This window comes from Hyperolius riggenbachi, chromosome 2 (assembly GCF_040937935.1).
Source record: "Hyperolius riggenbachi isolate aHypRig1 chromosome 2, aHypRig1.pri, whole genome shotgun sequence".
Lineage (NCBI taxonomy): Eukaryota > Metazoa > Chordata > Amphibia > Anura > Hyperoliidae > Hyperolius > Hyperolius riggenbachi.
Window position 1 is genome coordinate 241,648,133 of NC_090647.1, and position 115,680 is coordinate 241,763,812.

The 115,680-nt window shown below is 43.3% G+C and overlaps 2 protein-coding genes across 6 annotated transcripts; one reads left to right on the top strand and one right to left on the bottom strand.

Annotated features, from left to right (window-relative positions):
* Window positions 1–12,335: 12,335 nt before the first annotated feature.
* Window positions 12,336–103,140, bottom strand: SENP7 (SUMO specific peptidase 7). 2 transcript variants are annotated; one of them, XM_068268436.1, is made up of 23 exons: window positions 102,967–103,140; window positions 91,119–91,207; window positions 88,857–88,961; window positions 80,399–80,493; window positions 66,340–66,528; window positions 64,132–64,223; window positions 62,258–62,403; window positions 59,954–60,299; window positions 59,183–59,304; window positions 49,503–49,628; window positions 48,500–48,533; window positions 46,017–46,196; window positions 41,055–41,275; window positions 36,004–36,128; window positions 34,187–34,303; window positions 33,400–33,522; window positions 28,338–28,430; window positions 25,726–25,919; window positions 24,199–24,239; window positions 17,509–17,546; window positions 14,727–14,795; window positions 12,702–12,852; window positions 12,336–12,598 (listed from the first exon to the last, which is right to left on the bottom strand). In XM_068268436.1, the coding sequence occupies exons 2-23, from the start codon at window positions 91,182–91,184 to the stop codon at window positions 12,467–12,469; spliced, it is 2,805 nt and encodes a 934-aa protein (XP_068124537.1). In that variant the 5' UTR covers window positions 91,185–91,207; window positions 102,967–103,140; the 3' UTR covers window positions 12,336–12,466. The 2 variants fall into 2 exon arrangements, with proteins under 2 accessions (XP_068124537.1, XP_068124538.1); XM_068268437.1 differs by lacking the exon at window positions 66,340–66,528.
* Window positions 103,141–103,177: 37 nt separating this feature from the next.
* LOC137544261 (putative protein ARB2BP) lies at window positions 103,178–111,541 on the top strand. Of its 4 annotated transcripts, none has more exons than XM_068265312.1 (2): window positions 103,178–103,241; window positions 110,218–111,541. In XM_068265312.1, exons 1-2 carry the CDS (start codon window positions 103,184–103,186, stop codon window positions 111,288–111,290), a joined length of 1,131 nt encoding a protein of 376 aa, XP_068121413.1. In that variant the 5' UTR covers window positions 103,178–103,183; the 3' UTR covers window positions 111,291–111,541. The 4 variants fall into 4 exon arrangements, with proteins under 4 accessions (XP_068121413.1, XP_068121414.1, XP_068121416.1 ...); XM_068265313.1 differs by having other exon boundaries at window positions 103,220–103,286; XM_068265315.1 differs by lacking the exon at window positions 103,178–103,241 and adding an exon at window positions 107,824–107,844.
* Window positions 111,542–115,680: the final 4,139 nt, after the last annotated feature.

Below are 115,680 nucleotides of genomic sequence, written 5' to 3' on the forward strand. Positions count from 1 at the left end.
TAAAATCCTTTCATCGTAAGCTGCCATTGTTGCTATATTTTAGTACGTCTTCTCAGCAGCTAAGACTCAACCCATATGTCGTCTTCTGGCAACTTGCGGTGTCTTTCTGTGTGTAGAGGTTTTGTGAAGATAGTTTCAACCACATACTACATTTTCTTCTCAAAGGATATCCAAAGTGACTTGTGACATGATGAAATATACATTTGTATGTACAGTGCCAAGCATACTAATAACTATGCTTTGTTCCTTTTCCTTCTTTCACTGCCTGAACGAGTTAAATATCAGGCATGTAAGTGGCTGGCTCAGTCCTGACTCAGACAGGAAGTGACTATAGTGTGACCCTCACTGATAAGAAATTCCAACTATAAAACAATTTCCTAGCAGAAAATGGCTTCTGAGAGCAGGGAAGAGATAAAAAGGGTCAATAGTTCACAGATTTTAGCTCTGGCATACTTCAATGAATGGGTCATTGAGCAAAAACAATAAAACTTAAAGAGAACCCGAGGTGAGGATCTTAGAACGAAATCTATACACAGAGGCTGGGTCTGGCTATAGTGCCCAGCCTCTGTTGCTATTTGAATCCCCCCTAAGTCCCCCCTGCGCTCCGCTCTCCCCCATAAATTAAAGCCGCGCTGGCGACACGCAGCGCGTCGCAGCGAGCTGTATTTACCTCCCGAGTGTCACTCACGCCGCTCCCCCGCCTCCTGCAGAGCACCGGTCCCCGCCCACGTCCCTTCTCTCGCGCTGATTGGAGGGAAGAGACGCGGGCGGGGACCGGCGCTCTGCAGGAGGCGGGGGGGGGAGCGGCATGAGTGACATTAGCTAGGTAAACATTGCCCGACAGCGTGGCTGTAATTTATGGGCTAGAACGGAGCGCAGGGGGGACTTAGGGGGGATTCAAATAGCAACAGAGGCTGGGCACTATAGCCAGACCCAGCCTCTGTGTATAGATTTTATTCTAAGATCCCCACCTCGGGTTCTTTAAAAAGTAGATTTAAACAAAATAAAACTGTGGACCATCTTAAAAAGTCATTTTTAGGAGAAGGAAGATAGATACAATCACTTATTTTTTTAAAGCGAAAAAAACCCCACAAACTGATGATATAATGAATTGTGTACTTGTGTAGTACATATAAATGAATAAAACATAAGTAGCAAAGAAAAGAGTCTCATTTTTAGTTATATTGCGTTTTGTACAACATTGCATCAGCCCATGGTGATAGATTACCTTTTCAATAGACTCCAGATGCTACTCATCTTCATGGTCCGTCCTGTTCCCCATCCCTGTAAGTAAGAGATGTTGAACTCCAGTGTATGATGACCCCTCCAATATATGCATATCTGGGGCTAATTCCAAACCCATTGGCCTCAGGCGTGGTACAAAGCAGGGGTGCTCGTTGTCACATCTGCTCTTTGCCTTAAGCTCTGGAGCCACTAGTGGCATCCATACCGCAGCATCCCATTCCTGACATCTGGCTACAGCACAGATAATCATATATTGGCTCTGTATGCTGATAAACCCCTCGTTTCTCACACGACTGGTCACCACATTGCTTAATTTATTTTCCCTTCTGAAACATTGTGTCCTCCTTGGCACTAAAGTAATGCAAATTCCCCCAAGTGAGTAGCAATGCTCGTTAACCTTCTCCAGCACACAATTAAATTACTGGAGGTAATTTACATGGTGATAGGACACATTTAAAGAGAGTCTGAAGAGAGGATAAATTCTATTTTTTAACTTGTATTCCTGTCAATGACTATAACCCCTGCTAAACCGCCGCTATCCCGTGGCAAATCCCCCTGCAAAATCCACAACTTTCTTGGTCGTGGATTTTGCTGCTCATGGAGGCAGAGCTATGAGCTGCAGCTCTGCGTCCATTCGCGTCACTCTGCCGGCGGATCTCCGCCTCTCCCCCGCCCCTCTCTGAAGGCAGATTGAGAGGGGCGGGGAGAGGCGGCGATCAGCCGGGATTGACACGCTGAGAGGCAGAGATAGAGCCATTAGCTCTGCCTCATTCAGAAAGTGCTCCCCGGACAAAGGAGAGGGGATTGGGGGGGGGGGGGGTATAGACCCCTCATTTTTGCCGCGGGATAGCGGCAGTTTAGCAGGGGTTATAGTCATTGACAGGAATACAAGTTAAAAAATAGAATTTATTCTCGCTTCAATCTCCTTAAATACCTGGGTATTTATTTAACCCCATTATATCACAATCTATACAAGACTACCCCTCTCTGTTTTGCTCTCTTAAGGCGCGTACACACGCCATACTTCTACAAACGATGGGGTCGCCAGAACCTCCTGCTGGATGAACGTTCTGCCGACATATGAAACGATAAAGACCGAGAGCCCAATATAGTGTAGTATGTACTGGCAAAATATAGAAAGTATGAAAAAAGTAAGTATTATACTCACAAACCAGGGTTGCCTCGAAAGCAACCACTGTCCAAGCAGGTGGGGAGAACAAGCCTGTCCCCACTCAGGAATAAAACGTCGCTCTCCGTGGATAGAGGAAACAGTAGGGTAAAAACACCCTTCCACCAAGGGTGGACTTCTGGATAGGTAAACGGTGTACAGAGGCGTCGATAGTATAAAAGTAGCTAAAAAGTTAAAAGTGTTTTGGTTGCGGTGGTGGACCAGCTAACCATAAACGGACGACAAAGCTGTCGAGTATCAAAATATACAATTTATTCCAAAGCTCCCAATTAACATTCGCAACGCGTTTCACGGGCAATATCCCGCTTCTTCAGGCAATAAGGGTCAGGAGCAACAACACAGCGTTTCGTCTGGATGAATGCTTGGCACCTCTGGAGCTTTGGAATAAATTGTATATTTTGATACTCGACAGCTTTGTCGTCCGTTTATGGTTAGCTGGTCCACCACCGCAACCAAAACACTTTTAACTTTTTAGCTACTTTTATACTATCGGCGCCTCTGTACACCGTTTACCTGTTCTGCCGACAGCAGCACATGTGTACGAGCTGTCGGCAGACTGATAAGGCTGTTTCTGAACGATCCGCTGGGCAATTTTGGAACAAAAGACTGGCTAAAATCCAAGCTCTCATCCTATATAGAAGCCCGCTGTCGGGCGGCAATGGCCTTCTCAGCCTGTGGCATTATTACCTTCCTGTTGATTTGGCCAGATTTTGGATTGGGGATAATCTGATACTCCTCCTTCACAGTGGAAATTTTAGGCCAGGTATATCCTTCTTTATCAGTTTCCCTCTCTTGTCACAATGGAGAGCAGTGGTGTAGTTTCTTATTTGTCCAGTCTCAACATGGTGGTCGCCTACTCGGCCTGACTGTAGCTGACTAACCCTCAGATTAAATTGGCCTCTGTTCCTTCCCCCAAAGATGTACTTTTAGGCTAACCCCAGTTTTTCCTGTGCTTTCTCTCAGCCTCAGGACTTTGCTTTGTGGAGTGAACGGGGCCTAATTACCACTGCCAGGTTTTGGCCAATTTTCAGATTTCTTTCTTTTCACCAATTCAGGTTTGCTTGCGATATTCCTGTAGGTGAGGCATTCTGTTATTGCCAAATTACGCACTTCCCCACCCCCTCCCTCGACCCATATATTTTGGGAGTATCCAACCGCAACTAGTTTCTCGGTCTCTTGCAGGTTCTGTTTCAGGAGGTCTTAAAGGTTCCCATCTCTCTGACTGCCTCCCAAGCTCTCCTATGCCTCACTAATGTCACAGTGCCAGGTGCTTTTCATTTCAAGTACAGATACAAATATCTACTGTCAAACCATTGGTCTATTGGTTTTAAATGGAAGGCCCAGCCTAGATAATTTTGCTGACTGATGAAATCTTCTATGCAAACATAGAAAATCTTGAATGTCATTATGCAATCTGGGAGGAGTGGATGGATTACAGTGGTTCATGATTTTGAGTGTGTTTTGACTATACCCCGATATATATATTGAGTTGTGCTATCCTTTTGAACAGACATTTTTTATGCACTATGTATTAACCACTAAACCACTGAGGGGTTTTACCCCCTGACCACCAGAGCAATTTTCACCTTTCAGCGCTCCTTCCATTCATTCATATGTCTATAACTTTATCATTACATATCACAATAAAATGAACTATATCTTGTTTATTCCGCCACCAATTAGGCTTTCAATAGGTGGGACATTATGCCAAGAATTATTTTATTCTAAATGTGTTTTAATGGGAAAATAAGAAAACATGTGGGAAAAAATTAATTATTTTTCAGTTTTCAGCCATTATAGTTTTTAAATAATGCATGCTACTGTAATTAAAACCCATGAAATTTATTTGCCCTTTTGTCCCGGTTATAAAACCGTTTAAATTATGTCCCTATCACAATGTTTGGCACCAATATTTTATTTGGAAATAAAAAGGTGCATTTTTTTCAGTTTTGCATCCATCCCTAATTACAAGCCCATAGTTCATAAAGTAACAGTGTTGTACCCTCCTGACATAAATATTTAAAAAGTTCAGTCCCTAAGGTAACTATTTATGTATTTTTTTTTAATTGTACATTTTTTAATTTTTTTTTAATTACAAAAAAAAAAAAAAAATGGGGAGTGTGGGAGGTAATGAGTTAATTTTTTGTGTATAACTAATTCATTTCTATGTGAAAAATGTTTAGGGTGTAGTTTTACTATTTGGCCACAAGATGGCTAACTTTTTGTTTGTTCAACTTTTTGTCTAATGCGACCTCCAAGCGTCCTTCTGGACGCTTGGAGGAAGTAGTAGGATGCTGGATAAGTTTTCTTTTCACAATGATCGCGCTGCTTAGCGGAAAAGCAGCGGATCATTGCAGGGCTTAGATCAACGAACGGGAATGGATTTTCCCGTTCATTGATCTCCGGGCGAGCGGCCGGCGGCGTTTTTACCCGCGGGAATGCGCGCTAGAGCGAGCGGGAGCGCGGGCAGCGGCGGGAGCATGGAAAGTACGGATTTCTCCATCCCTGGGGGTTAAAGGATGGAAAAAGGGACGGAGAAATTCGTACGGGCGGGGGTAAAGTGGTTAAAACAATTATTTTCATCTCAATAAAAACATTTGTGTACAAAAAAAAAATGATTAAAAAAAAAGAACATTGGACAGTAATTATGGTTGTGGTTACTTGGGCCTTTTGGAGAATGGTGTCTGTTGCTCTATTGTTCATATTACAGTCTTCATTTAAAGAAAAGCTCCATCCTTATCTGAAGGATTTGTATTGAGGTTTGGATTTTAGTTGTGGAGATTTTCCCCTCAATTCTTTGGCCAAAGCCGAGGTCACGAAGAACAGAAGTGATGAAAAAGCTCTCCACTGACAATAAAAGAAATCATCATTAAAAACTGCAAGAGGAAGGTTTATTTTAATACTGGACGATTGTGTGGCAAAACTATTTGTAACAGACTTTCTCCAGTAACTAAATTAACAAATTAAGACATGCATTCAGTATTTTATTCGCTTTCATGAGAAAAAGAAAGGAAATAAACAATTGCTGCTATTACTAGTTCATGCTTCTTTGACCTAGCGTCACAAAAGATCTGTCTGAATTCCATAAGTACCTAAAAGCTTCCATTGACCTAATTTGAGATAAATGATGGGCAGCAAATTAAATAAGGTCTATCCGAACAAATGCATTTATTTTTAATTTATCTAACATACTAAGTCAACCTAATATACCAAATTATTTCCATGTCTTCAGAGCCCAATAAATGTTTTATTAAGTCCACTGGTAAAAGGACATTCACCTATTCATTTTATTTTGTGGGTGCCATTTGTGTAAGTCGCATAATGGCTGTTAAGATGCTTTGCATATGGTAAAACCATGGCATAGTCATGAGATCTTTGAAAACAACTTCCTACTTTATCCATGACAGGAAGTGAAGTCATATATAGTGATCAAGCAAGTAACAGGGGCGCCAAATGATTATAAAATAAAGTTAACAGTTAAAAATGGTAAACAAAGTGGGCTTACCTCACAAAAGAAGCTACACTGTGTGGTAAAATACTTTTATTATTAAAAATATGACCCCATAAAACAATTGCAATTGGTAGTTTTTGTTGTCTTACCACACCACTGTGGCTTTTTGAAGACTTGTCTCCCATTTTAAACGTATTTTATAATCAATTGGTGGCTCTGTTATTTTTTTTCACACTTGGTAGAGGGTTGCTTTCCCTACCTGACCTATCCAGAGTAGAACTTTTAACTCAAAGTGGGGTCAGTTCTAATCTCCCGACGCTACAGGTGACCAGCATTTGTGAGTATACTTAATCACTTGATCTATACTAAGGTATAATAAGATATTACCCTATATTGGCTCTTAGCCTTTTATCCAATTACTATTTTTTTCATATACGATTAAAATTCCATAGGTGTTACTGGAAGATATGAAAAAAACGCACATTAAAAAAAGAAAATGTGTATAGTATTTGAAAAATTTAACCATTTACTATTTCCAAATATGTATCGTGTATAGGTTGCATACTGCTTCCCCGTTGTGTTTGCATACATTTAATTGCACCCTTTGTTTAGTAAACCTAACTCAAAACAAATGTGTGTTTTGTTTTTACTCAGAAATCCCCATATAGATGTTTCTTAATGTACATCAGACTTTAGTTATGTTTTACAATACTAAAATAGTGCATGTGATAGTACCAAAATAGTGGCACGTGATACATTAGTTACAGTGATAAATGACTCCCACTTTAGACCCATTTCTCCATACTCCGTGTATGGGCTAATAAGCAGTGGTCAAAAATAGAGAGAAGATGACTGAAAAGCAAAAGTAAATGGCAACAGTTTAAAAACGTAAAGGACCACTATCACGAAACAAATTTAAAAGCCCCCACAGTTACAGCACAGGTAGAGGATATTCTGTATGTGTGTGTGCTCTTTTAAAGATATTTTTTAATCTATCTCAATTAATTCTGTTAATACTAGTTTGAAAACTTACACTAATAATAATAATCCATCTCACATATAGGCTAAGCTACCTGCCTAACCTTTAAAGGGAAACCAAGCAGTATTTTTTAACCACCAGGGCATCTCAACAGAACATTACAAATGCAAATAATGTGGCTCATTATTAAAAAAGAACAGGTAAAATGGAAGGTGTTTTTTTGTTTGTTTGTTAGTTTTTTTTTTAGTAAAGGGTTCAGTACAGGCTGCATGCCCCTACTTCCACTGGATGGCAGGGCCTGCAAAAATTGCCAGCAAATAAGGACTGTTGTAATTCATATTTATTGCACAGAAGCAGAGAACAAACAACAGCTTTCATCAGCAGGGGGCAGGAAGAGCAGGACACTGTGCTTTAAACAGTTATAGACAGTTATAGAAGTCACACATACTTAACTTCCCACCCTGAGGCTCCCTGCACACTGCAAATCCGTTTTCCGATTCCGATTCCGTTTCCGATTTTCCTTGAATACATTCAACAGAAAAACGGATCAAAAAACGCAGCATGCAGTTAAGATTAAAAATCTGAATCGGAATCGGATGTAAAAACAGATTAAAAATCTGAATCTGAATCTGATTTGCTTGCAGTGTGCAAGAGGCCTGACACTGGCTAAGGGCAGTGAGAAGGGAAGGGGGGGTTAACTCCCCCCATCGCCTGAAACTGCAGCTCCTACAGCCATATGAAACCAGGAGAAACTGCAGGAAAATAAAGATGAAATAATCCAGGGCACTGCAGCAGACTGCCATTAAAAGGGAACCTAAACTGAGAAGAATATGGATTTTTCCTTTTAAAATAATACCAATTGCCCAACTCTTCTGCAGATCCAGTGTCTCTAATGCTTTTAGCCACAGCCTCTCAACAAGCATGCAGTTCAGGTGCTCTGACTGAAATCAGACTGGATTTGTTGCATGCTTGTTTCAGGTGTGTGATTCAGCCACTACTACAGCAAAAGAGATTAGCAGGACTGTCAGGCAATTGGTATTGTTTAAAAAGAAACATCCATATCCCTTTCAGTTAAGGTTCCATTTAAGATATTCTGGGTGAAGCATTGTGTCTGCCACTGATTTTAAACTTTGTAGGGTATTTGCTGCTTAGATTCCTTGAAGGCTAATGATATTTTCCTTTAGTCAATCCTTCCTGGTCCCCCCTATTTTACAAACCCCTCAGGAGATGTGCCACTCATAACTACATTCAGCCTACGCTACTTCCAAAGGTTCCCGACTTTTCCTCCCTCTACAGGCAATTGCGTACTTTAGAAGGAGGACGGCAGTGAGTAGGCTGCCTCCGTACAGATTGTTTGCCTCACTGCACATGCATGGAGCTTTGCTCAACATGGGATGTGGCCTATGTAATCGCCTGCTGAGGAAGGGAAACACACATACATAGAATATTCAATACCTGTGCGGTAACGACTATGGGGGCTTTTACATTTTTGTGATAAAGGTCCTTTAAATTTTAAGTAGGGATCACCACACACTGCAGCTAGTTTTATTTTTAGTTTTAGGCCTCTTTCACAGAAAACTTTATAACGCAGACTAACGCACAGCAATACAAAGTCTGTGCGACATTCACAGTGCACACGTTGCGTTGTGTGTAACGTGTAGCAATATTTAGAAGGTGCTGCATGCTGTGCGTTTAGCAATACATTTGCTACGTTGTATGTTGCACATGCTCAGTAAGGTTTATTTTTTAAATGTAATGCATGCACCGTTTTCGTTCCATCAGCATGCAACGAAAACGGTGCACCGAGAGACACATAACGTAGTGCAAAAAAAACGTCCAATTTCATAACCTACATGTGCTGCTTTAGGGGCACGTTGTGCAACTTTAACGTCGCATCAAACGCAACGTCCCAATGTGAAAGAGGCCATAAGCAGAGTAGCAGTTTAGGCTGAATATACTGGAAGTGACATGCCAGTATTATAAACTCGATTTAAAATTAGTAATGCAATATATCACATTATCTATCCACGCCTTATTATAAGCACATATAAAAAAAAGGTTTATGCATTTATTAGCTGTGCATTTTCGTTCTCTGATGCATCTACAGTTTTAGATTTAAAAGTTAGTGTTTCCCAATTAAAAATGTTCAGACTTCTTTTTGCAGAGTTATTTAAAAAATATAAAATTAAAACTTTAAAACAACTAAATAGATACATTAAAAGGCTTACGGACTTGAGGCTTTAAAATGATAAAAAGTCAAAACAAACAAGTAGGACTCTACAGATGTTTAATATGGAGAACATTTTGAATCTTTTGTTCATTACATGACATTTAGGACTTGCTTACAAAATTAAAGCGGACCTTAACTCAGAACTTCCTCTCTGCTCTAAAAGATGAGCAGCAGCAGCATAATAACCTTTAAAGAAAAACATTTCTTTGTTAAAGCCAATACAGATACTTCAATAAATATGCAGTGTGTCTACTTTCTGCTTTCATGGAAGTAGACATAGGGATATTAGACAGGCTAAACTCTCTAAACACATACAGGGTGTATTTCTCTGTTTTCCTTCTGTCCTGTGCAAGAGTTCAGGTCCAGTTTAACAAATGCGACGCTGCGCTACATGGCAGCACTTTCTACATGCCTTGCTGTTAAAATGCTGGAACTATTTAAACATTTCAGCACACAGACAAGGGAGTGTGGACTAGTCATGCTACAGTTTTTAATGTAAACAATAGGAAGGACATGCCAATATAGCTAATGCCAACAGGGCTAATAATAATGGAAGTATACTGCATATTTGATCAGAATGTCATTTTAAGAAATTTTAGTCAATTAAAGTGAACCTGAGACACTTCAAAGAAAAAGGATTTATACCTACCTAGGTCTTTCTCCAGCCCTCTGTAGTTTGTTCCACTCTGATGAGCCGCAGTGGAGTCCGCGATCCAGCAGGGTTGCAGCCCCGATCAAGTTTTGTGCAAGCACACTTAAAGCCTTAAGTAACTGCGCTTGTGCAGAGTGCTCCCATATATGGAAGCACATTTGGGGGTGCAGGCGCCTGGGACTGCGCATGCGCAGTAGTCCTCCACTTGCTCAGTTGGGGACTTTATGGGGGTGGGAACAGACCAACGGAGAGGACCGGAAGGACGTTGAATGAGCACATGAACTTAAGCACTCTGGAGAAAGCCCCAGGTAATCTTAATTCCATTTGCTTGAAATGTCTCAGATCCACTTAAAGTGTTAGCACACTTAAAAAAACACCTGAAGTAAAAGGGATATGGAGGCTGCATTGTCCATTTCCTTTTAACCAATACCAGTGGCCTGACAGTCCTGCTACTCTTCCTGGGATCAGTAGAACCTGAATCACACACCTGAAACAAGCATGCGACTAATCTACTTGTTAAACTTCCGTCAGAAACAAGCTTGTTGGGGTTGGTGGCTAAAAATATTAGAAGCAGGTGATTAGCAGAACAGCCTGTCAATTTGCATTGTTTAAAAGGAAATACATAGGTCTCCATATCCCTCTCACTTTAGGTGTGCTTTAATGCTAATGTACCTTGTAGGCCCTTAGTTATGAGTACAGACAACCAAAAAAATCCCTTATTGACCAACATCATTATATTTGCTTCCTGGTGTGTAAGAAATTACACAAATGTGAAAAGTAAAGACGGTCAGAATTGTATCAAGTGCATTGGATTGGCCCAACATTGTATCTCTAGTGACTTACAACGCAATGAAGTGAGTATGTATCACATCCACAGGAAATATTAATCATATAATCCCATGTAAGGATACCTAGGTAAGCAAAGAGGATTTTTTTATTATTATTAATGTTCATGTTGGATCCATATACCTCTCTGCATTGTCCATTCCTCTAACACCAACACCCCCCCCCCCCCACACACACACACACACACCCCACTAAAGTCACATTTTCTGGAGGAAACTGCATCTTCCCTGCAGGAAGTGGCAGCGTTGTGGCAAATTAGCTCCTCTTCCCTGCCCCAGTCACACACCTTAAAGAGAGTCTGAAGCCATAAAAAACCCTCTTTTTACTGGCCATTTGTCTTCAGCAATAAGATCATAGCTGAAATGCCACATTCCCGTGGCAGAACGATGACTTTATCCCCCCAAAATCCCAGGGAAAAATTCAACAACTTTCCAGGTTGTGGATTTTGCAGCCTGGGGAGGCAGAGCTTTGCGCTGTAGCTCTGCCTCCCGTCCAGTCAATCTCCGCCTCTCCCGCCCCTCAGTGAAAGAAGACAGAGGGGCAAGAGAGGCGGAGATTGACTCGAGCAGAGGCAGAGCTACTGCACAACGCTCTGCCTATACCAGGAAGCGATCCCTGAATTTTGCCCCGGGGATTTAAGGGGTATAAAGACATCGTTCTGCCGCGGGAATGCAGCATTTCAGCTATGACCTTATTGCTGCAGGTAAATAGCCAGTAAAAAGGAGGTATTTTTGGGGCTTCCGACTCTCTTTAAAGGACTTCCGAGGCCAAATGTCAAAAACAGTTAAATACCTGCATCACTTTAGTAGGCACGGAGGACGCAGTTCGCGCCCACCGTGCCGTTCCGCCGGGTCCCTGCCACTCAATAGCCCCCCGGGCCGGCTCCCAACCTCACGGCCCAGGTCGGGCTCTCCTGCCTGCACCAACATGGCCACATGAGCTGGCCGCGGCTGCGCAGTCTGCATAGCCGCGAGTGCGGCTGCGCAGCTCTAGGGCCAACCCCCGATCCACGCAACAGGAAACAGCCTGTTGCAAGGATCAGGGGGTTGGCACTAGAGCTGCGCAGCCTCGGCCAGCTCATGCGGCCATGTTAGTGCAGGCAGGAGAGCCCGATCCGGGCCGTGAGGTCGGGAGCCGGCCCGGGGGGCTATTGAGCGGCGGGGACCCGGCGGAACGGCACGGAGGGCGTTCTCCGTGCCTACAAAAGTGATGCAGGTATTTAACTTTTTTGACATTTGGCCTCGGAAGTCCTTTAAGAGGAGGGAATGTGAGAGTGATATAAGGCAACATCACCTAAAGCCTTCCTCTTCTTTGTAGCTTAAGTCACATTTTTAAAAGGAGTGATTGCGGGGACTCAGGGAAATGAAGAGGGGAATGGACAGCGCACAGAGGTATGTGGATCCAACATGAACATACACCTCTGCTTACCTTGGGTAGCCTTGCTTGGAGGTCAGGTGTCCTTTAATAACGATATATTATAAATGACTGAAAAGGATTTTTTCATTTACCGCTTACAGATTTTCTTAGTTATAAAATGTATTCAAGTGCACCTAACAGAATGTTGAAAGAATTCCATCGCACTAACAAACCAGACTGGCCCAAAAAAAAAAAAAAAAAAAAAAAAAAAAAAAACAGATAAACTCTTTATAAATGTACAGCTGAAATAGCAAAACCTATTAATAGAACATACAAAAAAATAAAAATATATCCACCTTGCTGGTAAACTGAACGTCAATATTTACATTACTTTGTAATAGACTTATAAATACTTTACAATATAAATAATGGATGCAGACTATACATTCAGTTACAGGAAACAGAGCCGTGCTTGTAAAAGTGAAGCCAATGTGGAAGGACATTGTGAGGAAGCTTCTTTAACTGATCCTCGCTTGTTCAAATTGCAGCTGAAAAATTAAGTCTCTGATCGCCTTTCTTTTATGTTTAATTATGCTGGAGTTAAACCAGTTTTCCAGATGCATTGGAGGCTCAAAGTTTTCTATCGGTTTCTGCAAGAGAAAAATGGATGGCATGTAAAAGCCAGGTCACTGTAATGGTGACAAAAGGTGATGGAAACAGAGCAGCAAGGAATGTTATGGCTTCCTAACCTACCCGAGAGAAGCTCTCCACATATTGCAAAAGGTACAGTCCACAGTCAGTGCTGTTGTTCTGCCTTGGGACTTTAGGATAGTAATCCCTCATGGAGGATCTGCTGAACTCCCTTTCCTTTTTCTGTTTCACCTGAAACTCCACCTTTAAATATCTGTAAAGATGAACATAAACTCTGAAGAGAATGTACTAAAACCAGCAAAAAGTATAGTAGTAGCATCATGTTAATTAGTTCAAATTCCATTCAGATACAATGGGTTGTATTAAATCGGTTGTTAAATAATTCATCAATGTCAACAAAAATACAATACCACCCATTGTAAAGATGCCATCAGTATACAATAAACTCTTTCAGTCTCTATACCGGTTTAATTTTCCAACTAAACCCCCTATAATGACCACAAACAAAAAAAGTCAACTACCATATTCTATTTACATACCATTTGCTAGTCTAGTCCTGATCTCACCTGTGCACATACTAATTAGAGCTGAGATTAAAGTGACCTGTATGTATAGCAAAGTCACACCGGCTCGATGACAGCAGCTGATTGGTGTAAAAAAAAAGGTAGTGCAAGTTTTTTCCCTTCATGTGGGAACCACACGCATATGGGCACTTGGGAAAAAAGGGTACGTGATGTAGCCAAAATTTAAATGATATTTGTCTAGAATCATATTTTATCATTTCTAACAAAAAAATTTTTTTGAAAATATTGTTTATAACACTGAAACCGATAATATATGTATAATCGTAATAATTGTATAATATGGTCTATAACCTTTTATCGTTTCTTCTTGCAATAAAAAAAAAATCTGAAAATATTGTTTATAACACTGAAAACGATTATACAGTAAATGTATAATCGTATTTGTAGAATATAGTCTATAACGTTCATGTAATAAAATCGGAAAATATTGTTTATAACAATGTAAAACAATACAATTACACAACTACAACTAAACCTAGCCCTACTCTCACACAGAACCCTCCTTGTACCTATCCCTAACCCTTAGATTTCCCCAGGTGGTGCTGAACCCTAAGACCCCCCTGGTGGTGCCTAACCCTAAAAATCCACCTACTTCGCTGCAAAAACATGAATAAAAAAAAAGCTATATATTTCTAATAGTATAAAAAGTACAAATCTTAAAATAGCGGTAATATAGAAAAAAAAATTCAAAAAGCTATATATTTGTAATAGAATAAATAGCCTAACAATGTACAAATTAAAAAAAAAAAAAACCAAGTCTTAAAATAACGTAAATATAAAAAAACTATATAATTGCCTAACCCTAAAAATCCCCTGCTGGTGTGAAAACTACAATTTACGCATTGTAATTTCGTTCAACACGAATTTTAAAACGCTAAAATAAGTTAAACAGATAGTCAAAACGAATTTCTAAACACTATTATTTACAAAACTTATATTGTAAATGAAAAATGTTGATTACACGGCCCAGCAACCGCTATTTAACGTGCACTCCAATTTCTTCTTTGGTGCCCAATAGCCAATATTTTGCACTGGAGCCTATGGTACACCCTTTTAGTCTATTAGCCATATGTGCCCTCTTCTCTGTTTCTGAACCCATACTACGTGGGACCCAGCCTAATGATCTACATGGGTCGTTACATCTGGAGTGATTCTGCATGTAGGAAAACCACGTGCGATTCCTCCAAGTGTAATCCCAGTCTCATAGTGTACCTCATTGAAGGACAAACTAGTGTTCACAGCATAATAAATCTGTACATTTTTAGAGTGTTCACGCTATTAAATGTTTTCAATAAAATTACTTGCCATCCAACCATGCTTTCTTAGTAAGCACAACATTTTTCACAAACTGACTTGCATGGTTAAAATATTTAATACAAAGTTAAAAAGTAAGCATTTCTTTTGAACTACAACTGAACAAAACATATTGTAATTCTATTGTTGTATTGTTTGAATAATCTCCAGTTCAACAAAACAGTAGAATAAAGTAAAAAGTATCATAGCTGTTCCGAATATTTAGATGGGGTAATGGAAAACAACTTACTCTCGTATAACTTGAACAGTAGATTGCACAGATCCAATTTTCAAAGAATCAAAGATCAAGATACAAGGCCTGCATTTTTATGAAAATAATAAACAGATTTTAGACAAACAATGCATCAAGTTCTTGAAATTATTCAGCCAACACACGTACATACAATTTTTTTCTGTAATTAAAACTTCTTCGCTTTTGGAAACTTAATTAGGTAGCTAAATGGAAATATGTTCTGTCATCATTACCTTTAGGAGGCGGTTTTGGTTCCTTTTGAATTACATCAAATAACCTTGAAACAGTTTTATGTTATGTTACAGTGTATAATAATTAAAGAGAATCTGTACTCTAAAATTCTTACAATAACAAGCATACCATTCTATTCATTATGTTCTCCTGGGCCCCTCTGTGCTGTTTCTGCCACTCGCTGCTGCAATCCTGGCCTGTAATTGCCAGTTTTAGGCAGTGTTTACAAACAAAAAACATGGCTGCTAACCAGCATGTGATAGGCTGAGAGAAGCTCAGTCTGTGACTCATACAGAGCCTGAAAGGAGTGTGGAGCGGGTGTGTATAGCTTCTGCCTATCACAAGCAGAGCAGCACATTCCTGCCTGAGTCCAACAAAGCTGACAAAGGAAATATTAGATTAGATTATATAACAGAGATAATACAGCCACTGTGCAACTAGGAAAGGCTGCAGTAAGACAGACCACATTAGAACAGGTATAGGAACTTATAGGATAGAAGAAATAAGGCTGAACATTTTGTTACAGAGTCCCTTTAAGTATACAAGAACTATCCATTTGGCAGCCCATCAAGCCAATGATTGCAGCCTGCCAGCTCTGTCCGTATTGGTCACTGTTGGCTCACTGAAATCCTGCAATGTTACCAGAATTTCCAACCCGACATTTCAGACGTGGTTAGATTGCAATACGGAGTATATTGAGATGACATTTGTTATATGGGGAATATTATGGAAGCGCTTAGATACAAGGATATTATAGAGTAGTAGTAGAAACAACAAAATTCAATTGGTACTAGATCAAAACACAAACATTATATATGGGATGACAATTTGGGTGTATGTATCTTGGAGAATAATATGGTGGCATGTATTATATGGGAAAGACAAATGTGGGGGTATATATTTAATAGGGGACACTATGGTGACTTATTTTATGGGGTTAGATTATGGTGTTATTTGAGGAAATCTAGGATACTTTTTATGGGGAGATATTATGGCAGCACTGGTTTTGGAGGGACAATAAGGGCCCGTTTCCACTACGTGTGTATTCTGGATGCAGAAAACTGACTCCAATGAATTCCTATGGGAAAATTTGCATCAGAAAAATTGTGTTTAGTGGAAACAGGCCCATAGGCATCTATTGGAGTCAGTTTTTCTGCATCCAGAATCCGCGTGTAGTGGAAACAGGCCCTAAGAGTAAACTTTAAAGTACACCTGAAGTTAAAGGGATACAGAGGCTGCCATATTTATTTCCTTTTAGACGATACCAGTTTCCTGGCAGCCCTGCTGATCTATTTGGCTGCAGCCAGGCAATTTGAATTGTTTAAAAGGAAATATGTCAGCCTCCATATTCCTCTCACTTCAGGTGTGCTTTAAGGGCTCGAAATCGCATGCGGCTGCGTTTCCGCATGCAGATTTAGCCGCGATTTCGCATGCGATTTCACATGGCAAGGAGCCAGGCGAATTTAACCATGTCACTGCCTGAGTAAAGCTCCATAGCAAACCATGCGAAATCGCGGGGAAATCCGCATGACAAAGCCGCATGCGATTTCCCTATTAAATGCATTAGCGGCGATTCGCCCGCATTCCTCCCGCACGCAAAATCTGACGGCTCTGCCGTGCAGATTTCTGCCGCACCGAAAAACGATCCCGCCGCCGCACAAGTGGAAACAGCCCCATCCACTTACATTGACTATGCGAATCCGCATGCAGTGCCCGCATGCGGATTCGCTATAGTGGAAACGAGCCCTAAAGATAACCTAAAGTAAAAAAAAAAAAAAAAAAAAAAAAAAAAAAGAGATAAACTCACCTGGGGATTCCCTCAGCCCCCTGCAGCCGATCGGTGCCCTCGCAGCTCCGGTCCGATGCCTCTGGACCCACCGGCGAACACTTCCGGTTTGGCTGACACCGGCCGACAGGCATAGGAACGCGAGTGATTGTTCGTGTTCCCAGCCTGTATATCGCCCCCTATGCTGCTATGCTATGCATACAATGGAGTACCACATAACATAGCTGTTAACAGTTGCCGAAAAGCATAATTTCATGTACTGTATGCTTCACAACATGCATCACACATATACCACGTGATGCGACTTTTTCCTCGTTTGAGATCCTGCTGTTGCAGAACGTAAAATGCAATTCCCCACTGTAAGACCTCATTCACACTATATGCGCTGATGTGCGCACTTCGACAGCGCACATGTGTGGGACATGCAAGAACGTCAGAAATGCATAGACAGCACTTCTGACGTTCAGACTATATGCGCTGCGCAGCCTACCCATATCTAGCAAAGCGCAGCACTAAAGTGAATGGGATGAGCAGCGCAATACACAGAAGTGCAGATGGCTGTGTGATCACACACACGTTTCGTTCCGAATGCACGGCCATCTGCGTTTGACAGTGTGAATGAGTCCTAAATGTAGCCAGCAGCACATTTACAAAATAAGTAATCTGGCCAGGTCTGTCCAAACATATGCAAACTAACATAGGTTTTATAAGTGAAATGACAACTTAACAAAACTTAAAGCTACATGTACAAAATCAATTTACCTTTTACAGACTTTACCGGTGTGATTTTCTTTTGATCTCTGAAAAGGAAAACCATAAAATAAAACTGTACCCTATAAGTCAGTGTTTCTCAACATTTATATGTACCCCTTTTAAAGCCCTGTACTAAACAAGTACCCTCTAGCCTAGCAAACATTATCACAAGTACCCCTTGACAAATATATAATCGTAGTACATAATAATTGGTTCTAAAGGATTTCCAAGCATTTACTTCTTCTTTTAATTAGCCAAAAACACTAATTTAGTCTTTGGATAAGATTTATAATTTTCGAAAACTAAGTTTGTTATTCTTGGTTATTTCAGGCTATTTCATGCCTGAGTTCCCCCTGGAACCATCCGAAGTACCCGCTGAGGTACGCGTTCCACACGTTGAGAACCTAGGCTATAAATGTATACAAAATTGAGGTCTGATTAGATCAGTATCCAAAGAAAACAGATTTATAATAATGAACAATGATATATACCAGGCAGATATTCTGACCTCACTCATGTCTGATCTCCAGTTCCCCTGCTGTATCAACGTGTAATGTAGCTGATATTTACTAAAATAAAGCAAAACGTCTAGCTGCTACGCCTCGCCTCACTGCTTACTGGGATAGCATAACATTTAGCTAAGGTAACATTGCTTAGACTAAAAAGATACTCTTAAATGGCAAGGACACATTTTTGCTACCCTTAGAGCAAAATAACTATATAAAGTGATTTTAAAACAGCTGTTCATTTAATTAGTATCATGTGTCTCTAATTATAGAGTCATTCGGTCTCTTTAAAGTGACAAAAGCTGTTCACTTCCAGCTCAAACTGTACAAAACATAAAAAATCTGTACACCAAATACTCCAAAAATGACTAGGCATAACTAGAAAAATCGCTAGGCACATGCCTAGAATCGCTTAGAAAAAGCACTTCTAAAAATGCTTAGCGTTTGTGATTATCGATTTTTGGTGTGAACTAGCCCTGTTTCTTTGATGTATAAGTGCTTCAGAAAACAGGACTGTCTTCTCAGAGAAACTGATGTTTCTTAACTCTTCCTGCACTGGAAAGCAATGAGACTCTTTTCTTGCTACTAATGTTCCATTTCTTAGTTGTACTATACATACAATTCATTTTTTTCACAAGTTTTTTTGCTTTAGGTTTGCTTTAAATGGAGAAGAGCAGTCACTCTGTTTTCTCTGGTCCACATTTTATGTGGTAAAAGCAATGATACCAAACAGTAAAGGACAGAGGTGTCCGAGGAGATCAGAAAGACAATAGAAAGAACTAAGACATACGGTCTGGAGACCACACTTTCTAAAGCGGACACTGCTGGAGCAGTTAGTTCAGGAAAAGACGGGTAAACTAGTCGTTGATGGATGCAAAAGTCTCATTGAGAGCTTCAAGAATCACTTGGCTACAGTGATTGCATTTAAAGCAAATTCAAGGTTAAAGCAGGAGTGTCACCATAAAAATCAAATCTCAACAGCAAATGGTCTAAGTGTATATTAAGTTAGAAGGATGCTAATCCTGCATTCAAAACTTTTTCTGCTGTTATGATTTGGAGCAATCACATACTTAAAGGGAAGATCCGCGCAGGTTATAAAAAAAACACGTCACTTACATGGGGCTTCTTCCATCTCCTGGCAGTCGATCGGTGCACTCGCAGCAGCTCCTCTCCCTCCCGGCATCCAACGGTGAAGAAGCCGACCTCGCCGGGTCGGCTTCACATACGCTCCACGGCGCCGGTCACGTGATGTCATCTGGTCTCTAATGCGCAGGCGCAGTAGTTCTGCGCCTGGGCAGTAGAGACCCGATGACGTCCCTGCACCACGTGACCCTCCCCCCCCCCCCCCCCGCTGTGGAGCGCACAGAAGCCGACCTGGCGAGGTTGGCTTCTTCACCGCTGGACGCCGGGAGGGAGAGGAGCTGCGGCGAGGGCACCGATCGACTGCCAGGAGCTGGAAGAAGCCCCAGGTAAGTGCCGTTTGTTTTTTTATAACATGCGCGAACCTTCCCTTTAAGGAGCACTGGCCCTTTAGTAGTCAGTGAACGTTGCATGCTGGGGTTTTTTTTTATCTATAATTCCTCCTCTTCCCTTTATTTCCCTGCCAGCTGCTTATCTGAAACACAATCCCCTGCTCACTTGTGTTTACAAGCAAGACTGAGGTTACAAGCAAGACTGAGGTGAAGGGCAGAAATGACATCAGGTTTTAGCCTAAAATGTGGGCAAAAGACATGGCCCCCACCAGGAACAGAATTCTCTTAATTTACTATATAACATTCACTGAAATCAAAACGTGGACAGTACAATACATGTGTTATGTAAGTAAATCAAGTATTTATCTACTTATGTGTTTTTTCCCCTGGCATAGTATGGCTAATCCTACTGCTTTAAGAAGGTTGGACTAGCTGATTGATCTTCACTATAACCATCAGGGCTGTGGAGTCGGAGGTTTCATAAACTGAGGAGTGGTACTGACTCCACAGCCCTGATAACGATTAGCATCGGCTAGTGATTTTACATGCCTTTTTCATTTATGTTAATATGTGAAATATTCTCTTCAATACAAACTCTAAAGTAATGCCTAATTTTTTAGTAAATATGGTATAAATAATGATGGATGATGTCCCCATTTCAAGTTGGATGCTCGGAGGGTCTGTAATTAGTGTGAGTAGTCAATTTACTGCTTCTTTATCATTAGCTTTTCTTTTACGCCTCTACCACTTACATGCCATGTTATTTACTTTTCCTACTGATAGATTATTTCACAATAGGGCCCTTTTAAAGTCTACCTCAGGTCAAAAGTTAGATACTTACCTAAGGAGAGGAAAGCCTATAAATCCTGTAAAGACTTCCCACCCTGTCCTCTGCTCCACTGTTGCCGAGCACAGACCCCTAAAGGAATCAACAAGCTCTTGTAAAATTCTATGATTGCGCTCCTTTTCAAACCTGAGGGCGGCTGTACAGTGGCTGCACGGTAATGCAACTGCACGAGTGTGCATGACGAGGAGTGCGGCAACGGCGTGCAAGAGGGTCCTAGGCACCGGCAGAGGACGGTGTGGGTAGCCTCTGGGGGATCCAGAGGCTTCCCTTTCCTTACATAAGTATTTACATTTTGACCCAAACGTTACCTCGGGTTCTCTTTAAAAAAAAAAAAGATATTTACTTACCTGGGGCTTCCTCCACCTCCTGGCAGCCCATCTGTCCCTCCGTTGCAGATGCTGATCTCATCAGGTCAGCATCTTCTGTGCGTGTGCGAGCGTGTGGCCACGCCTATTGCGCTCCCATAGCCGGGAGCATTCTGCTCAGTCGCAGAATATGCTGACCTGGCGAGGTCGGCATCTGCAACAGAGGGGATACTGGAGCTGCAGCGAGGGACATATAGGCTGCCGGGGGCTGGAGGAAGCCCCAGGTGAGTAGATGTTTTTTTTCTCATCGGACCTGTCCCTTAAGGATGAGCATGTACAGTATTGTGTAAAGCAAAACTGTACACACCTGTGTGCGAGATGGGAGCCGCGCAGAGAGAGAGTTGATTTACCTTTAGACACCTTCCATCTTGCCCAATAATTCTGCTTTCACTGCTGTGAAGGTGAACTACTAATACATATACATGACTTTGAAACATGTCATTTTGTTCATCTGCCAAGTCAGAATGACTAGTGATGCCCATGTTCAGCAGGGAGAAGCATGTGATCAGGCTAACCAGGTGACAGTTTTTTAAGTTCTGACTTGCTAATTTCAATTATGAGTTGCTTGTGTTTTCCACACAGGCTTAAAGGAATACCATCAATGCCCAAGTGTTCTAAAATGACAATGTACAAATAATGTCTAAGTAGCTGTGTTAACATTTTCCTACTAAGCTTTAATTTATTGAGAGTAGGATTTAGCTATATTGGGACAAATCAATTGCAGAAGGGATGTCTGCTTCAATGCACAGCCAGTGTTGCATATCAGACTACAGAGTATTTTTCTCTGAAAGCAAAAACTGTATGAAAATCTGTGACAAAAGCTACGAGCTTTCTCTATCTCTCACACAGTTACACACAGGATTAACTGATGAACTGTGAGGGGAATTTCCCCTCTCCTCATGGCTCATTCTGTAGTCAGTTTTGGCGTCAGTAAAAGTTTGAAAGTATTTTGATAACAGTAAACAAAGAGGTTGCTAGTGAAATGTATACACCAGTACTTAGCAGCACTTCCCAAACAATTCCTAGATCAATTGAAAACAATATGTAGAACGATAGTGTTCCTTTAAGCAGAAGTGATCACAGTAAATGGGATCCTTACAAATCTATCTTCTGATCAAACTTACCTGGTGCTTCCCTCTATTTATGTACCGTATTTTCCACCATATAAGACACACTTTTTCTCCCCCAAAAATGGGAAGAAAAAGTCCCTGCGTCTTATATGGCAAAGGCAGGGAATCCCCGACTTCTGAACCGCCGACCTGACGCCATCGGGGATTCCCTGCCTTGTCTCCTGCTGTGCCTAGCTTTGTCCCCGCATGCCTCTCCTCCCCTCACTCCTCCTAGGTATCTCTGTGTACCCCCCGTGTGAGCAGCGGCAGCGAGTGACTTACCTTCTTCATCATGCCTGCGGGGCTTTTGTCTCCCCCATGCCGCCCCATGTCTCCAACATGTGTCCCCCATGCCTCCTCTGGTCTCCCCATGCCTTCTCTGGCCTCCTCCATGCCTCATACATGTGTCCTCCATGCCTCCTCTGGTCTCCCCCATGTCTCCTCTGACCTCCCTAATGTTTACCCATGCCTCATACATGCGTCCCCATGCCTCCTCTGGCCTCCCCCATGCCTCCTCTGGCATCCCACGGTCTCCCCATGTCTCCATGTGTCCCCCATGCCTCCTCCAGTCTTCCACTGTCTCACCTATGTGTCCCAGCTGTGCCTGGCTTCATCCCCGCATGCCTCTCCTCCCCTCTCCTCACTCCCCCAAATATCTCTGCCGCCCACCCCCCCCCCCATGTGAGCAGCGGCAGCGAGCGACTTACCTCCTCCATCATGCCTGCGGCGATTGAAGACTTCCGGCTTCTGCGAGCGGCTTCCTCTAGTGCCGGCTTATAATAACGCGTCATTAGAAGCCGGCACCAGAGGAAGCCGCCTGCAGAGGCCGGATCGCCGCAGGCATGATGAAGGATGCCAGAGAATGCATGGGGATGCCAGAGCAGGCATGGAGGAGACATGGGGGAGATTGGAGACATGGGGGAGACTGGAGGCAGGGGGAGACAGGAGGAGGCATGGGGGTGAAATGGGGGATACAGGAGGACACATGGGGACACAGGAGGAAACCATTTGGGGGAGGACATCTACAAGACGCTCTTGAAATATGGACGCACCAAGGTATAGGTTATATATTTTTTTCCTGGTTTTTGTCCTCTAAACCTAGGTGCGTCTTATATTCCGGAGCATCCTATACGGTAGGTTTTTTAAAATGTAATCTATTTAATTTTTTTTTTACAAGTTTTATTTAGTTAACTATGGGGTGGGGTGAAAGGGGTTAAAAAATAACAAACATTTAATAGACGTTTGAATGTAACAGTGTCTTATGGTGCATTTAGGTGTATTTTACTTTTAAGCCACAAGATGGCGCTACACTTAGTTCACATCTGCTGTTCACAGTAGATAGGAATTTAAGTGTATGTAACAGTGTCCTTGCGGTTATGAATGGGAGCTGCGTCTCGCTCCCATTCGTAACAGGCACGGTAATCGGGGTTGAGAAAAGCGGATTCTCATATTCCGATCACAGAAGAACAGGGATGCGGTGACAGCAAATGGAAATGGTGAGGGAATCGCGATTGGCGGCGGTAAGTAAACATTGCGTATCTATACGCCCCTGCTCTGCAGAGGCGAAAATAGAAAATAAAGTTATGAGATAATGAATTGTATTTGTAGTAAGGATAATAAATAGAACATTAGTAGCAAAGAGTAATGTTGTTTTCCAGTACAGAAAGCGTTATCTATGCAAAAAAGCTTCTCTGAGCCAGTCCACCCGGTCAAACTCAGTCCTGTTTTCTGAGGAGCTTGAAAAGCCAAGAAAGAAGAAGAGACAGCTTTAGATAAGGTTTTACTACAGGAAAGTTCAAATGGTCATTACTTCTGCTTTGTTTACAGCTTTAAAATACAGAGGCCCATATGCAATTCACTTTTTCTCCTGAGTTTTCTCCTTGGTGATATTTTCACAACTTGTCAAATGCATTTTAAGCAGCCAGTAAGCGAGGAAATACTCAAATTAAATTTGATAGTACTTTTTCACCAACTTTTGGGTACTTTTTTTTATTGTAAAATGCTGAAAAGTTAGTTTAAAGAGAAGATAAACGTTATCTCCTAGGTCCTAGGAAAAAGTGAATTGCATATGGGCCAGAGTGTGGATTCTCAACTGCAATGCTGATAGTTTGATGCAATGTTATAAATAAAGCTATATAACCAAAAATACAATTATGAGGCTCATTTCTTTGCTACGAATGTTCAATTTAGTATATGTAGTACACATACAATTCATTATCTCACAAATGTATTTTCGCTTCAGATTTGCTTTAAATGCTTAAACTATTGTTAGACTTTAAAATCCACTTTAAAGGGTTCAAAGTTTGTATAGAATTTTTACAAAGGAGATGCTACGTTAAACAGTGGCTTTTAAACAATATATGCCTATATGCAAACAATTTACAAAAACAAACAACTCACTGGATGTTTCATTTTGCAGGTAGATCCAGAGCTGCTAGAACCTGAAACAACATTATTGAAGTCAATTAACAGATCAGATTACACTTACTTTACTGTAAGTAAAGAACTGCTGTTATGTAAAACATTAAAAAAAAACACGGACTTGTTTTAGAAGTGCCTCTTTAAAAAAATATTTTAAAAAAATGGCAAACTCGTGCACTTACATAAGGCCTGGAACCCACTAGCAGAGCTTTTCTAAGCGCTTAGGTGTGATCCCACTTGCATTAGCAAGAGCTTTACAACACACTGGTGTTTAGAAAGTGCTGTTAGTGGGTTTCAGGCCTAAGGGACTCTTAATTGTGCATTACATCAATGTATTAAATAACATTAGTACTTGTGGATATAGGTGTTTGTATTCAACAGAGCACATAATCTGCATACAAAAAGTGGTTAATTTGCATTGGAGTGTGCACTTAGCTTGTATTTTAAAATGTTTTAATAGCGTTTGGTCAAAGCCATCGACTGAACCAAAACCCCCTCCCCCCACCCGTAACACAATGGTTGAAAATAAATGCACACATTCACAATGCTTTGTTCAAAATTCAAGCTCTGCATATAAATTCTATCCAAAACACTTTAAAATACAAACAATGGTGCAAACAAGTCTCAAATAAAAAAATTCCCTTTTTGTTTGCAATAATTCAGCTGTTAGGCCAGAAACCCACTATTTTCTGAGCGATTTGAAAACTCTTACTAATGTAATGCTAGGATTGTTTGTGATCCCACTTGAGAGATGTGATTTTATAAAAATCCCCCATAGCATTGCATTAGCAAGAGCTTTTTTTTAAATCACTAGCAATTAGAAATCGCTCCTAGTGGGTTTTCTGGTCTAAGGCCTAGTGCACACCAGAGCGTTTCTGCTGCGGTTTGCGATCCGCCTGCGGGTGCGGATCCGCTAGGGTAATGTATTTCAATGGGCTGGTGCACACCAGAGCGGGAGGCGTTTTGCAGAAACGCATACTCCCGGGCTGCAGCAGATTTTGGATTCTGGATGCGTTTCTGCCTCAATGTTAAGTATAAGAAAAACGCAAACCGCTCTGAAAAACGGCACTTCAGAGCGGTTTGCCAGGCGTTTTTTGTTACAGTAGCTGTTCACTAACAGCTTTACTGTAACAATACATGAAATCTACTACACCAAAAACGCTTCACAAAACCGCAAAATGCTAGCTGAAACGCTACAGAAAAAGAAGAAAAAGAGTTTCAAAATCTGCTAGCATTTTGCGGATCTGCTAGCGTTTTTTGGTGTGCACCGGGCCTAAGTGAAAATTTGTGGTTACCCACAATGCATACTGAATATGCAAATTATGTTCACTTATGGCTGAATTACTGCAAGTTTTAAGAAGGCAAATTTCACCAACCATTGCTCATTAGTAGGAGGGCTTTTCGGTCTCTTTTATCCCCTATACATTCCTAGTGGTTTGGGTCACCCCGAGCTGCTTGGTTACTCTGTTCTTTTTGTTTGAAAACAGCAAAAATGTAAACACGCACCTTCGGAGCCACTGTTGCTATCTTCTCCTGCGTTTTCCTCAGTCTTTGACAACTGGTCATTGAATACAATAACAGAACTACTACTACAGTTACTGCTTGTTTCTGAATTCAGAACAATATTCATTTCATTTTTGTCTTCATATACAGCCTTTTCCAGCCAGGGAAAACAGATCACTGCAAGATACCAATGGGAACTGCAAAACAATAAATTTGAATTATGTGTAGCTGTTAATAAGTAGGGCTTAGATCACATCTATTAATGTACCTAACACAACAGAATTTTAGAGGAGGCATGAGAATCAGGGAATAGAAAATTGAATATGTACAGAACAGAAAAATAAATAAGATGAAAACAATCACTGGCGAGTGTAGGCAGCACAGTCCTAAAAAACCAATGTCACAGCTGCAAGCTGCAGAAAATTACCAGCAAACAAACTGCTTTTATGATCTATCATGAGTCCTACATTTCATGAGTGCTGCCCTGTCAGGCTTCCAATTCCCAGAAGCTCCTGTGGACTGTGCTGCAGCCTTTCAGAGAGGTTGGTTTTACACTTGGAGTTTGCGATGCAGTGCGCACAACGCATCACCCCCGGCTAGTGACTTCCTGCCCAGCAGGGATTCCTGTCGGTCCATGCATGCGTGCTACGTTGCACCGCTCTCGCGTCGTGTACACTTATTGCATCTCCCATTGATTTGCATTACTGCATAATCCGTGTGGTAGCTGGTGGGTGCAGTATAGCTGGTTTCCTGCCCTCTGGATTTAGCTGGTGGGTGCAATACAGCTAGCTTCCTGCACTCTGTAGATTTAACTGGTGGGTGCAGTATTGCCAATTTCTTGCCCTCTGTGGATTTAGCTGGTTGGTGCACTATGGCTAGCTTTCTGCTCTGTGGATTTAGCTAGTGGATGCAGTATAGGTAGCTTCATGCCCTCTGTATTTAGCTGGTGGGTGCAGTACAGCTAGCTTCCTGCACTCTGTAGATTTAACTGGTGGGTGCAGTATTGCCAATTTCTTGCCCTCTGTGGATTTAGCTGGTTTGTCAGTCAATCAGCAGTAAGCACGTGACTCCCAAAGGAAGAGCAAAAAAGATCATACATATATTGCATACTGCAAATCCGATTTGCGATTCAGATTTTTCCTGGATACTATCAAAAGAAAAACGCAAAAAAAAAAAAAACTCAGCATGTAGTACCAATTAAAAATCGGAATCGCATGTACAAATTGATTAAAAATCGGAATCGCATATAGTGCAGGAGGCCTTAGGGTGGTAAAAAAAAGGCCAGTGGCAGAGGGTGAAGCGTGCAAACGGTTTAAACTTAAAACCTCAACAGCAAATGTTATAAAAAAAAAAAAAAAAAAAAAAAAATTCCAAAAGAGTTAATAGGTTTACTTACAATTTTCTCCTGGAAGCCTCATCAGCAAGAATTGAAGCTTGTGCTTTCATCTCAGACTGCTTGAGTTAGAGCAAAGAACTTGTTTGCAAGTTGCCCTGACAAACTATTTTCCTGACTGCAAAATGTTCTGACATTACTGTATTTTTTGGAATACACTTTTTCTTACCCCCAAAACTGGGAGTGGTTGCGTCTTATATTCAGAATATACTGTACCAAGAGGGGTGGAGTAAGATGACAACTTAGGCAGAAGCACTTTTGCTGAGCCCCAGGCTATATCCTGTATATTCCCAGATTTTGGGGTACATCTTGTAGTGGCAGAGCAGTTCAAGGGTTCCCCACTTGCTGTACATCTGCGAGGTGCCCCCTCTCTGCTCCAGTGGCAGAAATCTCAGACATTTCCACGGTGCCTCTTCTGGTCTGGTGGCTGTTCAGCTGGAGATTGTAAGTAAATCGCCCCTGTCGGAAGCTGCCGCATCCCCCCATCAAGCCCTGTGCAGTTCCCAGGCTTGGTGGAAGTGTAGCTTAACTCATGGGGCAGCCGGGTTTAGTGCAGTGAGTAGTACAGTGCAGTATAGTGTAGTGTAGCTTAGCTGGTGGGGTAGCAGGGGTTAGTGTAGCGTAACTTAGAGACAGCTTTTTTTTTTGGGGGGGGGGGGGGGGGGGGCACATCCATAAAACGTCTCTGATCCACAGACGCACCAGGTTAAGTATAGTTTTCCCCTGATTTTTCAATTATAGTCTGCAGTGTTTTATAGTCCGAAAAATACAGTACATTATTATACAAAATGGATGTTTCCTGCACTAGCTGGTGTGATCCCATGTGATTTTCACAAGGATTCACTTTATAGGCAATGAGGAGTTGGGAGACAGTGTACACATCAATTTTGATAGGAATGGTTGGCTAGTGGCAAATATTTACGTAATGGCTGAAAATTATGCAAAGGTGGCGGCTGCAAATGAGATTCAGGAAAAAAGTGAGGTGTTTCCTAGCTGCGGTCTACAATGTGACATTTATTCATTCAAAAGGGAGTCCGCACAATGAGGTGTAGAAAATTCTAAAAGTTTTATTTCAGTCAACGGGCAGCTACAGCAGATAAAACAGCTAACATGTTCTGGACTGACTGCCCTTTGTCATAGCATGCGGTTTTACTAATTGCAAGTCTAACAAACAGAAGAAAATAGTGTCTGAAAAACATTCAACATATTTTAAAGTACTTACTTTTCATTAACTGGAACAAAGATGAAGTCTTTTGTGAAAATATCAACATGACGAGTCCATGTTTTCACTTGCTGATGTCTTCTCTCAGCCGATCTACAAAGCAAATATGCAAATATGTTTTCAATTGTCAGCCAGTTTAATCCACAACACCTGATCTATTTTTTTTTTTTTTTTGTGGTAATTTCAGATAATGTGCTGTAGCACAAACTTATTGGAAATGGATCCGGAAGTCCTGTTACTCTGAAGGGAACACGAAAAGAGAGAGGCATATGGTGGCTGCCATATTTATTTACTTTTAAACAATACCAGTTGCCTGGCAGTCCTGCTGATCTCTTTGGCTGCAGTACTGAATCACACACCTGAAACGAGCATGAAACTAATGCAGTCAAACTTCAGTCAGCACATCTGATCTGTGATCTCTTTAGTCCTTTAGTCAGGTGCACCTCTGTGGAATGTATGTGTAGTGAGGGCTCTAAAACCAGTAGAATATACACCTGGTCTCCCAGAATGCTCTAGGAGAAGAACTGCACATAGCTTAACAGCCTAGGCTAAACATCACTAGGTGGGTAGGGTTATGAACCAACATACAGGAATATATAGATATAGGAAAGAAGGGTTTCTGATGCTGAAACCATTCATGTAAAATTAAGTATCCTGAATAATGTATAAATAGATCAAGGTTTGGAGTTGCACTCCTCCACCTGACACAATATGAACTCAATGTGATATTACCAAAACTCGCTACACCTTGAGGTAAAGCCTTCCAAGAGACAATTGAATGAATTTCAGTTGTCAATATTAAAGGTATGAGAGGTATATGGTGGATGCTATAGGTATTTCCTTTTAAACAATACCGATTGCCAGGCAGTCTTCCTGATCCTATGTCTCTAATGCTTTTAGCCATAGACCGTGAACAAGCATGCAGTAGATCAGGTACTCAGACTTGGATTTGGATTAGCCATATGCTTGTTCCAGGGTTTTGACTCAGATATTTCTCATGCCAAAAGATCAACAGGGCTACCAGGCAACTGACATTGTTTACAAGTAAATAAATATGGCAGCCTCCATATCCTTCTCACCTCGGGCTCCCTTTAAAGGGGAACTGAAGATAGAGGTATATGGAGGCTGTCATGTTTATTTCCTTTTAGACAATACCAGTTGCCTGGCAGCCCTGCTGATCCTCTGCCTCTAATACTATTAGCCATAGCCCCTGAACAAGCATGCAGCAGATCAGGTGTTTCAGTGGTTCAGACTTATAAGTCTGATCTGACAAGACTAGCTGCATGCTTGTTTCTGGTTTTAATCAGATACTACTTCAGAGAAATAGACCAGCAGGGCTGCCAGGCAACTGGTATTGATTAAAAGGAAATAAACATGACAGCCTCCATATACCTCTCTCTTCAGTTCCCCTTTAAGTATTTAGTGACAGGAAAATCATAAAAGATGAAAGAATGTATTACTTGCAATAGCACGCATGTTGTCCATTTGTTATGGCGCCCATGCGGGTTGCAATATATTGGAATAACTAAACGGAAATTGAAAACTAGATTAAATGAGCATATCAAAAATATAGAAAAATGTTACCCCGATCATAATCTTTCCAAGAATTTTTTCGGTAAAACATGCATGCAACCCCAGTCATCTGAATTTCTGTGCAATTCAGAGATTGACCACAAGATGTAAATAAAGGAAACTTCTAAGCTAGAGAGAAGTAGTTTTTTTAATTGAAGGAATTCATGAAGATATTGCCTTTCTGATGGTATAGTCTTTAGTACATGGAACCCTGGAGTGCTTTTACAGGGTTAAAAAAAAAAAAACTAGACAACTATCAAAGTTAACTAAAATTCTAAATGCCACATATTTCCAGTAATTACTAGCAAATAGCAATACAAAGGCTTTTTTCATCCTATGTTTTATATGAAGAAAAAATCATATAGAGTACAGTTCTCACTGTGGGCATTACTATGGAGGACTGTGCCCAGCACATCCAGCATACAGAAACAATCTTCACTGGCTGTAATAATGTGAGTGAAATCTGTTCAGAATGATAGAAAGCAGAAATATAGCTTCAAATGTGTGTACATAGTCATCAGCTGAAGCTCTGTGTTCCTGTCTATGTGTCTCTCTCTGCCACGCAGTGTAAAGTAAAGAGTTTACATCCAGGTTACAGTTAGGGCTGGTTTACACAAGATGCTTGGCGTCCGGAACGCAACGTTAAACACTCCCAATCACGTGAATGAGAGGGTTTGCCCCAGGCTTTTACCGGCGTTTGCGCAAACTCGGCATTCCGAGCCCGATTTTTCCCATCATTTGAGGCAACCCTGGACACTACATGTAGAATCCAGGGTCGTTTAACCGCTACGTCTAGTGTCCCCCTATGAGATGAAAAACGACAACTGCGACAGGAAGCCACTGACAGCACGAACGCCACGCCGCTGGAAGCCAGGCGGAGGTCTATCTTAACCACCCCTAAAGCTCTGCCTCCCCCTTCCCCAATGCAGAAACAAAATTGTTATAAAGCAGCTGGTAAACACGTCTTTTTCCCCCCACACAGGCTGTGCTGAGAGACCTCTGAAAAGCATTTTAGTGTTGCTAAATGCTCTATAGGTATGTAGTGTTCACAGAAAAACTGTTTCTTTGATAGTTGTTCTTTAGTGATAGTGGCATCATCATCACCACAGTGATACAAACAGAAAGGCAGAAATAGTGCACGACTCTCTAAGGTGCTGGGATACTGATGAGAAAGGAGCCATTTTAAAAAGACCGGGATAGGAAGATAGGGGCTACTACACGGATTCTGAACTTATGCTATTCTGCGATTTGGGAAGCAACTTAATCTGGTAAGTGCAATCTATGCACATGGTGTTTGCAATGTGGTGTCAGTACATTAGCATTTTTTATGTAACAGTTTAACACACTAGGGTTGATTCATAAAGCATTACCGCTTTTGGTAATGCAGAAAACAGCTGACTTTACTGAGCACTTAAGAAAATGTCAAGTCATAAACCCCGTTTCCGCATAAAAAGCTAAAATTACAGAGCACTGCGATTACAGAGCAGTGCGGTAAATTACAGACATGTGCGGTAATTACCTCAACACGTCAGTACATGTCAATTCATAAAGCAGACAACAAGCAGTAAGGGCACGAAGCATCACCGTCTGCTTTGAAATGGCGAAAAGAATGTGGAGAGTAGACTGTGGGAACGCGATTCACAGGCAGAACAGAGGCAGCTGTAACTGACAGGAGCAGGGAGCTAATAGAAACAGCCCCTGTTCTCCTGCAAGTCTGAATGATGGAATCTGATAGGACCCGCAGCCTTCACGGGTGGGACAAGCTTTTAAACCCCCCAGGCCGCAGCAGAGCGAGATCAGAAAAAAAGGGCATCCCCTGAATACCTTAGGCTGTGTGTCTATTTAACCTCTTGGGTTCCTGTTAGAAGCTAGAGGGGAAAATCACCCAAGCAGGACATGCATAAAATTTCTTGGAAATTAATCTAAGCTGTGGCAATTAAATAGAATGTTAAGTAAGACTAATATACACAGATTCAGAGCAAGCAGAGGCAGTACAACAAAATATGTACATCTAAAGGGATGTTGGCATGCCTCACAATGCCCTCATTGTGTTACTGCAAAGGTTTTAGTCAAAGGGCTTCGGTAATTTAAAGCACTTCTATCGCACCTGTGAACATTTTTATGAATTACCACACAAAAGTCTAAAATACCAAATGCGGTATTTTCCCAGCAAAATTTTTCTTTCTCACAGCCTTTAATGAATTGCCCTCTATATCTGGCTTTTTATCACTCTGAGGTACTGCGGACTAATGCTGGATACACACCATGAGTTTCCTTGTCGAATGCGTCCGTCGAGACACGTCGATTTGATTATTTCCGAGCATTTCCGAACGAATTTCGATGATTTTTAGGTCGATTGCCATGTAAAGTATGGCAAATCGACCTAATGATCCATCGAAGCTTGAATCGGACATGTCGGAAATAATCGAATCGACGCGTATCGACGGATGCATCGAATGTGGAAACGCATGGTGTGTATCCAGCATTACTTCAAGCAATCTTAAGTGGATAGCACAGATTGAATTAAAATGATATAACTGTTCAATGGGATACTCATTCCAGAGATATTTTCACAATCAGAACCACATTTTGTGTAGAGACTTTTTTTTAATGCAGATTGTCTTTTTTCCCCTCTTTCTTTTATTGTGACTGTTGCTGTGCTTAGTAATAGTAACACCATAAGATATCCAATCCTGAATAATTTGCTGCATCTTAAGGTGGCCATACACTCATTAGATTAGTAGCAGATAGATCATCAGATAGATTTCTGATCTATCGGATCTATTTAGGAACATTTTTTTTTTACTAGGAACAGATTTCCAATAGATTTCAGGTTGAAATCTATTGAAAATCGATCTGATGGCATTTTTTTGATTTTCCAGCCTGCCAGATCGATTGAAATCGATCAAAATTGGCCGCAAATCGGTCGATTGGTCATTCAATTTGCAATCGACCGATCGATTTTGATCGATCGATCAGCCAGAAATTGGCTGAGTGTATGGGCCCCTTTACTGTATGTCACTACAGTGCCTCTTTAAGCTTTGCTAGTTGCTTAAAATCACCATATTATATTTAAGTTAGCATGGTGATTTGGAGAAGATTTAGGCAAGGGGATTTAGGCAGACTTTTTACTTCCCAGCTGGAGTCCTACTTCATCCTCTTCCCAACAATCACAAACCTCTTTAACACGTTGTCTACTTACAGCCAATATCGAGCCAGAAAGAACTTTGAACCCTTTTCTGGCCTTAGATACATGGCTCTTAAAGCCCCTACCTAATACAATGAAAGTCTCCTCTTCCTCCTGCTTCACAACATAACACTTATTAGATCCACTATGATGTTGGACGAGGGGTTTAAAGATGGTGGCTGTCAGCTAAAAGGTCTTTTAGACAGTTAACGGGTGATTTGTGATTGGTTGCTTAGTCACTGCATACTATCATCAAGTCTGCCATACTTTCACATAAAATTCTGTAACAAATGTCATACTTACGGTAATTCTGCAATGACATCACTAGAACTATTTTCTTTTCTTGTCAGGCACTTAAAGAAAAAGCTGCTAAATATATGACATCTTTTTGCAAACTCTTTTGGAAATTTCTCCAACATTAGATATCTGGGGAGACAAATACATTTTAAAATACATACTTCAGTATCTAAAGAAGACCTAATTAGATGATATCAATTGTTTTGGGTTATACAGTGAATACCATAAAGACAAGTGTAAAATATACCCCAATAAAAATAAGCTATTCACTGGAATCCACAAAACAAGTGGATTATAGGAAGAATCTTTTTTTCTAGCATCTGTTAATGCAATTTCTCACAAAGTATTATCCGGAAAGAATAAGCTTTTCATTTACCAGCTGGCATGTCACTAATGATTAGCAAGCAGCTGAAGACCCACAGAAGCATGCCGTTACCCAAGCAGTAAAGTCCTGATACAGTAGATTTCCTAATACTCTTATGATTCTGAAGTATCCAGAATAGTTACTGTATGGTCTTTTTTTAAAAATTACATCTCATTCAATAATTTTTAAAATTAAAAAGCCATTAAAAACCGTGACAAGCAGGATTATCCCCTGAAGCCAACAGAAGTATCGTCTGGGTAAAGACTCGCCCACTGAGAACCTGAGACCTACCAGTTTCTTCTCCACTGACACACCACTGAACGTAATGAACTATGGAAGGATCCAAGGAAAAATAGAAATACAGAAATGTATACCTTTTTTTTCCTTCATCATCATAACTGTTAAAAAAAAAAAAAAAGAAGTACTCACTTTAAATAAAAATCGATAATGACATCATTAAGAAATTCACCATGCTCCAAACATTCCAAATCTTCACTGCTTACAGCCAGGCCTCCTTTAGTTGGGGGAGGTGGATAAACTAGCAATCTGAAATATAAATGAGTGTTGTCACTTTATTTATTCATAAACACACACACACACACACACACACACACACACACACACACACACACACACACACACGTCAACACACACACGCACACACGTCAACACACACGCACACACGTCAACACACACACACACACACGTCAACACACACACACACACACACGTCAACACACACACACACACACACACACACACACACACACGTCAACACACACACACGTCAACACACACACACGTCAACACACACACACACACACACACACGTCAACACACACACACACACACACACACACACACACACACACACACACACACACACACACACACACACACACACACACACACACACACACACACACACACACACACACACACACACACACACACACACACACACACACACACACACACACACGTCAACACAATAGGTTTACTTTACACATGTTTGTTATACTCCAAACGATTCCTGAGAAATCAGAGACCCATTTACCAGATAGTGAGTGCACAGTAAAATGGCCTTGACTTTAACCACTTAACGACCGCCTAACGCCGATAGGCGGGTCGTTAGTGGTATAGCATGGCATGCCAGTTCACGGAGACTGTCTCCGTGAACAGTGTGCGAGCCGCCGATCGCGGCTCGCACGCATAATGTAAACACGCGGGGAAGAAATCCCCGCTGTTTACATCATACGGCGCTGCTGCGTAGCGTAGATCTGAGATCCCCGGCCTCAGATTGGCCGGGGATCGGCGGCATCTGATAGGCAGAAGCCTATCCTATCAGGCGCAGGATGGATATCCGTCGTGCGCCACTCAGAGGGGAAGGGTGAGGGAGGGAACGGAGGTGAGGCCAGAAAACGATGCGGAGGGGGGATTGAGGAGCCTCCCCCCCCCGCAAATCAATAATAGCCGGCGGCGATCAGACCCCCCCAGCAGGACATCCCCCTAGTGGGGAAAAAAGGGGGGGGGGGAAGTCTGATCACCCTGGCACATACCTGATCGGTGCTGCGGGGCTGTAGAGCCCACGCAGCACCGATCACTGGAATATCCCCTGGTCCTTAAGAGGTTAAAGAGGAAACCAAGATTGAACTTCATCCCAATCAGAAATCTTTGCCTTTTCTCGAAAAGATCATCATGGGAGTCTGTGTGGCTGATATTGTGGTGAAACCCCTCCCACAGTGTGATGTCAGTACCATGGTCCTGATAGTTTGCCGTTTATGAACTTCGTTGCATTGCGGGAAATAACTTTTTTCCAACTGCCAAGCAAGCAATATCTCCCTCTGTGCATAGACATCTCAGTAAACGAACATTCTGTACAGATCACCTGGCAGAGCTAAAATGTCACCACCAGTGATACATTTTAGAACTTAAATCAGTGCAAGGAAAGATTTCACAATGGGCAAACACTGACTAAATTATCTTATTTCAATTATTTAAAAAAAAAAGAAGGAATATTATTAATTACGTTATTTTCACTACAGTTCCTCTTTAACCTGAACTGGAAGAGGCATGACAAAGCCAAGCAGAGCAGAGCTCCAGGGCCGAATACAACCCCGATTTAAATGACACAAATAGAATATCATCTAGCATTGGTGGGAACAGCTGAGTACATGATTTTGAAATAACATGAAATGTGTATATACTCCTACAGCTCATTATCTCCTTACAGGGATAAGACATACCTGACAGGCGTGACTCCCCCTCTTGCTTCTCTCAGCTGAGTCTCTTGTTCAGGTACCATAGAAGCTGAATAACAACCATCGCCCAGTTTTTGCAAGAGGCTGTAAGTGGCTTTTGTTTTTTTGGCCTAAAAATAAACATCTATATTAAAACAGATCGTTTGATGACCATCCGATAAAGTAAACATATCTTTTCGCCCTATGATACTGTTGAAGTGCTCAAAGTATTCAATAATTTGTTAAAGCGGATCCGAGATGTAAAACTAACTATAACAAGTAACTTGTCTATATATCTTATCTAAAGTTTAGATAGTTTAGACAGCAGATCTAGCTGAAAACAGGTTCAATAGAATATGTTTATTTCTTCTTGTGATACAATGACAGCAGCCATGTTGTTTGTAAACATTATGCTGGTAAGTTTTCTACCGTGTAATCGAGCCGCTGGCTCGATTCCGGCACGTCCCCGCTCGCCCCAGCGGGCGCCCGGATAGATTCCCGCTCGTCCCCGCGGGCGCTTCCTTATCTTTCGCTCGTTTCTTCTTTTGTCCTGCCCGCCGGTATCGAACATGGAATCGTTCCTGCGGGGTTTCGGAAATTATCAATCGAGCCATCAGCAGCTCAATTACACCGTAGAAAACGTACCGTGTATGCCCAGCATTACACAGAGGCAGGCAGGCACTCAGCCTGCGAAAAAAAAACTAATCCCTTCTCCTCCTCCCTCCTCCCCTCTGCCTCTGAAATCTCTGGCTAGTAATACCTCCCCCTCCTCCTGCCCAGACTGAGCTCCCATGAGCCCTTGCTACTGTCTGAAAATGCTTTGGCTCTCTGAAAACCTGTGGGCGTGGTTTGTTTAGTTTATAGGGAATTAGAGTATTAAAACAAAAACAAAAAAGTATTTGGCTTGAGGAATGCCCAATAAACAATAGGAAAGGAACACAATTATGCAATGAGTAAACGTTTATCTCGGATCCACTTTAATATTCTTTTTTCACGTCTTTTCTGTGCTCTAATTTTACTTAATATGTGTATGGAAAAGTTTGTACAATTACTTGTGCTTCAATAAAATACTTTTTTATAAAAAAAATAAAAATAAAATCTATATGCTATCTATCTATCTACCTACCTACCTATCTGCTGATCACAGCAATAAAATCCCAGTTGATAGAGCTCAAAATCAGTTATACACAAAGTAGATCTGGCTTCCACTGTAATTCCATCTGAATTGAATGGTAAATGTCGGCTTCACTAAAAACATTTTAAAAGGGATACTGTAGGGGGTCAGGGGAAAATGAGTTGAACTTATCCGGGGCTTCTAATGGTCCCCCGCAGACATCCTGTGCCCGCTCAGCCACTCGCCGATGCTCCGGCCCGCCTCCGGTTCACTTCTGGAATTTCAGACTTTGAAGTCTAAAAACCACTGCGCCTGTATTGCCGTGTCCTTCCTCCCGCTGATGTCACCAGGAGCGTACAGCGCAGGCCCAGTATGGTCTGTGCCTGCGCAGTATGCTCCCGGTGACATCAGCGGGTGCGAGGACACGACTGGGCAGGCGCGGTGGTTTTCAGACTTTAAATTCTGAAATTCCAGAAGTGAACCCGAGGCAGGGCCAGAGCATCGGCGAGTGGCTGCGCGGGCACAGGAAGTCTGCGGGGGACCATTAGAAGCCCCGGGTAAGTTCAACTCTTTTCCCCCTGACCCCCTACAGTATTCCTTGAAAGGGTCACTTTATTACTGGTTGAAAGAACTTAAATTGCAAAAAGGAAAAAAAAAAAAGTTTAAACGCTGATGAATTGAATTAATTTCTTATGTTTCTTTGGTATTACAGCAGTATTGCACTCTACATAATGTTAAACATACTAATTATGAGACTCCACAAGATAAACCAAGAGGAGCAGGAATCCTTGGTGAAAGATCCTTAAATTATACCAGAGATGACATGTGACATGATGTAATAGACACGTGCAGTGACAAGCATATAGACACTTGTGCAGTGCTCCTTTTCTTTTTTTCCTGCCTGAAAGAGTGTATAATTAGCTATGGAACTGACAGAGTTTTCTCCGGTCAGGACTCAGTTGGCTCAGTGATAACAAATCACAGCTATAAAACACTTTCCTAAGCAGATACCTGGGCTTTTTTACTTTGAGAGAAAAAAAATAAAAATAAAAATAAAAAGATCAATAGTTCATGTATTTTCACTCTGGGACTCTTAAGACACTGAAATTGAGCAGAGACTAGGAAACATATACCGGTATACATAAAATAAAACCTTGAGATATCTAAAAGAGTCATATTTAGGAGTAAAAGGACAGATCCAATTGTTTATCTCAGTTTATTTTCATCTCTGGTTCACTTTAATAAGCCTGTAAGGGTTTGGGTGACAACTCACAAATGTAGCTAGAAGTCAAGACTCCCACTGGAGCATCTTTTACACCAAACAAGTTCCCTGAAGCCTTGAACTCTACAGTGCTGGTTTACAAAACAATCTCTTCAGAAGCCAGCCATAGAAGAGGGTGGTATGATGAACACAATCAGACTATTTCTGTAGCCAGTAGGCACAAGAAAAATAAAAGTATGGTCAAGTGTTTGTGCTCTCATTTATGGAGAACAGGGAGGAAATAAGTGAGAAACGTGCAGTGAATGCTACCAGACGATGTTTCTCAGGCAAGAACAGCAGTGATCAGAAAGTTTTTCGAACTAAATTCAGGAGGTCCTCCTTTGAATTCACAAATAAAGGCTTATTGCTAGGATCCCGCCAAAACGTACAATATAGGAGCCAATGACACTTATTAAGGTAAGTTTTTAAAATTGTAACTGTAAGGCCTCATTTAGACAGATTGCCAAACTGCATGCTTGTCGGGCAGTTCAGCGCCCCGTCTGGTGGCCATGAGCAGAATAAAATGGCAACGTTTGTAACAGACGTGTGTCAGCATTTGGTGCGCAAAGGTGTTACTCCACTGCAAAAAACCACATGCCGCATTTGAGCATGGCTCCACTCAGAGTCCACAGCTGTTACAGAGTACTAACAAGCACCTGGCTGGTGTATGACAGCAGCTGACAGGCAGTGAATTCACCACCTTCAGCTGGCAGTCTTAAAGAGGCCCAACACAGCAACAATATACACAAACTGATAGACGTTTCTCTTCAATTTATAAAGGGACCACTACTGCAAGGGGAAAAAAAGATGTAACATTTAAAAAATGAGTATACATAGAAACTGTACATTTGTCCCACAGAAAAATTGACTATAAAGTTATTTTTTTCCCTGAAGTCATTGTCTGTCACAGTAGCAAAAAAAAAATCTGACAACTCTGACAGGTTTTGGACTAGTCTATTTCCACATGGGGAATTCTCAGAACTTCCACATTTGCAAAAGCACTCCCTGAAAGGCAGTGGCACAATCCACCTGCTAGAAAAAGTGTACAGTGAGTAAGCAGGCTGGCTCTTTCCTTTAGAAATTTTTTTTAGAATCTTCTATGAGGCAATGGACTAGCCCAAAACCTGTCAGAATTGTCAGATTTGTAATACCTACTGTAAGTAATGGCTACATAGGGGAAAAGAAATGTATTTAACTTTACTCTGCGACAAATGTACCCCCGATGTGTTAATTCACTAGTTCTTTCTTTTCGAAAGTGGTCTTTTAAAAAGGAACCCGAGAGGCGAGAGACCTATGGAAGCTGCCAGGTTTATTTCCTTTAAACAGTGCCAGTTGCCTGGCAGTGCCGCTGATTTTTCTGGTTAGTAGGGTCTAAATCCCACCCGTGAAACAAGCATGCAGCTAATCTTGTCAGACATCTAATCTGCATGAGTGTTTGGGGTCTATAGCTTTAAGTATTTTGCTGGGAATACATCATACAATTTTCTGTTAGATTATTCTGTTAGATTTTCTGTTAGAATGCATAATTAGATTATTTTCTGTAGAGAATGGTCATCTCTGATGCATTGGCCTCAATTCACTAAGATCATGCTGGAGATAATAAGGCAAGAGAAAAAAAAACTTACCTCCACACAGTGAGAGAGTTATCTTATCTCTTCATTCCTTACGTTACCTCCGTTGTAGTTAATTTACCTCCTCTGTAGTTATTTTCACACACAGTTAATTAACAGCCAGTCTTTAACTCTGGAGTTATTTTAAGGATTGGAGAGTTAACGTAAAGACAGAAGAGTTAACTTTAGGTTTGCCTGAGGTAAAATGTTTCCTGAATACTACATGCTTTATCACCATGGTAACAACTCTAGAAACGTTATTAAAGACAGGAGATAAGCTTAGTGAATTGAGGCCAATTGTCTTCTGTTTATCTCCTGCTAAGTAGAACAATGCCTAATTGCTCAGCAGATAGATGGTAAGATAGATACATTTCCAACATGTTGAACTTTATGCATCTGGCAGGTAAATCTAATGCTGGGCATACACGGAGCGATAGTTCCTTATCAATCGAGCCGCTGATGGCTCGATTGATAATATCGGACCGGTCCGATGACCGAGTGGATAGATTCCCTGCTCGATACCCGCGGTTGGACAATAGCGGGGAATCCAGCGGAAGATAAGGAAGCGCCCGCGGAGACGAGCAGGAATCGATCCGGGCGGCAGTGGGGACGCACCGGGAGTCGATCCGGCGGCTGATCGAGCCGCCGGATCACTTCGTGTATTCCCAGCATAACAGAAAATTGTATGGTGTATTCCTAGCATTAGAGGCAGATGATCAGCAGGACAGCCAGGCAATGTGCATTATTTAAAGGGAAATAAACATGTCAGGCTCCAGGCTCCACATACCTCTCACCTCAGGTTCTCTTTAAAGCATGCTGCATTAAACATGGTAAAATCTTAATTGAAGACACATTCGGCATATTCAAATTTGGAACCTTATTATTCAGATTATGCCCATCAGAACCTGAATCTTCATACATGTGCATAGTAACGGAGTGATAACTCATTATTTTGAACCAATTTAGTTTTTTAAAATGCTTGTTTTTAACAACATCCATTATGATCATTATGTACAGCTAATTAATAAATAGGCCTTGTATAATATAAATACATCAATTTTAAGATGCTTACCTCAGATGGCTGACATGCACCAGAATAACAATTCCGTTTAAATGAACATTCCTCGTTGGGCATATCCTCTAACAAGGAATTCACCTCTTCCCAGCTAAGTACTTCCGCGAGAGTGGGTGAGCCCTGCTTGCTGGCTTCCGTCATAATGTCACCTATTTCAGACTGGTCTTTGCTTGTAAGAGGATCAGTTAATTCCAGAAAAATAAATTCGTTTGATTTACCTGCGGGGACAATAAAAATATGAGACATTCTGCTTAAAGTGGACCTGAACTCTTGCACAGGACAGAAGGAGAACAGAGAAATGCACCCTGTATGTATTTAGAGAGTTTAGCCTGTCTAATTCCCACTCATTTGTATCTAATCACCAGTTGTAATTTGATCTCTCCCCTGGGTCAACTGACTGCCATGGCAAATATGGCAGATAAGCTTATTTGAAAGCACAGGATGGTAACAATATGTTTGCTTCTATGAAAGCAAGAAGTAGAAACAGTGCAGATTTATTGTAGGATTTGTGTCTGCTGTAGCAAAGACATGTTTTTCTTTAACCTCTTTAGCAGTAATCACGAGTCCAGCTCAAGGTGGAAAAAAACAAGTCAGGAGCGGTAACCCCGAGCCGCCGGGAGGCCTATGCAGAGCAATGAGCACAGCGGGTGTTTTCACTCGCCTCCCGCAGGATGCCAACGTCGGCCGCCATTCTTCTTCCTCTCCATGGAGGCTCTGCATCCCCCTGGTGAGATGAACAACGACAGACAGTAATCTCACTACAAGGTTACAGAGTCACCCGGAGGATGGAGGGAAAACTGCAGCACTGGATCCCAGGGAGGGGAGTGCTAGGCTCCTGCAGATCTCCCTAGCAGCATGATTCCCCCCCCCCCCCCCTCCCGTTTAAGGGTCTAAAAGCATGCAAAAAAAATTGTATTTATAGGGTGGGAGGGAGCCCCAGGTAAGTATCAAATTTTTAGTTAACCTCCTGAGCGGTCTGGACGAGCTCAGCTCGTCTATCACCGCCGGAGGCTGCCGCTCAGGCCCTGCTGGGCCGATTTTTATCAAATAAAGTGCAGCACACGCAGCCGGCACTTTGCCAGCCGCGTGTGCTGCCTGTTCGCCGCCGCTCTGCGGCGATTCGCCGCGAGCAGCGGCGAAAGAGGGCCCCCCTAGCCGCCTGAGCCCTGCGCAGCCGGAACAAAAAGTTCCGGCCAGCGCTAAGGGCTGGATCGGAGGCGGCTGACGTCAGGACGTCGGCTGACGTCGATGACGTCACTCCGCTCGTCGCTATGGCGACGATATAAGCAAAACAAGGAAGGCCGCTCATTGCGGCCTTCCTTGTTTATTCTGGGCGCCGGAGGCGATCGGAAGATCGCCTCCGGAGCGCCCTCTAGTGGGCTTTCATGCAGCCAACTTTCAGTTGGCTGCATGAAATAGTTTTTTTTTTATTTAAAAAAAACCCTCCCGCAGCCACCCTGGCGATTTAATCAGAACGCCAGGGTGGTTAATGAGGTCTCTGGTACACTTTAATTTGCATGCATTATCCATTTATCTTTAACCACTTCCCTACCACATGTTATTACCCCGTAAAAACCACAGCAATTTACACATCACTCTCCTCCTACTCATTTGCCAATAACTTTATCGCTACTTATCACACCAAAATAATCTCTACACTGTTTTTTTTTCTGGGACAAACTAGGCTTTCTTTGAGCTAAGAATTTTTTGATTTCCTATGCATTTTAAAGGGAAGATTTTTTTTAAACATCCTTACTTCACAGTTTTCAACAATTCTAGTTTAAAAATAAAAGAAAGTGATACTATAGATAAAACCCACACATTTTATTTCCCCATTTGACTCAATTATTACAATGTTTAAATTATGACCCTAGCACAATGTATGGTGACAATAAATTATGACCCTAGTACAATGTATGGTGACAATACATTTAGTAATATAGGTGAAGGTTTTCCATTTTGTTTCTTTATACGATATATATCACTAATTACAAGCCTTATTTGCAAAAACAGTAATATATCCTCATGACATACATTTTAAAAAATCTCTAACCCTAAGGTAATGATGTATTTTTTACAAAATGCTGTCACTGTTTATTTTTTACAAGTGCTATAATTTTTGCTTTTTGTCCACTGGATGCCCCCACATTATTGCCCGAGTGCTTCCAGAGAATGCCGAAGGCCACCACCAGAAGAGGAAGAGAGCAGTCTACCACTATCGGTCGTAGACTGCTAACAGGGGAACCTGAAGGAGAACACAGGGGCAATGAGGAGAAAGGGAAGGCTCTATAGGCTCTACCCAGAGCCTTCCCTCTACTTTGGCGAGTGTCTGTTTCTTATTTTTATTTCCACTTCAGATTCTCTTTAACAAGTTACATGCACTACATGATACATACACAGACATAGGACTATGGTAGGGACTAGATTGCGAGCCCCTTTGAGAGACAGTTAGTGACAAGACAATATACTCTGTACAGTGCTGAGTAATATGTTGGCGCTATATAACTAAAATAAATAAACAAGCTGCCCCACTGGTCAACTGTCACAATGTTATTGATGACAGGATTTGTAGGCATGTCATGTGCTCTTGTTCCCCAATCACAGTAAGAAATGAATAAGAAATTAAATGTTTTATGGACGTGCGCTCCTCTTACTTCCCACACTACATTTCCTCAAATAGATTATACACAATCAAGCATATATACTCATAGGACTTACTTCTAGAAATTATTAACAAGGCCAGCAGTGTCAGCGCTCAATGGTCAAAACACAGGGCCAGTACTCTTAAGGTGGCCACACACTGGTAGATTTGCCATCAGATTCGACCAACAGATAGATCCCTCTCTGATCGGATCTGATCAGAGAGGGATCGTATGGCCACCTTTACTTCAAACAGATTGTGAATCGATTTCAGCCTGAAACCGATCACAATCTGTGGAGCTGCCGCCCCCCCCCCCCCCCCCTGCATACATTACCTGTTCCGGCTGGCGCGAGACCCCTGGTCCCCGCTGTCTTCTTTTCCGCTCCGGGCTCCAGACCGTTCCTGCAGCTACTGAACTTCCTGTCCAGGGGAAGTTTAAACAGTAGAGGGCGCTCTACTGTTTAAACTTCCTGCTGGGACAGGAAGTTCTGTGTAGCTGCAGCCGGTCCGGAACCCAGCGCGGAAAGACGACAGCGGGGACCAGGGGACTTGCACCGGCCGGAACAGGTAATGTATACCCGCTGTATTGCGTCGGTCAGCGGGCATTCGAATGCGCTATCGACGCACTCTCGACGCACTCTCGACCCGCCGGCGATCGGAAAAAATCTTCCGCACGGACGGATCGACGGGAACGATCGATTTCGGACGGAAATCGATCGTTCTGACAGCAGTGTGCGCGGCGATTTCACAGCCGATTCGATCACTGTGATCGAATTGGCCGTATATCGGCGGGAAAATCGTTAGGTGTATGGGCCCCTTTACCAGCATCAAGCTATAGCCCTCTATCCTTCATAAATTAGTGTGCAAATTCCAGCTAATAACTCTGTGGTCAGTGTGAAACAAAGGAAGGTGACATCGGTGTCCTTGCTATGCTAAAATCTGATATGAGAGATGTCTGAAGGTTAATAGAATGTACCAACATTCTTGGTGGATTACTGAAGCTTCATTGTGTTTTAATCAGTGTAAAAAAATGGCACGTTTTATGCAGTAGTCACTGGTAAATTCTGTGAGACGGATCTCTCATTTTCAGATTTTGCAGTGTGGATAGTAATAGGAGCAGCTTTGGTGTCTTTTTTTCTTCTTCCTTGTGTGCATCTAGACTATGTGATGTCATATCTTGTCACTCCAAGCTAGGGATGGGCACAGCCTGTGTTAGCAAAAAAGGTAGGTTGAACTGCCCAATTCCACCGCTGGCCTTCAATGACAGCTAATGTAAAAAGAATCAAGAGTAGCAGCAGTATAACTCTCTGAGAGGTACAACCTTGTCTGTGTACTGCACAATGCAATTGCATTGTCATGCAGAAGTTTGATTCTGTGAATGGAATCATGCCCACACCTACAGTTTTATCCTTGTATGTAGCCACAACCACATTACAACAGAAAGGAAGGAATTCTGGGGAATGTAGTACAGAAAATGCAGCAGCATCACAGAGTTCAAATGTGAAGTTAATACAGCTCAATCATGTGGTTACATAGTTATTGGAGTTGGATAAAAAGACATCCCATCCATCGAGTTCAACCAGAAAATAAAGTACAACACTAGCCTGCACCCTCATATATCCCTGTTGATCCAGTGGTACTATATTAAACAGAGAAAATGCTAGATGGAAGATATGATTGGAAATGGTTACAGTCAATACTATTTATTCTTTTGTGTAAGAAATTTCAGACATCTGGAATTTTTGCATTAAAACAGAACTCCAGCTAGTTTTTTCTTCCTAGTCATGATTACACTATGGAAGAGTTAAAAATTCAGCCAAAATTTAAATTGCTCTGTACCAATTGGAACGCTTCTAGTCTCTTCACATTTCCCTTCATCTACCGCAGAGAGATATCTACCATAGTCCAGTCAAGGTATAGCTAATCCCATTCAGGACAGAGGGAACTTGCATGACGGTGGATTAAAGACTGCTACCAGAAGAAACGCAACATCCTAACCATCCATATTTCATCTGAAACTAAAATAAAATGGCTGGAGTTCAACTTTAATATCTAGATTTTTGGGACTCCTGGAGAGATTTAATGGAGAAAGATGTTGTAAAGCAATGTGTGGAATCCAATTTTTTTTATAGTTTCTCACCCACAGCTTTGGTTTGCAACAGAGTTCTAGTGTTTAAATACATTTAACATTTTTTACTGTCTCACATTTAGGATTGAGTTTAGAAAATGTAATTCTGAAACAGAACATGGTCTATACTTTTTAACTGGATGTGACAAAAATAAATAAATACTACTATAAACTAGCACAATATACTTACAGGCTTGGTTTCTAGAAGAGAGTTCCAATTGCTTCTCTATGTTAGGTACATAATCAGGAGCTATCTGCAGGACAACAACGGCACTGCTTCTAAATGAGTTTCCTCCTTTTGTGAACCAGAAACCAAATTTCTGCAGCTTTTTGGTTTCCACGGACAGGCATGTATCTTTGTGTAAGGGTACTAAAAGAAAAAAAAATTCTACGTTTTTGAAGATCTATACAAAAATTCTGAATAAAATCCAGGATACAAAATATTAGCACCATGGAATATGTTGGCGCTTTATAAATCAATAATAGTATACCTTTATCCTTTTAATTAACCATAAGGCTGCATCCATTTTAGTGGCTTAAAGAGACTCTGTAACCTCAAAAACATCCCCTGGGGTTTACTCACCTCGGGTGGGGGAAGCCTCCGGATCCTAATGAGGCTTCCCACGCCGTCCTCTGTCCCACGGGGGTCTCGCTCCAACCCCTGGAACAGCCGGCGACAGAGCCGACTGTAGCTTCAATATTTACCTTTGCTGGCTCCAGCGGGGGCGCGGTGGCTGCTTTCGGCTCAGAAATAGATGGAAATACCCGATCTCCGTCGGGTCCGCTCTACTGCGCAGGCGCCGGAAACTTGCGCCTGCGCAGTAGAGCAGACCCGACGGCGATCGGGTATTTCCGCCTACTTCGGAGCCGACAGAGTGCCTGCGCAGGAGCCGGGAAGGTAAATATTGACGTCACCGCTGCACGGAGGGCTGCAGCGAGACCCCTGAGGTATGGAGGACGGTGTGGGAAGCCTCATTAGGATCCGGAGGCTTCCCCCACCCGAGGCGAGTACCCCCCAGGGGACGTTTTGTCGTTACAGTTCCTCTTTAATAGACTTCTGCTGCCCCACTCACCACTGTAATGGCCTTCCAGGCCCCTTTCCATTTCAGCTCCTACAGCATGCTCTGGCATTGCTAGGCTATGGGTACCTCCACCCAAAGCATAACAACCAATTATATTAGAAAAGCCATATTTTGTAGAGGGGACTGTATGGAAGCATGTGAGGACAGTAGGCAGGGCCAGCACAGAACCTCAGTTCAGCCACTGCACAGAACTAGCACTCTGGACCCAGGAACAGGGACCCACTGCAGAAAAGCCACTTTGATTACGCAAGTATGCTTTTTTTAACCCAGGTTTCACTATTTTTGCATCTACAAACTTGTATGTATGGCCTAAATTATAATTCACTTTTTAGGATCTTGCGCTCTCTCCTTACCGAATGATAAGACTACAAGATTTCACTTTTTGGGCGTATTAACACCATAAAAATATGCAGCCTCCCCGAAATGCTCTTTCGTTAGAGCGGTGCCCTTCACAATCGTCAGGAAAGACACTTTCAAACTCTGCTCTCATATCCTGAAATTTATTTGACAGGGATAAGCCAAATGATCAATTCCAAATATCTATATTTAGGACACAAGGGGGCTTACATCTCCCAAATCTGTTATTAATTCTATTACAAGGCTGTAAAAGTGGCCCAGAACTTACAATGGGGCTCTGCTTTTCCTAGGACCTGATAGGTAGATTTTGAGGACTGTTTAGTTGCGCCCCCCCCCCCCCCCCCAATAGCTGTTTTAAGCAGCTGCAAGATGTATAATTGCCAGGCATTGGAAAGGTACCCTCCCCCTCACCGTGCATTTCTGGATAGAATGTGGTGGATATATTGCATGAAACAAATATCGTACACTCTTAAATCTGATCTAAACCGAATTAATTATATATTGACACACTGAATTGTTAGGTTCCCTTTGGGTCCCCCTTTCCAGTCTCGCTTGTAATGCATGTATTTTGTGCCCTGTCCCCATATCAACAATTAACATGGACTTAACACGTGTTAAGTTCATGGAAAGGGTGTGGCATGATTAGTCAAATTGGCATGGGCCAGGTTTTATATGATGGTTAACATTAAGGGGCGGGTCAGGATTGGGTATGAGGAGGGTGTTAAAGGATTCATGAGGCAGATGAATGAGGCCAGGACCTCTTAACAAGATGCAGTAAAAATTGCACATGCGTAGAAAGGGCTAAAAGCACTGTGACCGTACAAGCCGCAGGTAGCAGGCTTTCAGAAGCGTAGCCGCTGATATGCATGTAACCAACTGCGCAGGCGCAGGGGGGCGGACTGAGGATGCGGTTCTCCACTGCTGTACATCCTGAATACATAGAGGTAAGTGTTTTGAATCAATTTTTCCGCCTCATGAATACTTTAAGGGGGAGGTAAACGTTGGGGATCAATAACAGATTGATATCAAGGGAGGAGGTAAGGGTTAACCATCAGGTAGGTGTTAATTGCCCAAATTAGAGGAAAATGCAGGAAAATACAAGAGAAAGTGAAGAATTTTGAGTTTGAGCATCATAAAACACAGAATATCTATCTCTCTATCTATCTATAGGCATGGATATAGATATATTTAGTTAGGTTCCTAAACATTATTTGTTCAGAAAAGTAATACTTGCCTCTAAGGGGAATTTCAATAGAATTTGGTGAAAACTGTAGAAGAAAAAAAATAAATAAAAAAAATTACAACATTGCTCTATGAGAAAATAGAGATGGGCACAACATGGTTTATTGGACATGTTCACAGATTACACAGATTATCTGAGATCGTAAATGATCAATAGCTATAGTATGGGCAAGTGCCAGGAAGTTCCTTTGAGTGCCAAGGGTTCTACTGTGGCGCTCAGCGGTAGTGTAGCTGAGTACCGATGGGAAACTATGGCACCAGAGGTGCTGGAGGTACAGGGTAGTTTCAGGTTTAGTACTGGGAGGGTTAGAGCAATCGTGCTGTTCCAAAGCGCTGCAACAGGGGAGCCCTATGGAGGTGGTTCCACTTGTAGCGTTGTGATCCCAAAGCACTGCATGCAGCATTTTGGGAGTGATCCTGTAACAATTGCTATTATAGATGCAAATTGCGAGCAATACAGGAGTCACATTTGAAATTGCAGAAAAACACTTCCGCGATTCGGGAGTCAAGGGCACTTTGTGATCTCACACAAAGCACCACCAGTAGATCCCTGGTCTAAGGGTCTGGTGGTGATGTTACTTTGGGCACAGGGGTTTGGCTGTGTTGCTGGACAATAGTATACCGGAGCGCGGGGGTGTACTTCGTACAAGGATTTTGAGGTGGTGCTAGGTGATCAGCTACCATATAGCCCGGGAGGGTAGACAGCGTTAGAGGTTAGTGTTGGCTATCATTATAGAAGGGAGTGTTAGGAGTTAGGGTAGGGAGAGACAGAAATGCAGACACAAATACATGACGCAAAAAATCCCACCACACAAAGTAACGCGATACTATTTTAACATACATGTAAATATGGTCATAATTATACATGTGAATCACAAATGTAACCGTTTTCATTGTTTTGACTGAGGCTATATTTTAAATGATGTAAAATTTGAATCACACACATTCCTAGAACAAAACACTTGCAATGATTGACAACTCATCATACACATTACCTTTACAACATCAGTAACGCTCCCTTTCTTTTTGCCAAAGTAGACATTTAGACTATTTAGCTGCAGCACTGGGCTCTCTGAGTTTTCAGGCACAGTAGTGGTATCTTCTAAAGTACCAGAGTGATCCTGAGGAATAAAGGCATGGATAAGTAAGAGCTCTCTGATGATTTGAACTCCAGGATCCGCATCCAGCTAACACATAGATTTTAGTAGGAACAGAGATAATTAAAGTGGACCTGAACTAAAACTAACCGTGTTTTGAACAATTAAAGGGGCACTGTAATGAAAAAGTGGAACAGTAGTTCTGCGCCTGCGCAGTACAGCCCGGAGGGCGTCCGATGACGTCAGCGCGCCCGCGTGGGACGCAGAAAAGCCCGTCCTTGGAGCGCAGAAGAGCCCGACCTGGAAGCTGGCCTGGCCAGGTCGGGTCGGCCACCGAAGACGACCGGAAGCCTCTGGAGCGGCGGTGAGGGCACCTCCTGCCTGCCACGGGCTGGAGGAAGCCCCAGGTAAGTGGATATGGATTTTTATTTTTTTAAAGGTTTCCCTGAACCTTCCCTTTAAAACAGATCCGAGATGAAAAACTAACTATAACAAGTAACTTGTCTATATATCTTATTTAAAGTTTAGATAGTTTGCACAGCAAATCTAGCTGCAAATAGCTTCAACAGTATATGATTATTTCTTCCTGTGATACAATGACAGCAGCCCTGTTCTGTTTGATTGGCTGATCAGCGGGTGCCGAATGCGATCGCGCACGCGAACGCTCACAGCGGGAAAACAAACAGGAGATGCCTATCTACGCCCCTGTGCCCCAGGTGAATTTTAAAGGGGCGTAGATAAGCGTGGCAAGGGTTGCTAAGTGGTTAAAGGGGGCCCTCAGTTGTGGCAAAAAAAAATAAATATGGGCTTACCTGGGGCTTCCTCCAGCCCCCTGCAACCCGTGAGGTCCCTTGGCATCCTCTTGGTCCCTTCTGTGGTCAGCTGGTGGTTCAGGTAATCCAGCGACTTTAACTGAAGTCACGTGTGTGTACTCTCAGATCATCATCACGCTGGTCACCATAAGCATCCTGTGCATGTGCAGTTCTCTAAAGACTGAACCTTACATTCACACAAGGCTTATGGTGACCGGTGTGATGATGTGCAACTTCAGCCGAAGTCACCGGATTTCCGGAGCCGCCAGCCAGCCAGCCACAGAAGGTACCAAGAGGATGGGAGGGGACCTCACGGGCTACTGGGGGCTGGATGAAGCCCTAGGAAAGTCCAGATTTATTTTTTTTTGCCACAACTGAGGGCCCCCTTTAACCACTTAGCAACCCTTGCCACGCTTATCTACGCCCCTTTAAAATTCACCTGGGGCACAGGGGCGTAGATAGGCATCTCCTGTTTGTTTTCCCGCTGTGAGCGTTCGCGTGCGCGATCGCGTTCGGCACCCGCTGATCAGCCAATCAAAGTGCTTACAAGTTTGAATAAGCACTGCCAAAGCCAATGGCAGTGCTCATTCATTCAGAATGTTTACAAACAATGTATCTGTCACTAAGCTGTTACAGTTACTGAGATCACTCGTGAGAGGATCTCATAACTAGAACAGCATTAGTGACTGATCAGGATCAGTGAGTTTTATAAATTATACCCCCCATTGAGCCCATTAACCCTTACCTCCCCTGCCACTGCTCCAATTTTAATTTTACTGTGCAGGCATTTCAGGCCCTTTTGGCTTTTCCCATATATATGATATATATATATATATATATATATATATATATATATATATATATATATATATATATCCCCATTTCTATATTTTGCCACTGAAAAAATAAAACTTTTTTTATTTGATCCCCTATCTGACTTGCCTAGCCACTTACGTAGTAGTACATACTACTTCCCTACTTGTCTAGCCTAGTATAGCATAGCCTACCTACATTTACTATGGCGAAGAGGCTTTACACTGCAGAACAGGCGGCCGCCATTCTGCAGGACAGCGACAGCAGCAGCGAATGGGAAGATTTAGATGAGTCGGATGCTGAATGGCTACCTATGGAGGAATCTGACTCTTTCTCAGAAAGTGACTCAGATTCTGAGTCCTCTGAGCCACCACCAGCTCAGCGAGCTAGGAGAGAGATACAGGGGAGAGGCAGTGACACCGAATCTGCATCTGAAGGGGGATCACCTGTACCTACCACCAGCAATGCCAATGTCAGAGGGCTGCCAGGCCAAAGCGGAGCAAGCCAGTGAGGGAACACCTACCCTATGATATAGCCCACCCACAGTGGTCCACCCCTAATATGGAAGCCCCTAACATCCCTCCCTTCACAGCAAGAAGTGGTTTAATAGTTAATACCCAGAATATGCAGCCAATTGATTATTTCAGTCTGTTCCTTACTGACACTTTTCTGGACTGTATTTGTGAACAGACCAATCTTTACGCCAAACAGAAGATAGCAGACAATCCCACTGCATATTTGGCAAGAAAATGGGTCCCCACTACTACCCCTGAGCTAAAGGTCTTTTTGGGCTTGACCTTTAATATGGGCCTTGCTCCGAAACCAAAATTATGCCATTTCTGGTCCACAAAATCCATACATTGTATGCCTATCTATTCCGCCGCCATGCCTAGAGGCCGGTACACATTGCTGTTAAGATGCCTGCATTTTAATAACAATGAAGAGCAGCTCCACCGTGACGACCCAGCCTTTGACCGGCTATTCAAATTACGGCCGATCATCAAACATTTAAATGAAACATTCAAAGAAGCTTATATGCCAGAGCAAAACTTGGCTATAGATGAGTCTCTAGTCCCATTCCACGGAAGGCTAGGCATCAAACAATACATTCCCAACAAGAGGGCACGTTACAGGATAAAAGTCTACAAGCTGTGTGAAAGTGGGAGTGGATATACTTTTACGTTCAAGATCTACGAAGGGAAGGACAGCTTGATAGAGCCTGCTGGATGCCCTCCTTACATGGGTACAATTGAGAGAGTAGTCCTGGACTTGCTAAACCCGCTTCTCCACCAAGGGTATCATTTATATGTGGACAATTTTTATACTAGTGTCCCATTATTTAAATTTTTATTTTCTGTCTAGACTCCAGCCTGCGGAACTGTTAGGGCAAACAGGAAAGGCCTGCCGCCACAGGTTGTCAGTAAAAAATTAAAGAAAGGGGAGACCTGTAGCCAAAGGAGCAATGAGCTGCTTGCCTTGAAATTCAAGGATAACCGGGATGTCCTAGTTTTGACCACCATCCACTCCGAGGCCACAACAACAGTCAGGTCTCGTAGAGAGCATCGAGTCAAGCCAGTAGCCATTGTTGACTATAATAAATTTATGGGGGCAGTAGACCTGGCCGACCAAGTAATGGCACCATACAGGATTGATAGGAAAAGAAAGGCCTGCTATAAGAAAGTTGCAATAAACTTAATGCAGGTCGCCGTTCAGAACTCTTTTGTTCTGTACAAAAAATCAGGCAACAAGGGCGCTTATTTAGACTTCCTGGAGGAGATCATAACATCATTGATACATGAATCTGGACCACCTGCCACAAACCAAGACCTGGTTTCAGAGAATGTCATCCGACTCGAAGGAAATCATTTCCCCGCCCCAATCCCCCCTACTCCATCAAAGAAATATCCCCCCCAAAAAAATGCAGAATTTGCCGGAAAAATGGAGTTAGAAGGGACACCCGCTATCATTGCCCAAAGTGTCCATCCAAATTAGGACTGTGCCTCAACCCGTGCTTTGAAGTGTACCATACAGCAGTCCGTTTTTAGGGTTTTTTTTTCTTTTTCTCTCACTGCTTCAATTTTTACTTTACGCTTGACCTTCTGGATCTGACCTCTGGCATGGACTACGACCACCCCCTGGCTTCTGACCTCTGGCATGGATTACGACTACCCCTGGCTTCTGACCTATGGCATGGATTCCGACTACCCCCTGGCTTCTGATCTCTGGCATGGATTACGACTACCCCTGGCTTCTGACCTATGGCATGGATTCCGACTACCCCCTGGCTTCTGATCTCTGGCATGGATTACGACTATCCCCGGCTTCTGACCTATGGCATGGATTATGACTACCCCCTGGCTTCTGATCTCTGGCATGGATTACGACTACCCCTGGCTTCTGACCTATGGCATGGATTCCGACTACCCCCTGGCTTCTGATCTCTGGCATGGATTACGACTACCCTCTGACCTCTGGCATGGATTTCAACTCCCCTCTGACTTCTGACTTATGGTTCAGCTAAAGACACTACAGCTTCTGACTTCTTAAGCAGTGAGTACCAATGTTTTTGTGTTTAATGTTAAGAGAACTTGCTGCACTTGTTTCATTTTTTTAGTGAAATGTCAGTGAAATGGTTTAGCCACCCAAGAAAGAATTTAGAAAAGTCCAAATGTTACAAAATGGCAATATCTGAGTAGGCCTGGGTCTCTAGTTTTCAGAATGGTAACCTTTGTGACTTTTATTCAATGATCTGATGTTACAGGGGTTTTTATAAGAAAGAATGGCATTGTTACATTTGGTGAAAAAATGGCCTTGAAAAAGCCACTGGTGCTACTTGTGGTTAATAGTCTGCGGTGTGCCCAAAAAGCTATCTGTTTATGTATATAGGGTATCATTTTACCCGTGACATGTGAGAGACTCAAATTTGGGAAGTTTGTGAGCCTAGGCATATGTCAAATTATTTTTTTTTCATGCCAAAGTGAAAAAACTGTAAAAAAAAATACCATTTTCAAAGTTATAGTGCAATTTCAGCAAAACTGCATGGGTGCAAATGTTACAAAATATGTATATGTGAGTAGGCCCAGGTCTCTAGTTTTCAGAATGGTGACATTTATGGCTTTTCTTGATTGTTCAAATGCTCCAAAGGCTTTGCTAAAATAGAATGACTGTATTACTTTTAGTACAAACAATGGCCTTGAAAAATCCATTAGTGCTACTTGTGGCTAACAGTGTCCCATGTGCCCAAAAAGCTATCTGATTATGTATATTGGGTATCATTTTAACCGTGACAAGCGAGAGAAGAGAATTTGTGGTGTTAGAGAGCTGAGGCCTATATTATATGAATGTTTTTTGTAATGAACTGAATCAAAAGCAGTAAAATTGTTATTTTCATTTACGCTACACCAAAATAAAAACACTTGTAAAAATCCCTAAAGTGACAGAATTGAAAAAAGAATACATAATTTGTTACCTTAGGGACTCAGCTTTTTAAATATGTATGCTACGAGGGTATAATACCATTATTTTTTGCCAATAAGGGCATGTAATCATTCACAGAGTACAAAGTGAAATCAAAAAACACAAAATGGAAAAAATACACCTTTATTTCCAATTAATATATTGTTGTCATGCATTGTACTAGAGACATATTTTAAATGTTGTAATAACCAGGACAAACAGGCAAATAAAATGTGTGGGTTTTATCTAACGTAACACTTTTTATTTTTAAATTATAATGGCTGAGATCTGAGAAATAATGACTTTTTTCTTTTTTTTCGTTATAATTCCTTTTAAAATGCATACAAAATAAAATATAACTCAGCAAAAAGTACCCTCCAAAGAAAGCCTAGTTTGTCCTGAAAAAAACAAGGTATAGATCATTTAGGTGCAATGAGTAGTGGTAAAGTTATTGACGAATGAATTGTAGGAGCGTGAAATGTGAAAATTGCTGTGGTTTTTAAGGGGAAAACCCTGTGGTAGAGAAGTGGTTAATGAACTCATGGAAACTAAAGTTAAGTCAGCATTAACAACTGAGGCTAGGTGCACACTTAGCAGAAACGCAAGCGTTGTGGAAAACGTTGCGTTTTTGCCGCTGATGGAAGTGTATAGGCCGCATGAAAAAAAAAAACCGCATATGCATTTTGTATGGGTGCATTTTTAAAAACGCTGGATTTGTTGCAGGATATTCAAAAACACATAAAAACCACACCTAATGAAAGTCAATGGGAACGCAATGTATTGCGTTGTATATGCATTTTTATATAATTTTTTTTTGTGTGTGATGTATTCCCACTTCCTGTTATCTTCCTAGTGATTTGCATAAATCAAAATATAAAAAGCATTAAAAACGCATGTTTTGCAACCGTAAACATGTAAAAACGCATGCAAAACGCTATGAAAGAACGTATATGCAGGAAAAAAACGCAAACTAACGCAAAAAAACCCACGCACGGCAGAAAACACAACCTTTCACGCTCTGTTATGTGTGCACCCAGCCTCCCTCTGCTTTTACACTATTTTGTCATTTCTTATTGGGGCACCTCCTGGTGCGTTGCGGTGGCCTGGTTTCGCTGCAGGCCCCCGCTATGCCAATAAAAGTCTGAGGCTTTTTACAACAATGTGGTGAGGCACAATGCAATGGAAGTAACGTTTTCGCTACATCCCTGACGGAAAGCGCATACCTGTATTTCCGTGAGACGATGTGTGGTGGACCGAAAGTTATGCAAGTCTATGGCAACGGTTGTTTTTTTAAAAAAGACCGCCGCAAGCTTTACACGTCGCGCATGAGTAAAAATGTATTTTAGCAATACGCTTCTGCACACGTCATCAATTCGACCACAGGATTTGAGTGCTAGAGAGCCTTACAAATCTTTTTATTTATCAGTGGCCAAGCAGATGCAGTCATTAGCACAATTGTGCAGAGAGCAGAAAGCTTTTCCTCTCCGCACCCTTAAGGTGGCCATACATCAGGCAACTTGGCGGCCGATCGACCATCCGATTTCGATTATTATAATCCAATCGGATGACAATTGTGCCGCCAAGTGCATGCCCAAAAACAATGCAACCAATTTCAGGCTGAAATTGGTCATATTAGTCAACGGACATGCTGCAAGATGTAGGGCCATCGTGGTTGGTCGTGTGCGTGGCAGTAAAGGCGAGCGATAATGGCGTGAGTGACGAAACCCCTGGCTGTTTATGTATGTATAAATGTGTGTATGTGCATTTATACATTACCTGTCCTGTGTTGCTGTGCCCGCCCTCTTCTGAATCCGCTGCTACACTTCCCATACTTGCTGCCGGCGCATAGCATGCCAGCGCATGTGTGGAATCACGCGTGCCACGCTGGCCGGCATGTATAGGGAAGAGCAGTGTATTTAAATTAGCCAGGCACGAAGACAGATACAGAACAGGTAATGTATAAATACACATACTTATACATGTACACATATGGGAACTGCGACAAGTCTACGAACACGGCGGGCTCGGCTGATTTCAGAGAGATTTGACAAGACGTGACTTGTCATATACTTGTGCTGACACTTTTTTTTGAAGAGTACTTACTCTTCAAAAAAAAGTGTCAGCACAAGTATATGACAAGTCACGTCTTGCGTCCTTCAGCGCTGCTAGTCTCTGCTGAGGGGTCGCAGATGACTTTTACTTCATTTATGTGGGCGGTCTTGTGGTCACTCCCACATGACGTACAACAGAGTGGTAGGAGCGAGGACGGCTGCAGACATCACAGAATACCTACGCAGCCGCGCTAGGCTAAGAGAACTGCGCAGACGCTGGATCTTTTAAAGTCGCGATTCTAGCCTCCATCTGATAAGGCGACCCGGGGGGTTGGGTTGGGCCGGCAATGCAAAGTGGATTAGCTTATCAGAGCGCCAGGCAGTTGAAAGGAAGGCGCTGATAGTCTGCCCTAAGGACTACAATGGACATAAGGTACGTAACTTTTTTTTTCAATGCTCGCCTCGTAAGTCCTTTAAAGGATACCCGAGGTGACATGATGAGATTGACATGGGTATGTACAGTGCCTAGCACACAAATAACTGTGCTCTGTTCTCCTCTGGATTTCTCAGCCTGAAAGAGTTAAACATCAGGTATGTAAGTGACAGTTTCTGTCTGGGTCAGGACTGATTCAAACTACAGTGTGACCCTCACTGATCAGAAATTACAAACTATAAAACACTTTCCTAGCAGATGGCTTCTGAGAGCAGGAAAGAGATAAAAATGGTCAATTTATAGATTTTACCACTGGCATACTTTAATGAAGGTGTCATTGAGCAAAAACAATAAAACAGTAAAAACCTGAAAAGTAGATTTAACTATAAAATAAAAACTGAGGAATATCTTAAAAAAGTCATTTTAGGAGAAGGTAGATAGATGCAATTGTTTATTTTATTATTTTATTTTTACCTCGGGTGTCCTTTAAGGTTATATTTATAACCATGTTTCACCTGTACACTTTTGTATTTATTAAGGGCTCTTTCACACCAGAGCCCTTTTTCAGCGTTTTAACGCAAAGTCTATACTTTACGTTCACCAAGGTAAAAAGGAAAGTCCTTAGACTTTCACTTTACCTTTCATACCCGACGCTGCGTTTCGATGCATTGCGGTACGACGCACCCGGGAGCGGTTTCTCATCGGGAATCGGCTGTTTCCCGTCAGGTTAATTAATACTACCGCCGCTACTCAGCGTCGCACTGCAGATTCCCAACGACAGCCGTAGGCTAGTCAACGCGTGCAGGAGAACGGTTCCTGCACGCATTGTTAGATGTGAAAGGAGCCTAAATGATTAATCAACCAAAAAAGCTGTTTTAAAAAATGATTTTGTATTTCCATGGCTCGTATCAAACACTGGCAGCTCAAGAGTGTAGGAGAATATTCACCATGTTCGAATCAGAATTCAAGCCACAGTTGAATCGGATGCAGCTCCCAGTGGAAATAGGTCCTAAGTAATAAGCCCCAGCTACTGGAGGATTAGAATAGTTGGGTGCAGGTATTATAGGCCCAGAGCAGTGTTTCTCAAACCTCTCCTTGTGAGACTCCCCAGCGGTGTATGGTTTGCAGGAAACCTCACCTATGCACAGAGGGAGTAATTAGTGCATTTAGTGTCTCTGCTAGGTGGATTCCATGTAGCTGAGGCACTAATTACTCCCCCTGTGCATAGGGCGAGGTTGCCTGCAAACCACGCACCGTTGGGGAGTCAGATGGACAGGTTTGAGAAACAACTAGAGAAAAAACAAAACAGTAACACGGAGCAAATTCGTAGCTGATAGGGATGAGTACTTTATGAGTACACTCCTCAGCAAAGGTGTGAAACCTAGTTATGTGTCACAGCCATTAGCGCTATAATGGCATATTTGCAAACAGATCTTGAAATTTGTGGTTCAAAGAAACACCTTTTGGAAATCTAGCTATGACTGTACCATCACAAGCAACTTTAGCTCTACCAGCGTACATAATTATGTCAGGAACCGGCCCCGCGGCACGCCTGCAGATACAGTTCCCGACTGTGGGTTTGACCAGATCGAGAGGGGAAGCAGCCTTATTCAAGCTAACACAAGGCTGTCGCCCCTCGAAGCACTTCTCACTATCTCAATCCTCTAGCTTGTAAAGCCTTTGGGCAGGGTCCTCCTCCTTGTGTCATACCTAATCATGCACCTCCATTACTGTGAACCCATGCTATGCATCTGAGTGAACCTAACTTGCCTAATCTCCATGCTCCATCCAGTGACTGACTAAGCATTACCTTGTACTCATACTGTGCTGTGTGATCTGGTTTTTCTTGTATTCAGGTATTGTCATTTTGCTGTATGTCACCCCTAAATATTGTCTGTAACCTAAATTAATGTCCAGCGCTGCATAATATGTTGGCGCTTTATAAATACAATAAATAAATAATATTCATCCCGATCAGGAAAAAAAATGCTCGCAAAACATAAAATGGCATACCATAGGTTCTACTTCATGAGTGGGAGATGGGGACCCTCTGTTGGCTGTTTTCTTTGCAGGAAGCTCACATCTAGATTGAACCTCTTTCTGTCCAGCTTCTTCTTCATCACTAGACAGTACGACTTTATAAAAAAAACATAAAAGAATGAATATCATTTCTTAGGAAAAAAAACTGCAGAAAACAACTCAGTCTTCTAACTAAGTGCACGAGTGACATCTCAAGTACACATGCCCCTGTTGCACAGCCAAGTGGGAGAAAGGCATACACTGCTCTGTGCAACTGTCAGAGCCACGAATGGAGGTCGGAATGGAACAATGAAGGGGACCTCAACCAAACTAATGGACAGGGTAATCTAGGCACCCAATACTTCATGCACTGAAATGTGTATTTACAGATATCAGCTTGGGGAAACTAAGTTATTACCATCAAGCATTTATATAGCGCTGACATATACCACAGCCTCGAGGTGCTCATAGCTGGTGTGACCCATTTGAGAGGCACGTGCTATTCATCTGAGGAAGTGGACTCCGTACTGTGAAACACATTGTCTATCTTGTTCAATACACGTTAAAATTATTGAACCTAAAATAGTGTTCTTCTTGAAGCTAAGACCAACATTTACCAACCTTTAAAAGTGTTCTTAGATACTTTATTGATTGTTCTGTATGAAAGTTACAGAAAATCTGTAGCTTAGCAGAGGATTGCCAGTCTGGGGAACAACTGGGTGTGAAAAGCTTAGTTCTACTTTATGTTTAGTAAGCTGAACTTACTCGGCTCTGGTGATGTTTTTGTTTTGTCAATTATGACTGGCAACGCTCGACTTCTCTTTCTGTTGTGTATACCAGACTGGGGATTGTGTCTTGGAGGATCTGAAATAGATCCTTCAGAGGTTTTTTTCTTTTCTTCAGCTACTCCACTCATTCGCTCTGTAGCCAACAGCTTCCTGTCTGGTGAATCTGAAGAGAAGTCTGTACTGGACTCTGATGAGAAGCAGGCCATTTTAGTAGGTGAAGGTGACAGGGGTGACTTCTTGTTCTGATGTTCTGTTCGTTTGTAGCAGTAGGTCTTATCACGTGTAGGTGTAGAGGGGATTTCAGTTCCTTTGAAACTAGCCCTCTAGAAATTCAAACACAGTTAACATTTTCATTTTGCCTTATAATGCTGCATAACCAGCAAAATAAATACATTTAATAAAAACTGTAGCTGCTTGTATATGATTTAAAGTAAACCAGAGACGTAGTAAAGTAAAGATTTGATACTTACGCATGCGTGGTCCTCCTGCGCATGCACAGAAGAGCCCAACTGACAGGACTGAGCCAGTTACCGGGCTGATTGCGGCTGAATGGCAGAAAGCGGATGGACGGCAAAGGGACTCAAACGTGCTTATGGGGCGTGGGGAAGCCCCAGGTAAGTATCAAATCTTTACTTTACTACATCTTTGGTACACTTTTAGAAACTAGTTTGTTTTATTTTCATGACTGCATACTTGTAGCAAGCTCAAGAGAGTTCCATGTTTTAAAACAAAATAGGGATAGTCAATGAGACAATTTTTTTTTTAGCCCATGCGTATTTTATGCAGCTTGGAATTGGAGCAATGATCCATTAATTTAAGCTAATCATCAGTTAGTGAAATACCACTGGTCCGATTCCATGCTGCATAGATTTGCATAAAAGCAAACAATTTGCATCATCTTGAACTTATTAGCATCACATTTGTCAACCCCAGTAACAACAAACTACATAGTTGCAGAATGATTTGTAACAGAAAGGGAAAGGAAAGGGGTATGTAAAGGATAGCGGAGGTGCCGCCGCTAAAGTGAGCGGCATGGCGGCTGTCTCCGCGTCTCAGCCGGCGACCTCCGCGCTATTACATGGTGGAGTTTTGCCTGGTCCTTCAGTTGCACATAGACTGAGGGCTGCGCGCGCCAGGACCTTTATGCGAATAGAAGGGGAGTCAGCTGATCGGCCGGTCAGCTGCTGGATGATCGGCCGGTCAGCTGACTCCAGCAGTGCTCCTGATTGGTTGAGTGACTGGGGCGGCGCTATGGGGCGCTCTCAGTATATATAGGACATGCCAGTCAGTAGCTCCTCGTCTGCTGTTGCATATGCTACGTGTTAGCACTCAGACCTTAGTCAGATCCCAAAGTGTGCCTAGAACCAGCAGGAGCTGGGGATCCACACTTAGTCAGTTCTGTTGATAGCTAAAGTACTAATTGAATTGTATTATTTGTTATGACCTTCTTCTAGCCTTGACTACTCTTCTGCTTACTGATTCTGTGCTTCTGCCTATCTGATCCTGTGGCCGACTCAGCCTGAACACTACTCTGATTTAGCCTTCTGTCTTTGTACCTTATCTGTCCGTGTGTTGCCGAATCTGCCTGTCTGACTCTCCTGCCCTCCCCAGAGAGTCTAGTCCCTGGTGAGGGATTTTCTGTACAGCTAATCACCTGCTCCTCAGGTGACCAGTAGCTGCAGTACAGTCTGAATCACCTGCTCCTCAGGTGACTAGTAGCCTCAGTACAGTCTGAATCACCTGCTCCTCAGGTGACCAGTAGCCTCAATACAGTCTGAATCACCTGCTCCTCAGGTGACCAGTAGCTGTAGTACAGTCTGAATCACCTGCTCCTCAGGTGACCAGTAGCTGTAGTACAGTCTGAATCACCTGCTCCTCGGGTGATCAGTATTCCTTGTATTACTGTTGCACCAAACACCCATCTTACATCTCGTTGTCCTGTGTCTCGCTATACTTGCATTATTGGTGATTCTGAAGATCACTACATAATCAGGTATAACATCTGTATTATTGGTGATACTGCAGATCACCAATAATCAGAAAATCTGTTCTTGCTGACACTGATCGTTACAGGGTAGACCTGTTGAAGGCTGATCTTGTGACAAATCCCAGAATACCAGATAACAACCAAGAACCATTAAGAAAAATGAACAGCATAAAAAAAAAAAAATTAATAGCAATTTTCTGAAGTTCTGCATTGTCACAAAGATCTATGTGCTGAAACTGCACATCTGCTGTAAACAAGACAGTTTTTTCTATGCAGATGCAGTCTTGAAAATACCTGTTCCCGTGCTTTTGACAACACTTGGCTTTCTTGATCAAGGCTAACAGATTTTCTTATTGGTGAGGTAAAGTCTTTATATGGAGAAATAGGTGTATTACTGACATCTCGGCAAACTTTATTAGACGTGGTCTCTTGTGCTTGCTCTGGTTAAAACAAAAGGAGTAATGAATTGTTAACACATTCAATTCATAAAACAATGTACATGTTTCAATAGAAAATATGATCTGGTACAGTGAAAATATTTAAAATCCTACTTCCAAAAGAAAACACAGAAGATGCGAATTGTAACATCACTACTTTGTGTTTGTACAAATGGCACCTAGCACACTGCCTCCTGTTTATGATTATTAATATTGCGTATTTATATAGCACTTAAATGTTACGCAGTACTTTACAGAATATATAGTCATATCCCCAAGTGCACCTCAGAGTATATTTCCAAACAATGTATGTTGTAATTTGGGTGTCATGTAATGTCGATAATAGAATATTGTTAATGTTACAGATATTCTACTATTGCCTACCCTAACTTATCCCTCACCAAAGCTACTGCAACATATCAGCCAATTCTATGTAACAGTCATTGCAACCTACCATCCAATTCTAATACCTCATACTGCTTGGCACCTGCTGCAGCTTCGCACCCAATGCTGCTTAGCACTCACTGAGCCTTGGCTCTCACTGCAGCTTAGCACAAACTGGAGCTTGGCACCTTAGCATCCACTGGACCTTGGAACCCAAAGTAACTTTGCACCCACTAAAACTTGGCACCCACAGCATCTTGACAATGCCGCTTAGTATTCACTGCTACCTTGTACTTGTCTTTCTCCAACTCGGGCTCCAGTCATTTCCCCTGGAGCCAGAGCGTAAGGTCACTAGTGCGCCTGCGCAGGCGGGCCACTGTTATGGTCTGTTCAGGGGGGTGCCAGCATTGGATTGGGCTGGCTGAGGAGGATAAGGGAGAAATTGCTGGGCAATACTAGGATCGTGCATAACAAATGCTTGGAGCGGTTTGTGATTGGGGCAGCCAAAGTATAAGGTGAGCACGGTCCTGGATGGTGTTGGGGCACAGTCTTGTTAAGGTGGCCCTTGATAACAGAGCACGGTGAATATTCCCTGGCAGTGGGATCCCTCCATGTGTGCATGATATAATGCAGACGATGCAATGAATTTTATTTTCTCTTTAATGGGATGATGCGAGAGGAGCATTGGAAGATACAAGAGAGTGGAAAGACTACCCAAGTTGAAACCTCATGCTGTGTTAGCTGTCTGTGGGGTCTAGGCAGCCATAACTAGAGGTGAGAGTGGTCCCTAGAGGTGGTGGAGGACAGGAAGGTGGTGACATCTTAAAGGAACCTGCACGGGCCATAGTGGGTGGAGGACTTGCTTTGGCCTGACAGCCTATACGATGAACTCTCTCTCTTTTTCTATTTTTTGGGGGCTTTTTCCTGTGGTGCACTCGATGCGAAGACTGAAGTGGATTCAACCTACAGTTGTGCGGTTGGGGACTTTTGTCATTAGTGGACTGTGTAGCAGCGCAAGGTTTTTTGGGATTAATTGTAATTTGTGTTTGGTGTGACACTTGAGCTTTGCAGCATACCCACAGGGGGCTATAGGTGTAGTGGTAGACAGTGGAGCGCGCTGAGACCAAATTACTTGTAAATTGGGCCACTGTTATGGTCTGTTTAGGGGGGTGCCAGCATTGGATTGGATTGGGCTGGCTGAGGAGGATAAGGGAAGCCTCATTAAGAAACAGAGGCTTTCCCCTTCCAAAATAAGTATCAGCTTGTTTTATTTCTTCAAGTCACATGTTTATTTTAAAGGATATCATTATGTGGTAGTTTTTTTTTTTAATCCGTTTAAAGACAAACCTCTATTCTTCCATGTAGATCGCGTTTCACAGTGAATTCCAGTTTCTTTTTCCTGACTGCATTCACTCTCCTCACCGATACTATGCTCTGTCCTGAAAATCAATAGAGAAAACAAAAATTACAGCTTTTGTAATTTAAGTGGCGCTAAATAAGCAAACTGCAAGTAAAATACACCACTGGTTCATCTGACATCTTATCATACCACCAACCCCACTCCAACACTCCTTTCCCACGCACACTTACATACACTTTATAGTTTACCCTTCTAACAGTGGACCTAAACCGAAACATGCACTGCGCAGGTGCAATTTCTCTTTACACTCAATTAGTAATACGTATATATAGCAATAATTGCTGCACACCAATAATCTTTCCTTGCGTTTTCTCCATCTATTTTGGGCTGGCTGTTTCAAGGGAGTCCCAGCAGCCGTACACTAGCAAAAGTGGGCATGTGTCAATTCCCCAACACACGAGGGCTGGGATCTCCACAACCATGCCTCATACAGCCATCAAGTATAGAGGGTAAAGAGGGAATACATTGAGCTGCTTCTGTGCCAAATTGCAGACTGCCAGCCCTGTTACACAAATCCTTACAAGTGTTCATTTTTCCCTGCTTCCTGGCTTTACCTCCAAGAACTGACAGTTTACTGGCTGCCTAACACACCCCACCCCTTTTTAGTAATGAGATAGTCAATGTGGTTTTAATATTTTGGCTGACTGCTATGCATGGATGACTTCTTGTTGTTCCACATGCAGCATTTAACATAAAAACTATAAACACTGCCATTACATAAGCTACATTAACACTACTCATGCACCAAACTTTCAAATGTATTTCCAGTGCTAACCATAAGCCAGGCATCAGAGTGGTTAGATATACAAACAAGCTTCAAAAGGACAAATGACTTGAGAGGGATATGGAGGCTTCCATATTTATTTACTTTTAAACAATACCAGTTACCTGGCTGTCCTGCCAATTTTTCATGCATCAGTAGTGTCTGAATCACACACCTGAAACAAGCATGCGGCAAGCACAGTCAAACTTACGGTATGACTTGCATACCGTTGTTCAGGGTCTATGGATAAGAGTATTAGAGGCAGAGGATCATCAAGACAGCCACATACTCTGTGTGGTTTAAAAGAAACTAAATATGGCAGCCTATATATCCCTATTAGGTCAGTTGTCCATTAACTATCACATGGATATGATCAATTTATTCTACAGAATTTATTCTCAAGAGGGAAGATGAGATAAACAATTGTATCTATTCTCCTACTCCTAAAACTGACTTTTTCAGAATCTCCAGTTTTATTTTCTGTTTAAAACCTGTACATGTAGGTTAAATGTTTCAGCAATAGCACCATCTTTCAATGCCCCAGAGCTGTAATTCCTGGTCAGTGAGGGTGAGGCTATGATCAGTTTAGGTCAGTGGTCCTCAAACTAAGGCCCGCGGGCTGAATGCGGCCCCCAAGGCTTTTTCACTGCCCCCCTAAACCAAAATGTATAACTTATAGATGTGGCCCACTGCACCCTTAAATAATCAGCGGCCCTCATATAGAATAGCATTGCTGGCACCACCATTTCACATACTGTAGAAGCCAGTGAGCAGTAACTCGCTGGCTTCCAATCCAATTCTGCATCAGGTGACACTGCTGTCCCACCTGGGTATGCTTTACTGCCTGGTGCACAAAAACGTTCTTTGGGTGCGCATGACTGAATGGCTGCTGCTGGGAGTTCTCCTCCGACCATGACTGGAGGAAATCAATACCTAGATTCAATGTAATGTTTTTTTTTAACATCATTTTATGTATGTTCTGGCCCCCAGCCGTCTGAAGTATGTCGACCCCGGCCCTTGACCGAAAAGGTTTGGGGACCTCTGGTTTAGGTCGTGACTGGAGAGAAACTGTCACTTGCATACCAGAATGTTTAATTCTTTCAGGGAGAAAAAGAACACAGCCTAGTTACTTGTATAGCCGGCAACGCACGCACGCACGCACGCACGCACGCACGCACGCACGCACGCACGCACGCACGCACGCACGCACGCACACACACACACACACACACACACACACACACACACACACACACACACACACACACACACACACACACACACACACACACACACACACACACACACACACACACACACACACACCATTCAGATTTGGTATCTCCATCTACCTGGGATGAAAATACTGTACCTGTATAGATACAAACTCTCAGGAGAGCCTTGTAAAACCTGTTCAGGAGGGTGTTTATAAGAAGGTGGCGAAACAGGATCTACTTGAATCATTCCAATATTACAAGAATTTGAACCAGTTTTATTATTTTGTGCAGCCAGATTTCCTGGAATGCTTCTTACGATATCCGTCAAGATAATTTGGGGTTGCCTGTTTTTTTTTGTAAATATAACAAATATATGAACAAGTGTACATATATAGTATTATTTGCTACCCACATATAAAAAAATTAAACTGGGATTGACTAGACAAGGCAATGTGAGAAGTAACAGGGAGGTGTTGTGTGTAATGTGACTGCGCAGTATGCCTGTAATGAGTTATAACACCATGTGTAGATAGTAAACACATAACATCCCTATTGCTGCTCACAATTGTTCTGTGAATTATGTTAAATAGACAATGTGTAAATGTGCTCCAAACCAATGTTCCCCATTTTGGGTAATCGTAATTACCTTTCTTTTTGCCAAATATGCGGAGGTGGCTGACCACAGATAATGGAAAAAGGAGGAGTGAGTACCCAGTGAATTAATGGATGGGGAAGTGGAAGGGGGACACAGGGTTTTTGTAGAGGAGCAGATATTCACCCAAGACACAGTATGGAGTAATTCTTGCTCATGAGAAGCTATATTCTATGAAAAAAAAACAAAACAAAAAAAACTTGTGTTTGCCCCTGCAATTGCACTTAAAGGACACCTGAAGCAAGAGGGGTATGGAGACTGCCATATCCATTTCATTTTAAGCAATGCCAGTTGCCTGGCTGTTCTGCTGATCCTCTGCCTCTAATTCTTTTAGCCATAGACCCTGAAAAAGCATGCAGCAGATCGGGTATTTTACATTATTGTCAGACCTGACAAGATTAGCCGCGTGCTTATTTCTGGTGTTATTCAGACACTACTGCAGCCAAATAGATCAGCAGGGCTGCCAGGCAAAGGGAATTGTTTAAAAGGAAATAAATATGGCAGCCTCCATATACCGCTCACTACAGTTGTCCTTTCATTCTGCAAAGATTTCTCACTAAAATACATGTGTTAATATGTTATCAAGATGTTAAAGCTTTGCAAACATTAATGGTTGTGCATGTGTCATTAACCTCTTGCCGACCGCCCACTACCTATGGGCGGCGGCAAGGTGGCTCCCCCAGGGCCGCGTAACGCCGAATGGCACCTGGGGGGACTAATTAGCCGGGGATCGCGCGCAGGGATGCGCGCGCATCCGCCGGCATTAGGCTCTGCCCACCCGCGACGTCAAGCTGCTAATTGGCTGGCGGGTTGTACATACCCCGATCTCTCTGTTACTAAATGTATAATGCACTTTGTTGAGCTAACAAAGTGTATTATACTTGCTGCCTTCTCCCCTGATGGGGAGCATCTCCTGGACCTAGCTCCAGTACTACCATAGACCCTGGTGACGTGGCGAGCACCAGCATGGTAGTAGAAACTGGTGACAAAAAATAAAACCTATGAACTCACCATACTCCTAACAGAATACATTAAGTGTCTTCTTTCTAGAATGGGGTCAGTTGTGGGGTTCCTATACTGCCCTGGCATTTTAGGGGCCCTAAGCCGTGAGGAGTAGTCTGGAAACCAAATGCCTCAAAATGACCTGTGAAATCCTAAAAGTACTCATAGGACTTTGGGCCCCTTAGCGCACCTAGGCTGCAAAAAAGCACTCGGGCTCCTGAAGACTTCCGAAGCCTCGGGCAGAGGCACAGAGAGCAGTCCATCGGTTGGATACTGCTAAACAGGGAAGCAAGTGCAGGAACAATGGGACGAGGAGAGGAATGTGAAGTCTCTATAGGACCCAGAGCCTTCCCGCTCCGTAGGTATAATATATATACAGGATCTTCTCAAAAAATTAGCATATTTTGATAAAGTTCATTATTTTCTGTAATGTACTGATAAACAGACTTTCATATATTTTAGATTCAATTACACACAACTGAAGTAGTTCAAGCCTTTTATTGTTTTAATATTGATGATTTTGGCATACAGCTTATGAAAACCCAAATTTCCTATCTCAAAAAATTAGCATATTTCATCCGACCAATAAAAGAAAAGTGTTTTTAAAACCAAAAAAGTCAACCTTCAAATAAATATGTTCAGTTATGCACTCAATACTTGGTCGGGAATCCTTTTGCAGAAATGACTGCTTCAATGCGGCGTGGCATGGAGGCAATCAGCCTGTGGCACTGCTCAGGCGTTATGGAGGCCCAGGATGCTTCGATAGCGGCCTTAAGCTCATCCAGAGTGTTGGGTCTTGCGTCTCTCAAATCTCTCTTCACAATATCCCACAGATTCTCTATGGGGTTCAGGTCAGGAGAGTTGGCAGGCCAATTGAGCACAGTCATACCATGGTCAGTAAACCATTTACCAGTGGTTTTGGCACTGTGAGCAGGTGCCAGGTCGTGCTGAAAAATGAAATCTTTATCTCCATAAAGCTTTTCAGCAGATGGAAGCGTTTAGTGCTCCAAAATCTCCTGATAGCTAGCTGCATTGACCCTGCCCTTGATAAAACACAGTGGACAAACACCAGCAGCTGACATGGCACCTCAGACCATCACTGACTGTGGGTACTTCACTGGACTTCAGGCATTTTGCCATTTCCCTCTCCCCAGTCTTCCTCCAGACTCTGGCACCTTGATTTCCGAATGACATGTAAAAGTTGCTTTCATCTGAAAAAAGTACTTTGGACCACTGAGCAACAGTCCAGTGCTGCTTCTCTGTAGCCCAGGTCAGGCGCTTCTGCCGCTGTTTCTGGTTCAAAAGTGGGTTCATGCTTCCATATGCTGAAAAGCTTTATGGAGATGAAGATTTCATTTTTCAGCACGACCTGGCACCTGCTCACAGTGCCAAAACCACTGGTAAATGGTTTACTGACCATGGTATTACTGTGCTCAATTGGCCTGCCAACTTTCCTGACCTGAACTCCATAGAAAATCTGTGGGATATTGTGAAGAGAAAGTTGAGAGATGCAAGACCCAACACTCTGAATGAGCTTAAGGCCGCTATCGAAGCATCCTGGGCCTCCATAACACCTGAGCAGTGCCACAGGCTGATTGCCTCCATGCCACGCCGCATTGAAGCAGTCATTTCTGCAAAAGGATTCCCGACCAAGTATTGAGTGCATAACGGAACATAATTATTTGAAGGTTGACTTTTTTTGTTTTAAAAACACTTTTCTTGTATTGGTCGGATGAAATATGCTAATTTTTTGAGATAGGAATTTTGGGTTTTCATGAGCTGTATGCCAAAATCATCAATATTAAAACAATAAAAGGCTTGAACTACTTCAGTTGTGTGTAATGAAGCTAAAATATGTGAAAGTCTAATGTTTATCAGTACATTACAGAAAATAATGAACTTTATCACAATATGCTAATTTTTTGAGAAGATCCTGTATATATATATATATATATATATATATATATATATATATATATATATATATATATATATATATATATATATATATATATATATATATATATATATATATATATATATATATATATATATATATATATATATTTTAATTCTGGCTTCAGACTTTAACCACTTTATCCACAAGTCAGTAGATATACATCCTCCGTGACTTCATCTAAGCCACAAGTCAGTAGATCTACTGACTTGCACAGAAGCAGTGCTGTGCAGTATTCGGCTTGCTCTGATGCAGAACTAATTAGTGAATGGGAATATATGTTTCCTGAGCTAATGAGATTGATTTTTACTATTAAAAATACTTTTAATTTTCTCATTTCATAGTGAAAAATACACTCTGTAGCATGATTTCAATATCTTCACCATAAATTGTGACCGGAACATAATCTAAGTTTTGTGATAAGCAGTAAGAATAGCCAAACAAAATTTGTGTTTATCTACAGTAGCACTTTTTATTTTTAAACTGGAATTGGTAAAACTGAGAAATAAATGGTTTTTCTATTTTTTTCTTTGTTTTCCCATTAAAATTCATAGAAAACAAAATTGTTCGAGGGAAAAAAAGGGCATACAATGAAAGCCTAGTTTGTCTTGAGAAAAAAAAAAACAATATACATTTCATTTCTGTGTCCTAAGTAGGGATAAAGTTATTTCTAATTAGATAAGGACATACACGTGAGTGCAATCACCAGCAGCGTTTGTGCAGGCGCAGTAGATTCCGACCTGGCAAGGTTGGCATATGGAACGTAGGGGATCCTGGGTTACCGGAGCTGTGGTGAGGGACATATCGGCTGCTTGGAGCTATTGGAAGCTCAGGGGTAAAGTAGATTTCATTTTTTGGGGGAGCTCGGATATATCAGAATCATCTTTATTATCGCCAAGCACACCAAGTGGTGTGCCCGGAATTGCTTGTGGTACACATGGTATATAATGACACATGGCAGACATAACAAAGGCAAGCAGGGCATACATACATACAAATACATTTAGAGCATCTCAGTCTTAAATAGAGTCCTCAGGGGGGGGGGGGGGGGGGGGTGAGGGGGGTAGGGGGGAGTGATTGCTGCTGTGATAGTCCGCGTGTCAGAGATTGCAGCTGAGAGGAGGGGATGCCTGGGGCTGGAGTGTCCCTGGGATGTAGGCCAGGGGGGTGGGGGGGGGGAGTTTTGAGTTCAGTGAGTTCAACAGGAGGACTGCTTGTGGGAAGAAGGTGTTCATGCGCCTAGTGGTCTTGGCGGGGATGGAGCTGAGACGGCGTCCCAGTGGAAGGGTCTCAAAGTATCGTCTGCCCGGGTGGGAGGGGTCAAGTAAGATCTTGGAGGCCCTTGTCTTCATTCTCGTGGAGTAGAGGAGATCTAGCGAGGGTAGGCGGGCGCCAATGATCTTTTCTGCTCTTTTTATCACTCTGTGGAGTTTGTATTTGTCTTTGGCGGTTGCTCCTGCGTACCAGACGATGATGGAGCAGCAGAGGATGGATTCGATGGTCGCAGAGTAAAAGCTGGTGAGCAGATCCCGTGACATTCCGAATGTTTTCAGTTGGCGTAAGAAAAGCCGCTGCTGAGCTTTCTTCTGGGTTCTGGTGGTGTTCTGCCCCCATTTGAGGTCGCTTGTTAGGGTTGAACCTAGGAACCGTACACTTTGGACTCGGGAGACCTCGGACCCGTCGAACACAGGTAGTGGGGCCGGAGGAAGTTTCCGGAAGTCCACGATAAGTTTCACGGTCTTTGCTGTATTGAGAACAAGATTGTTGTCCTTGCACCAGTTACAGATCCTCGCAACTTCGTTCCGGTAAGCGTCTTCCCCGTTTCTGTCAATGAGGCCGATAAGGGTGGTATCATCTGCGAATTTGATAACTCTGACAGAGTCGGAGGCTGAGGTACAATTGTTGGTGTACAGAGAGAACAGGAGAGGGGACAGCACGCAGCCCTGCGGGGCACCGACGTTGGTGGTTCTCTCGCTGGAGATGCGACTGCCAAGCTTGACCCGTTGAGTTCTGTTGGAGAGAAAGTCCTTTACCCACCTGCAGAGGAGGGAATCTGCCCCAAGATGCTCAAGATTGTCGATCAGAATGTCCGGACAGATGGTGTTAAAAGCCGAGCTGAAGTCCAGGAAAAGGACCCTAGCGTAGGCTCCTGGACTGTCGAGGTGTTCTGAGATGTGTGCCAGGCTGACATTGATGGCATCGTCAACTGATCGGTTTTCCCTGTAGGCAAACTGGAGTGGATCGAGGAGGGTGCTGGTGTAGTGCTTCAGGTGGGCCAGCACTAGCCTCTCGAATACTTTCATGGTGATGGGGGTTAGGGCCACGGGTCTGAAGTTGTTGAGTTCCGTGTTCCCTGTTTTTTTGGGGACTGGGATGATTGTGGACCTTTTGAAGCAGGAGGGGACCTTTCCTTCTGATAAGGATCTGTTGTAGAGGGAGGTGAGGATGGGAGCTAGTTGGATTGCGCAGGTTCTGAGGCAGAGTGAGGACACCCCATCCGGGTCCGAGGCTTTCCTGGGGTTGAGTCTGCTGAGGCATCGTAGCACATCCTCCTCCTGTACTGCGGTCAGAGCGGGGATGCCCCTGGGGGGCGCTGGGTGTCTTCCGTCGCGGATGCCGTGAAATCTGGAGCTGACTGGGATGCTGGGGCCACAGGCTGCTTGTGTTGGAGATCGAATCTACAGTAGAACTCGTTGAGTTCCTCCGCCAGTTGTGAGCTGGAGGCTGCTTGATGCAGGGGAGGTTTGAAGTTCGTTGCCGCCTTGAGTCCCTTCCAGACTTCCCGTGAGTTGTTGGACTGTAGGCTGAGGCCTACCTTGTTAAAGTAGGTCCTTTTTGCAGCTTTCAGTTCTCTATTCAGGGTATTCCTGGCTTCCTTGTACTCTTCTGGGGTGCCCGACTTGTGTGCCTCCTCGATCTTCTGGAGACGTCGTAGGTTCCTGTTGAACCAGGGCTTATCATTTGGGAAGACTTTGAAGGTTTTGGTTGGAATGCATGCATCCTCGCAGAAGCGGACGTAGGAGAGGATGTTTTCAGACCATTCCTTCAAGGTGGGTGCCTCCAGTGTCGACCAGTCGGTGCATTCCAGGCATGCCTGCAGCCTCAGTTTTGCATCCTCGGTCCACTTTTTGACAGTTCTAGTAATGGGCTTTGACGTCTCGAGCTGCCTTCTGTAAGTGGGGAACAGGTGGATCACGCAGTGGTCTGAGTTCCCTAGGGGAGCACCTCGAGAGGCCTTGTAGGCATTCCTGAGGGCTGTGTAGCATTTGTCCAGGGTGTTAAGGTTCCTGGTGGGGCAGGTGATGTGCTGCTGGAAGTGGGGCAGCTCCTGTCGCAGGTTTGCGCTGTTGAAGTCCCCTAAGGTGATGATGAGGGCCTCCGGGAAAGCAGTTTCCCACCCCGAGATAGTCGCTCAGTGTTCTCAGGGCATTCCTGGTGTTGGAATCCGGGGGGATGTAAACCCCTATCAGAATGAATGAGGAAAACTCCCTGGGTGAGTACCTGGGCCTACAGTTGATGGCTAGCAGTTCGACATCAGGGGAGCAGAACTTGCTGAGGAGTGAGATGTTGGTGCACCAGTCGGAGTTAACGTAGAAGCATATGCCGCCACCTCTCGTTTTCCCAGAGAGGTCTCGATCCCGGTCTGCACGGAAGAGGAAGTAGCCTGGCATCTGTACAGCGTTGTCCGGGACGTTTCCGTTGAGCCAGGTCTCCGTGAAGCAGAGCACAGGGGTGTTCTTGCTTAGCGAGGGTTTGCGGCCGAGCAGTAGGAGCAGTTCGTCCACCTTGTTTTGGAGTGAGCAGACGTTCGCTAGGAGTATGGCCGGTATGGAAGTGAGTAGTCCTCTTCTCTTCAGCCTCACCCGAGCCCTTCTCCCCTGTGGCGGCGGTTCTTTGGAGGGCCCCTGGTGCTACTGGTTAGGAGCGCAATGTGGGAGTTGACTGTCTCCCGCAGGGTGGCTTCAAAGGGTCGGTCGCCGCCAGCAAGGGGCTCCCATTCCAGGAGTTCAGTGCGGGATAGGAAGCGTACAGTTTTTGCCCCCCGTGAGAGTGGTTTCCACGCGCTCCTGCCTGGGAGGGCAGCCGCTGGAGCAGTGGAGCCTGGGGAGGCAGAGCGGGCAGCAGGCATTGTTTAACATCTTGGTTACATATTAACACACTTATTTTGTGTTCAAAAATGATCAGGGGCAACTTTTCAAGTAGAAACAGCAAACAGTGGCAGTTTCCCTATGAGGTTTCCCAGTGGTTCACTTCAACTATACTAGCTCCAATAAAATGTGTGTTCTACAGATACCATACCGGCTCCAATAAATGTGTGCTATACCAGGGCTGTGGAGTCATTACAAAAATCATCCGACGTTCATTAAACCTCCGACTCTAGGTACGCAAACATTACTCCAACTCCCTACTCTAATAATTACCAGGGCTGTGGAGTTGGTACAAAAATTACCCGATACTTGTTCCAATAATGGTGTGTTGCACAGATACCACACTAGCTCCAATAAATGTGATATACTGTAACAAGCAATTAGTACTTGAACCCGGTCTGTATTTATATTTTTAGTTTATAGGATTTACATTTTAGTTCCTTCCCCTGTGTATGAATGATCACTAGATTTCCTGAAACGTTTGGCAAATTATTTTACAGTGCTGAAGCGTTAACGAAACAAGAAATATGACCGTCTGGTAATGGCAAAAAGCACCAATTTTCACATAGGGGGCCTAGGTTACAGCTCTCTATCAAAAACATCTACTGGTATATTAGCCTAATTTAATGCTGGGTACACACATCGATTTTCTGATGGTTTTTTTAATTGTTTATCGATGTTCATTGAACTGGGGGGGGGGGGGCGGGAGAGGTTGAAAAAAACAATCGGAAAGTTGAAAAATCAATCAAAATTCAGATCGGATATGTTGGAAATAATCGATCTTGTGGGTAAATCTGCCAGAAAATTGTATGGTGTGTACCTAGCATTACACTGGTATCTACAAACGTGACCAAAGTCCCATGGCTAGAGAAGGCAACGGTTGGACAACGGAGGCGTGCTAAAGAGGTAGGAAGGGGTGAGCACGATTTACAATTCAGGCTGCAGTTCGCATTCTGTGAAAAAAAAAAAAAAAAATATCGTTTACCTTATTTGATTGTTGGACAAAATTCTGACATTCAGTCAGAATTTACCTACTTCTAGCCTACATGCAAATACAGAGAAGGTAAATCACAGCATTGCCCACCATGTGAATGGGACAGAAAGTGAACACCTACCTCCCAAACAGAACCGTGAAAAATCCCTTCCCACCATTTCCTTAGGCCCCGTTCACACTGCACGCGTTTCCAGCCGCGTTTTGGAAACGCGTGCAGGTGGCCGACACGCACGACATCAGACATTGCATAGAGTGCAATGTCTGATGTTCACACTGCATGCGTTCCGGACCTGTGCGGTCCGGGAACGCATGCTGCACGCATTTTTTGCCAAAACGCATGGCTGTCCCATTCACTTTTCAGTGATGGGATCAGCCACGCAACGCATACAAACGCGGATGGCGTGCGTTCGTACGCGTTGCGTTCCACGTGCGTGCCCGTCCGCGTTTGTAATGTGAACAGGGCCTAAAGGTGTTTTAGTGGTAACGCCGAACTCCAGATAGAAAAAAGTAGTAATTTGTTCAATATGCTGATGCCTTTAGGTTATTAAATGGTTCAGTGCCAGGATTCTACTCTAGCTAGCCAATACCACCATGATAGCACTGACATAAGAATATAACGTTAAATGTCCTTTATAAAGCTGGATACCAGCTGGTCACACAACTACCGTATTTCACGCCGTATAAGACGCTCCGGAATATAAGACGCACCTAGGTTTAGAGGGCAAAAACCAAGGGAAAAAAAATATACATACTAAACCTGATGCGTCCATGTTCCAGGAGCGTCTTGTACATGTTCTAGCCCAAATGGTGTCCTCGTGTATCCCCATGTGTCACCCATGTTTGCCCCATATGTCCAATATGTCTCCCCATGTGCCTAGTGTGCCTCCCCATGTCCCCAGTGTGCCTCCCATACATTCCCCCTATCTCCTTCATGTGTCCCCTTCTCCCCGGCATGTTTTCTCTCCCACCCCTTGCATCTCCTGGTCCCCGTGCTGCAGTACATAGCCGCAAGTTGCAACTTACCTAATCAATGCTCCCGCGGCGATGTCCGACCTCTGCGCCCCCCCCCCCCCCCGCTAGCCTCCTCTCCCTCCCCCTTGTCTTTCCTGGCTCCCCCTGTGCAGTATTGTATGGCGCAGCTTACCTTCCAAGCGCCCGCGGTGGATGCAGACATCGTTCTCCACGCTACTTCTTGCTCTTGTGTCCGGCTTGTACTGATGACGTCAGTACAAGCCGGACACAAGAGCGAGGAGTAGCGTTGGAGACCGATGTCTGCATTCACCGCGGGCGCTTGGAAGGTAAGCTGCCGCCATACATTATTGCACAGGGGGGGCCAGGAAAGACGAGGGGGGGGGAGAGGAGGCTAGCGGGGGGGGGGCGCAGAGGTCGGACATCGCCGCGGGAGCATTGATTAGGCAAGTTGCGGCTATGTACTGCAGCACGAGGACCAGGAGACGCAAGGGGAAGTGGACACAAAGGCAGGGACTTTTTCTCCCGTTTTGGGGGAGAAAAAGTGCGTCTTATACGGCGGAAAATACGGTACTTCAGGACTAGACCTCCACACAATCTACGGACAGGTCTGAGGCGTATGAGAGGAATTCCTACTACGGCCTATGATGGCGCCGGCTGCGCCCAAGTCTCCTGCGCAGAAGATGCAAATGCTTACAATTTTAATATGCCACTTATCCTCTCCCACTCCCCCCAGACACCTGCCCCCCAGTGGAATCAGCCAATGTTAGGCTTTCTGCATTCTGGGTCTCAGAAGCTGAAACATTGCTTTAAGATGCCCACTAATGATAAAATCTTGATTGTACAGGTAAACCGAGGGAATATAGTTTGTATGAATACTTTAGGCAGTTCCTCATATTGCACAGAAAGAGTAATGTTGTACAACCAAGATTTTATAATTTGTTTGCACCTTAGCCCGGTTTCAGACTGCAATCCAGCAATAGCGATGCAGTGCGTCAAGCACGACACACAGCCAAAAACAGGTCTTCAGGGAACAACGCTGAGATACACAAGTGACATGAATGGCGTATGTATGTATGCATGTTTAGTGTTCACTCTCATATGTCTTTGCTTCTGGCTACTGGAGTTCAGTACCTGGGTATTATCTGAGTTCAATTCGAGATGTCCTGGATGCTATTTGGGTTCAGTGAAGTATGTTGATGCATTCCTGAATCCTGCTACAGCCAGTTTGAGCGTGAGATATTGTTGCATGAGATACGCAGGCGTAGTAAGCAAGCCATTGTTTTCCCATTCAGTGAGCATGAGGTGTCCACACTCGGCTGTGTTTGTATTGCGCAGAAGCGGATATCAAATGTATACGGTGATCACGCGCCTAAAACAGCGACTGTATATGCGCTTGCATGTGTTATGGTTTAGGGAGTATAATTGGGTTGGGAAAACGCCTGAACTCCGGGATTTTGCTGAGACCAACAGACGTGATGGATTGTGTTGCTAGGTGTTTGCTACAACACTTGGTAAAGAAATGTTGACGCATGCTTACTAATAGTTACTTACCCTTAAACTATGATTCTGCAAGCCTAGATGATTATTATAAACAGGATTGTAGCTCAATAAATATTATTGAACCTTTCCTCATGTTTTGCTGCAATTCATTTTACCCACTATGGTGGTGAGCGAAGTTAGTGGGTTAAAAACCCTTCCCGTGAGGCAAAACAAATTCACAATAGCCTTAATTTTTTTTTAATCCACGTGTCGCCATAGACTAACATGAATTCCGGGCTGACGCTGATCGCCACAACTAGACGTAGAAGCCACACGGTAACATAGTTGTTGACCTGTGTCGGGCATGTGACGAAAATGCGGGTGACGCTGTATCGTTGCAATATGAAAGTCTCCATATACCGCACCTTCCCGGTGTGAAAAAGGCATTGAAGATGCTGCAATAAGCACTGAGAATTTGAAGAGCATTATGTGCAAGCTCTGAATATGGCAATCATAACTGCCATTTTCTATAAAAAAAATAATAAAAAAAACAACTTAAATTCAGGACAACCTGCCAAACCCACACAAAGGTGGAGAGATGTGAACACTGGCCCAATAAAATGATTAACCTGCTTTATAAAATACCTTCTAATACACTGAATGACCCCATTGTCTGTCACCACTCTTGTCCACCAAGGCTGGCAGCTAGTTTGTTTACACACTCCTTTGTTGTTATTTACAAGCACCACTGGTTCCATTTTCAGAGCATATTTATTTTCTTGTTCTGCTATAGTCTCATGATCATTACAAATGCAATTGATTCTTACATATTTACACTTCAAGCACTTTTATTACACCTTTCCTGTGCACACTTCCCACCTAGGCTGCCTGAATGTATCACTCAAGATAATTTTGGTTGCCTAGAACAAAATACATACAGATGCCCCCAGTTGTCCAGACAAGACACAGAACATTAATATCGCACTTTTCTTGTGATGGACTCACAGTGCCAGGGCTGCAGCCACTAGGGTGTGCTCAGTAGGCAGTGTTAGGGAGTCTTGCCAAGAACTCCTTACTGAATAGGTAGGTGCTGGCTTACTGAACAGGAAGAGCCGAGTTCGAACCCAGGTCTTCTGTGTGGCAGAGCCTTAACCATTACACTGTCCAGCACACTATGTCTACCCGGAACCAACTGGAGATCCAAGATACAGGAAAATCATACCTGAACATTGCTGAAGGTGCTAGCAGCTCGCACACACTTGTCTTGTTCCTGCCTTCTCTAGATCAAAAAACATTGCTTAGCCAGGAGCCAAACACTGCGTTTGTACTTTGTTGAATCAAAAACTGACCCCAAATTGATCTGTAAAGTTTGGTCTAGGTGACAAAGCTTTATAGTGCATGCGGGCCTTAAAGTGAACTAAAATCGACTCAACAGCACTGAAAAGGCCTGGTGTTTCTTTAACAGTTTCACAGCATCAAAACTTGGTTTCTCTTATACAAGCCTCATTTTTAGCTGCACAGAAGAAAACTGCCCGGGCTTTTTTCCCTGATGCTGTGCAAAGCATGATGGGATTTCTGATGTTGTTCTCGTTCTGCTGTTTTGGTGCAATTTTTTTTTTTTTTTTTTTTTTTTTACACATTTTGAATTTGACATTTGAAGCCTAGCGTGTGCAGCTAGGAGGGATAATCAGGACACAGGACAGTTGGAACTGTGTCTTCTGCTCTCTGTCACCTCCTTTCAACCAAAAAGATGGCTGCCCCATGACAAAGATGGCAGCCCCCATGAATCACAAACATTTGCCTGTTTTTTTAAAACAGGGTGGATAAGAGATTATATTACCTATCTATTCTAATTAACATAACTAATTTAACTTGATGACAGTATGTTTGTTTAGGCTGAAGTTCCCCTTTAAGTGATTTCTTGATTGAAACAGGTGTGGCAGTAATGAGGCGTGGGGGTGACTACAGAAATTGAACTCAGGTGTGATAAACCACAGTTAAGTTATTTTTTAACAAGGGGGGCAATCACTTTTTCACACAGGGACATGTAGGTTTGGAGTTTTTTTTCCTCACTAAATAATAAAAACCATCATTTAAAACTGCATTTTGTGTTCAATTATGTTATCATTGACTAATAGTGAACGGTTTTTGATGAGCAGAAACATTTAAGTGTGACAAACATGCAAAAGAATAAGAATTCAGGAAGGGGGCAAATAGTTTTTCACATCACTGTAATGCTGACGACATTCTCCCTGACTCTTGTTTTCCCCCCTTCCTTCTCTTGCTCATTGTGTACTCATTAGCTGCCCTCCTCCTAGAGTCTTCAGACACTCCCAATGAAGTCTATACTAGGAACTGCACCGTCTTATCCTTCAATCGCTGAGTCACCTCAGCCTTGCATGTAAACACAAGTGATAAGAGGGTGTTTCTGATAAGCAGCTAGCCAGGGAAATAAATGGAAGAGGAGGAATATATTATATATAAAAAGAACTCCCAGCATTCAACTGTTTGACACTAGGGCCAGTGCTCCTAAAGTATGTGATAACTCCAAACCATAACAGCAGAAAAAGTTTTGCAAGTTTTGAATGCAGGATTAGCAGCTTTATCACTTAATACACTCAGATAAGTTGTTGAAATTAGATTTTTACGGTGAAGATCCCACTTTAATTGATGTTATACAAGTAAGGATCCACCCTGGGGTATTTGTAGCAGCTGTGATTTATTTCCGTTTTTACAATGCATCGCAGAGCTAGTAAGGGGAGTAGCAGAATCTAATCAATAATACAGAGAACTGCCGCTTATGAAAGAAAGTGATAACCTGTATACTGTTTTTCTGACCTGTGATCACAAATTTACTCCTACAGGATTTTAGATTAAGTATATTAGTATTTGAGTTAGTTTAGCTATAACAGAAACAATAAACATGCAAGAACAAAAAGAAGATCCACATTGTCAAGGAATAGGTCGTCACCAAGGTAATAGAAGTGCAAAAGGTAATAAAAACATTTACCTGTCAAATCTATATGCACCAGGTGATGCATAATATGCATGGGAATTCTTATTTCTTGGTGTGTTATAAGTTTCATAGGATGAACTGCATCTCCGCTACAAAATGTATACAGAGGGAAAAAAAAAAAAAAGAGAAATTTTACAATTAAGTTATTGCCCATACACTGAAACAGGATTAAAGAGTCCTTGAAGTAACATGATGATAAATATATGTGTGTACTCTCAATCCTACTAGTCTGTGTTCCTTCTCTAATGCCCCATACTCACGAACAACATTTCTGGCCTGTCGCTAGCACACGGGAGCGTGTGCACGACAGGCCGGCGACAGCTCGTCTCCAGGTCCCTCCGCATACACACGGCGGAGGGACCTGGCAACTGACGCGAAGGAAGCTGTCGCTGAAGTTCCTTCCCCCGCCAGAAGCTCCGGGTATTCCCTGCTGGTTGCTGTCGCTAGTCCGCATACTCGCGCGGACTAGCGACAGTTGCGGCGGCAACTGTCGGCGGGCGATTGACCGCGCCAATCGCCCGGCGACAGCAGCGACGGTTCGGGGTGCGCGCCTGTGCAACGCCTCATACTCACGGGCGACAATTGTAGCCCGTGAGTATGGGCCAAAAAGAGAGAAGGAGAGGGAGAGAGAATTGATTCTTGGTCGAATCTGCCTATACATTGCTAGGTGTATGGCTACCATTAGAAATAGATAGATATAAACCCACTCATGCTAAGTTGTGTACACACTACAATACACACCACAAAAAACAATTATTCTCCCCAGACCCCCCCCCCCCCCCCCCGTGTAATGTGTCCATCTATCCCCCTGATCACCCGTCAATCACCCCCTGTCACTGCTACCCATCAATCAGCCCCTAACCTGCCCCTTGCGGGCAATCTGATCACCTACCCACACCATCAGATCGCCCGCAGATCCAACGTCAGATCACCTCCCAAGTGCATTGTTTACATCTGTTCGCTACCCTAAACACCCACTAATTACCCATCAATCACCACCTGTCACTGTTACCCATCAGATTAGACCCTAATCTGCCCCTTGCGGGCACCCAATCAACCGCCCACACGCTCAGATTGCCCTCAGACCCCCCCCCCCCCCCCTTATCAATTCGCCAGTGCATTATTTACATCTGTTCTTCCCTGTAATGACCCACTGATCACCTGTCAATCACCCCCTGTCACTGCCACCCATCAATCAGCCCCTAACCTGCCCCTTGCGGGCAATCTGATCACCCACCCACACCATCAGATCGTCTGCAGACCCGCCGTCAGATCACCTACCAAGTGCGATGTTTACATCTGTTCTCTCCTCTAAACACCCACTAATTACCCATCAATCACCCCCTGTCACTGCTACCCATCAGATTAGACCCCTATCTGCCCCTATGGCACCTAATCACCCGCCCACACCCTCAGACCCCAGCCCTGATCACCTCGCCAGTGCATTGCTTGCATCTATTCCCCCCACTAGTCACACCTTGAGACACACATCAATCACCTCCTGTCACCCCCTAGCACACCTACCCATCAGATCAGGCCCTAATTTGCCCCGTGTGGGCTCCTGATCACTCGGCCCAACCCTCAGACCCCCTTCCGATCACCTCCCCAGTGCATTGATTGCATCTATTTTCCCCTCTAACCGCCCCCTGAGACACCCATCAATCACCTCCTGTCACCCCCCCCCCCCCCCCCCCACCTAGCACTCCTATCCATCAGATCAGGCCCAATACAACCTGTCATCTAAGAGGCCACCCTGCTTATGACCGGTTCCACAAAATTCGCCCCCTCATAGACCACCTGTCATCAAAATTTGCAGATGCTTATACCCCTGAACAGTCATTTTGAGACATTTGGTTTCCAGACTACTCACGGTTTTGGGCCCGTAAAATGCCAGGGCAGTATAGGAACCCCACAAGTGACCTCTTTTTAAAAAAAAAGACACCCCAAGGTATTCTGTTAGGTGTATGACGAGTTCATAGAAGATTTTATTTTTTGTCAAAAGTTAGCGGAAATTGATTTTTATTGTTTTTTCACTATCTTGTGACAAAAAATAAAATTCTTCTATGAACTCACCATACACCTAACGGAATACCTTGGGATGTCTTCTTTCTATTCACAGGTCATTTTGAGGCATTTGGATTCTAGACTACTCCTCACGGTTTAGGGCCCCTAAAATGCCAGGGCAGTATAGGAACCCCACAAATGACCCCATTTTAGAAAGAAGACACCCAAAGGTATTCCGTTAGGAGTATGGCGAGTTCATAGAAGATTTATTTTTTGTCACAAGTTAGCGGAAAATGACACTTTGTGAAAAAAAAACACAATTAAAATCAATTTCCGCTTACTTGTGACAAAAAAATAAATTCTATGAACTCACCATACTCCTAACGGAATACCTTGGAGTGTCTTCTTTCTAAAATGGGGTTACTTGTGGGGTTCCTATATTTCTAAAATGGGGTTACTTGTGGGGTTCCTATACAGCCCTGGCATTTTAGGGGTCCTAAACCGTGAGGAGTAGTCTTGAAACCAAATGTCGCAAAATGACCTGTGAAATCCTAAAGGTACTCATTGGACTTTGGGCCCCTTAGCGCAGTTAGGGTGCAAAAAAGTGCCACACGTGGTATCGCCGTACTCAGGAGAAGAAGTATAATGTGTTTTGGGGTGTATTTTTACACATACCCATGCTGAGTGGAAGAAATATCTCTGTAAATGGACAATTGTGTGTAAGAAAAAAAAAAAAAAAAAAAAAAAAAAAAAGAAAAAAAAAAGGATCATTTACAGAGATATTTCTCCCACCCAGCATGGGTATGTGTAAAAATACACCCCAAAAACACATTACACTACTTCTACTGAGTACGGCAATATCACGTGTGGCACTTTTTTTGCAGCCTAACTGCGCTAAGGGGCCCAAAGTCCAATGAGCAACTTTAGGCTTTACAGAGGTGCTTACAATTTAGCAACCCTCAAAATGCCAGGGCAGTAAACACACCCCACAAATGACCCCATTTTGGAAAGTAGACACTTCAAGGTATTCAGAGAGGAGCATGATGAGTCCGTGGCAGATTTCCCTTTTTTGTTGCAAGTTAGCAGAAATGGAAACTTTTCTTTTTTTTTTTTTTTGTCACAAAGTGTCATTTTCCGCTAACTTGTGACAAAAAATAAATTCTATGAACTCACCATGCCTCTCAGTGAATACTTTGGGATGTCTTCTTTCCAAAATGGGGTCATTTGGGGGGTATTTATACTATCCTGGAATTTTAGCACCTCATGAAACATGACAGGTGGTCAGAAAAGTCAGAGATGCTTCAAAATGGGAAAATTCACTTTTGGCACCATAGTTTGTAAACGCTATAACTTTTACCCAAACCAATAAATATACACTGAATGGATTTTTTTTTTTTATCAAAGACATGTAGCACAATAAATTTGGACAAAAATGTATACAGAAATGTTACTTTATTTGAAAAATGTCAGCACAGAAAGTAAAAAAAAAAAAAATCATTTTTTTGGGCAAAATTCATGTCTTTTTTGATGAATATGCCGTAATAAAAACTAAAACTCGCAGCAGCAATCAAATAGCACCAAAAGAAAGCTGTATTAGTGACAAAAAAAGGAGGTAAAATTCATTTAGGTGGTAGGTTGTATGACCGAGCAATAAACCGTGAAAGCTGCAGTGGTCTGAATGGAGAAAAAGGCTCTGGTCCTTAAGGGGTAGAAAGACTGTGGTCCTCAAGTGGTTAAGGTTTGTGGCACATAAGACTGAGGCTTGGAACACACTTAGCAGAAACACTGGCATTGGGGAAAACGCAGCATTTTTGCTGCTAATGCAATCCAATGGGCTGCATCAAAAACCGCATATATAAAAACCGCATATGCGTTTTGAAGTGTGTTTTTAATAAATGCTGTTTTTAGTTTTGCATAATTTCAAAAAAGCGTCAAAAACGCACATAATGAAAGTCAATGGTAACGCAATGTGTTGCGTTTTGTATGCATCCTCCTGCTTCCCCCACACCCGTCTGACCACTGTCCCAAAAACCTCGGTGAGGTGGTGAGCTGCGTGTGCATCCACTCCAGATTCTGGGGCCAGTCTGCCTAAGTGCTGGGAGTACCGTCCATGCACCAACAGGGTAAATCGCTGTCTAGTCTCCCTGATGTCAGAAATGCCTCTGTCTGGCTGTCAGATCCACAGGCAGCAGCGTTCTCTATAATGGCACATGAAACTCCGGCTGCTCATGGCTCACACTACACAGATTTGCAGAATTTGCAGCAGAGGTTGAACAATCTAAAGGCTCATACCGACCAGAAGATTTTCGCAATGAAACAACCATTTGCACAATATTATGTAACATAATTTAGAAAGAAAGTTATTAAACGATGTTCAATGATGGCAGATTACCCGTGATAATTATTAATTCTGAACAACCATCATGACAGATCCCATCGTGGATGATTATTTCAATGCCCATCGACCCCCTCGATAATTACCGCAATCATTTAAAGTCATGTTCGCACCCGTCGTTTGTTCCCGTGGTTCCTGAATTGCAGAAGATGGATCGGGGAACAATCATTCCTCAAATCTTTTGTCACTACGTTTTCCCTGATCCGTCTTCCTAAATCTTGTGGTGGGTAGTCAGCTTTACAGCCCAGGGGCTGTAATATTGTTCAACCTCTGCTGCAAATCCCCCAAAGCTCTGTAGTGTAAGCACTGAGCAGCCCATGTTTCATGTGTCATTATAGAGAACGCTGCGGCCTGTGGATCTGACAGCCAAACAGAGATGGTACTCCCAGCACACAGGCAGACCGGACCCGGACTCTGGAGTAGATGCACATGCAGTTCGCAGTCGCCACCTTGGAACAGTGATTTCCCTGGTCAGCATTCCCAGTAGGAGCGGCTAGGGAGTACATGGAGGTGTGATGAAAAAATATTGCCAGCTATAACATTTTGTAACTTGCCATATAGCACATGGGCACTGAATAACTGCGCATGCGCACCTTCTTTCACTCATCCCGGGTGTAACATTTTGGGGGGGGGGGGGGGGGGGGGGAATGAGTGACTTCTATACAGAAAGTATTAACCTGCAGGAAACTGAGAAGCAGAAGGCCGTCTGACAATGCTCTCCTCTACTCAGTCTGCTCTGCCCTTACTCCTCCCTTCCCTCCAACGAGGTCTTGCCTCTCTCCCTCTTCTCACTACTTTTCTGCTCTGCCCCCCTTTCTCCGCCCTTGCTGCAGTCTCAGATATCTCTGCTCCTCCTGTCAAAGTCAGGAGTCTTCTTCATTCAGACCACGTGCTGCCTGATGAGTCATTTGTAAGCAGCAGGAACTCTTGCGAGCACTTGACACACAAGAAGCTCTCCCAATATTCTTTGCGAGCCTGCTGGACAGTTGCCGCCAGGCTACATCACAGGGGGGTGGGGTTTGTTAAAAGATTAATCCCATAAATCGTATTTACATGTTTTTAAATCATATATTGTACACTTTACCATGATTTTTAACAAGGATTCAGTTGGTATGTTTTAATATTGAGAGTTCAGTTCCTCTTTAAAGCGGAATATAACTCTGCATTTCAACTTTGCTCTAAAACATTATTTACAGTATATTATATGCAACCAGCATTTTTTTTACTAGACCAGCATTGGAAGGGTTACACACAGAGCTTTAAAGTTCCTGGAGAGATATGCAGACGCATCCGAAGTTCAGATAGATACATTTTGTTTACTTAAATGTATCTAAGTGTGGAATGTGACTCACTCTCTGACTGTGCAGGAGCTGGAGGACAGCCAAAGAGTGTGTAACATTCCCCACTTGTTACATTCTGTTTAGTTAAATGTATCTAGCTGAACGTCGGATGCCTCTGCATATCTCTCCATGGAACTTTAAAACTGTGTGTAACCCTTCGAATGCTGGTCTAGTAAAAAAAATAAATGCTGGTTGCATATAATATGCTGTAAATAATGTTTTGAAGCAAAGTTGAAATGCTGGGTTATATTCCGCTTTAAGGGAAACCAAGGTGAGAGACATATGGAGGCTGACATTGATTTCCTTTTAAACAAAGCACATTGCTTGGCTGTCCTGCTGATCCTCTATGCAGATCAGATGTTCTGGGAAAATAAAATCTGACAATATTAGCTGCATGCTTTTTTTTCAGATGCATGATTCAGAGACTACTGACCAGAAAGATCAGCAGGACTGCGTGTATTGTTTAAAATTAAATAAATATGGCAGCCCCCATAGGTCTCTCACCTTCCTTGTAAGCAGGGCACACATTCAGTTATTTCATATAATTCATTCAATCACTTTGATTGAATGTGCACCCAACATATTCGATTTTGGACAGATTATTATTTCAGAGTGTTATCAGGGCTTATTGGCGGGAACACCGCCTAGTTATTTGTATGCCTAGAACTATGCATCCACGTGTCCATCTTATGTACGTGTGCTCATCAGAAGCAACAGACGCATTTTCCCATCCATTTGTCACTAATGCAAATGTTTGAAGTGGTTAAAGCAGGCCATATGTGCACCAATTTTGAAATTTGATTTGGAAGTACTTATTGGGCTGGATGATAAAATGACATCGATCATAACAGGAAAGCCAGGAACAATAGTCAATCAATGGGCTATAGGCGTTGCAATCAAACAGTGCTACACTGCAGTTCCATCCAATTTCAAGATATTTCATGCTGAAATCTACTGAAAATCGATGTGCTGTGTATGGTCGGAATCAACCAGGATCAGCTTCTTATCATCAAGGAGTGATGGAACAGTTACCCTGTGGGCTGCTCTGGTACTGCGTTCCTGTGAGTATATGCAGGAGGACAAAAGAGCCATAATACATATGCGTATGTTGGTCTGGCAATCCCACCCAATCAACTGCTGTCGGAGAAATCAATTGACTGCTCAACAGGAAGATTGCCAGCAGATTCCCATGGGTGCCTAATGACAATCATCTCTACTTTACCCGGCATTTACCGTATTTTCCGGACTATAAGACGCACTTTTTCTTCCCCAAAAGTGGGGGGGAAAAGTCAGTGCGTCTTATAGTCCGAAGGTGCCCGCAGTAAGTGCCCCCTCTGTCCTCTTTAGCTGGCGTTTGTCTCTGTCTTCCGTCTGGCCAGTGTCTGTGTCCTTCAGTGTCTCACTGGCCCTTATGTCCCCTCTGTCAATCTGCCATCATGCCCGGTGTCCCCCTGTACCTCACCGGCCCCTCGGTCCCATCAGTCCTCCAAGTAAGTTAATTTCCGCTTCCCGCTAATGAAATGATGTCCCGGGTGTAGAGACCCGGGACCTCTGTGCAGCCATTCAGTGCCTCGCTTGATCGTGCAGCCCCTATACTTCGCCATCCCCCTCTGTCCCATCAGTCCTCCTAATAAGTTACGAGTCCGACGTTCCGGGTGTAGAGACCGGAGATCTCCGTGCAGTCATTCAACTGTTCGCCCGCTGAAGCCTTTAGACGCTGTGCAGCCAATCAGTGAGAGCGCTGCTAGTGAACCGCTGATCGTGATTGGCCCATTGACGGAGCCACTGTCCCGCCTCCGAGACCAGCGGCTCCAGTCAGAATGCCAGGCTGCCGTGAATGACTAGCAGCGCTCCCACTGATTGGCTGCAAAGCGTCTAGAGGCTTCAGCGGGCGAACAGTTGAATGACTGCACGGAGATCTCCGGTCTCTACACCCGGGACGTCGGACTCGTAACTTACTAGGAGGACTGATGGGACAGAGGGGGCTGGCAAAGTATAGGGGCTGCACGATCAAGCGAGGCACTGAATGGCTGCATGGAGGTCCCGGGTCTCTACACCCGGGACATCATTTTATTAGCGGGAAGAGGCAATTGACTTACTAGGAGGACTGGTGGGACCGAAGGGCCGGATCCAGCGAGCGAGGCTGCCCCCGGGCATTGTTTTAGCAGCGGTAAGAAAATAATTTATTAAGAGGACACAGGTGGCTGAAGGGACAGAAGGGGCCGGTGAGGCACAGGGGGACACAGGGCACAGCTTCAAATAGTGATCACACTGAACACACACAAGATCATAGGGGGCAGATGGGACAGAAGGGGTCAGTGAGGCACAGGGGGACATAGGACACAGGGGAGCAGATGGGGATAGACTGATCTCAGAGGTACACATGAGGTCACAGGGGGGACACATTAGGGCGCAGGGGACCAGTAAGACATGGGACACTGACCAGAGGGGAGACGGGGGCAGATGGGACACAGGAGGACACTGGGGATGGGGGCGCAGATAGGACACTGGAGACAGAAAGGGGCAGATGGGACAGAAGGACACCGGTGAGACCCAATAATTGGGGGGAAAACATCTAAAAGACGCTCCTGGACCATAGACGCACCGCGTTTAGTGTATATTTTGTTTCTCTGGTTCTTGCCCTCTAAACCTAGGTGCGTCTTATAGTCCGGAGCATCTTATAGTCCGAAAAATACGGTATGTCATGAATTACCTTTCGGTAGGTGACATTTGAGTGATCATCTGGTAGTCTTGATAATGGAGATGAATTATGAACCTCCTCACACCAATCTTCAGGCTTTTTCTTTGGAATCTTAAACTAAAACATAAAAAACAACTAAAAACTAACACAAAAATACAGTAAAATCAAATAAGGTAAACAAAAGCACACCTTACTCTGTTTAACGCTGCATAAAATTTACTGTTTCAGTACCTTTTCTGCACAATAAGTAGGACTGTAAAGGACTTGCAGAACTTTAAAGGGACACTTAAAGGGACACTTAAGTCAAACAAAAAAAGTTAGTTTTACTCACCTGGGGCTTCCAATAGCCCCCTGCAGCTGTCCGGTGCCCTCGCCGTCTCCCTCCGATCCTCCTTGCCCCGCCGGCAGCCACTTCCTGTTTCGGTGACAGGAGCTGACAGGCTGGAGACGCGAGTGATTCTTCGCGTTCCTGGCCACAATAGCGCCATCTATGCTGCTATAGCATATATCATATACCATATAGCAGTATAGAGGGTGCTAATGTGCCTGGGAACGCTAAGAATCACTCGTGTCCCCAGCCTGTCAGCTCCTGTCACCGAAACAGGAAGTGGCTGCCGGTGGGGCCAGGAGGATTGGAGGGAGATGGCAAAGGCACCGGACAGCTGCAGGGGGCTATTGGAAGCCCTAGGTGAGTAAAACTCATTTTTTTTGTTTGACTTAAGTGTCCCTTTAAGATGTGTAAGGATAGCTGTAATAACAAGTTTACAAATCTAAAAGTATTCAAAATAAAAAATAGCAGCATATTACTAAAGCCCTGTACACATGAATGTGATGTCGCCTGGGAGGGATCGGGACTCCGTGCCTTGGAGCCAAGCCCGTACAGACATGCCTCCAGGGTAGAGTCACGTTCTGTTGCTATGCAGGGGCAACAGAGGGGCATAGAGCAGGTAGTGTGAATGGGGACAACAATGCTATCAGCCAAGGCCATTCACCACCTCGTTTACATGCTAGATTCCTGGCAGAGGTAGCCCCAGTAGGCTACCTCAGCCATGAACCATCTAGCGTGTGTAAGAAACTTAACACAAACCAGTTTGCAATGCCCAAATATAGACACTTACCTCGGGAGGAGGAAGCCTCTGGATCCTGGAGAGGCTTTTCTGTCCTCATCCACCAGTTCGACCCAGTGCTGAGAACCTCAAAGTGCGGCCGCTCTGCACCTGTGCAGAAGCAAGAACCCACTCGGGTTCCGGTGAAAAAAAAAAAAAAAGCTGTGCTATCGCATGCTCATTGGAAAAAGCCAAACCCAAATCGTATCTGTGCTACTTGCAGGCAGACGACTCACGCACCCGCAGTAGCACGGACCCAATAAGGCTTGACTTTTTGCACATGAACCAGTGCGGGTACGTGCTAGTGCACGTGTGAGTTGTCAACAAGCGTTTTTTTTAGGGGTCCCAGCATTGGAGCAGGCCAGTGGAGGAGAACACTCATGACAGAGCATTTCAGGCACTATTGACCTAATGAAGAAGGCCGAGATGTGTGAAACATGTTGCCTATTTTGCATGAATAAATACCTTTTCCATTAATTATTGATTTGTCCATATAAGAAGGTAAGACTTATCACCTATATAGTAGCTTTAGTTGTTTTTAGTTTACATACACCTAATAGAGCATGAATCAATCTGTACCTATTTGAGGACACAGTTCTATTGAAGATGAAAATGTAAGCATCAGGACAGGAGGTAAGAATAATTAAAACCTCAACTCTAGAGGTTTTTTTTTTTTAAATTGTAGTTCTGAGTTTTTCAAAACGTTTTTGGAATCCAATGATGGAAAGTTTTCAAGCCACAAAAGAAAGTTCCCAGATTTGTCCTGTAAGCACCACAGATCATTCATTGGGGCAGTGAGAATAACCTGCACCATCCAGTTGCAGTAAAAGTATTTACTCTATATAAAATTTCTATGCCCTAAGCAGCGAATATTAAAGGGTGACGTTTTGGGGCTCAACATAGCTCCTTTTGTAGCATAAGCAATAGATCCATTTTACTGCAGTTGGATGGTGGCAGTTTTTCACACTGTGCTTTACAAAACATTGTTATGCACAATTCATATAAAACAATGCGATATAAAAATGTACATAAAAAAACTGATTGATTGAGGCCTGTAAAATACTCTAGCAAAAAAAAAAAAAAAAGAAAAGAAAAAAAAAAATTATTTTTGCATAAATGAACAATGGAGTTTACACATCACTCAAGTTATAAATATGTATATACATACTCCTCCAGTAGGTACATTTAATGAGGAAAACGGTGGCGAGGGGTCTTTTCTCTGCCTGTCCATCATGGTAAAGTGCTTTCAATTCAACACTAAAAGAGACCACAAACAAAGAGAAAGACTTCAGTGAGGAAAGGAAAGACTTCCTTTAGATTGTAAGCTCGCAAGAGCAGGACTCTCTTCCCCTATTGTGTCTTGAAAATAACTATACATTTTATTCATCATGTTACTTTTGTCACTGTCATTACCAATTCTGTATTTTGTATCGAGTACGTATTTTGTCACCAATTCTGTATATTAGTGTATACCATTGCCTATATTATTAATATGTACCCCATGATTGTTTCTTACTTTGCACAGCGCCACAAAATATGTTGGCGCTTTATAAATTATCAAAAATAACTTCAGTGTACTCAGCGTTCTCCCCAGAATTTTTTTCCAGCCGGGTGGCAAGAAAAGGTAGCCGGGTGGGACGAGTCAAAAGAATGCAGGGCTGGTGCTTCTCTGCACAACTCTGCTTACAGCAGAGGAGGAGGTGAGCCGATGACAGCCGGGTGCTCACCAAAACTAGCCGGGTGGAGCACCCAGCTAAAAGAGCCTGGGGAGAACACTGGTACTAATTTAACAACTGGCTTTGAACAGCAGATGCTAGGAATCACTGGCTAAACCACTTGCAAAACAATCTGTAAAGGGTCATATTTATACCAGAAACCAAAGGGTGTACTGGACTATGTACTGAGAAAATATAACTTTCACATTGTTTTCATCAGTAATGTTTTCTTTTATCCAGGTGGGGTGAAATCGTAACTGAGTGGTCAAAAAGTGAGTGCGACCAATTGGGGGGGGTCACAACATATTTGGTGTACAAAAGTCCCAGTACTGACATTTAAGGAGTGTGTCCTGTGTGGTTTCGACTATACTGTATCAATAGGTTGAACGAACAAATAGCGTGGTGTGAGCAAACCCACTCAATATTTACCATCATATTTAAATCAATTACTGATCAAAACAATTATTGTTTATCAGTTATTTCCAGTCTGTTGATACAAGAATTCAGCCCTGATCCAAGGCCAATCCAATAATTTTGATTACATTGTTCATTAATCAGGAGTAGATACTGCCTTGTGTGTACCAGCCCAAAGGCCAACATGCAGCAATAGTAATGCTTGACACCCAAAGCACATATGGGTGTACAGTAAGACCCGGTTTACACTTTAGCTTGTTTCATTCTGTATGTTTTGCAAATATGTAGGGTTTTTTTTAGCATGTAGTGCATTGGCCTTCAGCTATGGTTACACTGAGCCGTGTTTTACACACATTTTACACACCCTGTTAGTGACCTTGTGTTGTCTTGTGTGAGGCACTCCAATAAAAGTCTATAGTGCAGTCACTACTTAAAGCAGTATTGTCACCATAAAAATCAAATTTCAACAGCAACTGGTCTGAGTGTATTAAGTGATAAAGATGCTAATCCTGCATTCAAAACTTGTTCTGCTGTTATGGTTTGTAGTAATCACATACTTTAGGAGCACTGGCCCTAGTGCCAAAAAGTTAAATGCTGGGAGTTATTTAATATATTCCTCCTCTTCCATTCATTTCCCTGCCTAGCTGCTTTTCAGACACACCCTCTTCTTCCTTGTGTTTACAAGCAAGGCTGAGGTGACTCAGTGATTGGATGTGTAAATAAAAAAAAAGGCAGGGCAGTTGGTATACACCTCAGTGGGAGTGTCTGAAGACTCTGGGAGGAGGGCAGCTAATGAATACACAATGAGCAAGAGAAGGGAGGGGGGAAAACAAGAGTTAGGCCTAGTGCACACCAAAAACCGCTAGCAGATCCGCAAAATGATAGATTTTGAAACGCTTTTTTTTCTTTCTCTGTAGCGTTTCACCTAGCATTTTGCGGTTTTGTGAAGCGTTTTTGGTGTAGTATATTTCATGTATTGTTACAGTAAAGCTGTTACTGAGCAGCTACTGTAACAAAAAATGCCTGGCAAACCGCTCTCAACTGCCGTTTTTCAAAACGGTTTGCGTTTTTCCTATACTTAACATTGAGGCAGAAACGCATCCGCAATCCAAAATCTGCAGCAGCCCGGGAATATGCGTTTCTGCAAAACGCCTCCCGCTCTGGTGTGCACCAGCCCATTGAAATACATTACCCTAGCGGATCCGCACCAGCAAACGGATCGCAAAACGCAGCAGAACCGCTCTGGTGTGCACTAGGCCTCAGGGAGGCTAGGATGTCAGCATTAGCTTGGCAAGATGACCACTGCCTAGAATAGGATTTTCTGCTTTTCCTTTATAAAATTCACAGGAATCATTACGTGGATAGCACAATACATCTGTTATGTAAGTAGAAGTAGTATTTATCTACTTATACCGTATTTTTCGGACTATAAGACGCACTTTTTCTCCCCCAAAAGTGGGGAGAAAAAGTTACTGCGTCTTATAGTCCGAATGTAACATTCAGGTACTTGTTTCCTTGGTCCGCAGTGGGGTGGCAGCAGCGCAAAACATTCTGAGCTGCATAAGGAAAGCTTCTGTAATCATCCCTAATGCTTTGATCTCTAATCTCACCTAGCAGTGTGATCCCCATTGTTTCTAAGCGGCATTGGAGCAGCCGCTATAATCCTCACAATGCCTGTCCTTTGATCTTCCGTCTGCCTCATTGTTCCCCGCAGCGCGATCCACAATGTCTCTAAATGGATTAAGAAAAGCAGCGGTAATCCTCCACAATGATTACTTTTTGATGTTGCCCAGCAGCCCCGCGATGCAAGCTGACATAGCACATCTTCAGCCGCTATAGCGGCAGAGTCCACAGCGGCTTCCGTACTGTCTTGCATACTTGCATCATCACATGACCCCGGCGCACGTGCGCCGGGGTCATGTGATGATGAAAGTAAACAAACCAGTACGGAAGCCGCTGTGGACTCTGCCGCTATAGCGGCTGAAGATGTGCTATGTCAGCTTGCATCGCGGGGCTGCTGGGCAACATCAAAAAGTAATCATTGTGGAGGATTACCGCTGCTTTTCTTAATCCACTTAGAGACATTGTGGATCGCGCTGCGGAGAACAATGAGGCAGACGGAAGATCAAAGGACAGGCATTGTGAAGACTACAGCGGCTGCTCCAATGCCGCTTAGAAACAAGGGGGATCGCACTGCTAGACACTCTAGGTAAGATTAAAGATCAAAGGCAGCTCCTATGCTGTTTAGGATCGTTGTGAATCACGCTGCTGCTGATACCACCACCTCATTAGGACAGCATGGACACCCAGACCGGACCCAGCAACTGCCACCCAGGCTGGTGAGATCTCATGTAATGCTATTGTATTTGTTGGTTATTGTAGCTGGGGTGGGGGTTGTGTAGTGTGGGGTTGTGTACTGTACTGTACTGTAGTGTAGTGTTGTGTAGTGCAGTGTAGCTGGGGGGGCAGCAAGGGTTAGTGCAGTGCAGTTTAGTATAGTTTGTGGGGGCAGCAGGAGTTGTTAGTGTAGCCTAGCAGTGTAACTTAGACATCTTGGGGGGAGGAAAGGCCCATAAGACACTCCTGGACCATGGATGCACCCAGGTTTAGTATTTTTTTTTCCCCTGGTTTTTGCCCTTTAAACCTAGGTGCGTCTTATAGTCCGGAGCGTCTTATAGTCCGAAAAATACGGTGTATATATATATATATATATATATATATATATATATATATATATATATATATATATATATATATATATATATATATATATATATATATATATATATATATATATATATATATATATATATATATATATATATATATATATGTGTGTGTTTTTATTTCTAGGTTAGCATGGGTGTCGCTTGTTCTTTAAGCTAAATTTCTGCCACTCAAAGAGATCATTCATGATTGTTTTGAGTCACAATGTAGCATTCACACAGGTGCCCCCTGATGGTGGCAATCTGATCTACTGAGTTGGTAAATCCTTGATCAACCCCTAGTATAGTTCCTGATAAAGCAATCACATTTTTTTTTCCTCGGATGACATTTATCCCTTTTGTTTATATAGATTTAGCTGCTGTCAGAATGATTACAGTACATCCAAAAGGAGCTAAGTGCAGTCACGGATTAAAGTGAAAGAAGCGATAACTAGTTTACGTTAAACAGCACTATAAGAAAAAAATGTAACTGAAAATGGATATTAAATTATTAATATAGGTCAATAATGAGCAATATATTAAGATTGGAAGACTGGCATACTCATACTTTATCTGCAGCAACACAGACTTGCTGCCTATACAATCAGCCCCAGGGACTTGGATACACAGGGCCATATGCAATTAAGTTTTTCTCCTGAGTTTTCTCCTAGGTGATATTTTTAAACTTGTGAATAAAATGCCTTTTAAGCTTCCAGAAAGCAAGATAATGCTTAAAATAATTTTGATAGAACATTTTCACCTACTTTTTTAGTTGAAAAGTGCTGCAAAGTTATTTAAAACCAAAGATGAAAATTTCCTAGGAGAAAACGCTGGTGAAAAATAGAATTGCATATGGCCACAGTGTCCTAGCCATACAGAAATGCCATCATGTCATCATTGCAGCAACCAGTCCTGGCACCAAGGTTTGCACTTTGCACTGATGAAGGTAACATTTGTATAAACTTGAAACAATGCTTCTAAATTAAATTTACCCACTGCTCTGTGTTTATTATGCAGCCTAAAGGCATGTACACAAGCCGTATTTTTACAAACAACTGGTCTGTCAGAACCTCCCACAGGGAGGTCGTTCTGCTGACAGTAGCACGCGAGTACAGGCTGTCGGCAGACTGATAAGACTGTTTTTGACGGATCAGCCGCTGTATGCGTTTGTTCTCTGGCAGCCTGCAGGATCAAGCTAGAGCGTGAGGGGCAACAAATACTGTAAAAACGTACGAACCTTAAACTATTTCCAGCTACCCTGACTCAGATTGAAATCCAATACCAAAAGGTATTTGTGTATAATGGAAAAGGAAGACACTTTTCAATTTTAATACTGCATAAAAAGCTATGAAAAACCCTCTACACCAGGCATGGGCAAACTTGGCCCTCCAGCTGTTAAGGAACTACAAATCCCACAATGCATTCACCTTTATGAGTCATGACTGTGGCTGTCAGACTCCTGCAATGCATTGTGGGACTTGTAGTTCCTCAACAGCTGGAGGGCCAAGTTTGCCCATGCCTGCTCTACACCCTAAACAATGCTAAAGTAAAAACTTACCAGTCAAAAATACAGATACTGTAGGTAGAGTAAAACATAAAGGTTAGTATTAAAGTGGATCCGAGATTAACTTTTACGCATGGCATAATTGTGTTCCTTTCCTATTGTTTATAGGACATTCCTCAAGCCAAATACTTTTTTGTTTTTGTTTTAATACACTAATTCCCTATAAACTAAACAAGCCCCACCCAATTTTTCACAGAGCCTTGGCAGTAGGCCTGAACGATAAATCGTTTGGGGATCGAAATCGCGATCACGGAAACGGCGATTCCGTGATCGTCAGAGCGGCGATTTCATCCCCCTCTGCATGCAGTGTAGCAGTCCCCCTAGCGGCGGCTTAGCGGGAGTTAATCGCGATGGCTCACTCTCTCCAGTGTTCTCCCTAGTGATTTAAGTCTGCAGCCCGCCCGGATACGTCAGGAGGTGACCGCCAGGAAGAGAAACTAGGCTGTGCTTGGAGAAGCACGAGTCCATCCGATTTTAAATGCAGCTTCCACAGCATGGTGATTTTTCTCTCTCCTGTCTCCTGCCCACCCTCTCAGCTCGCAGTACAGTAGCCAGTTGGTTAGGAGAGGCTTTGAGGAATGTTGTTATGCAGAGGCCCCGCCCCCGTATCGGGAAGAAGAGCAGCGCATGCTGGAGCTGGCAGTGGATCTGCACGCTGCTTATCATGGTGTTTCCGAGGTATTGCCCTCACCTGCTCCCTCCCTTCCAGACATCAGTAAAATGAGAGCCGTGCAGAGTCTGGAATGTATATACAGTATATCACTTGTGGAGGATTCAGCCGACATTTCCTCCCACTCTGTCACAGCTGCACTGACCATCTCATTCACAATGCCAGCATCGCGCAAGAAAAGATAATTTGGTAGCTGGTCAGTTCATTTTTCTTTTAAAAAGGTAAATTTTACTTATAGGATGTGTTTTCTTACTCTTCAACATGAAGTAGTGGCTCTCCAAGCGTCCCTCTCATCCCCATCTCACACAGCCACAGTGCACATCCTACACTGCTAAAGTAATTACCTGTGCATAACAAATGTTTTATGCATGTTTTGGTACTAAATGGAGGGTATTTATTTGCAGTGCTAGTATGATGTAAAAGATTAGGGCTTATTCACACGATGTGGTATGGTGTTATGACAAACTGCACATATGCAATCCATATGGTAACATGATAGTCCATAGACTTTTATGTTACCATTCACAGTACGGCTTTGGGTTCCAACGTGTTGCGATGTAACGTGTTCGAAAATATTTTATTGCAGGTTCTATTGTGTTGCAGCGGCCCACATCTCTGCTTTAACGCATAGCAACACGTCAAGAACGCATGCACGAAATTGAGTTTGTGCATGCGTTCTGTAGTGTGAATGAGCCCTGTCCGGCTTTAATAACAACATGTACCTGAAACAGAATAAGATTAAAAGAAAAAAAAAAAAAAAAAAACTTTTACAGTGGAAACCACTGCAGCATGAGAATGCCTGGAACATATCCGACGAGCTCTCAGACATGGTATTGCAGTGACATTGGTATTGTTTGTGTTGCCTTCACCTCCTTTGCACAGCGGGTCAGCGTGATAATGTCTGACTGTGCTGTGGTGTTACTGACTGTGGTGACCTATTCTGCAAAGCTGTTGTCTGCTGCAGTGAGGCACTTTGAATTTGTGGCAATCTATTCTGCATGGCTGTTGTCTGATATAGTGGGGAGCTGCCTGTGAATTACAAACATGACATCATACCATTAGTTTGATAGTACGATGTCATTTTCTGTCAGTGTATGCTTGCAAGTGTTATGGTGTACATTGTGAAATTAGCGATAAAGCTTGATTTGAAGAAAATCGTGAATCGAAATCGCAATTTCTGACAGAAATCGTGCAATTCAATCTTTTCCTAAAATCGTTCAGGCCTACTTGGCAGTAGCAAGGGCTCATGGGAGCTCAGTCTGGGCAGGAGGAGGGGGGAGGTATTTCTAGCCAGAGATTTCAGAGGCAGAGGGGAGGAGGGAGGAGGAGGGGGGATTAGGTTTCTTTCACAGGCTGAGTGCTCAAGATGCAGATAAGCCTGCCTCTGTGTAATGTTTACAAACAACATGGCTGCTGTCATAGTATCACAGGAAGAAATAACCATATTCTATTAAAGCTGTTTGCAGCTAGATTTGCTGTTTAAACTTTCTAAACTTTACATAAGATATATAGACAAGTTACTTGTTATAGTTAGTTTCGCATCTCGGATCCGCTTTAAAGAGAACCCGAGGTGGTATTTAATTATGTTAGTGGGGCACAGAGGCTGGTTGTGCACACTAACACCGGCTCTGTTGCCCCATGGTGTGCATCCATGTCCCCCCTGCGCGCCGCTATAGCCCCCGCAGTGCTGGCGACACGCAACGTGTTGCCAGCACAATGTTTACCTAAGCGCTGTCTGTCAGCGCCGCTCCTCCGCATCGGCGCTACCCGCCCGCGTCACTTCCCTCCTATCAGAGGGAGGAAAGGGACACGGGCGGGTAGCGCCGATGCGGAGGAGGCGGGGAAGCGGCGCATACAGACAGCGCTTAGGTAAACATTGTGCTGGCGACACACTGCATGTCGCCAGCACTGCGGGGGTATAGCGGCGCGCAGGGCCGACACGGAGGCACACCATGGGGCAACAGAGCCGGTGTTAGTGTGCACAACCAGCCTCTGTGCCCCACTAACATAATGAAATCCCACCTCAGGTTCTCTTTAAAGCTATAACTAGTAACTTGTCTCGTTGTTCTCCCCAGAAATTTCTTCCAGCCGGGTGGCATGAAAAAAAGTAGCCGGGTGGGGCGAGATGAGAGAATGCAGGGTCTGTGCTTCTCTGCACAACTCTGCTTATAGCAGAAAAGGAGGTGAGACGATGACAGCCGGGTGCTCACCCAAACTAGCCGGGTGGAGCGCCCGGCTAAAAGGGCCTGGGGAGAACACTGTTGTCTATATATCTTATCTAAAGTTTAGATAGTTGGCACAGCAAATCTAGCTGCAAACAGCTTCAACAGTTTATGATTATTTATACAATGTGATACAATGAGAGCGGATATGTTCTGTTCGTCAAATTACACACAGGAAAGCTGATCTGTATCTCCAGCCCTCAGCCTGTGAAAACGTCACTCGCCTCCTCTTCTCCCCTCTGCCTCTGAAATCTCTGACTAGTAACTTCCTCCTCCTGCCCAGACTAAGCTCCCATAAGCCCTTGCTACAAGGGTCTGAGAGTGCCAAGGCACTCTGGAGAAGCTGTGGGCGAGGCTTGTTTAGTTTATAGGAAATTAGAGTATTAAAACAAAAACAAAGAAGTATTTGGCTTGAGGAAACTAAATGAAAGGCCCTATCAACTATATGAAAGGAACACAATTATGCAATGAGTAAAAGTTTCTCGGATCCACTTTAACCACTTGCCGACCGCGCACTCATACCGCGCGTCGGCAAAGTGGCAGCTGCAGGACCAGCGACGCAGTATTGCGTCGCCAGCTGCAGGCTGATTAATCAGGAAGCAGCCGCTCGTGCGAGCGGCTGCTTCCTGTCAATTCACGGCGGGGGGCTCCGTGAATAGCCTGCGGGCCGCCGATGGCGGCTCGCAGGCTAAATGTAAACACAAGCGGAAATAATCCGCTTTGTTTAAATTTGTACGGCGCTGCTGCGCAGCAGCGCCGTAAGGCAGATCGGCGATCCCCGGCCAATCAGCGGCCGGGGATCGCCGCCATGTGACAGGGGACGTCCCGTCACTGGCTGCACAGGACGGATAGCGTCCTGTGCAGCCCGGATCTCCAAGGGGGGGCCAGGTAGGAGAGGGAGGATTTCGCAGCGGAGGGGGGCTTTGAGGTGCCCCCCCCCCCGCAACACCCGGCAGGCAGGAGCGATCAGACCCCCCCCCAGCACATCATCCCCCTAGTGGGGAAAAAAGGGGGGCGATCTGGTCGCTCTGCCTGCACGCTGATCTGTGCTGGGGGCTGCAGAGCCCACCCAGCACAGATCAGCTACAACAGCGCTTGTCCTTAAGGGGGGGTAAAGGGTGGGTCCTCAAGTGGTTAAGCAACTTTCTCTAAAATACTACAGTACTTAAAGAGACACTGCAACTAGAAAAACGGCCCCTGGGGGGTACTCACCTCAGGAGGGGAAAGCCTCCGGATCCTAATGAGGCTTCTCCCATCGTCCACTGTCCCACGGGGTGTCTCGCTGCAGCCCTTCAAAGCTGGCCCGACAAATCCGTCAGCCTGTTCAATATTTAACTTTCCAGGCTCCAGCGGGGGCGCTGTTTCAGCTTTCGGCTCCAAAGTAGACGGAAATACTCGATCTCAGTCGGGTCCGTTCCACTGTGCAGGCGCCGGAGACTTGCGCCAGCGCAGTAGAGCGGACCCGACTGAGATTGGGTATTTCCGCCTACTTTGGAGCGCAGCGCCTCTACTGTGTCTGCACTGGACCCGGGAAGGTAAATATTTACATTGTCGATGTTCAGAGGGGCACAGCAGGACCCCCGTGGGGCGCAGGAGGACATGGGGAAGCCTCAATAGGATCCGGAGGCTTCCCCCTCTCAAGGTGAGTACCCCCAGGGGCCGTTTTTCTCAGTACAGGTTTTTTTTAAAGACCTTATATCATGCAATCAATGAGGTTCTTAGCAAATTGGGTCTGTAACTGTCATACATTAATTGGATGACTGTAACTAATTGGACAACAGAATAGATAAAAACATTGAAAAAAAACCCAAACAAACATGAAAACAATATACAGATGAGGGCATGCCCGGGCCAAAATCTGCTGCATGTATCAATCGGCCATGCTGCAAGATGTCAGGCCGCCGTTAACAATCAGGTGTGCAGCGGTAACGGCGAGCAATATCAGGACGGGCAGCAAACGCCACTGGCATGGAACATGTGATGTCACACAGACGCTGCATGCTATATGCTGGCGGTGTGTATAAAGCTAATGGAAAAGCGGGGAATTACAAATACGAATGGGCACAGCACGGTGAGCAATACAGAACAGGCAGTGTATAGATATATACACGGGGGACACATTTGTACACTAGGGAGGCAGAGGCAAGTTGGCAGACTCCCGAGAGACTTCATGCTGAAATGGATTGGAAATCAGTCTGCAGTGTATGGGCAGCAGAAAAAGCTCTGTCTGATTAGATTCGATCAGGTCAGAGAGAAATTTGTCTCATGGTCAAATCTGAAGAAAAAGAAAGGCAAATGAGGATGCACACCTAAACATCAATCATGTTCAGCATAAGTTCAGTACATTTGACTTGGGTGCTGTGTATAATGAAACATAGACCAATAAAAACAATAGATTACATGCACACCATGTATGTCAATGCAAAAAAGATATGTATTATATATGCTGACAAATCACTCCAGAGAGTGAAGTAAAGAACTATACAAACTATATACAATATACATCAATAGTACAGCACAACATGTGACATAGTAGTATACATCATAACATAAGCATGTATGCAAAATATCAGCTTGAAGCTGTTAGCAGCAAAATGGTAAACGTTTAAAAAAAAGTCACCCAATGTTGGCTGCTAGGGACCTAAGCGAAATGCACAAGTATGAGAAAGTCCATGAAAATCACAGTGACTGAGAGACAGTCACTGCGAAACGCTTTGCCACTTGTCTTAGGAGTATGTGAATACATTATTTACAACTTTAATAGACAGCATTTGTGTCTGTTTTGGGTTGGCTGGTCCACCACCGCCTCCCGAACGTTTTAAACGTTTTTAGTGATTTTTATCCTTCTGGTGCCTCTGTACATCTCCACATAGCAAAACACAGAAGGTCCCCCTTTTTGGAGCGGATCGTAACAAGTGGAAAAGGACCCCCGGGGCCCCGTTCACACCTGAGCATTTTGCCGGCGATTTCGGCATAACGCTTAAGCGCTAGTGCAATAGAAACCTATGGGCCCGTTCTCACTTGGGCGATTTGCGTCAATCACCTGCGATTAACTCAAATCGCTCCCAAAAAATTTGTATCCTGTACCATTCTCAGGCGATTTTCCAGCAATCGAGTTTTGTGCTACAGAAATGCTAATCACGATCACGGAAAATCACCCAAAGTGTGAATGGCAATTTTTGGCATTAATCGCCAAAAGTCACCAGAGCAAAACTCTAGCATAATCGCTAGCGTTTTGCAAGTGTGAATGGGGCCATATAGTATCTTCAAACTAGTAAAGTCAAGATAATAGACAAGAGACGATTTATACGATCTTGTAGACTGCAGGTAAGAAGATGACCACACAACCACTTTTCATGTCTTACTATCAATTGAAATCTAAGGAATATAAGGGCATTATTAAAAAAAAACCCTCTTACGTGTACAATTAAAAAGCCTACACATAGTTAAAAAAACAACAAATATTCAAACTGTATAAAAGCAGTTTAATCATTCAGATTTCTAACCCCTCATCGTTTTATAACTATTTGTCGATGGATTTTTTTTTCTGCAAGTATAGTCACGTACATCAACTGCATAACACATCGTAATCTGAGCAGCATATCCTAGATCGCTTGTCGGCAATACGTGCACCGAGAGCCGATTTATGTTGACTAGCGTCACCTTACATGTTGCACACACTTTAGATCAGCATGCAATACTGGGCAATGATGATCCACAGCATACCTTGCAAATGGCGACTTGCGATGTCATCTACTACTGCAGCGCTATAGCTTTGCTACTTCAGGATTTGCATTCCTGTCAAAGACATGTCACCATCACGACGAGCTGCACTGCAAATATCTCCTTATTACTGCGTGTACCTTCTCCTCTTCCTCTTCCCCCTCCCAGTACTACTACAGCGTTACCGGCGGATGTGACGTCGCTGAGAGGACAAAGTCACATGACAAGAGCTCCATGTCCGCTATTTTCACGTGACCTGGTTTCGAGTCAGCGCGGAAGTGAGTGTGGGTTATGTACACTGTGCAGTAGGAAAGCAGAGCTAGGTAATGGCGCACACAGGGCCCCAGGAGCAGCAACAAGTTGGGAGTCGCTTCACTTTCGGGGTGCATTTATAAAATGAATATAAATTGCAACGTTTCACTATTGTCGGAGAGCAGCATAGGAAATACAGGGAAATGCATTAGCACAGGACTACATATTTTTTCTATTTACATCAACTTTAAAGTGAATACAAGATAAAATGTGGAGTTATAAGGGCCTCCTTGCATATATAGTGCACTCACCCCTACCCCCTTAATAGGTCATGTAGCCTCCCCCCCCCCCCCCCCATTTTTCTTACCACTGTGCCATTCTGGATTCCATGTTTCATGATTGCAAGTATTCCTGGCAGTGAACTGGGTAATTTGGGCGCCCGAAGTTGGGTTAAAGCTAGGCATCATGGGGGTAAGATTGTAAGATTAGGCACCACTAGGGGTTTTTAGGGTTAGGCATCGGTAGAGGGAGGGTTCTGTGCGAGAGTAGGGTTAGGTCACAGTAAAGTATTCATAAAGATTACTGTTACTTTACTGTCATAATTAAACAGTAGAATATGTGGAATTTTACTGGTATCATAAAAGTGGCTATCTCTAGCACCCCTTTTTACATGTATGCCCAGGCAGTATCTGCCCCAGAATCACAAACAAAAATTGTGTGCGTTTTTGCTACTGTGTTTTAATGATGTGGTAGCCTGAATTTGATTTAGCAACCCACTTATCAGACATTTTCAAGATTGGGTCAAGTTTAAAAGACAACTGTAATGAGCAGTATATGGAGGCTGCCATATTTATTTCCCTTTAAGCAATACCAGTTGCCTGGCAGCCCTGCTGATCTATTTGGCTGCAGCAGTGTCTGAATCACACCTGAAGCAGCGAATCTTGCCAGATCTGACAAATATGTCAAATGCTTGATCTGCTGCATGCTTGTTCAGGGTCTATGGGTAAAAGTATTAGATGAAGAGGATCAGCAGAATAGCCCGGTAACTGGTATTTTAAAGGAAATACATATGGCAGCCTCCATATACCTCTCACTACAGCTATCCTTTAACTAGGTAATGTTGTTGTACTTTCTATTTAAAATGCTGTGGGTGCAATATATATTATAAATACATCTATTTAGAATACCCATAAACCTGAGTTTACATGATTAAAGCAAACCTGTGAGTTTGCTGGGGAGAGAATCAGATACTTACCTTGGTAAGCAGAGCAGTGCTTTTCAGCGCTGCTAGATTTGGGCGCAGCCGGCGCCTCCATAGACTTCAATAGGAATCATTCCTATTGCAGCGCTCAGTGAGTAACGTCGGCTCCGTCAGAAGACGGAGCCGAGGTTGCTTAAAAAACGCAATAATTCGGCCTCCAGCAATCGCTGGAAGCCAAATTAATTCATTCCCCCACTATCCATGGCGGCCTGGAGGGGGAATAGTAATTAAAACGGCCCGGACTTGTGCAGAAACAGGATCAGCCATATACTGGCTGTATCCTGCGCCCAAGTCTACTGACGCCGATTTCAAATGTACTCCTTGGTAAGTACTATTTCAGGAACGGTTATTTTTAGGGATGAATTGAGAAAAATATAAGGATTATAGTATAAGGATGAGTCAGGACAGTTTTGTGAGAACCAAAACTGTAGCCTCTTGTGTCCGAGATGGGGAGTGCAGCAGGGAGGGTTAATTTAACCGTATCTCATCTGACCCACTGTTATCCCACGTCTTTCTAGCCTCGGTCATTGCTGTCTCTGAGTTATTGGTCTGCTATCATTCCTCTTGAAAATGACTTGTTGTGGCAATGTTCCTAAGTGATATCTCACACTTGCTGCAGACAAAAACTTGGATTCCAAAAAGTTTGATTTAAAAAATGTCTCCCAGCAACACACAAGTCACAACAACGGTACCTTATTGCATTGATTTCCAATATGGGAGTAACATATACGTTTTCCAGTTCTGCACATCTTGGCTCACTTTTATTACAGTGTAATCCAACACACCATGTAGGCAATGCACAGATGTCAATGTGCCCTTGTGGGACTAGTAAACCGCCTTGTTGTGCCGTTATAATGCACCGCAATGCGCATAATGTAAACACACCCTAAATTAAGGAATTGCATTTGGGCTCCCTGAACAGAGATTGTTTACATTTGAGAAACAGTTAAGGATCAGTTTGGTAGTGCTGTACACTCTTCACAGATACAGAGAAACTTGAAGTGAAAAAGATGGCTTTAAAGTAGTTTCAGCTGTACAAACAAAAGATGTTTGTGAAACTTTCTTTGGGAAGGTATCTTTTATAACTTTTGTTTCCAAAAGAGTCAACCTGCACTTTCAGAAAAAGTTATTTTTAGCTCAACACTGGTTGGTGATCAAAAAGGTATAATGTAAAGTGAGAAAAATATAAGGCTTATAGTATATGGATAAGGAGCAGTTTAGTGAGCAGCAAAACTGTACGGGCTTGTTCACACCTAGAGTGTTTTGGGGATTTTTTAAGTGCCGGCGAAGCGCTTGTGCAATGAATCCCTATGAGAGTGTTCACATCTGATGTCAGGAAGTAAAAGAAAAAATCCCTCTGCAAAAGTGCTTAAAGGGAACCAGAGATGAACGTTTCACACAAAATAAACATATCAGTCAATAGCTTGTAAAGAATAAATGCTCTACCTGATAATTTCGCTGCTCTGGTGTGCCTTTTTTAGTGTTTTTTTATCCAATATTGCTCCAGGAAAAATCAAATATGGCCGCCAGCTCAAATCCCTTCTGCTTCCGGGTTATGAGTTGTTCTGGATGTGCTGTCTAGGCTATATGAGACTAGGCTGCTATCTAGACTATATGAGAAAGGCTGCAGCCTTTCATCTGTGTGCTTTCATTTTGGTATGATGTGCAGCTCCCTGTAGGAAGTCTCTCTCATAGGAATGAAACTGCAGTCATCATCAGTATCTATGCTGAGAGCACACAGATCATATTGCAGGCTTGCAGCCACACGTGTCTGTTTCAGAGATTCTCTCTCAGCAGCAGCACCCCCTCCCATGTCATCACAGCTCTCAGTATGCAAAGCAGGAAATTTGAGCCAGGAGATGGCAGGCTTGGGCTTGAAAAGACTCCACAGAAGAGTGACTCAGCTATAATGATTCCAGGTCAAACCTAGACTGAGCCAGTCGAGGATTCTTATCACAACTGATAATAGACTAATTAGGCAGATAAGAATGAAACTAAAAGCAGGGTAGGTGTTTACTGTCACATTCCCACTGATAAATGTAATAAAATACATGAGGGTGCTTTGTCTCTGGTTCTCTTTAAAGTGCTTTATGCAGTACAGGAAAAGGCAATTTTAAAAATTGCTCAGCGCTTAGAAAAGCGCTGGCGATTTACAGTGTGTATGTAGCCTAACTGCTTGTGTCCAAGATGGGGGCTGCAGCAGAGAGGGTTAATTTACCTGTGTGACATCTGCTCCACGCTGTGCTTCATCCTCGTGATACATCCTCCTTCACATCAGGAGCAGTGAGGCTATATTCCCACTTGAGCTGAGAACAGAATTTTTTGTCGTTCTTTGCTCGATGCAAAACTGATGGTGAACGGGTTTTATTTTATATAAGAAAAAGACACCGAGAGCCCAATATGGTGTAGTATGCTCGGAACAATAGTGACTAATGTAATGTGAGAAGGTTATACTCACAAACAAGGGTTACCGCTGAGGCAACCACTGTGAATGCAGGTGAGGAGATTAGACCTGTCCTCGCTCAGGGTTAAGAAGTCGCTCTCTGTAGATAGAAGAAAAGGTAGGGGTGGGTCCCCCTTCCACCAAGTGTGGACACTATAATGACTTTGATGAACAGAGACGCCAGCAGAATAAAAACAATTAAAAGTTTTAAAATATGCTGGGGAGGCAGTGGTGGAAAGCAGACTAGACTACTTGTCTGACATAAACACTTTATTAGTACCCCAATAGATGCAACGCGTTTCGCAGGACCAAGCCCGCTTCATCAGGCAATAAAACAGGGGACAAACAGTAGCTCTCAGGTAGCACGTATAGCGCCTCTGTCTTCTGGGTTCTATTTTATAAATAGGAGACATTCACACTTGTCAGTTTGCAACGGATTCATTGGATCTTTTATGGTAAGTAGGCCGCACTTCTGTGCAGTCTGCGATAATCTCAGAAGAGCAGATGCGCTCCCCATGTAGCCTGTGGTGGTAATGCATTTGCCCCGGGCTACAGCAGACCATTGGAGCGGTCTCCTCCCACTGGCCAAACGTGATCCAGCGCAAGTGAAAACCAAACCTGAAACAGGTATTGTTTGGGGTGGGGGCGCATCTTGGAGCAGATGTCGTACAGCCCCCAACTCGGATGCGAGCGGGTACAGCTTTGCTTCTTGCAAAACTATGCTCGCTCATACCTACTATGGTACATACATTTTTCCCAATGTGTTATCTCAAATTTCTGTGCCTTTTTGTCAGATTTTTAGCATCTAGCAAGTAAAAAGGTTCAGATAATTATTTTGAGTCTGATTTTGCTTGCTAGGTGCAAAAAAAAAAAAAAAAAAGTCACAGAACTGAAGAAATCAAGAGGAGGGGCCTGATTCAACTATGTAAGTAAAAGAAACTTACTATGGGCAGTGCTTTGTAAACACTTTACTGGCCGATTCAATGACAAAGGTACTACTTGTGATGCCAGTACGATCAGTCTCTGAGTGTTAGTAAGCTGCTTTTAGAAGATGTATTATTCTATTGCTTTTGTTAAGGTCTATGTCTACTTCCATGAAAGCAGGAAGTAGACAAACTTCTGATTTATTGCAGGATTTGTATCAGCTGTAACAGAGAGGTTTTTCTTTAAAGGTTATTATACTGTTGCTTATCTTTTAGAGCAGAGAGGAAGTTCTAAATTCAGGTCCACTTTAATCATGTTTAAAACTAATGCCAGCTACACACAATGAGATTTACTGTCAGATTGATTATTTCCGACAGGTCCGATCCGGTCCGTTTTCCGATTGATTTTCCATAGAGGTGATCGGAAAATCCATCGGAAATCAGATTGGACCTGACGGAAATAATCGATCTGACAGTAAATCTGACAGAAAATCTCATTGTGTGTACCTAGCATTAGGACCAACACCCATTGCGCACCAAGCTAATTGGTTTCTGTCTGTGATCAACTGTAATCAAACCACAATCCTTTTGCCAGACTTATTGTACTATAGAAAAAACCCACCACTAGACAAGACTAAAGAGATGCTAATTTGATTGCCATTTGTATGCAGATTGAGATCCAAGCCATCAACTGTAAAGCTGGCCATACACTAGGCCGATTCCCGCCAGATCGACAGCAGATTCGATCACGGATCGAATCTGGTGTCACATCGTTCCCGCTACACGCCGAATTTCGATCTATCCCGCCGATCGCCCGCGGGTAGGGAGCGCGTCGCTAGCGGCGTTCGAGTGACCGACGCAATAGAGCCCGCATACATTACCTGCTCCGCCGGCGTGACTACCCCCGGTCACCGCTGCTCCGTCTCCGCGCTGGTCTCCGGGTCTTCACTTCTTTCTGCCCGGAAGGAAGTTTAAACAGTAGAGGGCGCTCTACTGTTTAAACTTCTTGCCGGGCAGGAAGAAGTGAAGCATGCTGGACTCGGAGACCAGCGCGGAGACGGAGCAGCGGTGACCGGGGGCAGTGGCGCCGGCGGAGCAGGTAATGTATGCGGGGGGGGGGGGGAGCGGCAGCAGCAGCACCACCACCACCACCACCACCACAGATTGTGAACGGTTTCAGGCTGAAATCGGTTCACAATCTATTGGCAGTAAAGGCAGCCATACGATCCCTCTCTGATCAGATTCGATCAGAGAGGGTTCTATCTGTTGGTCGAATCTGATGGCAAATCGACCAGTGTATGGGTACCTTAAGTGCATGTGATTAACTAATTGTATCCTGCTTACTGACTCTGCATCAATTTGGAAACAATACAATAACCTTTTTCCCCTATAGGACTCATAGGGGGATAGATATGTCTCAGATCAATCTCAGAAACATCTGCAATTCTCTGATCATCTCTGCTTCCTACTTGAGACATAAGCAATACATTACCATGCATAACTACACAATGACAAGTTTTATGAGGGAATTTTATATTTTCTATCAATTCGTATACTTTAAAGCCTTGTACACACAAATGAAGCATGCTGCCAGATTGGGATTGGGACCTAATATAATAACATACTCTCTTGACATGCATATTTAAAAAGTTCACACCCTTGGGTAACTATTTATGTTTGTTTGTTTGTTTTTTTTTTTTACTGCATTTTTTTTAATAAACAATGTATTTGGGTAATTTTTGGTGTGGGAGGGAAACAGCTTATTTTACTTGTAAAATAACATAATTGTTTAATAAAAAATGTATGTGGGTGCAGTTTACAGTCAAAAAAGTCCTGGATGCCAACGATCTCGCATCCAGGAACTAAAAAGAAGAAGGTGATGTTTCCTGGGGGCAGAAATACCGCGCTCTCTGAATAGAAAGCGTCGGTATTTCTCCAGGGGACTTAGATCGATGAATGAGAATTCCCATTCACTGATCCTGGGGCTAGCGGCGGGAGTGCGCCCGATCGCGCGCACCACGCGGCGGGAGCAGCAGAGCCTATCTGGACGAGTACATTTGTCCAGATAGGCCGAACTGGTTTCCTTGCTATGATTTACATTGTTACATTTATCAGATATACTGACATAACTTCTTTACTGCTGTCAAGGTGAATCACTGTGGACTGCTACAATTCTCCGGGAGGACAAGATCACATACCAATATACATATATATGGTAGATATAGAAAGTGTTTGATGCCAAAACCAAGATAATTAAGGTAGAAGTGGGTATACTTAATAATTTACTGTTCTTCTTTAATCACAGTGAACAGGGTATGTAGTGAAAATAAAAGGATTTTTGCATGACAATACTTAATTATTGTCCTTTCTTTTAGCGACCATGGAAGGTTTGATGAAGTTCAAACAAAGCGTTGAAATCACACAGCAATTTGAGGACCTGCAGTATTACTTCAATGAGCGAGGGGAATTGAGACATGTAGTTACCAATAAACCTTTCATTTATAATTATTACAAAAATGAGCATGAGAGGAACCACAGACGTTACAAAGTCATTGGTGATATGATCACTCTGTACGTTAACGAGCTCCTGGAGAAAAACTGCAACCTTCAAAGAATTTACCTTCCACTTGATGCAACAGATGATGAGCCGAAGTCTTTCTTCTTCATGAGTAAAGAATTGCTGAGTATGCAGACAAACTTATTTGTCTTGCTTCAAGACAGTGGGGTGGTCAGAGCTGGCCAATGGGAACAAAAAGCAATATTTCATCACTCGCTAGACAAAGGGACACAGATACCATATATTAAGGCTGCCTTACGAGACAATGGATCTGTAATTGTGTTAAATCCTAATGACAATTTTGTGGAAATGAAGGAAGAACCACAAAGCGTGGTGAAAACAGAAGAGCAGTCGTGTCCTATAGACTCCATGGACGAGGATGGATTTATTGTACGGCAACAGAAATGTATCCTTCCCAAAAGATGTTGCAGTTCTCCTGAAGAGCACACCAGTTATGTCTGGGACCACTTTATATCTAAAAGTGCTGCAGGAAATGTCTCTTTTATTGCACATGGGTATGGCGGGTTAGTGTTTATGGATCTGCTCTGTAAGAAAAGCAAGGAAGTAATGAGCAAAGTGACTGCAGTGGCATTCATAGATTCCAGACACCATGCTCAGCATCAGGCAAGAACTGAGCCAGAAATACAGGACTGGATACGTTCACATTGTAGGAGCTGGGTACTAAGCATGAAGCCTTTAGACAGACCTACTGGCTCCTTGAGAAAACTAGATTGTCCAAAGGTGTCTGCTGGCACAGAGGACCATGAGCTTGCGCCATCTGTTGCACTGCCTTCTGTTTTTCGGTTTCTTAACAGATCTTTGAAGATTCGCAGGGGTCCAGTTCCGTGTTCTCGAACAATGATAACGAGAAGTTCTTCCAGGAATAAATAACACACCAGATAGCAGTAGAAGAAATAATTGCCAGCATATTGGTGGAATGTTTACTAGTAGTAGGAGTCACAAGAAAGAGAATATAACTGTTTAATTCATATGGTGGGGCATTGTGTGCCCACTACATAGTTGTTGTGTAATGTAAACACATGGGAGCAACAACCCAGTGCACTTATATTTTTCGATTGTGAAGAGAAAAAGCATGAGCCAAAATATGCCTTCGTAATAAAATATTTCATTTGTTGGGCGTCCTTCTGTATGAAGCTTATTATTTTTCTTTTCACCTTCCCTTAGCATAGGAGTGCAAATTACTCGTGTTTTAAAAAAAACCTGTAACATCAAAAAGTTCCCCTGGGGGTACTCTCCTTGGGAGGGGGAAGCCTCAGGGTTCCAATGAGGCTTCCCACGCTGTCCTCCGTCCCTCGGCGGTCTCGCTGCAGCCCTCTGAACAGCGGCGATGTAAATATTTACTTTCCCGGCTCCTGCGCAGGTGCTGTGGCGGCTCTCGGCTCCAAAATATGTGGAAATACCCGATCGCGTGGGGTCTGCTCTACTGTGCAGGCATAAGTCTCCGGCGCCTGCGCAGTAGAGCAGACCCAACTGAGATTGTGTATTTCCGTCTACATCGGAGCCAAAAGCCGCAACAGTGCTCCCGCTGGAGCCTGGAAAGGTAAATATTGAACAAGCTGATGGATTTGTCGGGCTGTTTAAAGGGCTGCAGCGAGACCCCCGTGGGACAAAGGACGGCGTGAGAAGCCTCATTGGGACCCTGAGAAAACATGGATTTTTGTATGAACTACAGTACATGGAAACCAATGGCCTATAACAGAATGCAATACTATGTACATCATTCTGCAGTTTACGTATCTCTTAAACTCTTATGCCTTGTTCACATCTAAAAATTGAAATCCCAAACGCAAGCATTTTGCGATTTTTGTGCACTTTTTTTAGCGGCTCCCGGCGCTTGCCTGTGCTGCAGTTTTTTTTAAAGCTCTTTTGCAGAGCAATCTTTTTTTTTTTTTTTTTCACTCTCTGACGCAAGCCAGGAAGTGGACTCTGACCCGGAAAATAATAAATACAATGTATTTATTTTTAAAATTGGGAACGCAATCACTGCACAAAGCGATTATGTGAGCGTTTTAGCGCTCTTACTATACCTTCTATCATACCAAAGTCGCCCCCAAAATGGTACAGGCACCGCTTTGCGGAGCGCAAAGTGGATGAAATCTGCTGATATGAACCTTCTCATAGAGATTAATTGCACAAGTGTTTTGTGGGCGTTTTTGAAAATCGCCTGCGCTTGAAAAGTCCGAAAACGCACGGGAGCCCTTAGGCCTCTTGCACACTGCATGCATTTCCGATTCCACTTTTTAATCGGTTTTTAATTCCGATTCAGATTTTTAATCTTTACTGCATGCTGCGTTTTTTGATCCGTTTTTTTCTGTTGAATGTATTTAGGGAAAATTGTCATCAGAAAACGGATTTGCAGTGTGCAGGGAGCCTTAGACTTCACATCAGAGCGCAAAATGGACATGATTGTAAAAACTGACAGTCGATGGATCCTATTTCATTAATGGGTCCCGTTCACACTTGTCAGTATGCAAGTGTTACAGGGACACTTAGGCTAGGTTCACAGTGCTCAGTTGTATTTCAGAAAAAAATTGCATGTCAACTCACTGCCCATACATTTCTATGGGCCTGTTCACAGTAACAGATTGCATTTTTCTAACTCGCTGCATGCAGGCTTTGTATTAAAGACTATGGCAGGTCTCCATAGCAGTCCACAGTCATTATATCACATGCATTATGCAACTGATCACTGTGAATCCAGCCTAAAGCCAGGAATAAAAAAATCAGTTTTACTTTCCTGGGGCTTCTACCAGCCCCCTCCAGCTATCTCGTGCCATCGCAGTCACTCACAGAGCCTCCGATCCCCTGCCGCCAGCTAGTTTATTTTTCGCTGACAAGCCTGGCCGCCCGTATTTTTCTTTGGGTTCCTGTCCGCAATAGCGTCCTGCGCCCTAGCAGGACACTATTGATGACGGGAACATAAAGAAGTATATGCGTGGCCACGCCTGCGCAGAAAGCCCTTAGAATCCCTGTCAAGGTCTGTCAGCGAAAACGAAACTAACGGTGGGGGACCGGAGGCTCCGTAAGTGACTACGAGGGCAGGGGGCTGGTGGAAGACCCAGGCAAGTAAAACTGATTTTTATTCATGGCTTAAGGGCTCTTTCACACTAAGACGTTGCGTTTGATGCGACGTTAAGGTCACACAACGTGCCCCTAACGCAGCGCATGTAGGTTATGAAATTGGACGTTATTTTGCACTGCGTTGTGTCTGATGGACCAAAAACAGCGCATGCGTTACTTTTTAAAAAACAACAACACCTTACTGAGCATGTGCAACACACATAATGCAGCAAATGTATTTGCTAAACGCACAGCATGCAGCACTTTCTAAATATTGCTGCACGTTACACACAACGCAACATGTGCACTGTGAATGTCGCACAGACTTTGCATTGCTGTGCGTTAGTCTGCGTTGGAACATTTTCTAATGTGCGACTTTAACGTCCCACTGTGAAAGAGGCCTAAGTGTCCCTGTATGCAAACTCTTGACCTGCACAATTTTTCTGGACAAGTGGTTGCATTCCCATAGAAACCTATGGTGGAAATGCATCTGCTTCAGACACTTCACTGTCCTCTTTAGTTGGCCATTCGAGATTCATTGTGGATGTGAACTGAGCTTTATGTAAAAATGTTTATTTGGGTCTCCACCCCTCCAACAGTCCCGCAGGAAGTCAGTCTATGGCTGCTAGACTTACCAGCAGTTGCATTCTTATTACAGTAGAATATCATTATAGTAATCCTCTGTATATAGTAAACTCAGTCCTCAGGTCCCAGCAAATGTGTCTGTATAAATATACAATTTATGACCAATAATAAACGACTTTTCCTGGTCCCTTAGAGTTTACATTAGGTATTCTATTGTATAGAGAATCCATAAGGGGAGTATGACTCTGCAAATGTTCTAATGTTTCATTTTATTCTCTTTTGTAAGGGGCACTTTGTTTTAGAAAGACCATTAGGCTTGGTTCACAGTGGTCAGTTGCATAAAGCATATTATGAGTGTGATCTGCAATGGAGACTGGGCACAGACTTTAATACAAAGCTTGCATGCAGCGAGTTAGAATAATGTGATCAGTTACTGTGAACAGCCTCATAGGATTGCATGGGCAGTAAGGTGGCACGCAAATTATTCTGAAATGCAATTAAGCACAGTGAACAGGGCCTCAGCAGGATTAGCACTATATAAAATGGTGGATGTTAGACCAAGCAGCACATGGCTTATAAATGACTACAGGGAAGAATCTTCGGTAGATTCAAAGGCACCGGATGTGCAATTGCATCTGCAGTACCGGCAATAGCAAGGGCTGAAAACGACTACACTATCTTTTGTATCCTACACAAAGACATCAGCTCCCACTTTGGAGACCTAGGGCAACCTCTGGGAAACTTAGCTCCCAAGTCACATAGCAAATCAATTCCCAACGTTTGGGTAACACTTAAGAGGTTAGGGGAGGGCAGGGCAGCCATCGGGGGTACAAGAGGGACAGTAGTATGGGGCCCAGGAAGGGTCTGGGGCCCAAACAGTGGCATTGCCACTCGAGCCTCTGCTGGCAATTATTCTACCGTGGCATAACAGAAGTTATGTGGTCATCTCCCTCTTATCTGCTGCATGATTGGTTAACATGCATCAATGCAGGGGGGATGGAGTTATGGTTGACAGGCTTCGACTCTACCCCACATACCGTGGCTCTGCCCCTATACAATCTATCAGAATTTTCTGGGCCAAGTATGGGGCCCAGAAAATTCTGATGGTGGCCTTGGGGGAGGGCACGATAAAGCATGCACGTGGCGCTCCTGCCAACTGGTAATTACATTATGTGGAACTAATGTCTCGTTGTAGGACAGAGAGATGGGGTAGTCTGTTTCTGCTACTGCAATTTCTGGTACAGCAAAAATGTCATGGTATATGCCTTTGAATTTGCCGAATTAGCTGCAGCCATTAACGGTAATAGTCAGCTGTGGCTTGGTAACGACCATTTACGATCCCACTCTCTTGTGGTAGTCCAGTACTATATACAGTGTACCAATGTTTCTCTTGTCATGTCACAGTTCTGGTACACTCTACTCTGTGCTCTCTGAAACACATCTACCCACTGCTTCATTGGCTGGCTGCTATTATCTCACTACATGTGCTGTACACTGAGGTTTGTTTTCTGTACCTGCTAGCACCCCCAGCCTCTTCATTGAAGGGGGTAGGTGACTGTACTGTGACATCTTCACTGCAATTTGTTGACAGGTTCTGTGAATAAAGAGCTTCTCC

Excerpts from the sequence above, each read along its gene's own strand:
- LOC137544261 (XM_068265312.1), top strand. The coding sequence starts at position 103,184 with ATGACAAGAGCTCCATGTCCGCTATTTTCACGTGACCTGGTTTCGAGT. Across the intron at positions 103,242-110,217 it reads GGTTTCGAGTCAGCGCGGAA|CGACCATGGAAGGTTTGATG; the intron begins GTGAGTGTGGGT and ends CCTTTCTTTTAG.
- SENP7 (XM_068268436.1), bottom strand. The coding sequence starts at position 91,184 with ATGATGGACAGGCAGAGAAAAGACCCCTCGCCACCGTTTTCCTCATTA. Across the intron at positions 41,276-46,016 it reads CTCTTCTAGAAACCAAGCCT|GTAAATCAAACGAATTTATT; the intron begins GTAAGTATATTG and ends TTGTCCCCGCAG. Across the intron at positions 17,547-24,198 it reads CCTGCAAAATGAAACATCCA|AGATCAAAAGAAAATCACAC; the intron begins GTGAGTTGTTTG and ends TTTCCTTTTCAG.